Below are 136620 nucleotides of genomic sequence, written 5' to 3'. Positions count from 1 at the left end.
GTAGGGAGAGGAGCAATGAGAATAGACAAACAAGATCACAAAGTGTGACACTATAAAGAAAAAGAACATGGAAATAAAGATGTTGAGCTAAGGTAGTCAGGAAGGGCTTCTTGGAGGAAGTAATGTCATGGTGAGACAGAAGATAAGGGGCTCCCGTTACCCCTGAGAGGACATGAAAGGCCATTCCAGGCAGAGGAAAGACTGTGCAAAGGCCCTGGGGCAGCACCAGGCCTGGCCTGTGAGAGGAACCCTTAGGGGGCCCATGTGGTTGGAGCGGAGGGGAGGGAGAAGGGAAGGGAACAGGGTAGGTCATGCAGGGCCCTGTGGCTGTGGGGAGGAGGCTTTTGACCTTCACCATGAGAATGAAACCCAAGGGTCTCCCTAAATAGCTCCCACTCTGTGTGGTAGGTGGAATCCATTTGATGGGCATAGTGACCAGAGAGGTGTAGCGACTTGCCCAGGGCCACACAGCACTCAATTCCAGGCGTCATCCACAGCCCAGCGTAATCTCTGTTCCTTCACAAGTCCAGATCTGGCAGGGTTTCCAGGGACGTCATAAACAGGTAGGTGGGTGACCAGGAGCTCGGGGTATGGCTGCCCCTCCTCAAAGGCAGGAGAAAGTGGGAGAGAGGTTGGAGAAGACGGGCCTTGGGGGCCGCAGGGAGGACTTGGCTCTGACCCGGAGGGAGGTGAGCACCCTGGAGGGCAGAGGAGGGGGACCTGGCCTGAAATTCCCCAGGACCTGAGTGGACCCCCTTATATCTCAGGAGAGCACCTCCCATCGCTCTCTGAGCCTCTTCCTTCCTGGATGGCTCCCGGGTCCCTGTGGGGCTCAGTTGAGGCCAGGGGCCATTTCAGCACTTCCTGCAGTTCAGTTGCTTCAGTTCTGAAGGGTCTGTTCTCCGCCAGGCACACCAGGATTGGGGTGTCAGGAGTTCTCGGGCCCCGATCCCACATGAGCTGGGGGCAGGTCTGCCCGGGGGTGGGCGGGGGCTCCCCGCTCAGGGCGGCGTGCCCACGCTGAGGCAAGCCTGCCTATCCTCTGCCACCTGGCCCCTTTCTCCTGGGTGCTGGCAGGACTCTCCGCCTGTACCAGATGTGACTGGCAGGGGGCCAGGGCCGTGTCTGCAACTTAGCAGGGCCCCGGGTGGGCAGCTCAGGGAACAGGGAGAGACAGATCCAGAGTGAGGGGGGGCCAGGAAGCAACCAGAACACGGTTATTCATTCAACAGCTATTTATCCATCACCTGCCTGCCAAGTGCCGCTGGAGGCGCCAGGGAAATAGCAAAGAAGGAGACAGACGAACCTCTGCCCTGGGGGTGAGGGGAGCTTGGCAAACAGAAGGATCACACGGTGAGGGCTGGGGGAGGGGTGGGTGAGAGCAGCCCACAGGCCCCCGCGGACCGGGGTGGGAGGGCCTGCAATTCAGAGTGGCCAGGGAATACTCGCTGAGAAGGAGACCTGTGAGCAGACTCTTCAAGGATATCAGGGAGGGAGTGCAGAGAGGGTGAGGAGCAATCCAGGCAGAGGGCGCAGCCTGTGCAAAGGCCCTGGGGCAGCACCAGGCCTGGCGTGTGAACAACGGGGAGGCTGTGCGGCTGGAGCAGAGGGCGCGACGGGGAGAGAGGGAGGAGGGGAGGGCGTGCAGGGTCCTGGGATGTGCGAGCCTGGAGGGCTGCGGGCAGGGGAGAGGAAGTTGACTCGGTGCTCACAGGCGCCCTCTACCGGCGGTGAGGAGAACAGACTAGGGGCAGGGCAGGGACCATCAGGTCTGGGATGCCGGTCAGTTAGAGCAGTTTGGTGGTGAAAGCGTCAGATTGCCGATTGGGGGCGGGGGGTTGGGGGGCGACCTGACAGCCCCTGCTGAGCAAGAAGCCCCAGGCTGGGCCATTGTGTTGCTGTTCAGCCCGCGACTACCCCCCACCAGGTGATTATCCCCAGCAGCTCTACCAGCCTGCGGACCGGGGCAGACCCCCTGCCGTCCCCCTCTGTTTCCTGCTGGGGCTTCCCCGCCTCCTCGCCGTGCATTTAAAATCCTGAGCTGCAGCAGCCGCGGCCGCAGCGCCAGGCCCCCGCCGGCTACCGGCGCACAGCTCTCCCCAGGGAGGGCCAGCGAGCAGGCAGGCGGGGGCAGCACTTTCCACGCGGAGTGCAGTAAAGTGCCAGTAAATTGCGCATTAACGAGCCGGCGAATTGCGGAAGGCTCCCCCGGGCCTGCGTGTGGGAAGGCCCAGCTGGGGGACCCAGCACTGGCTGCCCCGGGAGGCAGCAGCCTGGAGCAGGCGGGGTCAGAGTGGGGGGGGTCCACGTCCCAGCCGCACCCTCACCGGTCCCTGTGCTCAGCAGGCGGGGGAGGGGCCGGGCTGCTCAGGGAAGCGCGTCAATACTGCCTGGCCCCGGTTCCTCCTGGCTGAGATTCTCTGCGTCTGTTTTCTCATCTGCAGAATGGGAAGCCAGGAGTGTCTGGCGGATAGAACTGGCCTCAGTGGGCACCATCCTGCATTCCCTTATCAGTTATCTTTCTGCGTGAATCCACATTTTCCCAGGATTTTGGAAGTTGCCATGGGCCAGATGACTCTGGGGAGCGTCTTGGTGTCCCCCACGGTGGGGGTGTGCAGGCGTAAGTCCCACGGGCACTGTGTCCAGAGCCATACGCCAGAGACCAAATCCACGTTACCCTCCGCGGTAGCCATGGGGCACATGTGGCCATTTAAATTTAAGCTGACATTAAACAAGTGGCACCAGCCACATCTCAAGTGCCCAATAGCCACTAGCAGCTGCCACATTAGGCAGGCAGGTCTAGAACATCCCCACTATCACTATATTTAGTCTGGCAACAGACTAAATGTAGCTGCACGCATGCACATTCCCACAGAGTTCCTTATCGTGCCAAGAAGGTGGGTCTCCCCACTAGGAGTTCTTGAGAACCCTGGCGGGAAGTCTCCAGTCTTGTCTGGTCTGTGGGAGCCACATGCCAGCCACATTCTAGGAACCACTGTACCTGGTCGGCCGCAGCCCCCATGTGGCCGTTGAGCACTTGAAGTGTGGCCAAGTTTAATTGTACGTTAAAGAGCCACACCTGCGGTTGGTAGTTGCTGCGTGGGGCAGCCCAGTTCTGTGGAAAGAGAAGTTAAAAATGAATCTGGTCCTGTGTTGGGTAAGTGGTATGGGGCTAACGCAGTAGGGGATGTGGTCGGAAGTCCCATACCCTCCAAGGACAGAGGAGGCAGAGAGGAAGCCTGTTGGAAGACAGAACACTGGAAACTTAGATCCCTCAGTCCCTTCTGTGTCCTTCTGTAGGAACCGTTAACCTAAATCTAGAATCGGTAGCCAGGACATGGCTCCATTTTAAATATAAAATAACCTTAAGTGACCCTCCCACCAGGTCCCCGGTGCCCTGCTGACGGCCCTTCTCCCTAAGAGGTAACCATTGGTTCTTAATATCTTGCCAATATGGACGCAAGTTCAAGCGTCACCGCCACACAGAGGGACACATGTAAATACCGTGTCATTTTGAAGCCACTGAAAGCAAGGGCTAGTGTTCAAACAGACTTCAGTTTTCAGCCATCCCAGGAAAAGCAGGCTGGACGCTAACCGGGGCTGACGCTACTTTCTACTGTATTATAATGGGGACAGGCCTTAGGCCAGCTTCTATTGTCCGCTGCTGAGTTCTGGGTACCAAGGACTTGCTTCCCGCCTGATGCAGTACGGAGAGCCCTACATTATCATGAATCCACCCAGAAACGTTCAGGGCACGTGGTATATCCCGGTTTTACACATGGGAAAGTGGCTGGCAGGAGGGGGTTCACACCCAGGGTTTCACACCCTGGGCCATCCGGTTATGGACGTTTATCTGGGATGGTGTTTCCACCTCCAGGCTGAAAACCTTCCACCGTTTGCAGAGACCTGCAGCCAACCTCTGGGCTTCCAGTGGGGGAGGTAGGTTTCTGGGCCCTTGAGGAAAGTAGGGACAGACTCAGGGTGAGGGCAAAGGGCATGCCTTCTTGTCCCTCAGAACCTCGTGTTTACAGCACCGGGGGAGTCAGGTCTCCGCTGGTGACCAGATCGGCCTGGCCTCCTGGGGATCAGCCAGTCTGGAGGCTTCCCAGCACCCCGGGGCCAAGACCCTGCAGCCCTCCGGTTTCTAGGAGCCAACATCCAAGCTGTCATGACCATAAGGTCACCCGACTGGCTTCAGCAGCCTTCTGGAGTGGACGAAGCCCCCGTCCACCAGCTGGACGCACAGCTGTCCTGGGACTCCAAGCCCCAGGTTTTGGCAGGATGCTCTAACTGAGCAGCTCTGGCAGCATTTTGCTGGGACCCATGATACGGTGGGTCGGCCCGGACACAGGAGTGAGTCCCTGAGAGGGAGGGGAAATGGGTCCCCACCGTCATCATAGCAACAGAACAGGTGCCAGGCCTGGGGAGTAACTTGGTTCTTGGGTACCCAGAGGTGTGAGCTTCTGGGCTGGGTGGGCCCCTAGGCTGGGACGTTCGAGTTCCTGGGGGATTGGTCCACATCCTCTATCCTTAGTCCCTGGAGGATTCAGGGCTGGGCCCAGCTGAGACGGTCCGCAGCTCCGCCTGCATGGGAAGATGGGATTTGGGCCTGTTCATGAATTCCATCCACGCTGCCAGGGCCTCCTTGAGGTTTTCTGGTTCTAAGCCCGACCCTGGTTCCAAGCTGATTGCCGCAGTTCCTGTGGGCAGGAAAGCCAGGACTCAGGGCCACACTACTCGGGAGCTGAACATGCTTTGGGTGATCCCCATGGGCTGGGGAGCCACCTGCTGCAGGGACCCACACCTGTCACTTATCCCTTCTCGTCTCTGCCCAGTTCTCAGCGCACCTGCACCCTCCTGCCCCCAAAGATGCCCAAGAAGGGGACACAGGGCCAGCCACCATGGCTGGCGGTGGCTCTCCCGCATGGCCCAGGTGAGTCCCGGGCCTGAGTGGCACCCCCATGAAGGCTGGGGGGACTGGGGCAGAGGTTGCTGAGTGGCTCAGCTGTGATCCGGTCCTCCCACAGAGAATGCTGGGAGGGTCTCTCTGTTCCTGAGGTCCATGTACTTGTCTGCCCTGCCCCTCCTGTCTGTACCTCTGTCCCCAGCAGGGAGAGGGGACCCGAGGTGTACGCGTATCCCCCCTTCCCCATCACCACGGTGCTGTCCTCAGTGACCAGAGCTGAGGAGACTGGGTAGAGATGTGCCACTTGAGTTACCAGCATCACTGCCCCTCCCCACATAACCGGCTCCTGGGTCCCAGGGATTTGGTGAAGGAACTCCATGGAAAGGAGCTGGAGGCAGACAGTCCCAACCTTGTGGTTTGAGCCTGGGGGAGCCCAGGTGGGAGCCAGAAGAATCCTAGAGGAAGGGGCATAATGGTTAGGACTTTGATGGATGAGTAGGAGTTTGCCGGGATGGGGCAAAGCATTCAAGGCAGGAGGGAGCTGTGTTAGAATACTTGGAAGGGTGTGGGTAGGTAGGACCTTGGGGAAAGTGTAGTAAGTGGGGAAAAGAGGCCTCAGAGAACCTCAACGTCTGAAAAAGAAAAAAGCCCTTCTGGGGCTTAATGGGTGCCCCTCCTTCACTGGGCAGAGGGGCTCATAGGAAGGTTGGTGACCCCGAAGCCTCTCCTCCCTAGATGCTGGGACCCTGAGGATTTCAAAGACATGTGGAAGAAGTGGATGCCTTGCTCTGGCAATCCCACAAAGTTGGCCGTCCCACACAGAATGGAGATGGAGGTGCTGTCACATGGGGAGCCCATGCTGGCACAGCCGTCAGCAGCCCCCCAAGGCATGCGTTCACCTGCAGCTGGGGCAGCATCAAGGTGTGGAGCCTGGTATGCCAGGTGGTGGAGGACAGGTTTCTGGAGAGGTGCCTGCCTGTACAGGTGAGGGCGGGGCTTGTGGGCGCAGGAGGAGCCCCTGCAGGGGAGGAAGCCCACCTGTGCGTCTGCCCACCCTAGACCTGGGGGACATACCTTCACGCCTGCCTGCTGTCCTCAGACGGCGGGACCCCGCTGTCAGGCAGCCATGGCCTGGCTGGCGTGAGCGTGTGGGGCCTGGCAGTGCCTTCCCTTTGTGTGAAAGATGAGCTCCTCTGCTAGGGTCTCAGCTGCCAGGCCCTGGCCTCCAGCCCTGAGGACCACCCGGCCCTTGCCTACTTCACCGACCGCACCTTCAGGATCCGGGAACTGCAGGACCGGAGCATGGTCAGGTATGGCCTGGGTGGGTGGGTCATCCCCAGGGCCCGTTGCCACCTCCCCTGAGCAGGGACCTAGCAGTCCCAAGGCCAAAGCCCCTCACCTTCTTGAATTTGCACCTGAGAGGGTTCAAGTCCCAGGTTCAAATCTTGGCTGGGCTGTTTCCTCGAAGCCCAGTCATGGTGCTTTTTGCCTGCCTCAGTTTCGCTGTTTGTCACCTGGGTGCAGTTGGGCGGGTGAAGTTCTTGGGGCCCAAAGCTCAGTCTTAGCCCTGATCCCCTCCCGATGCCCATCCTGGTCAAGGACCTGCCGGGCCACCTGAATGGAGGCAGGGAAGTTGCTGTCAAAGACCGTACTGTCTGGGTGGGGGGTCTGGATGCCTGCCTGCGGTGCTGGGACCTCAGGACCCCCAGGGAGCCCCAGGAACACCAGCTTGAGTCTCAGGTGTGCAGGTTAAGATGGGTCCCACTTGCCAGGGTAGGGGCTGGGCCTCGGGCTAGGAAGGAGGTGGAATTTGGGGGACGGTCAGGGATTGTGGTATGTCAAGCATCTGATGCTGGCCGGAATAGAAACGTTCCCCCCCACTGCCCACGTAACACTGGACACTCTCACACTGTTTCAGGCGCTCAAAGCCCTGTGTAGTATCTGCCGTAACCCTTTCAGGTAGAGCGGATACACCCATTTTGCAGAGAAGCAGGCTGAGGCCTGAGGCTCTGAAGTTGCTTGTTGGCCCGCAGCCAGGGAGCGGGCAGGTGGTCGGCTCCCCGGGCAGGTCCCTGGGCTCCTGCCTGCCTCCCTCCCGGGCCAGCCCAGGACCCAACTGGCTTCTTCCCAGCTGCTCGCTTCCAAGCTAGTGAGCCTGTCTCCCAGTCTCTGGGAGGACTGGGTGCTGGTGGGCATAGCCAATGGCCGGCAGTGGCTGCAGGGTGGGGTGTTAAGCCCAACATCCTTGGTCTCCAGGCCTCGCCCCTCGGTGAGTGGCCTGCCCCACTGAGCTAATCTTCCCTCGAGGAGGGGTTTCCCAGCCACTTCTTGCACAGTGCCAGGTGTGGGGTTCTACCCAACACCCTGTCCATTGGATCAGCGCATCTCTCCCTGGGCAGGGGGCGGGGGGGTGAAGCTAACCCTTGGGGGTGCACCTGGCCATGTCTGGGGATGTCTGGGGTTGTCACAACTGGGCAAACTCCAGGTGTCAAATGAATGGACACCAGGTAGCTGCTCAGACCTGCTCAGTGTCAGCGCTTCTGCTCAAGTCCGATCTGGAGACTCCGTTGTCTGCTGGAGTTGGAAGGGACTCCCCTGCCCTCCTCAACAGGTCGACCTCCTCACCTCCGGGCCTTTGCACATGCTGTACCCTACATACCGAGCAATCTCATGACCCTCCTGACGGCTGTTTCTCCCGTTAGCTCTCAGCTTAGCTGTCATCTCCTCTGGGACTGCGATGTTCCCTTACCACCTTCCCATGAGCAGGCATCATGCACTGGCTTTTAGGAATTACCTCCGGGTCTCAAAGGATACATGACTGCACTTCCTAAGAGCTATGTGCTCTGTTATAATCCTTATCCTCTTGTACGTCGGCAGTGTCTGGGGGTGAGCCTGGCCAGAGGGCTGGCAGTAAAAGAGAGAATGTCAACCTTCTGGGCCAGAGCATTTAAAAGCTGCGTGTGACTGTCTTGGTTGCTGGGCCCTGAAGCTGCATGTGGAGGCGGCGGCGGGTCCTTCACTGTCGGGAGCATCTCCTGGGGTGAAGCCCTGCAGGCCACTTGGGCATGAATGAGACTGATGGCGTCTACCTGGGGCTGTTAGTTACGTGGCATGACTTGGGCCACATCGCCCACACGACACCTTTTCTCACAGCAGCCCCTGTGCTATTTCACGCAGAATGAACTACTTCATGGACCAGATAAGAAAAATGAGGCCAAGAGAGGGGAAGTCCGTCTCCTTTCCCCTGGTCACGCAGCTAGAAAGTGGCTTCCCTAGCGGCGCTCAAGAAAAGCCACGGTCCTTGGTACCCCAGCCCCAGACAGAGAGGCAGCTGTGATAAATACCTTTATTTCCCCCAATCCCCCCTGCCCACCCAGCCCCATGCCCCACAGACAATGTGAGGACGTTAGCCGGAAGGCACGTGAGCATCGGCGCCCCCAGGTGTGGCTGGGGAGGGGGTGCAGGGGTCTGTCCCCCGGGCGCCGGGCAGGGGCACAGGAAGAGGGGCTTCTCAGTACACCACCTCGTAGACAGTGGCCTTCTTGTCCCCTGAGCCCGTCACGATGTACTTGTTGTTCCCAGAGATGTCACAGCTGAGCACAGATGACGACTCCTTGGACTGTTGACAGGGTGAAGGACAGGGACAGGGGGCAGAGGTGAGGCGCACTGATGTTCAGAGGGAAGAGGCGCAGCTCCTGGGGCCAGCGCCTGCCCCCAAGGACGCGCCTGGGGTCAACGCTGGGGCTGAGACAGGATCAGGTCAGGACAGGGGCTCAGAGTGGGGAGTTGGGGCACTTCTAGCAGCGTGGTGATCCTGGGGGAGGGAGGGTGACGTTTTCCAGGATAAGGCACGTTGGAGTTCCTGGGAAGGACAGGACCTCCGCTCTCTGGACACTCACAGAGATGGGTCTGAAGCACTGCCCTTTCCTGGGAAGCTCAGAGAGGGTATGCGCCAGGCATGAGGCCACACAGCACAGCAGAGGGCTAATGACCCGCATCAAAGCTCGGCCAACTTTTTCTGTAAAGGGTCTGATAGTAAATTTTCAGGCTTTCTCTAAAGCCTATATAAGTCCAGTAAGTCCAGAGGTCAAATAAATGTATGTCACATACTCAACTTTTTTTTTTTACAACCTGTTAATAATGTAAAAACCATTTCATACCCACTAGGATGGCCACAATAAAAAAGACATAGTAACAAGTGTTGGTGAGGATGTGCAGGATGATCCAGCCCTTACATGCTGCTGGTGGGGAAGCAAACCTTGGAAACGGTCTTGCAGTTCAACCAAAGGTTAAATGGTTATCAGCCATTCCTCACTAAGAGAACCAAAACTGCGTGTCCATGCAAAACACCTGGACGTGCATGGCCACAGCAGCATGATTCACTGTAGCCAAAAGTGGGAACAAACCAGGTGCCTGTCACCCGGTGAATGGATACACAAAATGTGTCCATCTGTGCGTGGAATATTACACAGCCTTGAAAAGGATGGACATCCTGACCCCTGCTACAACATGGATGGACCTCGAGGACACTGTGCTCAGTGACATGATCCAGACCCAAAAAGACAGACCCTGTCTGATCCCACTCCCAGGAGGTCCCTAGGGGAGCCCCATCCACAGACAGAGAGCAGATGGTGGGATAGGGGCTGGGGGAGAGGGTGGGGAGTGAGTGTTGCCTGGGATGGATTTTCAGTTTCAGGAGGGTAGAAAGTTCTGGAGACGGATGGGGGGCTGTTTGCATGACAATGTGAATGCGCTTCATGACGCTGAGCTGTGCACATAGTTAAGATGGCAAATTTTATACCCACTTTACCATAATTAAAAACAAAACAAAACAGGGCTGCATGCACACGTGGCCCACGGCCTACAGTTTGCTGACCCTGCATTAGTAGCTGCCGGCTGCTGGGGAGGCTCCGGGAAACCACCAGGGCAGCGAGGCCCTGCTGAGGTGGGAGCCCCAGAGCACGCATACCTGGAAGATGCTGGCTCCATAGGGCGTCCTCCACGCATTGAGAAGGTTGTCCTTTCCAGTGCTCACGAACCACCGCCCTGGGGGGGACGGGAGAGTTCCAGGAGAGAGGCCTGCAGGAAGCCCAGGGCTGTGGGCAGCAGGCAGGGGTGGACAGGCTGGGCTGGCCTCTCTCCTTCCTGTCCGCACCATTGACTTCATCTGGGGGACATGAGGTCCCCTTAGCTGAGGCTTGATCCTTCCCCACCATTTTCCAGATGGTGATATCAAGGTCCCTGAGGTTCCATCTGGCCTTCAAGAAAGGGGAGCCCCCAGGAGAGTGTGGCAGATAATACGCAGGGTACCCAGTTAGGGTTCGAATCTCAGATAAGCCACGAGTCATCTGTAGTGCAGATGTACCCCAAATATTTCACTGTTTTCTTAGTATATGGATGTCCCGTGTAACACTTGGGACATACTAAAATATCATTTGACTTTTAAAAAATGTAAGTATAAGTCATGCAATATTTGGGATACATCTCTGCTAACAAATTCCAGGTGACCCTCAGACAACACGGGGGTTAGGGGTGCCAACCCCCTGTGCAGTCAAAAATCCATGTGTAGCTTTTGACTCCCCAAAATGTAACTACTGATGGCCTCCTGTGGATGAAAAGCCTTACTGATAACATAAACAGTCGGTGAACACGTATTTGTTATGTTATGTATGCATTATATACTGTATTCTCACAATAGAGTAAGAGACAAAATGTTTTCTCAAATTGTCACAAATCTCCCCCAAATTTCCCAATAGACTTATTGAACACAATCCATATACAAGTGGACCCGCGTGATTCAAATCCGTGCTGTTCTAGGGTCGACCATGGTGGCCTTTGAGGGTAAGTACGTCCCACGCATTGTGGGACATACAGTACCAGAATTGGTTGGTGTTTGGCGGAAGTCTATCCCACACGATGCGTGGGATATACCGACACTACGTAAAGAGCTGTTTGGGTAAGATTCAGACTGAACCTGGCATCCTGACTGTTTCGTTTGGTGTTCTGGGGGCCCTGCTCCCCGAGCCCTGGAGCCCCGCCCCAGCCAGGGCAGACCCACCGCAGGAGGCGAATTTGAGGGAGAGCACGCAGCTCTCGTGCAGGTGCAGCTGGTACTTCTCCGGCTTGCGGACGTGCAGGATCTCCACGTTGCTGCTCTCCATGCCGACGGCCAGCCAGTCCTGGTTGGGGCAGTGGCCCAGAGAAAAAATCTGGGGTGTAGAGGGGAAGATGGGACATCAGAAACCCCTTCCGAAGCTGGAGGCTTCCCTGACCGAGGGGCGCCCCCGCTCCCCTGCTGCAGTCCCGGCGGAGAAGGGCAACCGACCCAGGGCCTGCAGCGCAGCAGGCAACTGCCTGGCGAATCATTAATATTAATCAGAATTACACAGCACCCCAGGGCCTCACATCCATTATCTGCTCGGAAGGCACCACAGTGCTGGCAGGAGGGGAGGGTGAGGCCGGCGAGGTCAGTCACTCCCCTCGAGCAGATGGGGGAAAGGAAGATGAGGCCACAGCTCACCCCAGGCCACACGGCAAGCCTGCAAGACCGGGCCCTCTCAGCCTCCCAGTGTGGAACGTTCCCCACAGGCTGGCACCTCTTTTCACTTGATTTGAGAGGACTCGGTGGCCTCCTCACTGGGTCCCACCCCAAGCAAAGTACAAAGTCGTAAGGCCCTGATCTCTTGAGCCCCCCCACGAATCTTCCAAGTAAGACACATGTGGGTAGAACCACGTGCTTGTAGCAGAGAGAAGACTGGAAGGCTCCATGAGTTCTGTCTGGGCCGTACACAAGCGTTCCTGTGTAAAGACAGGGGGCCCGGTGGGATGGAAGACTCTCCATGGGACCCCCAGATGTGTACACAACCTATCTAGGTTTCAGGAACGGGAAGGGCAGCTGTACCCACCCATGCCACCAGCACCCATCTAAGAAACTTTCAAGCTATAGAAGAGAGGGTAGAACAGAAAGAGTTTGGGGAGCTAGCTCTCCCCAGGCTTCAAGGAGCCAGGCAAACTGGAAAAGGGTTTTGAAGGATGAGTAGGAGTCCACCAATTGGAGAAAAGAAGAGAAGGCATGTCAGTCTGAGGGAACAATAAGTGGGGAGGTCTAAAGGTGTCACAGAGCACGGGGACCAGAGCATGGACACCTTCAGTGACAGGCCAAGGAGCTCACACCCTGCCCCCAAGGCAGTGGGAGAGAATCTGTGTCTGCAGTACCTGAGGATCTGTCCTTGACTCTGTTCCTCAGCCCTCAGGGGCCCTCTGATTCTCTCCAGCCTCTTCACCACACCCTTCAGCCTAGATGCCCACAGTGCCCTCAACAGAGACTCTCTGTGCCCAGTTTCTACATCAATCCCTACCCATCCCTCCAGGTCAGCGTCTCCCCCACGGTGAGCTCTCGGGGGTGGTCAGAAGCTCTCAGTGGGGTCAAGAGGTTGAAGGCTGGGAGGAGAAACTGGCTACACAAGGAGAGACAAAGGAACAGGGGAATGGCTTGGCAAAAGCCTCTGGAAGATGATCTGAGAGTCTCAATAGCCCCCCAGTTTAATATCAATTGGCTTCTTTGCGGCTCCCTGGGCCTGTCTCTGGAGAATCAAAGGGGATTGTCTGAAGGATAAGCAAGATGGGACACAGCAAGTAGTGGTCCTGCCCAGCTTCCGGAAGTGGGTGCCTAAGGAGAGGCGGGGAGGCCACAGCCCTGGAGCATGCCCCCCGACGGCCAGACCCCGCGGCACCTGGGAGCTGAAGTCGTGCTGCTGAAGCTGGCGGCCCTCCCGCAGGTCCCAGCAGCGCACAGTGTTGTCCAGGCCCCCCGTCCACAGCCGGGTGCCATAATCGGAAATGTCGATGCAGCTGGCGCCGTCTGTGTGGCCCTGAAACTGCCTGCAGGAGAAGAGCCCAGGCGCCCCCTCCTGGAGTTGGTTCTGCTCCAGCGCCCTCCCAGGACGGTCCTCCGCCCTCCCAGCACAAACGGGAAGGGGGCAGGGGCCGCCGCAAGGTCACAGGGCACCCACCACGCACCTGACCATGGTCTGGTTCTGCAGGTCCCAGACCACAATGTTGCCATCGCTGCAGCAGGAAAAGCAGACCTTGGCGTCAGGGCTGACCGCCAGGGCGTAGCAGGCGGGGGCGGACGAGGTCAGCTCGGCCTTGATGCGAGGGGTGGGCGCTGCCAGGTCCCAAATGGACAGGGTGCTGGCCTCACCGCCCACGATCAGACTTCGGCCATCTGGCAGCAGCTTGCAGGAGCGAATATAGTTGTCCCGGTTCTAGGCGGGGAGAGAAGCGAGGCGGTGGCCCCCGGCTACGCCTGCAGGAGCCCGGCCTCGTGGCCCTTCTCCGGGCTGAGGAAGAGCCTTGCCTTATAAACGCCACCTCCATCGCCCTGTAAGCTTTATCCTTTGGCCTAGAAGTCCCGGGTCCCCTGGCTTATAAGCTCCACCCCCATTGGCCTATAGGCCCCGCCCCATGCACCTGCAGGCCCCGCCCTCACCAGGCAGTCGAGCTGGGCAACAGGCGTCTTGGCGCCGGGCTGGCCCACGTCCCACACCTTCACGCAGCCCTTGCCGCCCGTGTACACGTGCTGCGTGGAGCCGCTGATGGTGACGGCGCAGACCACCTCGCCGTGCGCCAGCGTGTGCAGCTGCCGCGCGTGCCGCGGGATACCGGCGCCCACCAGCGCGTCCGACGGGAAGGGCACCGGCTGCATCTGCCCGTCGGCCGACACGTGGAAGGAATAGGCCCTGGACAGGAGGTGGGGTGTGACGCGCGGGGAGGGACCTTCCCGGGCCCGGTGCCTCCCTGCTTTAGGGAAGGGGCCCCATGACGGAACGGAGAGGGATCCAGTGCTGGCCGAGGGCATGGTGACCAAGGCTTAGTAACTGTTTAGCAAACAGAGGACCCAGGAAGGTGCCCTGAGTAGTAGTCGCCAGTCATGTACCCAGTTACATTTAAATGAATTTAAATTTTCATGTCCTCAAATGTGGCAACTTGGCCACATTTCAAGTGCTCAAAAGCCACAGCTGGCTGGTTGGAGAGCAGCTGGTGCAGAACATTCCCACCATGGCAGAAAGGTCTATGGCTACCTGGGGCCCAGGTCACCCTCTGGGGGGGCACAGCCTGTGCCCTGTAGGTATGGAGTGGTCCCTGGCCCCACCCACTAGAGGCTGGAAGCATGTGGGGGGGGACCACCCAAAAATATCCCCAGACCCGGACAAACACTGGGGCACAGTCAAAATTACCCCCCGTAGAACCATTGATCCAGATTTTGCTGCTGACTCCAGGAGAGAACTTTCCAGAAAGGCAGCAGGGAACCCCACCCCACAGTGTGCTCACCCTAGAGGAGGTCGGGAACCCCACCCCGTACTCACGGCTTTCCCCCAGGGATGGTGGGCAGGGAGGAAGAGATGGACGACCCGCGCAAATGTGGGTGAGACTCAAATGCCATCTGCCAAAATGCCAAAGGGGTGACTCTGGACAGGTGGCTCAAACCCACACCTGCCCTCTCTCTCCCATGCTCCCCTGCTGTGTCCCTCCCTGTTTATCAGAGGCTCCTCAATCTGTTTATCAGCCCTCCCAAGAAAACCAAGATGGCCCCTCTCCCGTACCCCTGCTACAGATGGACCCCGGAAGCTTACACTTGGGGAACCCCAAGCTCTCTGTGCTGGGAATCCTAGCCACTTTTCCTCCACCCAATGCTCAGACCTGCTGCAGAAGAGCAGTAGGCAAACTACGGCCCCCTGCTTGCTTTTATAAATAAAGTTTTATTGGTATGCAGCCACACTCATTCATGTATATATTGTCGAGGGTGGCTTGGAGCTTCAAAGGCAGAGTTGAGCAGCTGTGACAGAGCCTGGCTGGTCTGCAGAGCCCAAATATTTACCTGGCCCCTTACAGAAAACATCTGCTGACCCCTTTTCTACATCCCTCAAACAAGTGCCCAGCAGCCCCAAGCCTGTCTCCAATGACAGGCATTTTATTCCCTCTGGAGTCACCTTGATCCACTTCAGGACGGCTTGCTCCATCAGCCATCTGTCCCAGCACTGCCCTCTGGGACCCACACCCCTGTCTGCTCCCTGTGCCCCAGCTCAGGGGTCTTGGGCCTCATTCCTTCAATTTCTCCTCATGGACCATAACTTTCAGGCCTCTCCCTGGGCTCGTCCTCCTCCGCAGTCTATCAGAATTGTCACTGTTCCTTAAAAATCAGGGCTAACTGTATTGTAGCATCTGCCAGGAGACTGTGTGGGTTCCTCACCGCCCATGGCTGCAACTCTCTGCTCCTTTTAATGCAGTATAATCACAGTTGCTTTTTCCAGTTACAGGTGCTAATTTGTATTAAGCTTGTGGGGCTCCTGAGACCCTCGGATCGTCCTCCCACATGTACTTGCCAAGCCAGGACTTCCCTCCCTTTCTCCATTCCCTCATCTCTCCTTTTGGTACTGGTTTCCCTCCCGGCCCCCAGCCCCTGGGCCCTGCTGCTGCTCCCACCTCAAGGACTCACCATGGGGGAGCGTCCGTACACCACAGAGCCGCTGACCTGGGGGGACAGGTGGAGGCTGACGTAGGAGCTGGGCACAGAGAGGTCCCCGTTAAGGGTGCTGTGGGAGGCCAGGCTGAAGGATGTGGTAAAGGGACTGGACAGGGTCAGGGGGCTCCTCAGGGCTGTGAGAAGAGACAAAGACAGGTGTCCAGACACCTTGGACCCAGACCTGCCTTGGCCTGTCATTCAGGGCTCCCGCGCTGTGGCCCAGCATCCACCATACCCTGTCCTATCCGTAGACATTGACAAATAGTGTTCCCTCTGGGGCTGACACATTTTCCCCTTTCCTTCTTCAGCTGCTGAACTCCTACACAGTCTTCAAAGCCTAGACACAATGCCCAGCAACGTCTCAGGAACATCCTGGGGCCTCCCCACTCCACCTCTAGCCTCCAACCTTGCCCATCTTGGATCCCTTCCTCTACCCCAGCCTTGATCACACAGGACTGGGATTCTGGGGTCTGGGTCTCCTCCTCCACCATCCGGGAGTTTCTTGAGGGCAAGTTCCAGAGCTGATTTCTTTCTAGGACCCCAGAACAGCGCAGGGTCTGGCCACAGACAGAAAAGAAGAGCAATCATCCCTTTATCAACAAAATGAGGCTCAGAGAGGTTGAGTGGCTTGCTCACGGTCACACAGCTGGTGAGTATTCAAGGCTGGACTCAAACCCAAGCCTGACAGACTCTAAAGTTTGTCTTTCTAGTGCCCTAGGCCCAAAGCCCCTGAGTAAGTCACTTCCCCCTCTCTCAGCCTCAATTTCCCTACCTGACAAGCCAAAGCAATGAGGAAAGCGAACCTCAGAGTGAGGCAGCATCTAGATCGGGGTCAGGAAAAGGGCCAAAACATTGCAGGGCTGGAATCCAAACTGCCTGCCTCCCCCACCCCTTACCATTTCCTAGGCACCCCCAGGGAGGAGACGGGCCCTGCAGGCACCGGCCAGCACTCACCAAGGCTGTCCGTGCAGGGCGTGGGCTTGGCAGCAAGCTGGCGGAGGTGGCTGGCCGAGCTGGGACCAGGGGCGGACGCGTCCTGGGGCGGGGAGGAGTCGCAGGACTTGGGGGCAGGCGTGCCGGCAGGAAGATCATTCTGGGGAGAAAGGGCAGGACTGGGCACCACCAGGTCCGGGTGCCTTGCAGCCTACAAGCTGGTCAGAAACTGGATGGAGAAGGGAGGTGTGCCACAGGTAGGCCCGGGCTCACGGAGGCATCTGCATGCCTGTAATGGTGCACCTCTGTCATGCGGGTGTGCACACATCAGGGGAGCAGGCCCCTGACTGATCCCTCAGCACAGGGGACGCTGAGTGTCTGCTCACTGGAAGGCCAGGCAGGGGCCTGAGTCACTGCAAGGCTGGTGCACGCACAGGACCACAGGAGTGTGGGTGTCCCCGGGGTAGTGGGAGGTCAGACCGGGGATCACGCAAGAAGGTGGTGGACAAGGCGGAGGCTGTCAGATCCTTTGGGGACGAGGAGGGGGACACTCGGGGACAGGTGCATGCAGTAGGAGACCACAAGCGTGCTCCCGCCCCCGACCCAGTCCTGCTGGACACCTCCTCGCTCCCCTGGGGAAAGGCAGTGTCCCGCACTGCTGTCCCTCCCTGCGGGGACATTTGAGGAGATGAAAAGCAGACCTCCGTGTAGGCTGGGCTTTCTGCTGTCTCTTCTTTCCCCTTTAAAGAGACTTCACATCCGTGTCTTGTGTGGGTTGCATCCTGCCTTTCCGTTAACAAGCACATGTGATGTGACAGCTACACTGGCATGGCCGCCCAAGAGAACGGACAGGGACAGCACGGGGACTGGAAGCCCCCTGGGGGCTTGGCCATCAGCAGAGAGCAGCCTCGCCGCTGCCCTGGCCCTGGTCTCCTTGGAGCAGGGGAAGCACAGACAGGCGAGGGAGCCCCAGCCAGGCGGTTGCCATGGCAACCTGCTGAGAGGGGAGGCCTGGAAGCCCACACCATCTCTGGGTAAGTGCAGGGCAGGGGGTCTGGGGAAGGTTTTGGGGAGGGAGATGGGGACAAATGGAGCTGAACGGCACATGCCCAGGGGGAGCATTTAGGTGGTCCCTAGGCCTGGCATAAAACATCGGGAGGCGAGGAGAAAGTTGTCCGGAGATTAATCGTCTCTCCTTCTGGGGACCGCATCTCAGGTTGGGGCCACTGTGTCCTCAGTGGCCCTCAAAGGCCTTAGCACTTGCTGGGCCAGAGGGGGCTGCCCCTGCTACACTTTCATGGGGTCCTTTCCATGGGACTTCCTGGGGGTTGCAAGAGGTACTCAGCTTCTCCCTAAGAGGGTAGAGGTGCCTTTTGATACATATTTACACAGTTTATTTACTAAGTTGCCTTTTCGTGTTTATTTAGGTTCAACAGAGTGAGTGGGCCTGAAAAATCCCTTGAATAAAGTAGAGGCGGTTTTCAGGAAGGCGGCAAAACAGTCACAAAGGGAATGCTAGTCGACCCCAGCCTGGCTGATTTCTCCCCGTGTGGAGGGTGGTAGCGTGGGTTTCCAGGCCACCCCAAGAGGAATAAAATGAGTTTCAAGGTCTCCCCCACTCCTTACCAGGACGAGCTCCTTGGCTCTGGGGAGTGGTGAGCCAAGGCTGGACGCCAAGGAGGCGGGACTGTCCACGAGGTCCCGACGGGCAGCGACACAGATGGGGGCCTTTCCACACGGGGTGCTGGCCGGGCTGGGGGGCTCTGAGGGCTGGTCCTGGGTTGGAGGAGGTGACGTTGAGAGCGGGCCAAGTGAGTGGAGGAGAGCCCCTCTGTGGACCCTCCCCGAGCCCACCCCAGCCTCTTGATAGGGGAAAGTGCGGCCAGGGAGGGGAGAGCGTGGACTTGAACCCACGTCTGCTGCCCAACTCCTGTGTTCTCTGGGCCTCAGTTTTCCCACCTGTACTATGGAGAGGACGTTGGCCTGAGGCGTCCCCATATCCTCTGTTCCTCCTGGCCCCACAGCATCCCTGTCCGGCCATCCCACAGAGAGGGGACCAGGTGCCGCACTGCCTCTGGGACCCCACACTCCAGAGAAACCCACTGCCCGCTCTGTGCCCAGACCTCCTAGCCCCCTGCCCCCGAGCCCCGGGGGTCACAGGGGAGGAGGCTGGGCCGGACTCACCTCGTCCACCACCAGGTTGTAATCGCTCTTGTCTTCATCGCTCTCCTGGGGGACACAGAGGCGACAGCTGACCCTGGCCAGGGCCCCTGCCACCATGACCCTCCCACCTCTAGGGTCTGATCTGGATCCGGGGCCACAGAAGCCCATTTGCTTGGTTTGGAAGGAAGGCTGCCGTTGGCCCTGGGCAGGGAAAGGCTTGGGAGGGCGGGCAGGCCACACGGGAAGGAGGTTGGGGGAGACGGAGCTGCTCCGTGGTCCTGAGCCCCTCCCAGCCCTTCCCGGGCCTCTGTGCACTGGGGGAGGGCCAGCACCAACCTCCCGGGACTGTCGTCTCACCTCCCCATCTGCCCACCCTCTGCCCCCACTGCCCCAGCCCAGACCCCATCCCCTCCTTGGGCTCCTGGCCTTCAGCCTTGGCCCCTCCAGGTTGCCCTCCAAGCTTGCCCCAGAGAGACTTCCTAAGACCCATCCCCACACCCACTCTACATCCTTCTGTGGCTCCCCATTGCCCTGAGCAGAGACAGACGTGGGGCCGCCTCCTGGTTTGGCTGGAATCCAGGGGAAGACCAACGGAGGTCGCCCCTGGAGGCTGCGTCTGCCCAGCAGCACGTCTGTCCTTCTCCCCAGTTATTATTCTTAAAACAAAATTAGTGGCCGACATTTACAAAATATGCTATTGTATTTTTTGAGAAAAGGATCAAAGTCTTCCCTGAGAAACACCAGGGCTGGCCGACACTGGGCCTGCTGGTCCCGGGGCCAGGCTGAAGCTGCCCCCGTCGATGGGACAGGCGCTGCCCTGCCGGTGTCTGGGCCCGCGGGGAGGGAGGGTGTCAAACTGCAGGCAGTGGCTCTGCCATGAGAGGGGAGGTCCCAGCCCTCCTCAAGAGGGTCAGGGACAGCTTCCTGCAGGACAGAGCCTTTAAGGAAAAGCTGGTTACTGAGAGGCAGGGGAAGGGGATTTTAGAGGAGGCCCACAGGCTGCACAGACGTAGAGCAACGACATTGCCCCTACAAGGGCCCTTCTGATTGGCCAGGGCACCATGGACAATGGGCAGCTATGGAAAGCTCTGGAGGGAGAGAGTCCCGGGCAGAGCCAGGCTCTGGAAGACTCCAGGGCTGGGGCGGGGGCTGGTCTAGGCCACGCATGCCCACCCTAGCCTGTCGCTCGCCCCCACTTACATAAGGTCCCGACAGGTCCTTGTCGGTTCGCTGCTTCCCACCAGGGCCGCCAGGCCGCTCCTCTTCCACCACACTCTCAGGGGGCGAGGGGGATGCGCTCTGCAGAGACGGGGGCCGGTGGGGAGAAAGGGTCAGCGACCTGGGGCTCCAGGAGCAGCGCCCCGGCCCTGCCGGGATGGAGGGTCACCACCTCTGTCACTAGGGTCTGCTTCCAGCTTCCTCACCCTTCCAAGGACTGACTCAGTGCTGAGTTCCCGTCCTTCCAGCAAGCTCAGGGGATTGACGGCTAAGCACACTGCAGAGGGGAGAACTGGGACCCCACGGGAAGGCAGGGGTCATGACAGACTTCAGCGCCAGTCCACCAGGTGTGAATGGCACAGCCCTTGAGGGCAGGAGACAGGGACCCGGGGGCCTCCAAAGGCTGGGAGAGCTGGCACTGGGACACACCCTAGCATCAGCCTGCCTGCGTGACCCTGGGGCAGCGTTTCTCCTTCCCCGAGCCTCAGTCTTCCCATCTGTACAAGGGGCCTGCCCACACAGTGGTTTCTCAAGTACTTTAGAGACTGCTTCTTTAATTGGCATCTTATCTCAAAGCCCAATTGAATGGACAGGTGGGAAGTCCAGCCCGGATATATGCAAAGATACACACACACATGCACACGCGCACACACGGACTCAAAGCCACATGGAGCATGCTGGGGGCAGGTGGGCAATGACGGTGGCACAACTAGAGCATAGAAAACCATGTGGCTAGTTAGAAAGAATGCAGAGATGGGATAATGTGGAAAGAGGGCCGCAGGTATTACTGAAGTGGTAAAAAAAGTATGCAGAGAGGCAATCTTCCTGGGCACAAACCCCAGCTTGGCTTCTCATTCGCCGTGTGACCTCAGGCAAGTCACGTAACCTCCCTGCGTTTCAGCGCCCTCATCTGTAAGAAGAGGAGGTAATAGTCCTACCTCCTAGGGTTGTTGGGCAGATGCAATGAGGTAACAGCTGCGGGATGCTCAGCCTAAGACAGTGCCTGGCCCACGGCGAACGCTCTTATTTTCATAGCGATGATCCCATTTTGTACAGATAAATATAGAAACAGATACAGTACGCAGGGTCTCTCCCCGCTGGTACTGTGGACATTTGGGGCCGGGTCTTTCTCCAGGGACCTGTCCTGGGCACTGTGGGGTTAAGCAGCACCCCCCTTGGATGCCCACACACTGGTGCCAGGAGCACCCCAAGTCTCAAGAACCACAGATGTCCCCAGACACCATGCGGTGTCTCCCGGCGGGCAGAATCTCCCATCTAAAAACTGCTATTTCCTCTTATCCCCTTATTCTCCAGAAACTGCCTTCCTACCACGGGGCAGTTCCACAGGGAAGAGATCTGGGCAGGGGTGCTCCAAATCAACAACAGGGGTCATTTCAGGAGTCTAGGATTAGGGGGTGAGGCTGGGGACAAGGGCCAAGACAGGCCCGGTCCCTTTAGTGGGCTGAATAATGTCCCCCAAACTGACACATCACTGGAACCTCAGAATGAGACCTTATCTGGAATTAGGGTCTCTGCAGTGTAACTCGAGCTGAGGTCGCACTGGATCAGGGTGGGCTCTAACACCACGTGACTGGTGTCCCTAAGAGGAGACGGGGGACACACACGCACAGAGGCGGCCACGCGATGGAGGAGGCAGAGACTGGAGGGATGCGGCCGCAAGCCATGGAGGCCCAAGCACCACCGGAGCCCCTCAAAGCAGAGGAGGTGAGGAAGATTCCCCCCTGGACCCTGGAGGGAGGGCAGCTCTGCCCTCACCTTGAGTTCCGATTTCTAGCCTCTGGGACTGGGAAAGATGACGTTTTTGTAGTTTTTAGCCACGCAGTGTGTGTTAATTTGTCGCAGTAACCCCAGGAAAAGAACACAGTCCCTGTCCTACCTGACTCCTTCTCTGGATGTACTGCTGACGACCAGCAGCATTTAGCAAAGCTTTATCTGCCTCCGCAAGAGCATTCTCGGGAGTGCGTTCTTACCCAGCCCGGAAGACAGTCCTAGGAAGATGCCCGCCACAGCACTGTCTACCTCAGCGAGAGCGTGCGGGTCAGCCGTGTGACACGACCTCCAGCACACATTGTTGAATGAAAAAGGCATAGGATAGTGACATAAAGGGCTGCCTCTTGTAGGTAAATATATACATTTTATATATACACATAAAACATATAAATGTTAAGTATAAATATAAGGATATAATGCATGTAATATACAAAAGCCTACTAATATGTACTATATGGTATATACGTCCTGATCCAAGCAAGACTGGGGGTCCCCACTGCTATTAGGAGGATCTGACATATGGTACCTTCCAAGGGCAGATTCCATGTGGTTGTGACAGTGTCCTGGGGAGGGCACTAGGGTCAGCTGGGATGAGCTCTCAGTGCAAAATGCATCTGATCTTGGAGATTTAGCAGGATAAAAAGAATGCGAAATAATCTCATTAATAATTTGTATGTTGATTACAGGCTGAAATATTTTGGGTACGTCGTATTAAATAAAATAGGATTCATTTCACCTGTTGAGCTTTTTAAATGTGGCTAATCGAGACAGACTACAAGAAGGGACTAGCAGTTACCAAAGGGGAGGGGTGAGGGAGGGTGGGTGGGGAGGGAGGGGGAAGGGGATGAGGGGTATTATGATTAGGGCACTTGGTGTTGGGGGGATCAGGGGGAGGACAGTGTAGCTCAGAGAAGACAAGTAGTGACTCTGGCATCTCACTACACTGATGGACAGTGACTGCAATGGGGTGTGGGGGGGACTCAAAAATATGGGTGAATGTAGTGACCACATTCTTTTCCATGTGAAATCTTCATAAGCGTGTATATCAATGATAATTTAATTTAAAAAATGTGACTGCTGGAAAATATACAGTTACACAGGACACTGTGGTGATGTTTCCAAAAAATATGTAACAGAAACTACAGAACTTAGAACTACACACACAGATACACACACACAGATGCACACACACACACACACACACACAGAACTAGGAATGCATGTAAAACTATGAAGTCTGAATAAGTTCTGAGCCTGGTACCCATGTCTGTTTCCAATTTCTAAAAAATTACACACAGGACTCTCAACTATTTCTAAGGGCAGGGCTTTTGTAAGTATAATTCTAATAGTGAATGGATGATGGGTACTTGAATGGATGGAAAGGTGCACGGAACACTATCACAGGCATGCATTCATTTATTCAGTTGCAAAAAGAGCTTAAGATTGAAAAAAATTAATTAAACTCAAGCCTTACGGGCGCCTTCTGCACCCAAAGGCTCCACGCGACAGCGGGATGAGAGGCCTCTTTCTGAGGCCCCACGCAGCTCAGAACCGGCTTCAGCCCCACGCGAATACAAAGTAAATGTCAGACAAGTCTCCGGATGCCCCCCAACTTACCCTGCTCAGGGCTCTCTCCACTGGCAGGTTGGGGTGAGGCAAGGAGAGAACGAAGGAAAAAGAATGAGGGTTTCAAACCTCGTGGTGCCAGAGGGCACAGCACTCTACAGTTTGTAAGGACCTCTTCCCAGCTCGGAGTCCATCTCCCATCTCCTCCCAACACCCTTGCAAAGAGTGGCTGTCCCTTCCCACACCATTTGGTACTGTACTACCAGACAGGTGTAGTAACTTGCCCAAGGATACACAGCCCACTGGTAGAACATTTGACCCCCACGGCCCTGCAGCCCCCGCCACTCCCTTCCTCACACTCAGATGGGTTGGGTGGGGGCAGGGTGGGCCATCGGTCCCCTCCCCGCCCCCCTGCGCTGCCCACTCACCTCTGGACCCCTCGGCCTCCACGCCTGCCCGGTCTTCCTTGGCAGCCACGGCCAGCTGGGCCTGGGCGGCCAGCGCTCCGGACAGGGCCAGCAGCCCCGTGGCACTGCCGCCCACCAGCCCGGTGGGGCGCGGGGTGAGGGGCACAGGGGGGGTGTGGTGGGACAGCGGCTGGAGCTGCTGCTGCTAGAGACAGGAGGGGTGGGCCGCGGGCGGGCGCACAGCGGGCACAGAGTCTGGCAGAGGGGCACCCCCGGGTCCCCAGGGCCAGGACCCCCCCAGCTCTTCCAGCTTCAGCCCCTCCCCGGGTTAGGCCTCTGGGGGTGGGGACGGGGTACTCACTCCGATAAGGCTGTTCAGTTCCCCCACGGTCACCTGCTTGGCACGCTCCATGGCCTGGAGCACCTGCTGCTGGTGCTGGAAGGCGGGGCGCAGGGAAGGGGTCTCAGGGGAGCCCCCTGCTACCTGAGTCCCCATCAGCCACTGCATCTCCCTCGGGGGCCCACCTCTCCTCTCCTACCCTCACCCTTGTCAGGCACTTGTTAGTTCTCTTTTCTTTCTCTCCTTCTCCTTTTTAAATCATGAAACAAACAGAAAAATAAGCAGAGCATATAAGGGCCTCCCCCTAGGCACAGCCGACATCAGGGATGGGTCATTCTCTGGGTGGGGGGGTGCGGCCCTGGGCACTGTGGGGGCATGAGCAGCATCCTGGCCCCCACGCACTGTATGCCAGGAGCCCCCTCCACCGTGACACCCACAGATGTCCCCAGACACCGCCCAGTGTCCCCTGGGGGCACAATCACCCCCAGAAAAGGCCCACTGCATAAATCAGCACTCAAGTTACCAACCATCAGGTTGGTCAAAAACTAGAAATTGGCACCCCCAGAAGCCCCCGGCACCCGGTCCGTCATATCACTGTCCTTCCCCTCCCGGCAAGGATCCATCTACCTGTGCTGTGGGAGAGGAAGCCACTGGCCACATGTGGCTACTGAGCCCCTGAAACCGGGCGCAGCCGAGGAATGGAATATTTCACTTCATTTCAATTAATGGGGGTTTAAATAGAAGTTAACTGTAATACATTTAAATGGGAATATAAATTAATATAAATCTACATGGTCACACGTGGCTGGTGGCTCCTGCATGCAGGGTAAGGCCACTTGTTTATCACACTCCTGAGGTTGGAGATCCCGGCTGTTTCCACTGAAGGGGTGTGACAGGAAGCTTGTGTGTGTGGCATGCCTGCACGTGAGTGTGTCGAGGCCAGGGCTTGGCAAACTTGCTGTTTAGGACCAGAGAGTAAATATTTTCAGCGTTGCAGGCCAAAGGGTCTCTGTTAAAACTCCTAAACTCTGTCATTTTATCAGGAAGCCTGCCAGAGACCTTAGGTACACAAGTGGGCATGGCTGTGCTCCAATAGAGCTTTATTTACAAAGCAGGCAGAGGTCTTGCCCTTGGGCTGTATAGTTTGCAGACTGCTTGTCCAGAAGACTGGAGTTGCTGGGGCACATGTATGTGTGGCTCTCTCCACTCCTCCCAAGGTTCTTCACCCTTATTTCTTGCAGTTTTGCCCTTCTCAGCCTGGGCCACCCTGTCCGCACCCTCAGCTTCAGACACCGTCTCTACAGTGAGTCCAGCCAGGTTTTCCCTCCAACCCAAGCTTCCAGGAGTTTTCCAGACCCACAAGGTGCCTCTCCCTGTTTTTGTCCCCCATCCAAGGAGGGCCCCCACGTGTCCACCCTGCAGCAGAAACTGATTCATGTCTCAGGAGACAGAAGGTTCCAGAGAGAAGCAGGAGCAGCTGGGCCAGGGGTCCGGAGGCGGGACGGCACTGAGACTCTCTCACAAGGACTGGGTTTTTTTTTGTTTGTTTCAGATAAGTGTTCACCCTGTTTATTGTTTTTTCTGCCTTGGTTCCCCTTTTTTATTAACGTGGTTACAAATTCCTATGAGTTACCCTTTTAATCATTTTATGTGCACCAGCCCAGTGGCGTAAAGCACATTCACATTGTCATACGACTGTCTCCATTCATTCCAGAACCTTCCATCTGCCCAAACTGAAGCTCTGTCCCACTAACCCCACCCCCTGCCCCAGCCGGGTGCACCCCGCAAGGCCACCCGGCAGAACCAGCGCTTGTGGCATCCAGCCAGACCCCCCCCTGCTGCCCCCACCAGGCCCACTCACCTCCTGGGTCAGGAAGGGGATAATCTGGGCACAAATACCACTGAGGCGCTTCACAATCTCAGCCTGGGAAGAAGGAAGAGGGGTCTCGGAAGGGAAATTCTCCCTCCAGACCCTCGACTCCTGGGCCTAACAAGCCTTAGGGTGGCGGTGAACAAACGGAAAGAGGCTGTCTGCCTGCTGATGCCCAGGGCAACTTGAGCCCAAAGACCAGGACAGACACACAGCCCATCAGACCCACTCAACAGGTACTCAGGAAGCGGCTGCCAGATGCCCAACTCACGCTGGATACTTAGAAGCCTGGGGGCATCATGAACAGGGGCCACATCTGTCCTGCGTCTCACCCGCAACCTGGGGCTGCTGGAGGCAGAGACCCCAGTGCCCCACACCCAGGTGTTGTGATGTAGGTAAGGAACGTATATGTTGGTCTGTCCCCGGTTCCCGCACAGAGCTCCTAAAACCCTCAGAATTTCTGGGTAACAGAGGTAGGGGACCTTCTATTGTTGCCACAGTAACTCCCCTTTCAACCCTACCTAACTTCAGTAGAGGGATGGAACTTTCAGCCCTATCTAACGTCCTCCTCGGAAGGGAGGGAGGCTGGGTGTTGGGTTAATCACCAATGGCCAGTGATTCAATCAATCATGCCTACGTAATGAGGCCTCCAGAAAATCCCTAACCAGTGGTGACCCCGCAGGGCACAGAAGCTCCGCCCCCCCACCCCTGGCCTCGCCCTGTGTGTATCCCTTCCATCTGCCTGTCCTGAGTTAGATCCCTTATAATATTTCAGTAAGTGAAGTGAATTCCTGAGAGCTGTTCTAGCAAATTATTGAACCCGACGACAGGAACCCTGGTTCATAGCGGGTGTACAGGAGTACAGGAGGCCTGGACTTGTAACTGCCACCTGCAGGGGGACAGTCCTGGCAGGGGGCAGGACCTGGGGGTCTGCGCCAACTAACTCCAGGCAGAGTGTCAGAATCAGCCGAGATTCAAGTGGAGAGCCGGGTGGTGTGGGGAAAACCCACACCTTTGGTGTCAGAAGATAAGAGAGGAGAGTAGAAACAGCGTGGTTTTACCTGCCTGTTTCATCTGGGACAGGTGGGGGCCAGGGGTGCTCCTTGGAGGATGAACAGAGGGGAAAGGGGTGGGGGGCACAGCCAGGTGTGGACAGTCAGCCCGAGATTCACCTCAGCCTGAGGTACGGGGCACCGCGTGCTGTGTGTCTGGGTGGGATTTGTGTTCCCACCGAGAGGGCAGAACCAGGCCCCCAGGGTCTGGGCCCTACCCTATGCCTGCCACCCCATCACGGGTCTATTTCACGTACCCACAGGACCATGCCATGCTCCACGCACATGAGCCCCCTCGTGCCCACACCAGAACCAGCAGAGCCCTCACATACCTAGAAAAGCATGCCTGGGTGGGCAACCCCATGCACCCCACCATCTCCCATTCTCCCTAACCCCCTCCAGGAAGAACCAACCAATACTGGGCCTACTGCGCCCATTGATTCTAACATCCTAAGGGACAGAATCTAAGAGCCCATCAACCTCAGACCCTCCCAGACCCTCTCATCCCGTTAGAAGCCACCAGAGAAGCCTGAGGTCAGTCTCGGGATCTTGGGGTCAATTTTGGACAACGGCGGTCATTTCGGAACCTTTGGGTTCTGGTTCAGAACCTTGAGATCACACTCAGAAACCCAGGAGAGTCTCAGAACCTCAAAATATTGGGGTCAATCTCAGAACCTTCAAAACAGCAACAGAAGCTTGGGGTCCCCCACAGACCCTCGGGACCCATCCCCAAACATCAGACTCTCTGGGCTGAAAAGGGGCCTCCAAGACTGTCCAGCTGGCCCCCCCCTGGGATCTAAGTCTGCTCCCTGGCCTCACTGACTTGGCTTCCGGCCTCCACTCTGAGACCTCCAAGCACACTTGACCCCTGTCCGCCGCTGGCCTCTCTGCTGGAGAAGTCTCAAGAAGGCCACAATAATTTTTTTTATGAGGCTGAAATCTGGCCCCCTGATCCCAGGGATTTCAGAATAAGACCACCCCATTCCGTGGGTTTGCTTTGCCCCAGTCTGTGGGAGCCCTGGGTCTCTTTCACAGCTTCCAGGCCCCACTTCCCTACGGACCCCCTGATCCCCCAAATACACAGCTAGCTACCTGCTTGTGCATTTCAATGTTGAGCCCGTAGGACATCTCGTAGTACTGGAAAGAAAATGCCATCAGGAATGTCCATGGTGCCAGTGGGGGCCCAGCCCTGTGCCAACACTGGTACTTCCAGGAGCCCCTGGGCTGGGGGGGATCACAGCATGGCACAGAGCCTCCCAGGCCCGTGGGAGCCCAGAGGAGGAAGTAGGGGCCCCCCTCCACTCCCTCCAGGAGACAGAGGCAGGTAGGCAGGGACCAGGGACCCTGGCCTCTCAAGGAGGCCCATAAAGAGAGGGGACATCCTTGTCTCATTGTTCTTAAGAGCTGGGAGGGCCCTCAATGGGCCTGGACTCCCAACCAGTCCAATTCACAGATAGGGAAAATGAGGCTGGGTGAGGGACTTACCCCAGAGGGGTGGGCTGAGTCGGGATTCACCCTCTGGGGGCTCCCACCGGGAGCCAGACCCTCCTCCCCGCGCCCCCAGCCCTGGCCCCGTACCCTCCTCACCATGACATAATGTCGCTGCATTTCTGTCTTCTCACTGACCAATTTCTCACATTCCAGCTTTAGGCTGGGGAGGACACAGAACACGGGGATCCCACTCGCCCCCGGACCCCAGGGGGTAGACCCCATCTGGGTCAGCTTCCCAAGTGATGGGTTTGGCTCTGTCTCGCCCCACTTCCTGATTACCGCCCCCCCTCGGCCCACCTCCGGGACCAGGTCCTTCCCCAACCCCTTCCCAGGCTTAAATTGTCCCAGCACGGACTGTCCCCACCTACCTCTCTGGCGCCTCCACCAGGAAGCCCTTCTCCTCGCGCCCGGGGTGGGGAGTGTCTCCCTCCTCCCCCGCTGGAGGCCTCGCCCCTCGCCGCGGGGCTCCCAGGTGAGCCCGCAGGTGGACCCGGGCCCCCCCCCCGCCGCGGCGCCCCGCCCCTCACCTGTGGTACTGAGCCTGAAGAAACTGGAATTCCTCTTTGATGCGGTCGCAGATCTCCAAGATCGAGAACTTGAAAGGCTGGCCGGACTGGAGCGGGGTCTGACGGGGGGGCGCCGGGGTCTGAGTTCCCGGCCCCCGGGCCTCCCGCGCCCCCGCAGCCCGGGCCCTCACTCACCGGGTGCCTTCCCTGGGGGTACATCCTGCCAGTGCGGGGAGCCCCCCTCGCTGCCGGAGCCTGACAATACGGGGGGCGGGCGGCGGGTGGGGGGACAGCAGCTGCGAGACTGACGGAGGGGGCCAGGCGGCGCGGACCGGGGCACCCGGAGTCCCCGCGCCCCCGAGCGCGCCGCGGCGGGGCGGGGGCGCGCGTCCGGGCGGGCGCGGAGGGTTGGCGAGCCGCGGCCGGTGTCGTGCAGGCGCGGGCGGCGGGCCCCGCGCGGAGCCGCCTCCCTCCGGCGGGGCTCGGCCGGGAGCCGCGGGCAGAGCCGCCTTAAGGTGGCGCCGCCGCCCCCGGCCCGCCCATCGCGCGCCCGCCGCGCCCCGCGCCCCCGGGACCTCCCTCCCCCTGACCCGCGACCTGTGGGGAAACTGAGGCTCGCGGCCCGGGCCCCAGCCATCGCCCCCACCCTCCTGGGAGGCCAGATGAATACCTCGTGGCTCACGTGCGGAGGGGCTCGGCGGGGGTGGGGGAAGTCTGGGATCAGAAATGGCCTTTCTGAGCAAGTGGGCCGACTTCATGATCTGGACGAAGCAGCCTCGCAAGTGCTGGCCGGGAAACCTGCCCGCCCGGGGAAAGGGAATTATGACCTGTGCAAACAAAAGCCCCAACCCTGCGGTGGAGCTGGGAGGGGGCAGAGCACCCTCCAACCCACCCCACCCCGCCATCACCTTGTCCGGGCCTCAGTATTCTCATCCGCAGAACAGCAAAGGCAGGAAGGAGCTAGTTTTAAATGAGATGGTACAGGAACAGCCCTGGCCTGGCACAAAGTTAATTCCCAGAGACCGGATCTGGTGTTCCGATGGGCAGACCCGGCCGCCTCCCCTCTCAGACTGAGCTCCTGGGAGGCAAGAGTTCCACTGAGAATGGAAGTGAATCGCTGTCTTCAAACCGAGGTCTCCCTGAGGTCAGGGGCTCCATCTCCCACAGTCCCTAAGCCTACCTGGCATCCACTGGACATCCCTGGACATGCTCACCTGGGAGGCGGGACGTTCTCATTCCTATTTTGCATATGAGAAACCTTAGGGTTGTTAAGGCAATCAACAAACGGTGCTGAGCGTTTACTGTGGAGCAGGCATTGCTCTAGGCACTAGGACACAACCGAGGACAAAAGGGAAAAGCTCTGTGCCGGTAGGTTAGTGAGTGAGCATACAAAAGGCCCATCGAAAGCATTGCTTTCCAGCCAACAGGTATTTACTGAGTATCTGCTATATGCCAGGCATCCTTCCAGGCACCAGGAATGCAAGGATGGATGGACAGATTCCTGCCCTCTCTGAGCCCCGGGGACAAGGCAAGGTGGCAGCTTGGTAATTATGAAATTATTTGGACACAGATTAGGGAGCAGTGATGGAAATACCAACAGGGGGCCTCCTTATCCGGGGTGAACCGGAGAGGCCTCTTTGAAGAAGTGCGCATGGCAGAGTAGACCTGAAGGGTAAAGGTGGGCAGGGAGATGAAGAGTCATCTGGGGATTAAGTGTGTACGTGTGTGAGCATTGGAGGAAGTATTACATGGCTTCCTATCGCCATAAACTGAAGTGCAGATTCCTCCCTTTTCCCACAAGGCCCTGCACAGGCCCCTCTATGCCTTCCCTCCCTGTTCCTGACTCCCTTCATGCCACCTCCAGCCTCTCTCTAGACACACAGGCCTTCTCACTGTTCTTCCAATAGAGCAGACAAGGGCCTGCCTCAGGGCCTTTGCACATACTGTTCCCTCTGCTTGGAACACTGTTCCCTTGCTTCTCATCATTCAGGTCTCAGCTCAAATGTCTCCTCAGAAAAGCCCCTCCTGGGCACCCCTTTCAGTCTTGCTCACCCACCCCAACCTGTTATTCTCCAACCCTGTATCCTGCTGTCTCTCCTAGCTTTTAACAGGGTTTGTTTTGTTTAGTTCTGTTTCGCTCTTACATGGTTATGTTTCTTTGTGGGTTGTTCTCTTTGTTATTTGTGTCCCTCACTAGTCCATGTGGGAACAGAGCTGATCTTGGTCCCTGCAGAGTCCCACACACAGTAGGTGCTCAACAAATGAATGGGCAGGAGGGTGAGGAGAAGAAACAGCTGACAGTTAAGGCCAGAACTCACTGACCACACTTCTCTGTTGGGAAATTCACAAAAGCAGGGAGTCTTGCCATTCCACATGCCAAGAGCCCGTGGTTCCAGGTTCTAGAGCGGCTGTGAAGTCCCACTTCCAAAGCCTTTCCAGGAAGTATCCTGTCTCCTCAGGGAAGTAGCATCTCCCTCCCTGAACCACCAGCCTAAAGAGTGGCTTCAGGTCCAGGTTTACCGCTTCTCATCCGTACTTTCTCCTAGGCCTTCTTGTGCTGAGGACCTTCAAGCTCCTCAATCCAAGAGCCCCTTCTTGACCCTCATCCTGCAGGTCTGCCCAGAGCGGCCTTTGCTTCCTGACCTGGTGGCCTTCTGTCCTCTCTGAGAGCAGGTGCGTCCCTTTTAGCCTGGTTACCTGAATGTCACCTGGCCCACACTTGTGGCTGCTGGGGATCTGAGCCACCACATCCTCTTTGAGGCTTCAGTCACCACATTTGTGAAGATGGCTCCAAACTCAGGCTCAACCCCTGAGACCCAGCCCTGGGGGTGCAACCACCAAGTGGGCATGTTCCTAGGATGTCCCCTGACTTGCTCCTTAAGCCATCAAGCCCTGATCCCCGGAGACAGAGCATCAGCCTGGCCTCATCTTTCCCCATCACCTGCCATGCCACCCTGCTCCCCATCAGCACAGCCCACTGCCTGCACCGGTCCTTCATCATCTTCCATCTGGACCACGAGCCACCTCCCTACTTGGAGCAACTGTCTTCCTGTCACCTTCCATTTGAGGCTGAGCCTCCCTCACTTAAAACTCTTCATGGCTCCCTATTGCCCTTGGGACAACTTTCCAGATCTTCAGGCTAACATTAGATACCCTGCACTACTTGTCCAGGCCCAGCCACTTCCTTCTACCAGTTCAAACACTCTGCTCCAGCCAGACCAACCAGATTACCTAATCTGTGTTTTTTCACACCTCTGGGCCTCTCCTTATGTTATCTCTTCCTGAAATTCCCTCCTGCTCGTTGTTTTCTGCCTGGAGAAAATCCATTTCTTCAAGGCCCAGCCAGAAAGGCATATCCCCCAGGCACCAAAGGCCATCTTCCCCTCCACACGCACACAGAACACAGACTGCCTAAAGTTGGTAGATAAGTAGATACCCATTCCGTAACCACCTCCTCTTGCTGGAAGATGCTGGGAACCTGGAGGAGGCCCAGCCCCCAGAGGTGGGTCAGGGAGGCAGAGACAAAGCTGAGCACACCCTCCCAGGCCAAATAGTGGCAGGACAGAGGGAGCATCCAGGATCAAGGGATCCTGAGAACGAACAGGGCCTCTGCCTGGTAAGTCCCAAGGAGGCTTCCTGGAGGAGGCGACCTTAACCCACCAGGCTTTAGATCTTGCAGCCAGGCACACTCCACAGGGAAGGGTAAATACAAATTTGTGGATTGCCTGAGAAGCCACAAGACCACACACACACACACACACACATACACACACATATCTTGGTGTGTGTGAACTTCCAGGAAGGAGACGTTTTGCTCTGAGCAGCAGCATCCCGAGCACTGGGAGCGGCTTTGAAAATTTAGGGAGGCTCAGAACAGTCTATGAGATGGGGAGGAGGGACCCCATGAGGCAGCCTATGGCTCCGTAACTGCTGAAATACTACATCCGACCAGAGCAGGAGGCAGGGAAAGGACTTGCCAAGCTGAGTTACAGACTGGGCAGTCTAGCACAACCTTCTCATTTGAAAAGCTAACACTTGCCATCCAGGGCTTCCCGTCCCGCCTCTTTGAATCTCAGTTTCCCCATCTGCAAAATGCAAGAAGCAATTGCCAAAATGCGGGTAGGGGTTAGTTTCCTATCTCTCTCCTCCCACAGTACAGAAAGGCTCAGCCTTGGTTCTTGGCTGGGTTTTTATGATGTGGATGTGTTTTTTTTTTTTTTAAAGGAAAAAGCTGAGAAGCAGCGCTGGGACCCCGGATTGCTCAGACCACCTTAAATCAGCCTCGCCACCCCAGCTACTGTGGAAATTCCTTTCTCCGCGGTGGTTGGCTGGGTGCGCCAGCCAATCCGCCCATGGCGCTCCCACATGGGTCCGTGACGTCACGATGGGCACCGGCCAATGGGGCTCAGAGGACAGGTAACCAATAGCAGGAGGCCCTAGGATTGGCTGGGCCAATCGGAAGACGGCGAGACGCTTCGGGCGGGGTATGGAGAGTGTGGCTCCCTAGTCCTAAGAGAAGCTGAGACCCTCGTGGACGTCCGAGCCTGGAGGGGTGGAAGGGGGAATACGGCTATATTGCTATCCAAAGGCTGGGAGAAGCGAGCGACCCCCAGAGCCTGGCTGGTCTATCCTTGAAAACAAGAGTGCCTCGTCCAACTTCCTATCTTGCAAAAGCCCGGCCACGTGGCGGAGCCAACCAGGCCCCTTTCTCCCTATTTCACAGATAGGTAAACTGAGGCAGAGAGACGTTAGGTCACGCTGGACCCCTTCGGGGAAGAGCTGAGACTCGCCGGAGCTGGAGTCTCCTAGTGCTGCTCATGTTTTGTGCCCTGGTCAGTGGGAGAGGGATGGGCCTGTATGTAGGCTGGGAGTGGGGTGGGGTGGTCGGGGCGGTGCGCGTTCCCGTGTCTCAGTTTCCCCGAGCGTAAGCGGAAGAGAAGGGAGAGGGTTCTCGGAAAGACTACGAACCCCAGAAGCTCCCGCGCGGCGCCCGCGAGGCTGTCAATCAAAGTAACGTGGGTTCCCCTCCAGCCTGCTCTCCCCCGCCCGCTACGGCTCTCCTGCCAGCTCCCGCTCCCTCCCCGCCGGCTCCGGGCCCGGCGCGGTATAATTACAGCCCATTGATCTGACCCGGGCCGGGAAAGCGGCTCCCTCGGGGAGGCCAAGCCTCTGGCTTCCGACATCGCCAACCTCTGCCTACCGCCCCCGGCCAAGCCGAGCTGCTGGGCCACCAGCCAGGCCTGTCCCCTACCGTCGGCCAAGGCTCGCAGGTGACCTCGGACCTCGGTTCCTCGCCATGGTTGGCGCTGAACCTCCACTCCGGAAAAACCACACACACATTTCCTTCCACCCAGGAACCTGGGGAGCCCGCCCCCGGGTTCTAACCCCCTCCCCCATGACCTTGGGACTCTGAAGGATCTCTCTCTGGGCCTCAGTTTGCTAAGCTTTGTAGTGAGTTGGTTGGACAAGGCTTGTTCGTGAAGCCAGGGCACTCTGGAGTCCCAGCTGTGAGCGTCCAAGGCTAGGCCAAGCTGAGGAGGGCCAAAGAGGGTCTCCCAAGTTTGGGGAAGTAGGGTGAGACCCAGCAGAACAGTCCTCTACCCCTGGGGTGGAGGGAGGGACCCGGACTGGGGGTGGGGGCGAGGACAGAGCCCAGAGTGAGGTCCCTGCTTGGGAAGTTGGAAAGGCTTCCTAGATACTCTTAGTGGGGGTGTTTAAGCTGGGGTTCTGAAGAATATACAGGATACTTGAGCTGTGTATTTATATCACCCTAACCCAAAGTAGATAGAGGCATCATGGGTCTGCCTTAAGTCCTGCCCTGGGATTCCGGAGCCGGGAGTCTGACCCCTTGCCTTAACCTTGACTGTGAAGTTGGGGGAGGTGGGCATACCCACGGCTGTAGGGTATAAGGCCCCTGGCCTACTGTCACAAGGGTCTGTAAAAGCTGTAATAGGCAGTGGGAGTGAGGAGAGACAAGAAAGCGCTATAGGGGGAAGAGCATGGACCCTGGCTCAGGTATCCGCGTCTGAAAAATGAGGTTGATTATAGAGTCTTCAAATAAGATAAGGCCTATAAAGTACTTACAACAATTCATAGTAAATGCTTAATAAGGGGTAGCCATTTGTACTCCCATTATGCCCCAGAGGACCCTCCTCTCCCACCCTGACTTCACACCGCACAGCTGGGCTACACACCCACTCTCCATTCCTCCCATATCTTTGACACCCGTGAATCGGATCCCAGTCTTCCCTCTGCTCAAGAACCTTCCATAGCTCCCCATCACCCACAGAATAAAATACAAACTTGCCACCTCTGTCGACATGATCGGACGCTGTCCCGCACCTGCCCTCCCCTCTTCCCCTTCTGCCCCACTTCCTCACACTTTCCTTCTGCCTCAGGGCATTTTCTGGGGCATGCCCTCTGCCTGGACAATGGCTGGCTCTTCTCTTCCCTCTAGTCTTGAATCAAACATCACTGCCTAGCGAGGCCTGGCCTGGCTAGCCTGGCTCCCCCAACCTCCCTGCCCGCTCAGCCGCCTCTCTCATGCCATCCTTACTCTCTGAACATTTACTGTTTATTTGCTTATGTGTTTATGGTCTGCCCAGACCCATCACCGTGCCTGCTCCACATATTTGTCCAGAGGCAGAGCCTCTCCCAGGTCACCCAACATATGGGGCAGGGCCCCAGGGCTCCCGACAACCTGCCTGGTGCTCACCCAGCCTGCAGTGATCAATGGTGATCTGAGGTCACACTACCCCTCAAGGCCAGGGTTCAAATGCTATACTGGTTGCTGTGGCAGCGTGGGTCTGTAAAATGGGAGTAATGATAGAAACTTCTTGAGCTGGATAGATGAGCCAGTTTTAACTATTATTGCGTGAGTGTGCCGGGGAGAACAGGGTGGGAGCTGGCATTCACAAGGCAACCCCTATATTTCAGCTCCCAGACTCTTCTGGTCACTGCATCATTTCCAGACCCCGCACCACCCAGGCCACCTCAGTCCCCAGCCTCTCACCTTGCACACCCTCCTGCCACCACCCCTGCTCTTGGGGACTCCTTGCTGCGCCCCAGCCCACCCCAGCCGCCAGAAGGCAGTGCACAGATGCGTGCGCCCCATCGGAATCTTCCTCATACAGCTCTTGTTTGTGGTGAGACCTTTCATTCTCTGGGCCTCCGCAGCCTCATCCGGAACCGGAGCTGCCTTGACATCTGCAGCCTGTCCTGCCAGGGATGGCGGCTTCCCTCCCTTTACCTTCTTGCTCACCCAGTGCCCTGAGAAGTGGGGGGTGAGAACCGGCCACCTGCCTCCAGGCCTTTGCCCTCAGGGCTCCCACTGCCTGGAACGCCCTGCCTCCCCACAGCCTCCCCACAGCCGTCTCCTGGGCAGGCTCCTTCTGTCATCCAAGTCTCAGCTCAAATGTCACCGCCTCAGAGTGGCCTCCTCCCATCTCCTAGCTTAAGTAGCCCCCGTCATTCCGTCTCCTGCCCCTGATGGATTTGTCTTCCTGCACTGGACTGGTCTCTGATATTACCTCATTTACCGGTTTATTTGTTGTCTGTCTGCCCTACCATGCTGTGGGGTACAGTGGGGGTGGACAGGGGCTCTGTCCCGGGCCCTTGGGCACCCATCACAGAGTGTGGCACACAACAGGTGCCCCATGAATTCCAGTGACCTATCAGTCTGACTTCGGAGTGGGGTAGGGATAAGGTGGCCAGGCCCAGAGATGCCTAGGGACCTGTCCAAGGTCACACAGCACCACACTTGGGTGGGGGCTCAGCGTCCTCGGGGCCGGCCCCGCCCCTCCCTGAGTCCCGGCCGGGCCAAGTGCCAGGTCGCCTGTCCCTCCGGCACCTCTGCTGGTAACCACGCGGCCGCCCCGGGTCGCCCAACTGGCCTGGTCAGGCTCAGCAGGGCACGGGAGGGCGGGAGAGGGGGCAGTGGAGGCGGAGGAAGGGGAGGGGCGCAGGGTCAAGGGGGGGGAGGGACGGGCTTCCAGGCCTGGCCGGCGCCCCGCAGCGGGGCCCAGGGGGCCTGGGCTGGTGGAAGAGGTTTGCTGGGGGAGAGGCTGGGAGGACGGGCGGGGACGCAACGGGGAGGAGGGAGACAGACCGAGGGGGAGATAGATCTGGAAAGACCTTGAAGGGCAGAGGGAGACATGGAGAGAGAACTGGTGGGGTGGGGGAGGTGAGGAAAGAGAGGCAGACAGACAGACGCAGAGACCCCAGAGGCCGAGGGCGGCGCGGACGGATGCCCGGAGAAGTCTCCGAGGCGAGACCTTGGGCGGAGCCTAGGGGTGCACGCGGCTCGCTCCTGCGGCTCCTAACGACAGAAAACACCTAAAACCCACGCAGGCCCTTGCGCGCGCCTCCCCGCCAGCCTGGCCCCCAGTGTCCCCATAGGATCTAGCTCATCGCACCCCTGGGTGCGCCCCTCCTCTGTTTCAGCACCTCCCAGGACTCCGGCGGCCCAGACCCACCTCTCTGGCTTCTCTGCGCTTTTCTCACGTTCTCATTGAATGTGCACTGAACACCTACTGTGTGCCAGACACCATCCTCAGCCCTGGGGGTTCGGCAGTGACCAAATCCCTATTGTCTCGAAACGGAGAGAACAAGGGAATATTTGTTGACTTAAGCTGTGCTGAGCGATCAATGCTGGGAGGAAAAAGCAAGCAGGAGAGGGGGTGGTGACGGCGGTGAGGGCAGAAATGTAGGGACAGTGTGTTCCAGGCAGAGGGAAAGGCCAGAGGTATTACCCGGCCTGGTCACCGTCAGGCACAGAGAAGAGGTCCAGAGCGGTAAGAACCAAGGCCAGGAGCAAGGGGAGGGGCCGCCTGTCTCAAGAGCACCCCACCCCCCAGCCCAGCCGCCTGCTGGACCCTGACTGTGCCTGGCGCCCCCATCCCTGACCTCCCCTCCCAGCCTGCAGCTCTGCCCACCCACACTGGGGCCAGAGCTTCTCTTTTAACAAAAATGGCTAGGATCCAGGGCCTCCGTTAGCTTGGACCTTCCTGCCTCCAAAGCCAGGCTCCCTTTTGTATATCCACGGGCAAGTCACTTTGAGTCTTGCCTCGGTTTGCTGACCTGTCAAATGGGGGAACTGTCAAGAATTAACTGAGAGATGCCAGGGAAGCTCTTGGCCAACACTGGGTCCCTAATAGATGTCCAGCAAAGCTGTTTAAGATTTCTATTTTTATGATTTGCTTTGCCTTCCCAATGATTTCTGGTCGTTCCTAGTGGGGCCAAGAGCCCCACCAGCAGAGGCCAGGAGCCCAGGCTGTGGCCCTGACTTGTTTTGTGATCTTGGTTTCCTGTCCTTCCTTCCTGGGGCCTCCGTTGGCCATCCCAGGGGGGAGAGAGCGCGGCTGACGAGAGCCCTGATCCCACCATCACCGCAGCTGGCATTTCTCTTTCTCCTCCAAGACGGCCTTCAAGCCCTGGACACCCAGAGGACTCGGGAAGAAGGGAAGGCCCCTAAATGTTTCAGGCAGCAGAGGTACCCAACCGGCCTTCGCGGTGAATGGTCCCTGGGCCTCTCACATAGCAGAGGGTCTTCCTGCCCGGCCGGGGAAGCCCCACGCCCTCCACCTCTCCCGAGCCTTGGAGGCCAAACCAGAAGCGGGCTGACTCTGGGGTGGGGGGGACTGCGCAGCTCTCGGGCCCAATTCTCAGGGTGCAGGAGGGACGTGCGTGGACAGGGGCCGAGACAGTCTCCTGCCTGCGGGGCCTTTGGGAATTTTCCGGCCCCGAGGACACTGGAACCACACCGTAACAATGGGGGAATCGAGGCACAGAAAGCGCCGGGGGTCCCTCACCCTCCCGCCGCGGCACGGAGCCCCTGCTGAGATCCTATGAGAGGGGGCGGGCCTCGGTTAGGGACCGGGCTGAGCCGGGCCCGGGAGGTCTCGGGGGGATGCGTTCGTCCGACCCCGGAGGCGCCCCTCCGCCCGAGCCCCGGGCCCCCGGGGCCGCGAGCTTAGCCCCTCCCCCCGAGCTTCTCCGCCCTCCCCCCGCCGTCTCCCCGCCCCCGCCTCGCGTTCCGCCCTCTCTCCCGACCCCCTCGTCCCCCCGCCCCTCCTCCGCCTCCCTCCCCTTCCTTCCGCCCTTCTCCCTCCCCTCCCCTCCCCGCGCCTCCCTGCCTCTCATTCTCCCCCTCCGCGTCCCCTCCATTTTCTCCCGCCCCCGCCGCCCCCTCCTCCCGCCTCATTAGGCGCGGCCGCGGCGCGGGGCCCATTAGCGGATCAATTAGCCGAGGTCGCCGGCGGCGCGGTCGTTAAGCGCGGGAGGCACCTCCGCCCGCCCCGGCTCCGCGGCCGCGGTGCGCGCCCCAGGCGCCTCTGGTCACCCTGCCCTTTGGGGCACCCGGACACCCCCCCCCCAAGCCCTGGGACAGGGGGCGGGGGCACCCCAGAGGGAGATCCCGAGGTCACTGACCTGTCCGTGGCTGGGCAGGACCCCCTCCTTCGGAGAAGACCCCAGGGTTGGGGGGCGTATCAGGTTAGTGACCCCCCCCCACCCGGGGCGCCCTTCATCTGCCGGCAACACCCGTCGTAATGTCAGCGGACAGCTATGAGCCCTTGCAGGCTTTCTGCTCCTTTTCGGAGCAGTTTCCCAGAAACCTGGATCAGACAGGCGACTCCGCTGGCCTCGGATCACTACCTGGGGTCGAGGCGCGTGCAAATTCAGGTCTGTCCCTAATAAATTTGCCAACATTTATTGAGTTGCCGCTATACGCAAATTAAAAAAAAACCCAGACCCCACACATCCCTTCTGTCTTGTTCTCTGTCACCTGTACATCCCTTCTCTGCTTTGTTCTCTGTCGTAAACACACCCAGTGACACACTGAATGTCTCCTTATTTACCTGCCCACCCGAACCAGGAGCGTAGGGGTTTCTGTCGGCTGTGGCCCTGGGTCTCCACGAATGAATGAATGTGCCAGGTTCTGCTGTAAGCACTTATATATGATCTTCATAAGGAGGGCTCATTCTGTGTTATACCCATTTTACAGAGACGGAAACCAAGACCCACAGTGGTAAAGCCGCTTGCCAAGGTCATGCAGCTGTGAGAGAAAGTCAGGATTTAAACCCACGCGGGAGACTCCGTGCCTGGAACCGTTATGCGGCATATTAATAATAACTGCTGTTACTTGTGTGGGGCCCTGGGGGGTGAGGGTGGGCACAGAAGCCTGCTTTGGGGAACATCAGGGGAGGCCCTCAGGAGACTTCTGGGAGTCTTGAATGATCAGAACCCTGGAGAGAGGGGTAAAAAAAAAATCACTGTTCTGGGTAAAGGGAACAACATGTGCAAAGGCCTCAAGTAAAAAAAAACAGCAAGATGGAAAAAAAACAGCAGCAACATGTTTCAACCTGGCTGCAGCCAGCTGAGAATGGTTGGAGGGGTGGGCAGCAGCCCTGACTTCGCAAGGTCTCGTGGGCCTAGGTGAAGAATTTAAAATTTATTCCGAGGGCCAAGGAGGCTAACGATAACCTATTTTTTATAATTTTAAAAAATTGTGAAATATAACACCCCAAAGAGTACAGATTGTAAGTGAACAATTTGATGAATTGTCACAAAGTGAGCACACTCGTGTAATCAGTCCCCAAGTTAAGGAACAAAATGCGAGCAGCCTGTTAGCAGAACCCTTCGCCCCTCCCCCATCCCAAGGGTGGCTGACACTATACGGCCACTCAGTCCTATTTTTGTCCTTTATATAAGGGGAATCACAACGTATGTACTCATTTGTACCCAGCTTTTGTTCTGCATTATGCCTGCGAGAGGCGTTGAGTGTGGTGAGGCCCATTCTTTTTCGTGGCTGCGTGGTATTCCACAGCAAGCCTGTCACGGTCTCTGGGGCCTGCTGTTTTTGGACAGCCAGAGGTTTCCAGCTGTGGGCAATACTGGCAAACGCCAGTGGCTCTGAACACTCTTGTACCATATCTGGTGGGTTCAAGTGGCACTGTCTGTTGGGGCACGTGTCCCTGTGGGGAATTGCTGAGCGCCAGCCTTCCCAAAATGTAACAGTTTTACGGTTTTACAATATACAGGGGTGGGCTCCAGCGGAGGGCTGATGAGGCCACCCAGTCCACTCTCCTCAGGGACATGGGACATTTCCCAAGGTCAGCAGCCTGGCCCCTCCACCCGTGTCCTGCCCCCCACTCCTTAGAACCCACTGAATGGGAGGCAGGTGAGATTTGTTTGGACTTTCGAAGTCCTTCTGGTGCTCCCCGGAGCCTGAGGGTGGAAATTCCATGCCATGCAGCCCACCTGGATTTGGTAAGGTCAGATGGCTGCCCTCAGCGCCTTGCCCCTGTCTGGCCCCATACCCTGGGTGGGCAGTCCAAGGTCCTTTGGCTCACGTGCGAGGTACACTTGGGAATCCCCTTTCCTCCTGGCTCTCCCCACGGCGGTCCAGCTTGGTTACAGCTGGGGGTGGCCTTCAAAGACTCCTCGTAAGGTCAAGGTTTAGCTGGGGGTGTGCGTTGTCTGATCTAGAAAAAGGATCAATGTGTGCGCATGCAGTGGGGATGGACTGTGCAGGAGAAAATGTCACTTCGGAGCCCTCTGGCCTAGGACTGATGAGAACCCAGCTCTGCTAATCTTCAAGCACCTGGGCCATGCTGTGTGACTGAGAGTCTACAGCTGACCCTCTCTGGTCTGTGCATCAAGTTCGAGAGACTATGCTTACAAGCTGGACTCACCTAGGATTCTCAACAGCCCCATCCTGTAACAGAGGAGGGAGCTCAGACATGAAGAAGTCCCCTCCTTCACTGGGAAGGGGAGGGCACCGCGGGCAGCCCGCAACACAGAGGCAGGAACACAGCAGCCAACCTTCTCACATCTTTATTTGAAAGGCACAGCTAAGCCCACCCTCGATACAGCATTCTCACTTCTCTCTGCAGAGATCACACGGCTGAACACAACAAAAGCTGACAGTCTAAAAGGCTATATACAGACACAGGCGTGGGTGTAGCTTTTTTTTTTTAAACATTTTTTTAATAACCCTTTTCTTAAAAGACACGCTAGTATACTGGAAAAAGGGAAAAAAATTTAAAAGAAAAACCAAGACAATTTGAGTACCCTCATCTTTATTCGGGGAGGGGAGCAGGGGGATTCTGGGCCGCCCACTCTGACCCCGTGCGTGCGTCCGGGCTAAGCTGGCTCCCCTCTGCCCCTCCTTGTGGGCTAGGGGAGAGGCCCAGATGGGTGTGGGCACGACTGAGCAGACGGGGGTGGGCTGGACAGGGAGGGGGAGACGTGGGGTGCCCAGGGTGGGAAGGGGCAGCTAGCGTTGTCTGCATGCAGTGCCAGGGTGGGAGGTGGGGTGTGTCCTGAGGGGGCCGGGTGGGCAGACTGTCAGTTACACGCATGTGGAACGGGGAAGTATGTGTGGGGGGTGCTGGGGTTTCTGGAGGTTCTGCTCCCTTCTGACCTGGCCTCTAGGCCTCAGCTTGTCTCATCTATGGTATCATCAGGTATTCACCCATTCAGGCTGCAGGGGAAGGGGCGGAGGCTGGGAGCAGGGGGCAGGGGCAAAGCTAGGGGGTGGCACACCAGCAGGTGGCCACCATAAATACTACCAGTCAGCCGATCCCAAGCTATACTGCGTCTTGCACTGAACCTTCCTCTCTCTGTGTCTGTCCCTCCCTTTTGGTCCCCCCACCCTCCCCATCCTGGCCGCCCGCTAATCCGACTTCTCGCCGTCATCCTCCTGGTGGGTGTCACCATCATGCCCGTTTTTGTCCTCCTTGGAGAGGTGGGCCTGAGAGCCCAGCGCGGACAGCGAGAGGAGGCCGGTGCCCCCGCTGACTGCCGGCAGCGACGGCGGCTGCAGCCCCACAGGCAGTGGGGTCAAGGGCAGGGCCAGAGCCTGCAGCTGGGACAGCTGGTGGGCTTGGAGCTGCTGCTGCAGGACAGGAGGGGGAGCGTCAGCCACCTCGAGCCCACCTGCCGCCCACCTACCCACCCGCGACCCCAGACGTACTCGGATGATGGAGTTCAGCTCGGGAGCAGTGACCTGCTTGGCTCTCTCGATGGCTCCCAAGACCTGCTGCTGGTGCTGGAAGGGTGTGGGGTGGAGAGGTGGAGAGAGGAGCCGGGCTGGGGTCTGAGGCAGAGCCCAGGAGATGTCCCCCGACCCTGCCACATTTTTTTTTCCCACCAGAAGCCCTCCAATTCCAGCTGTTGCTTTTCCCTAAGCTGCAGTTTTCATCTGGACAATGGGGACAAATGGGGACATGTAGAGGATGCAAAGGGGTTGGTGCCAGATACGCAGGCAAAGGTTCTGTGGATGAGTCCAAGAGAAACCCTGGATCACAACCATGTGCAGAGAAGTAAAAGTGCAGTGCACAACCTGGCCAACTGTACAGAGAAGTCCCTGATGCTGAGGGCTCAGAGACTGTGCTGAGGCCTACTAATCTTTCCTTCCACAACGAGGAAAGGCCCAGTGAATTCTGGCAGTGCTGGGGTATGAGTCTAGGTTCCGGGCAATTGCCCTCCACCCACCCACCAGCCCTCCCCCAAAGGCCATCTCTCTATTATCAGATGCTAGAATCTGCCCATCTCGCTTTTTGCGTTAGCCACCAGGAAGCCCGTCATGAAAGAAAAGTCTAAGTCTAGGTCTTTAGAGCCCCAAGAACCCCTTTCCTGGGGCTTTCATGGCATTCTTCTGGAACTGCCCATGGGCATGCACATCACCCAAGATAAGGGCAGGGATTAAAGAGGTGAAAAATAGCCAACAGTGAACCTGGCGGAGAGCAGGGCGGGCAGGGGCAGGGAGCCTGGTGCCCCTGGGTGCATAGGTACACGTGTCCATGTGTCAGTGTACATGCGCACATCTCTGTGTTTACATGTGTGCATAGCCACTCTGCATCTGCGTGTTCCTGTGTCTGTGGGTATGTGCAGCGCCCTCCCCGTACACACAGCCCCCTTGTCCATGGCCTGAAGGGGCCACAGGGTCCAGCAGATGGATCTCAGGAGGGTGAAAGGTAAAGCAAGACAGAGAAAAGATTCTGAGCGCCATGTTTGGCCCATCTGACATTTTTACTGGGGAAGTGACTCACTCAGTCCGGAATTACACAGCGAGGGGAGGCCCCTCTCTCCACAGCCCTGTGCCCCAGGGGTTTTTCAACCCTGGGGTTTCTCTGTCCTTGGGGATTTTCCTGCACAGGCTGGCTAGAGGCCTGGGAGACCCAGAGAGAGGCGGCATGTGCCCTGGTGTGCCCAGCATGCTGCTGCTCCTGATGGCTGCCAGGGGCAGGGCCTGGGGCAAGTTCACATCCATCTACCTTCTCCTCCCTGCAGCCACAGGGTGCCACTCACCTCTTGGGAAAGGTACGGTAGAACCTGGGCACAAATCCCGTTCAGCCTCTTGACGATTTCAGCCTGGAACACACAGACACTTCAGTCCCAGGCAGGGGGGCGGGCAGCAGGCACCCAGGGCAGGTGCAGACCCGCCCCTGCAGGCCTGGGGTTCTGCTAAGAGGCCAGCGCTGCCCAGGGTCAGAGCGGAACACCAAGCCTTAAGCACCCAGTCAGCAGCGAAGGAGGAATCCCAGGATGCTCAGGGCCCTGAGGCTAACAGGGCTGGACAGAATCCAGGCTCGGGGTCCGGCTGGCCCTGGAAAAATGATCTCTAGGGCCTGGTAGGTAGTGAGCGCTCCGTGGGAAGGAGGGAGGGAAGAGTGGGGGCAGTTGGCATCATTTTTTATGGCATCCTTCAGGGCACAGATGGCAAAAGCAGGGCTAGAGGGCCCGCGGCAGTCTGGGGGTCCCTGGCATGTTGGCGCGTGTCACCTTCCCCCACATTGGGAGACAACAGGGAGGAGGCGGCAGGTCCCGGGGAAAGTCTGCTCCTCCCCCTCAGGGAGATAAAACTTCCCAGGGAAGCCGAAGAATAGGAGTGTTGCTGGGCAGTAACAGGATAGCAGAGTGGCCTTGGTCCTCAGCCAGGGGGCGGGCTCCTACCTGCCCAGGGTGCGGGGAGAGGGGTGGGGGTGGGGGTGGGGGCGGTACCTGCTTGTGCATCTCAATGTTCAGACCGTAGGACATCTCGTAGTACTGCGTGGGGGGAGACAGAGAGAGAGAGACATGGAGGGGGGCCACAGATGGGGGGCTAGAGACAGAGGGAGAGGGGAAGCAGAGAAGGGAGAAAGCGGGAGGGCAGGAGAAAGGGGGACACGGAGGGAGAAGGCAGTGGGAGAGGTGGCGGGCTGTTCTGGGGGGGCGGCTGGGAGAGCTCTAGGGCCCCGGGCCCCGCCTCGCTCCCCCGGTTTCTGGAATAATTAGAGACAGTGTCCAACACACACACACTCACACACATTCCAGGGCTAATCTTTTATCTTTATGTGTCTTGTCTGCGGGTGGCCCCAGACTCCAGGGAAGTTTGCCTTCCTGGGTATAAATGAGCATAAACAAAGCCTGCTGGTCTGGCTCTGGGGCCAGGAGGTCCCCCACCCCCACCCAGTGCCCCTGATCTGACCCTTTCCCCTCCCCTGCTCTAAACCTTCCTATGGCTCCCCATCACCTGGGGTGGGGGAGAGGCCAGGTTCGTTTCCAGGCCTTGGTGTAGTTTCCCTGTCTCTGCCAAGCAGGCTCCTATTCGTTTTTCAAGAACCCAGCTGCGATGCCCCATTCTCCACTTCAGGTGGTGGCCCCCCTCTGCAGTCCCCCAGCCCCCCTCTCTCTCTGCCTTCAGCCTCATCCCTCAGGGGCCAGGGGGTCAGTGTCTGGCTCTGTCTCCCTCACAGCCTGGGAGAGCTGGGCTCTGGGCTGCACCGAGGCAGAAATCACCACCCGGTGGGGATGAAATCACACACATGATTCTGGCGGTGTGCATGGGCACGGTCTCAAATGTCAGGCCAGAGCATGCAACGCTCCCCCCACCAACCTCAAAGGCCGTCAGCCTCCTGCCTCCGTCAGTCCCCAGGAGCCCTCATCCCCCAGGCTGGGCGCGGAGGGGTTAAGCGCTGGGATGCCAAGGCCTCCCAGGGCAGGGAGGGATTCAGCTGTGCCCCCACGTTCCTGGCCTTCACAGCCCTGCCTCCTCTGCTGCCAAGGACAGCCGGGGACCTGGCAGGCCCAGGCTGCAACCCGGGGGTTTGGCACCTCGGCCACCGCCTGGGCGGGCAGCCAGGCCAGTGAGGCAGCCTTGGGCTGGCTGAATGGAGAGCGGGGCCTGAACCCTCGCACACCCCAGAGGACGTGGCCGGGGTGGCCAGGGGGTGCGGCCAGCAGCTGCCGGTGGCGGAGGAGCGTCTGGGGTCCCCCGCCTGGGGTGGCTTACCATCACATAATGACGCTGCATCTCCGATTTCTCGCTGGCCAGCTTGTCACATTCGAGCTTCAGGCTGAAAACAAAGGAGGGAAAAGGGGTGGGGCCCAGGCCAAGGTCCCCCCGTTGTGCAGGGGAGGCCAGACTTGGGTGGGAGACAGATTCGTCCTCCTCGGTGGGGAGGGGGCAGGGGGAGCTTCAGGCCCCCCAACTGCAAAGTGAGGACTGAGGAACCAGCCTTGCGGCTCTGGTCCTGCATAAAGTGATGGAAATAAAGTCAGACCAAACACCCTGAGACTGGGTCAGCCAAGGATGTGAAGAACCTTCTCCCTGGCCCCAAACCCGATGAGGTCACTTTTATTTTACAGATGATGCAATGGAAGCCCAGAAAGGCTGAGGAACTGGCTCAAGGTCACACAGCCAGAAAGCTGGCTTCCAAGGCCACAATCCCAGCCACTGGGGAAAACTCTCTAGCCGCGAAGGAAGCAGTAGAAACTGCGAGGGGGCTGAGGAGAGCGTGTGGCTGGTAGGGCTCTGGGTCCAACGCACCAAGGACGCTTCAAGGAGGCCCAGACCCTCTCGGGGGCCTTGATTTCACCGGGGGCAGAAGTTCCACTGCTGGGTACTAGGGATAGTGGCTCACTGGCCTCTCTCAGGCTCCCCCAGCAAGGATGAGCTGAGGGCATTTCTCAAAGTTCCCCATGAGGGTGTCAGGTAGAAAGCTGACTGCACAGACTCAGGCTAGACGGACTGGGTTCAAAGTTCAGCCCTGCTACTTCAGATGTGTGACTCTGGGCAAACGCCTCTACCTCTCTGGGCCGCGATCTCCACTGGTGTTAAGTTCCAATGTCCCGGGCGTGGGTTGGTGAGGACGTACATTACGACAAGGAACATTTTTTAGAACAGGGCCTGGCATAGAGGAAGCACTCAATAAACGCTTGCTGATCTTACAGTCACCTCAGGACCCTGGGCTTCGATTCCTCCAGACGGGCCATGACTTGTACCCCGCAGTTCAGAGGTCAAGCAGCAGCCGGTGTCATGGCGGCCCCGAGTTTCTTTTCTCTCTCGTTTTCTTTAAAAATGTGCATTCGTTGACACAGTTAAAAAGGCAATCGGGCAGTTTCAACCCCAACTCTGGATTTCTGGCCCTTGTGGAGGGCCTGGTGGATCCAGGGTGTGCTAACATGGTGGGACCCCTCATTGTATAAAGAAGCCCAGATCCAGCAGATGGAGACCCCAAAGCTTATCAGAGAGGGGCCCAGCTTATGCCAGGTCCCACGGCACCCGTCAGCAACGTGATCCTTGGCCTCTGGGACCGGGTCGGCCCCAGTGCTCCCTGAGAGGGGGGGCATGGGCCAGGCAGGGAGGGGGAGCCCCCTGGAGGGGTTCAGGAAGGCCAGGCCTGCCGGGCCAAGCTCCTTACCCTGCACAGCGTAGGCCAAGAACACAGTTCCTGGGGCCTGCCCTTTTACTGCCTGCACCTCGGTTTCCCCATCTTCAAAATGGGCACAGTAATGGAGTGATTGAACAAGGGGGTGTGTTTGGTACTTAGTACACGGGAAGCATGGGAAGTACCCCCAAAATGTGAGATGTTTGTAAACATGTCTATATCTATATATACCTTGTTATTCCTCTTTCTTCCTGGAGAAAACCCAGGCTCCTCAAGGGGCATATTTACGTGGGTCTACTGAGGTCCAAGAGGGGTCTGATGTCCCACTGGGACTCACAACCAAGGAACCCCTTCTGATTCCCAGGCCAGCTCCCCGCCATATTAGACCCTTGAGAATCTGCATTCTTCAACCCAGAGATTGGGTGCCAATCTCAGTTCTGCCCCGTTCTGCTGTGTGTCCCCAGGAAATCCTTAACCTCTCTGGGCTTAAGTTTCTCTAGGGGTAATAGAATGATAATAATAGCTCCTTCCTTTTAGATTCCAGCACTAGGCAGATCCTTTTAGAAATGTCAGAAAATTAAATCCGGGAGACTGTTGCATACCAGGCACCCTTCCCCCAAAACCAGGCAGAGGAAGCTGTAACAGGCTACAGGAATTTTTCTTTGGCGGGTAGGGAGATGTAGGGTCCCAGGTGAGTTGCTGAGAGCTCTTTTATCCAGTGGGGCTGGGGGTAGGGCTGAGGAAAGGGGCTTTGCAGCCATACAGCTGAGCCTTTGGGCAAACTATTTAACTTCCTGTGCTTCTGTTTTCTCATCTGCGAAATGGGCTGTTCCAAAGACTAAATAGGTTTACAGAACAGCCCTGCCACGTAAGAGGCCACTCTGCACCTGTATTTCCCAAACACATGTGTGCGGCAGTAGCCACAGCCTCCCCTCCAGCCCCTGGCCATTTGCACACAGGCTCCCCCTTCTCCCGGAGCTGGGACCCCCGCCCCCCAGCTCACCTGTGGTACTGAGCCTGCAGAAGCTGAAACTCATCTTTGATCCGGTCGCAGGAGTCGGAGGTGGTGAATTTGAGTTGCTGGGGTAGGTGTGAGGAGCCCTGTGGGGAGGGGGCGCCGGGTCAGGGCCAGGCGGCCGCCCCCCTCCCCTCACCCGGCTCCCCGGAGGCCCGAGGCTGTAGCCGCGCAGCTGCAGTGCCCCCCCACCCGTCCCACTTCCCGGGCTCGTGTTTACAGCCCCTGGTGAGGCCCCCGCCCTCGCTTCCTGCCCCCGCCTCTCCCGGGGGAAGACCAGGGGGGTGGGTGCGCCCGAGGCCGCCTCATCCCCGCCACCCCCGGGCTGTGGGGGTGCATTTGCAGGCCCGCCCTTGATGAGGGGCAGGGCGCGCCCTCTACCGCCCCTCCAAAGCGCCGGGAGGGGGGGATGCCATCCGACCGCCCCAACTGCCCGTGGCAGCGAGGAGAACGCGTCCTAGAGTCTCCCTCCCGAAGTTGGGGGGGAGCGAGGCCTCCCCGCAAAGTCCCTTTGGGGGAGGGGCCTCCCTCAGCACCCGAAATCTTACGGGGGACCCCCACCCTAGATACCCAACACCAACACCCTTACTCCCGGCCAAGCTCTTCAGGGAGGGGTGCGCCTCGATTTTCCCCCACTCCCAGGCTCGAGGCCAAGGCCGCCCGAGGCCCTGCCTGGGGGGTCGCAGGGTTCAGGGATTTGGGGGGCCCCGGGCGGGGAGTTGGAGGGGATCCGGCCTGGGAGCAAGGGGGTGCTCTGGGCCCGGAAGCTGGGAGGGGGGCCGGGAGACGGGGGGATGGGGGAGCCCAGGAGCTGGCGGCAGTGGGGGCGGGGGATTAGCGCTGGGCCCGGAGCTGGAGGGGAACCCGGCCCAGGAGTTGGGGGGAGGAGCGAAGCAGGGACTGGGGGGATGGCCCCGCCAAGAACTGGGGTTGGGGCACAGGGCCGGGACCTGGGGGGAATGGCCCGCCTAGGAAATGGGGGTGCTGAGCTCGGACGTGGGGGAAGCGCAGGACGCGGCTGGGGGGAAGAGCGCAGGACGCGGGGTGGGGGGGGTGAAGCCGGACCTGGGTGGGGAATGGCCCGGCAGGGAACTGAGGGTGCCGGGCGCGGAACAGACTTGGGGGGGCGCAGGGCCTCGACCTGGGTGGGTAATGGCCCGTCCGGGAACTGGGGGTGCGGGGCGCGGGCCTGAACCTGGAGGGGGGCGCAGGACGCGGTGGGGGGGGCTCCGGGCCGGCGGGCCCCGCTTACCGAATGCCTGCTTTGTGGAAACATCATGTCAGTCGCGGCGGGGGGCGCGGATTGCGCCCCGGCTGTGCGCCCGGCTCGGGCGGCTCAGGGCGCCGGGCGGCCGCGCCTTTGTCCCGGCGCCGATCGGCAGCTCCCGGGGCCGCCGCCGCCGCCTCGCGCGCCGGGCCTCGCCCGCTTCCTGCGCCCCCTCCCCGCGCGCCGGGCCCCGGCGCGCCCCGGGCCCCGCTTCCTGCGCGCCCGGCGCCCGTCCCCGCCTCCCGCCGCCCGGCCGCCGCTCCTATTGTCTAATGGCGGCGACGCCGGCGGTGCCGCGGCCTGGGTGCGCGGAGGCTCGGCTCCACCTGCTGCCGCCGCCGCCGCCGCCGCCGCCCGGGCCCGTGCGCGCCGCCGAGGGGGGGGGCGCGCGCCCGGGGAGGCCTGCGGATCCCCACCCAGCCCGCCTCCCCCGGGCCGGCCGGCCGGCGCGGTGACCTTGGGCACGGCGCGCCCCCGCCCCGCGCGCCCGCCGCTGCCCCTCCCGGCCGGCGGGCCTTGGCGCCTGCCTGGGCCTCGATTTACCCATCCCTCAAACAGGGGGGCCCATGGCCCCCATCTAAACGGCCGGCTCTGTCATGGCGCGACCTGGACGCGTGCCAGGGACATGCTCTGTAACCTCGGCTCCCGGCCCTTCTCTCCCTGAGCCCCCGTTCCCTCTCCTGTTGAAGGACAGCAGTCCAACCGCCGACTGCCTGAGAGCCCTTCCTTCAACAACAGCGTTTTATTGAGCGCCTACTGTGTGCCAGGGCCTGTTACAGGACGTGGGGGTGGTGGTGCAAAGTCCCCACTCTGGGGGAGGGGACAGACTCACAGGAGCCAAACCCGTGGCGGGTCAGGCGGTGGAAATGGCTACGGAGAACATACAGCAGGGGCAGGAGGTGCTTTTTAAACAGCGGCAGGACCGGGAGGGCCTCCTTGGCCACAGTGAGGACCTTGGCGGCATCAGGGAGCCGAGAGCGGCCTGGCCGGTGGTGCTTATTCAAGAAGGCAGGCACGGCAAGCGCAAAGGCTCTTAGGCAGCACCGGGCGTGCGGAAGCACGGCTGGAAATCAGGGCAGGGCCCTCAGCCACGGGCATTGGCGAGGGTGCTGCTCCCAGGAGGGCCTGGGCTCGAGTAAATGATCTGCTGAAAATCACTAGTCATTTTTGAACAGGGGGCCTGGCAGTTTTTTGTTATGCCTTGGGCCCTGCAAATTCTGAAGCTGGTGATGGGAACAGAGCTGGTGGGCCTCAGAGGACCTGAACTCCTATGCAGAGGAAGGTGGGAGCCCTGGAGGGCTGTGGGCAGGGTAGGGGGGACCTGACTCTAGTTTCAGTAGGATTTCTCGCTGCCCTGTAAAGGGCAGGCCTCCAACAAGCTGTAAAGCTGGGAAGTGCTAAGTATACTCTTTCTTTCTTTTTTAATATACAGTTAATCATTGCCAAGAATGCAGCTTGCCCCCCATTCTCGGGGACTGTAACTTCTTTGGGCCTTGGGTTTTCCCATCTGTAAAATGGAGAGTTAGGACCCCAGTCACTTTTCCTGGGCAGATGAAGGGCGGGGTGTGCTGCTGTGAGATGGACAAGCACAATGGGAGACCCTCCCCTGACCCCACCACCCAAAAAAAGCCCTTCAAAAGAATGATACTTGAATGCAATATTTAAAAAAATAACACCAAAAAATAAATTCATGACATGCAAAATACCAACCTGTGACATTAACTAGTGGGGCTGGAGAGAGTTGTGACAATGTGGGGTACCCCTACCCTGACCCTGAAAGGGAAATGGAACCAACTTTGGGAAAGCTCTGAGGTATTTATTTTGGGTTCTGGAGTGGGCAGACCCCACAAATCATGCAGGGCTTTTTGTTCCAAAACGATTAGGAATTTTGAGGTGGTGGCCACAGAGCGTTTAACCAAGCAGGGGGCCCTTCCTAGAGCATGGGGCCCCATAGGATTGCACAAGTCACAGGCCTGTGAAACCAGGCCTGCTCCCCATCTCCTCCCACTCCGTGGGGACTAGACAGCCTTTCTCCTGGGAGGCCACCTGCATCTGACCCTCATTTAGGCCGGCACCTCCCAGTGTCAGGGCACTTGGTGGCCAAAGTCTCCCATTTGGCAGCCCCCCTTGGGTCTTAGACACAGACACCCCCTGCACGGTGGGCTCAGCACATGTAGAGAAGCCCAGAGTGTGACCAAACCAGGAATAATACTAAACCAGCCAAGCTGTCTGTATTTTCACTATGTGCCAGGCCCTGCCTGAAGCATGTTAACCCATTTGGCCAAAATCACGTAGCTGGTAGGTGGCAGAGCTAGGACGCCAGACCAGCCACTTGGGCCTTTGAACGCTACGCAAAACTGCCTCTCCAGATGGGGCATGAAGGCAGAGCATGGCGGGACCTTGGCTGGAGAGGGCCGGGAGTCCAGAGGGACGCAGGACCCTGCATTCTGGACCGAGGAGCTCGGGTTTTACCTGGAGGGCACTAGGGAGCCTAGGAGGCTTTAGGGCAGGGTCTCTCTGTCAGCCTCTGCACTCTTGACATTCCTCTGTGGGGCCATCTGGGGCACCGTGGGGGCTTGAGCGGCCTCTGTAACCCCCACCTACCCAATTCCAGGAGCACCTCCGTGCCCAGTCTTGATAAGCAGAAACATGTGCAGACACTACTGAGTGTCCCTGGGGGGCAAAATTGCCACCAGCTGGGAAGTCCTGGCTTAGAGCAGTGAGATCCTGCCAGGGCCTGTGGTGGGGGGTTCTCGCTGGTTGTCATAAGGGAGGAGGGCATGGGGGGAGGCCTGGAGATCCAGGGGTAGGGGCGTGTCTAGGAGAGGGGTAGCTGCCACCCCATACGAGCTACCACATCCCCAACTCCTGGGGTCTACATCCTGGTCTTCCGTCCACTTGGGGTTCTCAGGGCCACTCTGGAGCCAGGTTGGGGTGGGGATCTGTCTCATGTGTCCAACCGTCTGAGACCAGCCTTGCAGCCCACTTACAAATGAGCGCTGGGCCCCACGGCCTCTAGGGCAGAGCCGGGCGCTGGCTGGCGCGTGATGGATGGGGCTGCATGGCCATTAATCAGAGGCAGGGAGGAAGCAGGTGGCCGCCGTGCGGCCCGGGGACCTCCCTCTGGTGGGGCTGGGGCCTCAGCTGTCCTGATCTGGGTTCAAGCCTCTGGCCTGCCGTAACTGGCTGGTGACCTGGGGCAGTGTGAGGTCATTCTGCACACTATACCCCCACCCCCACAAATGCAGCTACTATTCATTCACGACCTCAGTAAATACTTCCTGCACCGTGTGCCAAGCATGACTCTAAATGGGGTTTTGCAGCAACAACTAAGGCGGACAAAACCCTTGGTCTTGCGGATAGGACAGGTTTTGACAACTTGCCTCAGGTCCCCCCTCTACCCGTAGCCCCCCAGGGCCCCCATTTTGCACGCCAGCCATGTATGACTTGCCCCATCCCCTCCCGTCCCTCCTCTCATCTCTCTCCCGGTCAGTCACTCTGCTCCAGCCTCACAGCCTCCTCCTTGCTGTTCCTCCCACAGGCCAGTCGGTCCTGCCCCAGAGCCTTTGCAGGGGCTGTTCCCTCTGCAGGGGACACATCTCCAAATCTGAATTTGGCTAATTCCTTTGTCTCCTTCCAGTCTTGGCTTCAACATCACGTCCTCAATGAGGCCTGTCGTGACTCCCCTATTAATTCTGGCAGGACTAAGACTAGGATGAGTGGCCTTTCAAGTGAGGCGCTTTCTGCAGGCGGGACATTTAAGGAGGTAGGCAGAAATCTCAGTCAACATAATAAACACTACTTTAAGGCAATCTGTGTTGTTATTGTGGTCAAATACACACAGAATGTACCATGAGAGACATTGAATACATTCACAGTGTTGTGCACCCACCACCTCTGTCCAGTTCCAGAACATTCCATTCCATCCCCCAAAAAGGAAACCCTTTCCCCATGAGCAGTCACTCCCTATCCCCTGCCTTAGCCCCCAACACCCACAGACCCACGTTCTGTCTATGGATTCGCCTGTTCCAGATGTGTCACACGAATGGGCTTGCACACTATGTGGCATGTGTGTGTGGTGTCAGGACCCTGTGTTCAGGACCCGTCCACGGTGTGATGTGTCCAGTGTCACTCCTTTTCGTGGCTGCGTGGTGCTCCATGCATGGGTGGCCCACACTACACTTACCCATCCATCTGTTGATGGAGACTTGGGGTGTTTCTTCCTTGACCATTGTGGGTCACGTTACTCTGGACGTTTGTACACAAGAACGTTTTCATTTCTCTTGGACACATAACCCGGAAGTGGAATTGCTGGGCCATATGGCTATTCTGGGTTTAATTTTTTGAGGAGCCACTGAACTGTTTTCCACAGTTGCTGCCCCACTTTTACCTTCCTCACCAGCAGCACTTGAGGGTTCCATCTTCTCCACATCCTGGCTGACGCTTCTTATGGTAATTTTTAAAAATATAATACCTGTTCGAGTGGGTGTGAGGTGGTACGTCATCGTCATTCTGATGTGCGTAACGCAATATTTGAACAAATCAGAGTTAATGGGAAAATGTCCACAATGAACAAAATGTCGAAATTTTAGATAAAAATGGGACCCAACCCTGCTCTTGACAGGCACCTCACCAGCTCCCCTCCTCCCAACCCTGGGGCGGCTGCCCCTGGCCCCCAGCTTTACCCTCCCCACACCTGGACCGGGTTCAACATTTTCTTTGCTCTGGAGGAGTCATGTCCCTCTGACATAGGATGCATTTTAGGTGCTGATTGGGTGGGTTTTCTCCACCTCTGGAAGGCCAGTTCCAGGAAGCAGCGGTTTGTGCCTGCCTTCGGTACTGCTGGACCCCCAGCCCCAGGACCCATGCCCGGCTCAGAGCTGACTAAATGGGGAATGGGGGAGTGGATGGATGGATGACTGAAGGAATGAGTGGTAAGGATCCGTGGGTTTGGGGATGAATCTTATGAGATAGGCCCCCAAGAGCATTTAGCCACGTGGCGGGCACATGACATTCCAAATTCAACGCTATGGCCTCTGGCTGGTGAGGCTCTGAGCATGACATGCCACAAACAGCAGTTCTTCCCCCACCAGACCCTTGGGAACAAACCCACCAACCCAAATCCTTCTTTATTGTATCACCCATGCTTTGCATGCTTTACTTTAAATAGTAGTTAGAGGGGCTGTGATACATCCTGTTGTTTGTGTATTTTGCAATCTCTGTCTTCTTCTCCATTCCCAGAACTCAGCCACACGACAAGCATGTATTGAGCACCTACTGTGTGCCTGACCCTGTAGGGATGCCATCACCCACACAGACCCCAGTCTTAACGGTCTCACAGGGGAGCTGAATGTCAATAACAGAACTACACAAACAGCTACACTGTTCTGACCCATCAGCAAACCCCTGGGTTCCAGCTTCACAAATACACCCAGATGCACCTGCCTGCTATTTAGGAGCCCCCCTAGAGGCGCCCTGGGTCATTTGCAGGGTCCCCACCATTCTCTGAGCACTTCCTGACGTTCTGGCCTCATGAGGTGCTCAAGCTCATTTTGTCCTTTACCTGCCCTGGCCCTGGTGTCAGCTGTCTCTCCAAGGAGCCTGGTTCCTTTTCAGGGAGAATGGTGTTTAGAAACCAAGACCTGGGTTCTGGGTGTGCTCAAACTAATGGGGCTTTGTTGCCCCCAGGCCCTTCCAGGGAGCAGAGCTGAGAAATGCACATGCACATATTCACATATTAATGTCTAAATCTACCTGCCATTTATCTATCTATCTATCTATCTATCTATCTATCTATCTATCTATCTGTCTATCTATCTATCATCTGCCATCTATGGTAGACAGGAACTGTGACTTCACATTGCTGTCTCTGGTTCCATTCCACCATCCCAGGATTTTTCCTTTCCTTCTTTCCACATTTTCACTGCTTCTCCAGCAGCGGGAACCCGGCTCAGAGGGGGAGCTTTAAACACAGAAATGAGGTCATGTCCCTCTGTGGGCTCCCTAATGCACTTTATTATTACTGTTTACAAAACAAACTATAATTTTGTGTGAAGTTCTCACAGATGGAAACTAAATTGAGTATTTATTCTGTACCTTACATTGTACCATGTATTTCAATGGCCTGTTTAGTGCAACATAAAGAAACGCACAATTTTTGGCTTGCTTGTGGCTTACATTTAAAAAAAATATGGAATGCTTCAGGAACTTGCACGTCCTCCTTGTTTAGGGGTCATGCTAATCTCTGTACTGTTCCAATTCTAGTATATGTGCTGTGAACATGAGCAACCTTAATACATATTCAAGGAGATTTGAAGTCCTCCCCAGGAACCCCCACCAGGCCCTGCATGACCTGCCCTGTCCCTTCCCCCAGTCTCACTCCCTCTGCTCCAGCCACATAGGCCTCCTGGGTGTTCCCCCCACATGCCAGACCGGTGCTGCCCCAGGGCCATTGCACGGCTGTGTCTGCTGCCTGGGAGGCTCTTCCTCTGACTGCTACCTGTCCTATCCCTCACTTCCTCCAGGAATCAATGCAGATGTCACTTCCTTGGAAAGGCTGTCCTGGGCCTCCCTAAAATAGCCATCCCCTCACTCAACGTTCTCTATTTTTCTTTACAGCAACATCCTGGTCTTTTTACTTCTTTTATGTCCTTACTGTCCCCACTAGAACACCAGCTCCACAAGGCACACTGTCCCCACTAGAACACCAGCTCCACAAGGCACAACTGAATCTTTTTATTCCCTCCACAGAGCTTGTCACACAGCAGGTGCTTAGTGGGTATGAAAATCATGCTTCTCAGGGTCAGGCTGCCTAGCAAAACTGCCCTAACAAAACACCACAGATTGGGCGGATTACAGACAATAAACATCTATTCCTCGCGGGTCTGGAGGCTGCAAAGTCCTAGATCAGGCTGCTGGCAGCCGGGTGTCTGGGGCGAGCTCTGTTCTGGGCTTACAGGCGGCCGCCCTCCCGCTGTGTTCTCACACGGCCTTTCCCTGGGGAGTGCACGTGGGGAGGCTTCTCCTCCTCTTCTTATAGGGATACCTGGGCTATCAGATCGGGGCCCCACCCTTATGACCTCGTTTAACCTTAATACCTCCTAAGAGCTCCATCTCTGGGAGGGCTTCCCCCAAATGAGCAATGTGATCTTCAGCCTGGTGGGACAGGACTGCACGTGAGAGGCTTAGAGAAGGAAATGGCTGCCGAGATGGGTGAGTGCCGAGGGGCCTGGGGGTCAGTGGACAAGGGGGAGAGCAGGGAGGGGAATGAATGGACTCACTCGGAGGGTACTGGGGAGGCACGGAAGGTTCAAGCATCGCCAGAGGGCAGCACATCCCACTTGGCTTTCGAAACCTGCCTCTGTCTGCTTCCAGAAGCGAAGGAGGCAGGGGGATTCTGTGACACTGTGGGTCCTCTCCTCCGGGAAGACTATTACAGATTATATTTTACGATGGCACCCGTAGACAGACAGCTAGAATCCAGGCTACGTGTACGAGGAAGTCTTCGTGATTCTGGCATTCATTGTTTTCTTCTGATTCTAAAGGAGCTTGAAGCATTTTCCTGGGCCCCTAAAAGGACCACAGGCCCCTGGCACTGCCCTGTGGACACATTGGCCCCAAGTGAAGGAAACATGGGGAGGGCAGAGAGGAACTGGGGTGGGGGCTGGACAGGGTGGGGGTCCCGGTGGGGAGGGAAGGGCTGGATGGGGTGGGAATTCAGCAGAGTGGATGTCTGAGGTGACGACGGGGCTGGCAAGAGGGAGGGCAGAGACACTCTGAAAGTGAGCTGGCCTGGGAGATGGCGTGGGGGGCGACTTGCGAGTTCAGTTTTGGACATGCCGAGTTCGAGGTCGCTGTGAAAGCCCCACAGAAATGTCTTTGGATGGAAATGGATGCTTCGGATTTCGTTGAAATTAAAAACTTGTGTGCATCAAAGCCACCCCCAGGACAATGAAAAGACAGCCCAGAGTCTGGGGGGAAACTGTTGCAAAGCCCGTAACTGATAAGGGTCCGTAATCCAGAATATATCAACTCCTACAACTCAACAAGGGAACCAAACAAACCACCTAACTCAAGAATGGGCAATAGACTCAAATAGATGTTTCTCCAAAGATGACATACATGGACAACAAGCTCATGGAAAGATGCTGAGCGTCATTGATCATTAGGCAACGTGAATGGAAACCTTGGTGAGATGCCCCTTCACGCCCACTGGGACGGTTATACCAGAAAATGTAAACTAACAAGAGCTGGAGAGGAAATGGGGAAACAGATCCCAGGGCGTTGCTGGTAGGAATCGGGGGTGGGGGGGGAGCAGTCGCCACGGAAGCGGTCTGGCTGTGTCTGCCAAAGCTGAGCGGAGAATCACCGGCAGCACAGCAATTCCACCCCGGGGCATGGACCCCGGAGCGCTGAAGGCAGGGACCCGAGCAGACATTCGTCCACCCACATGGATAGCAGCCTTATTCACGAGGGCCATCTTCTCCATCAGGAGATAAATGGGTAAACAAAATGTCACCATCTTAACCCATTTCTAAGTGCACAGTGGGTCCTGTGTGGTGGGAACTGTTCCAAGCCTTCCCATGCATCCATTCACTGACCAGCAACCCATTTTGCAAAAGGGGACCATGGAGATTCAGAGGGAATGTAGTCCGGTGGGAGGCCAGCCAGCCGGGCAGGCCAGGAACCCAGGCCTCTAGCGGTGTCCCCGCCACCCAGGGCCATGCTGGACCACAAATGTGTTTTGTTTTTGTGTGTTTCTTTCTCCCCAGAGCTTGCGGCTGTGCCCTTGGGAGCCTGGCATTGGCAGGGTGGGGAACCTCTCTGTTGAGGTGTTTAACAGCCTTTAAAAGGTGTTCCCAGCATCCCCCTGGGGCTGCGTGTGATTAGGCACAGTGATTAGGAGGCCACCTCCTGTGGGCTCGTGTCTGGGGATACCTGGGGACATCTGGGGACTGGAGACCAGGGAGGCATGGCTGCCCACCTGACCTGCCCTCCAGAGGCCCCACTGACACCTTCCCAAGACATCCAAGGGCCAAATTTGTGACACGGGGGGCTTTGTGATGGGGGTGCTGTGTGGCTCTGGACAAGTCTCTGTCCCTCTCTGGGCCTCAGCTTTCCCATCTGTCCAGTGGGAAAGGACATAATGTGGCTCAGCAGGACCCTGCTCCCTGGTGCCCAGATGCCCACAGCCCCTCCCTTAACTACATCAATGGGCCCTTCATTGTAAGTGGCCAGAGTGTGCTGAGTTCACCCATGCTGCGAAACGGGCCCCATGATCATCGGAGCCTCAGCCACTGTCTAACACCAGGAGCAGACACGCCCCGACGTGCTGCTGAACGGGGCCTGTGTCCACACCGTGTGCATGAGTGCTGTGGACGCCCGCTGCCGCTGCCGGGGATGGTGTTAGCCGGCAGGGCCTTTGGGAGGTGATTAGGGTTGGTGAGGCCGTGAGGGTGGGCCCGCATGGTTGGGATCAGAGCCCTTGGGAGGAGAGGAACGGCCTGAGCTCCCTCTCCCTGTGCCATACAGGGACCCTGCCAGCACCTTGATTTTGGACTTCTGGTCTTCAGAGTCACGAGAAATAAAGTTCAGTTGTTTAAGCCACTCAGTCTGTGATATTTCATTTTGGCAGCCTGGGCAGATAAAGAGAATCAGGTAAGTAACTTAATGCCCAGAATTAATGCTTCAGAGAACTTAATGCTTCGGAGACCCAGAGGCTCAGAGAGGACAAGACACCTCCGTAAGGTCACACAGCCTCAGGAATTCACAGAGGTGAGAGAGTAGTTCTCAATCTTCTGTGTATCTCCCCAACCTTACCCAGGCCCCCACAAACCACACCAGGGAGGCAGTGAGCCTTCTGGTTAACAGCCTCACGGCAGGTCGCAGTCCTCGCCTGGCATTCCACGTCCTGTTGGAGACTTCTGGTCCTCATCTGCAAAGCCAGAGTCACACTAGTTCCAGAATGGGGTAAGGATGGAATGACATTGGGCATGAGGGTCCCTTAGCCGGAGTAAGGTTAGCTCAGAGGCAAGAGCCCTCGGGCAGCTGTCCTCTCTGACCCTTGGGTTCTTCTTTAGCGTGAGCATATTGTCAGTACCTACTTGAGTACAGTGCTTAAACAAAGACTTGAGTCCATGGGACTAAAGTGCCCAGAACAGGGTCTGGGACCAGCAAGTGCTTGATATACAGTTGACCTTTGAACAGCTCTGGGGTTAGGGGCACTGACCCCCTGAGCAGTCGAAAATCCCTCTAGAACTTTTGACTCTCCCCAAACTTAACTACTGATAGCTTCCTGTTGATTGGAAGCCTTACCAATAACATAAACAATTGACACATATTTGCTGTTATATGTATTATATACCGTATTCTTAGAGTCAAGTAAGAAAGGAAATTTTTTTCAAATTGTCACAAATCTCCAAAATCTTTTCCAATATGCTTATTGAAAGAAATCTGCATGTAAGTGAACCTGCGTAGTTCAAACCTGTGTTGTTCATGGGTCAACTGTACGTTAATTTAAAAAAATGGTCATAAATACAAACCTGTTCGCAATGTCCATGGACTCTTCCAGAGCAGGCGAGTGTCTGCTTTTCCCACTAACTGGCCTGTCCGCTTGGGTCACCGCAGGGCACATGTGGCTATTTGCATTTAAATGTAAATTAAAAGCAATGACAGGAAATTAAAAATGCAGTCCCCTGTTGTCCTGGCCGTGTCTCAAGAGCTCAGCGGCCACCAGCGGCCAGCATGTTGGAGGCCCCGAGCTAGAACATCGCCGTCCTGGCAGAAGGGCTGGTGGGTAGCGCTGCCTGGAAACGCTCCCCGCAGGCTGGGGTGCGGGCTGAGAGGGCGCAGCTCCACGACCGTCCACACGGGGTCAGCGTGTCCCAGCAACTGGGGCCCCAGGCAGCCGCTGAGCAAGGCGACTGAAACCTCGCTCGCACAACCGTGGCAGGCACAACCGTGGCAGGCACCCACCGCGTGCAGGCCCCGTGCTGGGCACGGCGTGGTGCTGCAGCCTGCCGCGGGGTCCTGCCCGCTGACCCCGGTCGCTGGGACCGGGTCATCCCCTGTGGGGCCGTCCTGGCCCCCACCCTCTCCATGCCCAGAGCGCCCTCAGTCGTGATGACCACAGATGTCCCCCGCTCCCCCCCCGCCGCCCAGTGTCCCCTTTCCCCAAGAAATGGCACCAACATTACTGACTGGCATTGGGGGGGGCGAAATCGCACTCAGCTGGGAATCCCCGTTCTAGTGAGAGAACTCAGCACACGCAAGGAGTTAAATGATGAAATAAGATAAAATAAATTAAGGTGACAGTAAAATAAAGGATAAAAATTAATCAATAAAAATAAATTGATAAAAAGTGAGATAAAAGAAAAGAAAAGTAAATGAATAAAAACAAGGTAAAAATAAATAAAATAAAAATAAGTTAACGAAAACAAAAAATAAAAATTAATAAAAACAAGACAGGTAATAAATAAAATAAGATAAATTATGAAATAAGGTTGATAAGGGCGGGGGCCTTCAGACTGCATTTGACCATGACATCTCTATCTGGTTAAAAAATATATACCTGTGCATATGTATGTGTGTACCACACCCACCCACACTCACGACATGCCTGTAAGTGGCACAGGGTAACACGTGCCCTCACAAAGCATCATGCATTATGGAATTTCATATTCTACTTCAAATAAAAATGTGCTTAACACCACTGAACCGTACACTTAAAAATGGTGAAGATGGTAAATTTTATGTTGTGTGTATTTTACTACGACTAAAAATAAAAAAATAAGTAAAAATATGTAAAAAGAAAAATTCCCCAAAACCAAAAAACCTCAAACCTGCTTGCATAGGGCAAACAGAGCAGGTCACAGACATTACCACCCCCTCAGGCCAGGGTTGGGTGGGAGGCAGGGTCCTGGGGTGAGGGAAGGGGGAGGGATTACAGGATTTAGGGCTGCCAGGTAAACCCCCGATGTGCATGGGGCATTATACTAAAACATAAGGGTTGTTTATGGGAACTTCCCATTTAACTGGGTGTCCTGTTTTTCTTTGCTGAATCCAGAAATCCTGCCTGGGCTGCATGATGCTGCCTCTTGGAATCCTTTCTAGGACTTGTTCTAAGATGAAAAAGCAAATACCCATTTCCTATGGTGATTGCCCAGGGGGTAAATGCGTTCCTACACACAGTCGTGGAGAATGGAGACAGACAGGAAGAAAGCCCTCAGAAATTGTGAGCTCTTCCTCTCTCCCCGCAGCGTACAGGGGTCTCCTATGGCCCAGGTGCCCGCTGGTATCTGCCCTGCTCCCCCCAAACCCCAACCCCCACTGAAACCTGCCTGGGAACCTTGACAGCTTTTATTGCTGGACAGAGATAAGGGCTAATAAAGGGCGAGTTTCCAGTGAAACTCGAAACCAGAAGCCTTTGCACCCACAGCTCTCAGAAGCCTTTTGTGCCGAGACGCTGACTGGGGAAGGATTCCAAGCCAGACCCCGCTCCCCTGCTCTGTGCCTCAGTTTCCCTCTCTGAAGAACAGGGCAGGGAGACAGGAGTATTTCCTAAAGACATGATGGTTCTTCCTGAAGCGCACTGTTGATGCTAGTGAATATTGCGGGGTGCGGGGAAGCATACTTAACAACGGTTTTGGGCTGTGACCCCACGAGGCAGGATGCGTGTGCGGTCCATTCTGCTTATTCACAGCAGCTGTCTTCTCTGACGTCTTCCCATATGAACACACACCCAACCACGGCTGCAGGTAGAAATGCAGGATTAGGTTCCTACCAGCCTCTGCTCCATACCCTTTTCATCCACGGATCGGACATAACCCTGTGTTATGTGTGTTTCTGTTCAAAGACACCTGATTTAATACAGGTTGTTGATTCATTAACACAATTGACGACAGACACCCTGTACCTTGCACCTGAATGAAGCTGATCTCATGCGTGTTTTCTCTGTAAGGCACGTCATGGCCTTCCTGTGCTTAGAACACTAGCCAGCCCCTCAGCTCTATGCTCAGGGGCCATTTCTGACAGCAAAATCACCTGCAGAAAACACCGCATTCAGCAGACCATGAAAAGGACACTGGTTTACAGTCTGAGCTGAACCTTAGCTGGGAATGTGCACCTAGGGTGACATATATTTTGGCACCCTGCAAATGGCTGCAGAGCACCTCATGTATTGATTTTGGAGTTACAAAGAAATGTTAGTGAGCAGGTGAATTTGTGAGTTTGGGTCCCATGATTAATGAGGATGCGCTGTATATACATAGACTTATTTTTGTCTATATATTTCTCAGCTCTGTCCGCTGAGAGGGCCTTGAGGCAGACACCCCAGGTGCAGTAAGCACACTTAGCACTCAGATGTTGGCTTCTAAACACCATTTGTGATAAAAGGATCCTGTGTTAACCATGCCTGCTAGTTTCCTTTGTTTTCTGAAGCTTTGACATGCTCGCTGACCCTGGAGAGACGGTCCACCCCAAGGCTAGCTAATTCCTCCAGATAGCAAAAAACTCACCTGTGACTGTCTTTCACATGCAAGTCAACCAATCCAGAGTCCGCACCCCACCCCTTCCTTTATGGGGCTCTCACGTAGAGCCACTACCCACTGCCCTAATCACCCCAGGGCCAGGTAACAGTTGGAACTAAGGGTAGTCCCAACCCCTGAGACTGCTGAAATTATTCACTTGAGCCAATGCTAACTCTGTTAGCTTGCTTACCCTGCCTCACCCAGTCCTTCCCATGAAATCATAATAAAGGGAATGCTCTTACCCAGGCCCTCCTCCTTGCCTTCCGACCCACCGTGGTGCTTCCCCATGTGGCCCTGCGGTGGGCCCTGCCTCCTGTTTCTAGAGATCTGTGAGGATAAGCTTTTTCCTTTGTGACATTCTGGGTACATTTAAAAACATATCCAGAGTTCATTGGAGAAATGGCCAATTCTGGGGCTGAGGTTTGGAATCTAGAAGATTATCCTGACGCATCTTTTTATACCAGAAGGTAGAGAAGTGCTCATAGAAGGGTGGGGCACCACTTCGAGGGGCCCCACTGGGCCAGCCGGGGATGGTTTGAGCACCAGAGTAATGAAAGACAATAAACAAGTTCTAAATTTTTTAAAAAGTGAGACCCCACGAACTCATCCTAAAAATAAATAAATAAATGAAGTGAGAGGGATGGGGGTGAGAGAGGGTGTCAGAGAGACAGGGAAAGCCAGGCTGGGAAGGGAGGCATCTTCCACTGGGGGAACAGCATTCCAGGTAGAGGGAACAGCCTGTGCAAAGGCCTTGGGGCAGGACCAGTACTGGCTTGTTGGAGGAACAGAGAGGAGGCCTGAGTGGGGGGAGCAGAGGGAGGGATGGGGAGAGAGGGAGGAGGGGAGGGCAGGGAGGGGACAGGGCAGGTCCTGCAGGACCTGGCCGCCAGGGAGGCCTCAGGCTTTAACCCTGAGGGAGGTGGGCACCCTCGAGGGCTGTGGGGAGAGGAGGGGAACCAGATTCAGGTTTAAATTGAGTCATAAATTCAACAGGAAGAGGTTTCTCCACTGGCTCTATGCCTGGGATCTGAGCTACAGTTGTCCCTGGCCACTTATGGGGGCATCTCAGGACCTGCCTCAGCCCCCCACCCCGGGGGCTCCTCTGGGGTGGTTAAATGTGCAGCTTCCCGGGCCTGGCTCTCTGCAGAATCTCACCTGGTGGAGTGATGGCAGGCTCTCCACCGTGAACGTCCTTCCAGGAGTTTCTGATGCTTACACTCAATGAAGCTGGAAGGGAGAAGCCGTGTGAAAGGCCTGGGGCATTGCCAGGCTGTAGCCCCTGGGTGCAAGCTCTTTTGTCCTAACTTGGGAATAAGAAACTCAGCCTGCCCACAGGAATAAATGGTTTATAACTTTTTTTAAGAGAAAGTCCTGGCTCAGTTATTTCCCTGAGGTCTCAGTGGTGGCTGGAATTAGTAAAATGCAAGACTTCAGTCAGGCATTTGTTCATTCATTCATATTTAGTCTACTCCTTGATGCCCCTTCTGTGACCAGCCACATACTGTGCAGACCCTGAGGGCTCAGTAAAGACAGATTCTTAGTCCTGGCCATTGAAAAGTCCCCAGTTTGGAGGAGACAGTTGTGGACATTGATGCTCTTGGTCCCAAGGAGCAGAAGAGGGGAACAGGGGCTGGAAAGCTACAAGGAAGGGATAAAGTATTTGTCAGAAGGAGACTAGCAAAGATTGTGCAGAGGTGGGGGCATTTGGTTGGGGCTTTGAAGGATGAATCGAAGTTCATGTCCAGCTATTGAGAAACTCCCAGTCTGGGGGAGACAGGGTCAGACACAGATGCTCCCAGCCCTGTGAGGTAGGGGCTAGGGCAGAGGGTGGGACCTGGGGTTGGAGGAGCTCAGGAATAAGGAACTGGGTTCTGTGTATAGGGAGAGATAGGGAAGGCTGCATGGAGGAAGAGATGATGGAGGTGAGTTGTTGAAAACTGGCAAAGCAGAGAGGATGAGGAAAGTGTTCCAGGCAGATGGCATAGCATATGCAAATGCTCCGGGGTTTGAATGTGCATGGAGTATTCGCAGGGACTGCAGCAAGTTCAGTCTAAGAACAAGGCTAGGAGGGAAGTTTCTGGGGGATTTGAGGATGGTTGTGTTCTCAGGAGTGTGGTCATGCAGGGCTGAGGCTAAGGGAGCCTATGGCTAAGGAAGGGATGAAGTTTCTGCTGCAGGGGAAGAAGGAGAAGTCTGTGTAGAGGAGGGAGCATTTGAACTGAGGTTTTGACGGGTGAGTAGTTGTTCATTAGCCCTGGCCTTTGAGCAGCCCATAGACTGGGGAGGAAGGTGTGGATAGAGCCAAGAAAGAGTACGAGACAGGTGTGGGGAGCCCGGGGTGGGCAGGTCTGTGCCTGGAAGGGTCAGGGGACTCACTGCTTCCTTCAGTCCCACCTTCCCAACAGCTTGGCCTGAGCTGGAGGCTGGGGACACAAAAATGACAGAACTCCAGTCTTTGTCCCCCAGGAATCCCCTGGGGGTGGGGAGCAGGGAGAGGGTGGGCCTGGAAGGCTCCCCAGAAGGCAAATTGAGGGAAGAGGGATAGCACCGCAGGATTAATAAGTAATAATAATCATTATTATAACAAAACAACACTTCGGGACTGTTCACTGTGTACTAGGCCTTGTTTTAAGCACTTTACATAAACCCTCTGAGATAGACAACTGTGACATCTCTGTTTTACAAAAAAGGAAATGGAGAAAGATCGCATCACTACATCAAGGTCACGGAGCTGGGATTTGAACCCAGAAATTGCAGGTGCACAGTCTGGGGTATTACTGAGCAGTCAGTCCACTTCTTGCCATTCCCACAGCCACCCTGTCACCATGCCACCTGGACCAGCCTAGCACCCTCAGCCCTGGTCCCTGTCCCGCCCTCCCCTCCACTGTCTGTCCTCCCCATGGCCACCAGAGGGCGACCCTGAGCCAGGGCAGGGTCAGGTCTCCCCTCCTGCCTTGGAGGTAGAAGCCTACTCTCTCCCTGTGGCCCACAAGACCCTGCAAACCTGCCCATCCCCTCCCTCCCTCCCCACCACCTTGGGGCTCTGCTCCAGCCCCAAGGGTCTCCTGACTGTTCCTCCCACTTGCTGGCCTGGGGCTGCCCCAGGACCTTTGCACAGCTGTGTCCTCTGCCTGGAACACTCTTCTTGAAGACACACTGGCGCCTTGGTCACTTCCTCAGAGTCATCCCTTAATCCCCGTATCTGATATTCTATTTATTTTCCAAGCCCCACTCTGCTTATTTTCTTTAGCATTTACTCCTAATGCCAATCAATACATTTTACTTACATTGTTTATTATCTGCTTGTCTCCACTTCAAATGAGGCCCCATGAGGGCTGGAAGATTTGTCTCGTTTCCTTCATGGCTGTGTCCCCAGCACCCAGAAGCATGCCCTGATCACAGTAGGTGCTTAATACATGTTTGTTGAATGAAAAACGGGCTCTGTTGTGTTCATCTAGCCCGTTATAATGTCAATTATAACGAGCATTTACTGAGTGCCTTCTGTGTGCCAGACTATGTGGGAATTCTTTATTTGTTTTTATTTATCATTGATACACATATTTTTGAGCTATAGTTCACATACCACAAAGTTCACCATTTGAAACCGTACAATTCCGTGGTTTTTAGTTTATTTACTATGTTGGGCCACCATCACCACTAATTCCAGAACATTCCATTGCCCCCAAAAGCAGCCCTGTCCCCATGAGCAGTTACCCCCACCCCTCCCCAGCCCCCGGCACCACAAACTCACGTTCAGTCTGCGGATTCACTGCTGTGGACGTGTCACAGAAATAGGCCCACACACTGTGTGGACTCTGCTGTATCTGGCGTCTCACTGAGCACCGTGTGGTCAGGGTCTGTCCACGTGGAATGTGTGGCCAGGCTCCGCTCCTGTTCGTGGCTGCATGGTGCTCCCTGTGCTGATGGGCCACGTTGTGTGTGTCTGTTCCTGCTTTGGTGGACATTTGAGTTCCCCCCTTTGGAGCTGCCAAGGGTAGTGCTGTTATCAACATTCATATACAAGTTTTTGTTTGAACACCTGCTTCCAGTGCTTTAGGACAGCCCCCTGGGGAGGCCTCGCCGGGGAAATGGCAGTCACGTGTTTCCCTCCTGGAAGAACCGTAGGATTGCTTTCCATAGCAGCTGCCCCAAGTGCCATTCCCAGCAGCCGTGCACAAGGGTTTGTCTGCCCCCTACCCCCATCCTCGTCAGCACTTGTTATGATCTTTCTTTCGATTCTAGCCATCCTAGTAGGTGTGGAAGGATATCGCATTGTAGTTCTGATTAGCATTTCCTGAATGCAGAATTGTGCTGGGCGCTTTTTTTTCCTAAAAACCACACAAAGCAACGCGTACTGGGTGTCTATATGCACGCAGCATCTCCTCAGGTGTTTATTGGCGGATGGACATTCTTACCATCACCCCTGTTTTAACAGAGGCTCAGAGAGAGACAGCGCCACCCTGAGAGTCACACAGCCTGTGGGGAGCATGTGAGGTAAGAACCACACAGTTTGACTCCTGCCTACTTACTAGCTGCCCTGAGCACCTGTGTGCAAATCTTGAAGGGACGTAAGTCTTATTTCTGTTGGGTAGGAATGCCTAGATCCCCCGTGGAGGAGCAGGATTGACCTTTTGAGACCCTGCCACGCTGCTTTGCACAGCGGCTGCGCACTTCACATCCCCTCTGGCTGGAGGGTGAGGGTTCCAGTCACCCCCTATTCTCACCTGGCCTTTGCATAGTCAGGCCTTTTCATCTTAGCCACTGTGGCAGGTGGCACCTCGCCGTGGCTTCCTCTATGCGAGGTGTCCATGTGGTATTGGTCATTTCCTTTATGGGAGCAGAGGCGGGCGCTGGCCCCTTCCAGCACTAAGGCCTGAGGAAGGGCACAGGCATGGTTTTGGTGGCACCTGCTCTGGCCTCAGGTGCCTCTGCCAAAGTGCCCGTGCCAGCCCAGGCCCCACTCACCTCTGCGCTCAGGGGTGTGCCAGGGACAGCCTTGCTCCCCGGCCTCTGGACCCCTCATAAAATCGGACTCCTCAACGCTTGGGGGGCCAACTTCCAAGGCCAAAGGAGGCCAGCAGGCCACAGGGAGCCAGCAGGGTGGGGCCTCCCAGCCGTCAAGGCGTGGCAGGGTGGACTTTGTGTCTCTGGGCCTCTGGCTGGGGAAGCTAAAGTCAGCGTTTAGTAACTGGTTGGGCCCCGGGGTCAGTTCACCATCTCTCTATAGGCCTCAGTGTCCCCACCTTACCCACTGGGGAACTTCCCAATGCTCACCCGGCCCTGGGCACACAGGATGTACTTAGTGAACTGATGGGAATGACAGACACCCCTGCTGATCTGCTCCCTGCTGCCGACTGCTTCCTCCCCAGTGCTCAGGGCACAGCTGCGTGGTGGGGGTGTCACCGGTGAGCAGATGCACCCCACTTCTCCATGCTATTTGTCTGCCTTGTCTTAACTGCAGCCCCAACGCTCCCAGCCCCTGCTTCAGTGTCCTTTTTGAACATTTAAGCATTTATTAAGCACCCACGGTATACTTTACCTCCAGTACAGCACCTCCAGAGAAAGCGCTCTCTCTCTCCCTCTCTCTCTCTTTTTTTTTATAACATTATTTAGTTTAATTGGCATGCAATGGCCTGCACATGTTAAAAACATACAATTTGAGTTCTGTCATATGTCTGGTACCCTGCAACCACGGGCACGATCAAGACAGGGAACAAACACTTCCACCACTGCAGAAAGGTCCTCGGGCCCCTCCATGTCCCCACCTCCCATCCCCAGGCAACCAGCAGTCTACTCTCCATCACGATCCTTTGCCACTGTTGGCATCTTCCAGAATTTTATGTAAATGGACTCACATGGCACATCATCTTTTGTGTCTGGCTGCTTTCACTCACCGTAAGGCTTTCAGGATTCATTCGTGTTGGTGTGTGGTTTTCCCTTTTTATGGCCGAGCAATATTCCAGTGCACGGGTGGACCGCGGCTCATCCATTCACCTGTCGGTAGGCATTCGTTTCTGGTTTGGGGTGTTAAGAAGAAAGCTGCTATGAACATTTATGTACAGGTCTTGTGTGGACGTAACTTTAGTTTCTCCTGGGTGCATGCATTAGTTACCAATTTCTGCATAACAGATCCCCCCTCCCCCCTGAATCTTGGTGCTTTCAGACAGTAAACAGTCATCCCACACAGTGTCTCAGGGGCAGGAACGTGGGGGTGATTTCGCTGGATAGTTCTGGACTGGGGTCTCTCATGAGGTTGCAGTCAAGACATTGGTGGGGCTGCCTTATTTGACGGTCTGACTGGGGAGGAGGAGCCGCTTCCAGGACAGCACCCTCATGTGGCTGTTGGCAGGAGGCCTCAGTTCTGCTCCGTGTGGCTTCCCCAGGAGACAGTAACAGTGAGCGGGAGTCCAAGATGGAAGCCACAGATATTTTATCAGCAAATCTCTGAAGTCTCGCCTGCTATATTCTATTTGTTAGAAGTGAATCACTAAACTCAGCCCACACCCCAAGCAGGCAGGGGGGATGAATTGCACAAGACCATGAATACCTGGAAGTGGGGTTCACTGAGGGGCCATCCTACGGGTTACCTATCACTGTACCCTAGTATTTAAATGTTTAAGCAAATAATAAGGTTTGACTGTGTACGTCGCAATAACCTTCTCCTTGGTTATGTACAACAGCTCGCTGAGAAAACTGATATATATGATGCCCACTTTACAGTTGGGGAAACAGGCCCAGAGAAGTTAAGTTGTCCACTTACAGTCCACTGCGGAGAAGGCAGCTAAAGGAAGATTGTATCCTGAGGTTTAAGCCCTGCATGAGGAGGAGGCCAATGGTGGCAGGAAACAGGAGCAAGCAAAGGAAGAATGTGCAATTATTTTGATTTTCTGGAGAAAAAGGAGAAGCACGAAGGAGAGCTGGGTTCTTTCACAGATTTCATGAGCACCTACGAAGCGCCCACTGTCCACCAGGTGCTGTTTTAGGCCCTGGGGACACTGCAGAGAACAGGATGGACAAAATTCCCTGCACGTGTGGAACTCACACACAGATGAACGATGGTGCTCGTCTCTGTCCACTCCAGCACCTGGAACACAAGAGTGCTGCTGGTGGAGGGAAGAGGCCTACGACTGTGCTGGACCTGGGGGACCCCGTGGTCACCCAGACCCACACGGTCACTGCCCTCCTGCAGCTCAGAGTCCCGTGGTTGAGAAGGAAAGCAAACAACATTTGACAACTCTGACCGCAAAGGACACACTCATCCGTTCGGTCCTTCAGGATTCATGGAGCTCCTACTGTGGGCCACGCTGGCTTCTAGATACAGCGGTGATCGAATGGACAAAGACCCCCTGTGTTACAGTGGGGGAGGGCATAGATGAGTACGGAGATGAGGATGACTGTGGGCTGTGGACAGGGTCTGGGGGAAATCCAACCGTGTGGTGACTGGCAGTGGCATCAGAGACGGGTGGTAAAGGGCGACCCGGCCTGACCTCTGGCCCTGGAGGAGGGGATGTGTGAACCAAGGTCAGAGGGACACCGTTTTGTTTGGTTTCCCTGACTGTATGTTCTTTGCACACGTGGAGCTTTTGTCTAGTTGTGGGGGACACCTCGGATGGCCCCTGCCCTGGCTGTGTGTCCAGCTGAGCTGGGAATGGAAACCCCAGAGATGAAAGGTGCAAGTAGCTAATCTTCCCACACACCCAATCAACTAATAAATGGAGACTTTGACCAGCTCCTCACTTCTTATCACAAGGCAGGGGAGAATAGCGTGTCAAGGTGCAGCTTGGAAGGGACGTGATGGGATCTGGGCAGTGCCAGGCGGGGAGAAGAGCTGGGGGTCTGGCCGGGTCGGGGCAGGGAGAGATGCCATGGCAGGGAATCGTGTGCGGCGTGCCCTCAGCGTCCTCGTCTGTAAAATGGCTTTCTAGCAGCAGAAGCCCTGCGGGCTCCTTTACTCTCTTTCCATCATCCAAGCACATTGGCTGGGCACCTCTGTGTGTTTGGGCCTCATTCGAGGTCTCCTTCTCTAAGGGGCCAGATGGTAAATATTTTAGGGCTGTCTCAGCTACTCACTCTGCAGGCACGGGTTACACCATACAGAGGTGTGGCTCTGTTCTAAGGGGGGTAGCAGGGTTTGGTTTAAAGGGCTTAAAGTGGTGCTTGGTATACAGTAGGCACTCCATAATGCTTTTGCTCCGGTATGTAGCAGGCATTGCATTAATGCTTGATCCGTGCCTGTTCTACGGTAGGCACTGCATTTAATAGCTGGCCCATGTCTGGTTTACAGGACGCACTCCGTTAAAGCCTGCTCCATACGTGGCATATAGCAGGCGCTGCCTTAATGCCTCCGGTATACAGGAGGCGTTCCCTTAATGTTCGTTCCAAGAATGGATGAGAGGAAGGTTCATTTCCGGTTAGGAAACGCCAGGGCGCTCCCACGGGAGACCGTAAGGGCTGCTACCCCAGTGTCTCCGGGGCGCCGGGACCCCCCAGCTCAGCTCCCGGCAGTTGTGGGGTCCGCATCTCTGGCTGGGGGCCGAGCGGGGCCGAGCTGGGCCGAGCGCAGCCGAGCCGCGGGCCGAGTCCGCCACATTCCCACAATCCCGGGCGGCCCCGCCCGGCTCCCGGCCGCGCGTCCCCCTTCCCACGTCGGCGCAACCTAACCCGCGGGCGCGCCCGTTGCCCGCCCCGCCCAGCCTGCGCGACGCCCCGCCCCCGATAACGATGGTCCCGCCTCCCAGTGGGCGCGCGCGCTACCGCCCGCTCCCATTGGCCGCGCCGCCCGCCCGTCCGCGCTGTCGGCGCGCATGTTAGGTTGTGCGGCGCTGTCGCTCGGTCGCGGCGCCTGCGGTTGGCGGCGGCGGCGGCGGCGGAGGCGCGGGCGGCGGGCGTGCGCGGCCGAGCGAGGACCGGCGCTCGCAGGCGGCGAGGCGGACCGCCGGCCCGGGGGCCGGGGGGCGGCGGGGGCGGCCGGCGGGCGGCCGTGGTGGGACGATGACTCTGGAGTCCATCATGGCGTGTTGCCTGAGCGATGAGGTGAAGGAGTCCAAGCGGATCAATGCCGAGATCGAGAAGCAGCTGCGGCGGGACAAGCGCGACGCCCGGCGTGAGCTCAAGCTGCTGCTGCTCGGTGAGTGGGTTTGGGCCTGCCGAGGCCCCGCGGGCGGCGGGCTCCGTGCTGGCCGGGCGGGGCCGCCCCTGCTTGCGGTCCACGGCCGTGCCCGTGCCGTCCAAGGCGGGGTCAGGGCCTCGGGGTCAGCCCTGCCCGTGCTGTCCACGGCGGGGTCCCCAGCCCCCGTCCCTGCTGTCCACGGCCGGGTCCCCAGCCCCCGTCCATGCTGTCCACGGCGGGGTCCCCAGTCTTCCCCTGCTGTCCAGGGAAGGGTCCCTAGCCCCTGTCCCTGCTGTCCACTGTGGGGCCTCCCAGTTCCTGCTCCTGCTGTCCACGGCGGGGTCCCCAGTCTGCCCCTGACTTCCATGGCGGGGTCCCCAGTCCCTGCCCGTGCTGTCCATGGTGGGGTCCCCAGTCCCTGCCTATGCTGTCCACTACGCCGCGCCTTGGGGTTAGCCCCAGACTGTACTGTCCAGGTGGGGCCCCAGAACCCTTTGGTGTCAGTCCCTGCCTCTGCTGTCCGTCCGGATTCCTGCAGGGCCAGCCCCTGCCTCTGTGGTCTAGGTCGGCCCTCAGGGTCTGCCCTCTGACCCTTCTCAGTGGATGAGCCCCTTGCTCCCAGGGCTGGTCTGTCCCTGCTCCACCGCATGTGCCCCAGCGCTGCCCCCAGCACCTGTTCAGGGCCAGATCTTTGGGCTGTGACCCAGCAGATGCCCCCCGCCTCCTGGTACTCTGACCGGCTCTTCCCAGCAGGTGGAGCCCTGTTCCTGTACGTAGGGCTGTCTCCCGCCACCTTTCCCTCATGCCGTTCCCTGGCCCCCAGCCTCCCCCCTCTGTGGAGAAGCCGTTTTCCCAATGGCATGGGGTGCACCCCTTGGGGGAAAAGACGGCCTTTCCTCTCTCCTTGGGGTTTCTGTTTCAGCTGGAGGCTGGGGCTGTTGGACCCCTGAAGAAGCCTCTGCAGGTGTTCAGAACCAGCCAACTTACCAGCCTTCCCCAAGCTCTGTCCTTTCGTCTGGTGGGAGCCGGGCCACCCAGGGCTTCCTCCCGGCCTGGAGAAGATTCCTGTGCCAGCCGCCAGGGTCCCAGCCTCTGTCTCCCCAGGGCACACCTGTTGCAGGGAGCCAGGCACCCCAGCTGTGGGCAAAGTGTTGTTACTCCATATAAGGGCCGTTGAAGGACTTACCTCTCCGGCAGAGGCAAGAAGGGCATTCGAAAAACAGAAATTCTTGCCCTCCCTCCCCGCAGGCTGTGCATCGTGACTGCGCTGCGGGAAGGTTAGAAATGCTCGCACACTATGCACAGGTGGCTATTGGGGACCCAGAGCGGGGGGGAGGCGGCTGTCACGGAGGGTTGCGCCGGACGACCAGTGGTGGGGTTTAGAAGGGCTGAGCACAGGGAACAGGGGGTGTTGGTGGCCTGTGGGGTGAGGTGGTCCTGGCAGGAGCACGTGGCTTCGCCTGCCTGCAGTGACCCTCCTCGTCCCTCTCTTTGATGAAATACCCTTGCTGATTTCTTTTTTCCCCCAAACGCATGTTCTGATATAAAATAGGCCAACTTTGCAGAATAGACAGGCAGAGAGTAACCTTGAAGTCTGGAGGGAACTTGCAGTGGGGCTCATTCTAGGAGCCCAGGCCAGCTTTTGCCGTTGAGGCCGGCTTTATTTTGGGAAGAGGGTTTTAGAATTTATCGGTGTCATAATGATATCATCTGATTGCCTTGCCTGGGGGGCTGTGTGAGTCTCCAGACACCCCGCCACCTGTCCTGAGGGCACTCAGGCTTCAGCGCCGGTCAGTGGCCCCTGCTCCCAGAGCCTCGGCGGCGTCTCCGTTCTCCCTGGGCTGGGAGGTCCAGCAGGGCCCAATGCCGAGAAGCCCTGAGGCGGATCTGGAAGCATCCAGGGTCCACCCATTGGCAGGGTGTTGGCTGCGGGATTACTGTGTCTGCGGTCATGTCCCCGTCCCCCCACCTGCCGCTCTGTGACCCTAGAGAGTTACGTAGTGCCCCGGTCAGCCTGCATGCCAGGGACATGGGCACCTGTCTGGGGAGCTTGTTGAGTTCTAGGCATGGGGGGCAGGTAGGAAAATGAGAGCAATGTGAGCTTGCAGGTCCAAGGTGAAGGTTCAGGGCACCAGGACAGCTGTAAATGCCGGGCACAGATCCAGAGGCCTGCCTGGGCACTGCGGGTGGGTGGTGGCGAGCAGCACCCCTGCCCCCACTCAGCACCGGGAGCTCCCCCAGTGTGACACCCCAGGTGTCCCAAGACACCATGCGGTGTCCCCCTGGGGGGAAGGAGCCCTGTTTGAGCTGCGCTGCCCTGTGGTAGGAAGCACAAGGTGTAAAGTGCGAGCTGCAGAGCTGCTGTTTGAGGAGCTGAGTTTTGTCGGGTGTTTCATGAACGCCTAAGAAGTGAAGTCTTGTTTTGCAGTCCAGAGCCGCTTACGTGCATGCTTGCACTTGTGCATTCAGCGCACGGCACACGTGAATGCGTGTGGTGCACATACTCAGTCTTGTTAGCGGGAGCCGGTGTTCCAGGCTGTGCCCTTGTGATGTGTCTGTGGTGTGAAGTAGGGGCAGCGGGCACGGCCAGGCCAGCCCCCAGGGCCAGCAGCCTGAGAAAGCATCATTCCCTCACTTGATGGGGTGAACCCCGAGGCCCTGGGGCTGCCCTGCCAGCCGCTGCCTCTCGTGATGTCTTCAGGCCCAGCCCTTTGCCATTCTGTTCTGTCACTTGGTAGAAAACCACCTGGGAGGCCCCTTGTCTGTTCTTTAGGGTAGGTCTCCCGTTTGAAAATGAGCCTCTTCATGGAATTCTGGTTCCTAGAGGCACAGTGTTCCGGCCGGGCTGAGCCAGCACAGCTCCAGGATTTCTAAATAAAGCAGGGCGGTCAGTTCCGCAGGCTTCCTGTCGGCCCCCAAAGGGCCGTGGCAAGGGCCGGAATCTGGTGTGGGGTGTGGTGGCCCCAGCGGGAAGGGCGCGTCTCCCAGTGCTTTGAGGCACAGAGCAGAGCATGGCCACCGGCCCCGGGCAGAGTGGCTGTGCAGTGTCCCCTGCAGCCCTGGGAGCAGGACGTGCCCTTGGGTGGCCTCTTGTGCACCCCTGGCTTACTCCGTGGCCCACCCCAGGTAGTGTCTTAGGCCCTTTGCTAAGGGGTCTGCTTTCTCTGGGCGCAGCCCCTGGGCGTGCTGCGGAAGCCCAGGACTGCTCTCACACTGCCTCTGGTCGACTTCCCTCCTCCTACTGGGAGGACGTCTGTGCTTGGGCGGGACTCCCTCTCCTTCCTGGAGGGCCCACAGGCCAGGCCCCCAGCGCAACCCCGACAAAGGACACTTAGTGTGGGCAGCCCAGCCTCGCCAGGCATGGCGGACGCATCAGCAGCATGGCGCTGAGCCTCCCTGGCACGCGTGCCCACTGTGCTTCCAGGCAGGCCTGAGCCCTGCCCTGCATGCCGCCACGTGGGGTGGGAGTACGTGCTCTGCCCCAGTCGACCACAAAAGGGTCCGCTTTCTGGGTTGCATGGTGGAGCCCTGCCCCGTGCAGCTGGGTCCATGGCATCGCTGCTCTGGCACCGGGAGTTGGAAGGGCAGTGGGGACCCAGGCTGAGCTTACAAACCCTGGCTGGGGTGTGAGCCTCTCGGCCCTCCTCTGTCCCAGGGGTATTGGGTGCAAAGGCCGAGCCCTGGGGGGGCTTGGGGGAGGTCTGGCCCTCACAGCCCAGTGTGGTGGCAGAGCCAGGCCGCAGGGAGGAGCCGTGGGGCAGCCGTAAGCCTAGGAGGCTGACTAGCCTGGTGTCCGGGCGCAGCAGACCCAGCTAGGGGCATCTCCACAGGCTTAGGGGCACCTGCCTGCAGGGTTCCTTTTCACTGGAACTCCAGCTCCTCACAGACCGGGATCCCAGCCCTCCGGCTCGCTGTCCTGGGCACTGGGCAGCCGTGCGTGATGCCTGTAGTGCCCGTGCCTCTGCTTCCCGGTGGCCGTGGCATCTGTCCTCTGCAGGGCACCTGGCCAATCGTCTGGGCCCCTGATCGTGGCCAGTGTCTCCTCACTGCCTCCCCTGCTGTTCCCGCCTCCAGGGCTGCTGCCCCTGGTGCCCAGCGACCAGCCCCGTGGCCTCAGAAAGGTCGGCTGGGTGACCTCACTGCTGACTGAGTGCAGTTCCCCCAGGGAAGTGAGCAGGCGTCGTGTGGTCCCGCTTCGCCTGGAAGAGAGGCTCCCTGCTCAGGTGGCCCCACTGCCACCTGCCTGTGGCGCACCTGCCTGAGGCCCCGGGTTTCTTGTGGACTGACCGGGCTGCGGAGGCCACTCAGTCGCCTCCCTCGTGAGGTCCTCCTGTTGCAGGTGGCAGCTGGGATGGGCGGCCTTGAGGGCCTACGTGCGAGACAGTGCAGGGTGGTGGGAAGCGCTCCCTTGGGGTGAGGCCGAGGTGAATGGGGTCATTTCCCAGCCTCGGGTTCGCAACGGCAGTGACGCCCTGGAGGCACTAGGCACACAGTAGGCGCTCAGCAGGTGGAAGGAACTGCTTCCTGCGGGCTTCCCTCCCGTTCTTCCTCCTGGGTGCCCCACACGGGGTCCCACTTAGTCCTGTTTAAAAGCTGGGGGGAGATAGACGGTGTGAAGAGTCCCCAGGCCCATCCTCCCCGTGCACTTTTGGGGTCCCTCCCTTCCCCCGTTGCTGCATCACCCACTGTGTCTCCACCCTGGAGCCCAAGGCTGGCCCAGGTCACCTCCCAAGCACGTTGCATCTTCTCTCTCCCCCAGACCCCGGGTGTGGGGCTGGGACACTGGTCTGCTGAGGTCGAAGTGTCACCGGCTGTGTGACCCCAGTGAAGCCACGTGTCTCTCCCTGCCTGTCCCCTCACTGTCTGGGGAAGGTACACTGACAGTTGTCACTGAGTGGGGCATGTGCCCACCATCCCCAGCTGCACCTCTGCCCCCTGTGTATAGTGGGCCCCCCCTTTGATGCAGCCTGAGGCCCACGCTGGGTTCCCAGGAGCCCATCCCCTCCATGCTCTCACCTGGGCCTCCGTGGTCCTAGACCTCCTCCTGCTGCCTTCCCCCTCCAGGAAGTCTCCATGGGGAGGCGGTCACACTCGGGCCTCCTTGTGGTGGCGTGACTGCGCGTGCCCGGAGGGCGTCCTGTGGCTCCCGGTGCTGTGTCCCCTCAGACCCTATGAGCCCCTGCTGCCACGCTGCCTTCCCAAGGCGGAGCCCCAGGCCAGCTGTACCCCAGGCGCTCCCAGTTCCTGCAGTCACAGCCGGCCAAGTCCAGCCCACCCAGCCCTGGGGATGCGGTGGCCCAGGGAATCCCGGTGGAGCTGGCATGGTGGGTTGGGGCCAAGTTCATTCAGAAGAAATTGGTGCAGACCTGCAAACCTGTCTTGTGCTGGGGTGGGCAGGGGGCTGCGGCTGCAGGCGGAGCCCCCACCCTTGGGAGCGGGCACCCCAGTGGGATCACGCGGGACCATGCCTCCAATGACAAACGGTGACAGCCTCCTCTGCAGAAGGCAGGACAAGCATAGCTTGGTTTTGGGGGCTCCAGTGCCCTTGGAGAAAGGGACTTGGTGTCTGTGTACGGAGCCTCAGCCAGGGTTTGGGGGGTGTAGCCCATGGGGGTTCACAGCTAAGTGGTGCACGTACCCATGGACTTCCCCTTGCAATGCTGGACTTGTACGTTACTGATGAACGGCTGGGCCAGGGACCCATGGACTTGAACCTGAGGTCTGGGTGCAGCTGGGACCTGGCAATGGCGGGGCTTCCTTAATGGGAGGTGGTGCACGTGGGTTAGTCTGGGGCACTAAGCATCCCGCCATCACAGGGACCCCATGCCACCCTTTCTCCCCCTCCTCTGCGCCCCCACCCAGCTGCCGTCCTGGGCTCCACCTCCACGGGTGTGTCAGCTCAGAGACATCCCGTAAATCTGTAACTGGGGGCGGTTGGTTCCCGCTCAGCATAATCCCCTGGAGGCCCCCTGGTGGCCACGTGGTCTGCTGGGATTCGGTCCCATCTCCGGGTGGGGGTCCGCGGCGTGGATAGGCCGGATTGTGACCATCCCCCTGGTAGAGGACAGGTGGGCTGATGCCACGCTTCGGCAGTTTTGACGAGCCACTCTGAGGGGCTCATCGGAGTGTTCATGGCTCCAGTGGGTGTTCATGGAGTGCGTTGGGCAGCCTCGTCTGTGCGGGTGGGGGCGGGCCGGGGGGCTGCGGGCGAGCCCACACGGGTTGGAGACTCAGTCGTGGGGGTCTCGTATGCTTTTGCCTGAGGAGGGGTCTTGCTTTTCTCCCCCGGGGCAGCTGTTGGGAGGTTTCTGAGCTGGTGGAGTGTGTGTGCCCCGAGCTTTAGGGGAGTAGGACCGAGTGCTGGGCAGGTGGACTGCAGGTGGGAGGCTGGGGCTGAGGCCCTGCGTGAGGCCATGGGTCGGGCAGGAGAAGAGGCCCCCAGTGGTGACAGGGACGGAGCTGACTAGGCACCGGTGTTGGCCACAGCAGGGGGACGCGTGAGGTGCAGGCAGGCCTTGCCCTGAGACTTCTCTGGGCACGTGGATTTGGGGCTGGTCCCCTGGGGGTTCCCAGGACCACAGATGGTGTCTCAGGCCTGTGTCCCAGCTCCCAAGTGCTGTGACGAGATGTCAGAGGCTGAGCTGGCTGAGGACACAGGGCATCTGCCCAGCAAGCCTGGGTTGCTTTGGCCGGCCTGGTGTTGCTCCGGGCCTGTCCCTCCCTCCTGGGCGCAGGTGGCCCAGTGCCTTGTGGGCCAACTGGGCCTCGCCTACTCCTGGGCAGAGGGCCCTGCTGGCTCCTGCCTTCCGTTCTGCACTCCTGGCCCGGGAGGTGCAGCTGGAGCCAGTGCTGGCATATGCCACTTGGTTGCTGTTGTCCCAGAGCGCATGCAGCATGCGACAGGCAGTCCTTGGGCCGCACCTCCTGCAGCCGCCGCTCGCATACCCTCCCTTCTTGTCCTTCTTGGCAAGTGGAGGCCACCCCAGGCAGCGTCAGTCGGCCATGCTGTCCCCAGGGGTGTCCCCTTTTGCTTATTCCCCTCAGCTTTGTTGAGATATCTGCCCTTTAACGTGCATTTGGGGTGTGCACCTGAGAGTGGAGAGGTGGGTGTGAGGCAGAGCGACTGCCACACGTCTGTCACCGCACATACCTGCACCTCGGTTTGCACCTTTGCTGCTTCTAGGGGCTGAGCCCAACCTTAGTCTTTGCAGCAGCTTCTCTGCCACGTGGCGGTGGTGCCATTTGGTAGGCATGTGCCTGGTCCGGGGCCCCTGACGTCTGTAGGGGCCCATCCCGCACTTCAGGCTTCCTTGGCATCCTTCCTGTTTCTCGGTTTCAGGGGGATGTCCTGACCACGTTGTCTCTGCTTGTCACCGGGCCGTACCCCGTTCTCCCTTGCCCAGCCTCTCACCAAATGTGAGGCCCCTCCCTGCTCCAGTGTTCAGGGTCCCTCTGCAGAAGCTGCCCACACCCCACCCCCTCAGGCACCCCCCAGCAGTGTGGCCTGCTGATGGTCATCGGCTGCATGCACATGCTTGTGTGCCCGTGTGTGAGCCTGTGTGCCTATGGGCGTGTGCATGCGTGCACTTGTGTGCATTTGTGTGTGTGTGACCCCATGTGTGTGGCTGAGCAGGTGGCACTGTGGGCAGAGGGCCCGGCTCAGGCCGGTGTATGGACGTGGGCTGACAGAGGGCCGGCTCCAGGAGGTGGCCGAGGGCCTGGAGGAGCAGGCAGGGCAGGGCTGGGAGGTCCTGACCCCCCTGAGGGGCATCAGCACTCCGGTCCACACTGGCCCATGGGGGGCTGGCCTGTAGGGTTGGAGGCAGCGCTTTCTTAGAATTTTTGAGTTGTCCGTGGCTCTGTGATAAAATAGGTCCAAATTTACAACTTAAAATGAGTGCTTGTTCCTCAGTTTCTGAGCACCGAGAATCTGGATGGCCCAGGCTCAGGGGCCCGCAGGAGGGACAGGCCGTGGGCCAGCCCCCTCGTCTGAGGGTGTGAGCGGGGCTGGAGGGGTGCATTGGTGCCGCGCCCTCGTGTGGCTGCTGGCCCGCAGCTGTCCCCTGGCTCCGCCCCCCCAAGTGGTCCCGGCCAGCAGGAGGAAGCTGCCCTGTCTAGTGTCACAAGTGACGGCCACTGTTCATCATATTCTGTTTGTCAAGAGCAAATGGCCGGATGCAGCCGGGGCTCATGGTGAGGGACTCCAGCGCCACCCAGCAAGGGAGGTGTGGCCAATTCGTGGACACTTGTGTTACAAACATCGGTAACTGCTGCCCCTTGTGCAGGGGAACTGAGGGGGCCGGGCTTGCCATGTGCGGTTGGGAGGCAGAGGCCCTCCTCCTGGTGGTGGGGCTGGAGCAGGTGGGCACCGGGCTGGCAGGCTTGGAGTGCGTGGTGCTTGGGGCTCGTGGCAAGCTGGGAGACGACGCAGGGCCACGTGGCTCCTTCCCAGGTGGCTCTCCAGGCAACTCTCCTACCCCTCTGATCCCAGGAGGCAGGAAACCTCAGTGCCCGCTTTGCACTTACAGAGGAGACAGGAGATACACGACGGGGTCCAATGACATGGGCACCAAGTGAGGGCGGGAAGAGGGCAAGGGCCCCTGGGTGGGTGTGGGGGCCGCCTGAGCCTGGCCAGGCGCCGTGGACACGCTGGTGGAGCTGGGTAGCGCGCGCAGGGGGTGTGGCGTTGGGTTGAGTTGAGGCCATCAGGCTATGAGAAAGGAGCTCTGGGGACCGCTGGGGAGACGGTGTGGCCCCCAGACAGCCCTGGCTGCCAGAGCAGATGCCGGACTCTCATCCCCAAGGGCGGTTTGTTCGGTGCTCCCAGAGTAGGAGTCACTGGGGGTCAGTGGGGACGGGTTCAGCTCCATGTCCATGTGGGTGCGGAAGGGTCCCTGAGGGGCTGGAGCCTGCGTGCAGGTGCGGTGTGGACTGGGGCAGTGGAGGTGGCAGCCTGTGGTGGGGGCGCCTGGCCCCCATGCCCCACTCCGCCTCCACAGACCAGGCTAAGGGCAAGTGCAGCGGCCGCTTGCCTCCTGTCGCCATGACTGGGCAGGGTGCCTGGTGCGTCACACACGCCCTGCGCCCCGGCAGACGCCCTCCTTCCTTCCCTGGCCTCAGTTTCCTCGTGGGTAGAAGGGGCGTGAACGTGGGACGGTGACATCGGCAGAGTCAGGCACACACCTCGCACAGCAGCCCCTCTGCGGGCAAGCTCTCGGGGCGGAGGGTCCGCAGGCGGGCGGCAGGCCCTCCTCTGACTGCGGTGCTGGCCTCGCAGGCACGGGGGAGAGCGGCAAGAGCACGTTCATCAAGCAGATGCGCATCATCCACGGGGCGGGCTACTCGGAGGAGGACAAGCGGGGCTTCACCAAGCTGGTGTACCAGAACATCTTCACCGCCATGCAGGCCATGATCCGCGCCATGGAGACCCTGAAGATCCTGTACAAGTGCGAGCAGAACAAGGTGCGGCGGGGCCCGGGCCTGGGGTGGGGTGCACTGCCCAGCGGGGGTCGGGGTGGGGGGCAGTGCCCGGCGGGGCCCAGGGTGGGGGGCACCGCCCGGCGGGGCCCGGGGTCAGGGTGGGGGGCAGTGCCTGGTGGGGCCTGGGGTTGGGTGGGGGGCACCGCCCGGTGGGGCCTGGTGGCCACATCCCCTGCCAGGACCTGCCTTCTTGAGTGCCTACTGGCCCTCTGTACCCCCATGTCTGGTTGGGTGGCTGTGAGCCTGCCCCAGGGCAGGCAGTGTGGGCTCCTGGCCCCTCAGCAGGCTGGGTGTCCTACCAGCTGCTCTCTGGGTGACCCTGCAGGGTGGTACTTGCCCCCCATTTCCTTTACTTCATTGAGATGAGACTCACACCATGCAGGTCACCTGTTCAAAGCGTGCGATTCCCTGGTTTTTAACTTTCAGAGTCCTGCAACCACTATCTCTGTCCAGTTCCAGAACATTCTCTTCCTCCCAAAAAGCTGCCCTGTTCCTGTGAGCTGTCACTCCCACCCCCTCCCCAGCCCCTGACCCCATGAGCCCACGTTCTGTCTGGCTTCGTCTGCTGTGGACGTGTCACAGGAATGGGGTCGCACCCCTTGTGGCCTGTGTGTCTGGTTCTCACTGAGCACCGTGTGTCCAGTGTCTGTCCATGTGTAGCGTGTGTCAGGCCTCTACTCCTTTCTGTGGCTGCGTGATGTCCGTGTGTTCTTCTGTTCATCTGATGGTTGTTTCCACTTTTTGCCCACTGAGTCTCGCTGCTGTAATGTTCCTGTGCAGGGTTTGTTTGCACACCTGCTCTCGTTCTGCTGGGCGTGTACCCTGCCGTGGAGATGTGGGGTCACGTGGCAGCGCCAGGCGCCCTCTGGAGGAGCTGGCAGCCTGCTCTCCTGGCAGCATTCCCTGTCCGTGCCCCATGGGCTCTCGCTGGGGGGCTCCCTTGGCTTTGCTGTTATAGAGCCACTTTTGGGGGCTTCTCATTCAGCCCTAGAAGTTTGCCACGGGCTAATGCATGGCCTGGAGCGTGTTTGTTCTTTGTCTAATATTTGTCTAATGTGGTTTAAATCAGTCCATTTACTTCAAGGCTTAAGAAGGCCAATCACCCAGGTGTCTGGTTGGTGCCTTCGAACCTTTGCCCCCAGGTTCATAGACGATCAGGACCCCATGCAGGGCCTGGCACGGGGGTGGGGCCCGGAGTGTGGGGCTGGCCTGAGCCGCTTGCCCTCTGGGTCTTGGTTTGGACGGCTTCCAGTCAGGCCCTCGCCGGGGTCCCATTTGGGCCGTAGATATCCTTAAGCACACAGGCAGCTCGGGTCGGCAGCCTGCAGCCTGTTTTTGTTGGCACGTGCTGCCACCACCCTCCCGTGGACCCTGGCGGCTTCCCCCAGCAGCAGGGGTGGTGTGGCCGCAGCGCTGAAATGCTGCTCTCTGGCCTTCTGCGGGAGCAGGCTGCTGATCCCTGCCCGACACGCACCCACAATCCGGGGCTCTTCTGGGGCAGCTCCTGCTTCTCCAGGCCCAGTCTGAGGGGTTGAGGCAGGGGCTGGAGGTCACGGCCCAGGGAGCATCCCTTGGAGGGGCTGTAGGTTGGGGGGCAGTGGCCAGGCTCAAAGCTGGGGCTGGGCTCCCTTGTCCCTGGTTTTGGGTGCCACCCAGGTGGGTCCCCTCCCCAGTCCCTCCGCTGAGTGTGGCCAGTGGCTGGTTGGGTCGGCTGGACCACCCTGAGGCCTGGAACGTGCAGCGGGATGGGGAGAAATGGGGTCTCCTGAGAGCCAACTGCCCGAGTGGTGTGTTTGGGGGGCACGTGTGCGTAAGTGTGCATGTATGTGTGCGTGCATCCGTGTGGGTGTGGGGGCATGTGTGGGCATGCATGTGTACATGTGAACACATGCGCGTGTGCATTATGTCCACGTGTGTGAGCACATGCACACGTGCATTCATGTGTGTCCATGTTGTTCATACGTGTCTGGGCACATGCATTTGCGTGCACGTGTGCATGCGGTCTCTGGAGCCCACTCAGCACGGGGCCCGTGAGCAGCAGGGCTCCAGAGCGCCCCCCCCTCCGGTGTTGGTTCCTCTGCCCCAGCCCCCAGCCCCTCGTGGAAAAGATACCATGACTCCAGAGAGTCCGGGGCTCTGGGGAGCTGCGTGCCAGGAAATGGGGTCAGAGACCAAACAGACACTTCCTACTGGGTCACAGTGGCTCTCCTGCCTCAGTGCACTCACTTGTGCGATGGGAACGGGAGCTGCAGGCAGGGGTGTTTGTTCAGTGGGCCTGACTGGAGGCCGGGGAGTCCCTCCCTTGGTCACTTTAGGGCGTCTGCTTGTGTGTCTGTGTGGTCGTCTCCAGCCCCGCCTGCTCCCCGCCTTGGCAAGCAGAGCCAGCACGGCCCGGAGGCCTGCCAGGGGCGGCCTTGTGCTGGGGGTTTGCTTTGGGGCCCTCGTCCTGGGGTTCGGGCGCCGTTGGTCGCCGCTGGTCACCCGTGTGCGAAACCAGCACCCACTGCATCCCGGACCTGGGAGACCAGGCCCACGAGTCCACAGCCCTTCCCCGCCCTCGCAGGCCAACGCGCTCCTGATCCGTGACGTGGACGTGGAGAAGGTGACGACGTTCGAGCACCAGTACGTCAATGCCATCAAGACCTTATGGGACGACCCCGGCATCCAGGAGTGCTATGACCGCCGGCGGGAGTTCCAGCTCTCGGACTCCGCCAAGTAGTGAGTGGGGCGAGGGGGTGCGGAGGGCAGTAGGGGCTGCAGGACAAGGGGCGGCGCCGCCTGGGAGGGGCAGGGCACTGGGCCTTTCTTACTGGCTTGTGTGTGCGACCTCCGTCCCGCCTGAGCCTCCCTGGAGATGGGAGCGGTGGTCCCTCCATCCGTCCCCATCCCCAGCCCCTTCTCTGGCAGCCGATAGCCCCTCAGGGCCGCTGCAGTGACTTGCCTGCCCGTGTCATTTCTGTCCCTGGGGATCGACCGGCCTGCTCCTCCTGCCCAGGTCGGGTGGGGAGGCCTTGTCCTGAGCTCTGGGTGCTGCTCCAGCCCCTGCTAGTGAGCCGGGTGCAGCTGGTGCACCCCCAGGCCGGCCTGAGCAGCCCACCCTGCTCTGTTGCAGCTACCTGGCCGACGTGGACCGCATCGCCGCCACGGGCTACCTGCCCACCCAGCAGGACGTGCTGCGCGTGCGTGTGCCCACCACTGGCATCATCGAGTACCCTTTTGACCTGGAGAACATCATCTTCAGGTGCTGGGCCTGGCCTCCCAAGGGCGGTGGGCTTCTGGGGGCCGCCTGGGGCCCTGCAAGTTGCGGGGAGGGGGGCTGTTTGCCCTCCAGGCCCCGAGCACCGCCATGGGGATGCAGAAGGCTCCCTGGATCCCCGACTTGGCTCTCAAGGCTTCTGATCTGGGGCAGGAGACGAGTCACAAACACATAACCGTCCCCCCTGCGTTCTGAGTGAGCCGACCCGGCGGGTAGTGGGTGGTGCCTTCTGCGTCCTCCATGAAAAGCTGTGGGCAGGGGCGGGGGCCGGCCTGTGCTGTGTGCTGGTCGGTTCCTAAGGCCCCCAGGACGGTGCGGAGCAGGGGCAGGTGGGTCCTGGCCTCTGTGGCTCTAGGGTCTGGCAGGTGGCGTGGCCAGGAGCCTTGATACCATCCCTGAGGACATAGGTCCTGCCCCTCGGCAGAGTCACAGCCTGTCTGGAGCTGCTAAGCGGCGAAGCCAAGTGTGTGTCTCCTGGGGCCCTAACGGCCCCAGATGGGCGGCTTGAAACCGCACATTTCTGCCCTCCTAGCCTTGGAGGCCAGCAACCCAAGTCGAGGGGGTCCCAGGGCTGGTAGCCTCTGGGGCCATGAAGGGGAATCCTGCTGCGCCCTCCTAGCTTCTGGGCATCACCTTGGCCCCCTTTGGCCTGTAGACAGGTCACCCCCATCTCTGCTCTCTTCACGTCCCCTTCAAAAGCCCCTTCTGCGAGAACACTAATCGTTGGATTCGGGCCTGCCTACTCTGGTGTGACCTAGCCTCAAGCAGCTCCATCTGTGTGACCTGCCTCCAGATCAGGTGGTGCCCCAGGTCTGGGGGCTGCACATCCCGGGTGCCCTGTTGTGGGTGCCCCTGTCCCTCCTGTACACTCACCCCGGCAGGGCTCCCTCGGGCGTCAGCTGTGATGGGCCGTCGCCGTGGGCTTCTGCCCTGCAGTGCCAGCTCTGTGGCTGGGGGTCAGTTGGGTTCCCCCAGGGAGCCCCACTAGTTCACGAAGCTTCGGGGAAGGGAGAGCTCTGATGGCCCCCACCCCACTCCCCTTCGAACACGGGGGTGCTGTCCGAAGCCTCCGGTGGTCCCCGGGAGCTGTGGGAGCTGCAGGCATCGCCCCGCATGTGTGTGACTGGCACATTTTCTGGGGGAGGGAGGCAGGTTTGGGGTTTCTCTCGTTTTTAATCAGATTTGCGGTGGGGTCATGACCTCAGGAGGGTCAGAGCTGAGGCCTACAGGGCACAGGCTGACTTAGCACATGTGCATCTCGGGGTGCCCCTCCCAGCCATGCCCTGCTTGGGCCCAGAGTGCCCGTGCCTCCCACCCCTGAGCTCAGGCCGGCTGTGGTCCTGCTCTCAGTGGCCTTTCCCTGCTGTCCCCTGCCCGCCATTTTCTTCACTGGCTTCCCAGACTCCGTGTGGCCTCCTCATCCGGCAGTGTCCCCATCTGGCTGTGTCCTGGCACCAGGCTCATGGCTGGGCCCTGACTGGAGCTTGGGCAGCCCCGGGGAATGGCCTGAGTGCCCTTGTGTGTGAGGTGGACCTGTGCCCACCGGGGACCTCATGTGCAGACCTGGCCCTGCACCGGGTGGCCTTGTGCTCCAGAAAGGCTGTGGCGCCTGATGCTGGCCAAGCAGGTGCTCCCCCCACTGGCCACTGCCTGGGCCTGGGTCCAAGCACGAGCCCTGGCCGGCCCCCACCTCCTGTCCCTCTGTCACCCTGGCGCATCTGCCATCCGCCATGCTCACTGGGCCACCCTCTGCGACGGCCCAGCAGGTGGAGGTGCCCCTGCTGGCTGCGCCCTGCCCTTGCCCTGGCAGGGGGCCTCGGGATCAGTGTCGGCGTGCAGAGCCCTCGCTGAGCCCCGTGGCGCCTGTCCCCGCAGGATGGTGGACGTGGGAGGACAGAGGTCCGAGCGGAGGAAGTGGATCCATTGCTTCGAGAACGTGACGTCCATCATGTTCCTGGTGGCACTCAGCGAGTACGACCAAGTCCTGGTGGAGTCCGACAACGAGGTGGGTGAGGCCCGTTGCGCGAAGCCCCGCCCGGGCTGGCGGTCGGCCGCAGGGCCTCAGCGCAGCCTTCCCTCCCGCAGAACCGCATGGAGGAGAGCAAGGCGCTGTTCCGGACCATCATCACCTACCCGTGGTTCCAGAACTCGTCCGTCATCCTGTTCCTCAACAAGAAGGACCTGCTGGAGGACAAGATCCTGCACTCGCACCTGGTGGACTACTTCCCCGAGTTCGACGGTGAGGGGCCACGTGCTCGCCCCTGTGCCCCTCCTGCGTGGCCCCCTGCCGCCCCGAGCTTCTCGGGCCTGTGGGGAGGGCCGGTGGCCCAGTCACCCTCCCCCGGGGTTCCGGGCGTCAGCAGGAGGGTGTCGCACGCGGGCGGAGTGAGGTGCTGGGAATCAAGGGGTGGCCAGGCCACCGTCCTGACCCCTCCCCAAATCTGCCTGGGCTGGAGATGAGGGTGCTTGTGGATACAGGCAGGAGGGGCAGCTGGCATGGGCGCGCGGCAGGTGTGTGGTGTGTGCGAGCAGAGGTGGCGTGTCTGTGTGCATGTGCGGGGGTACGTATATGGGCACACACCCGTATACCTGTGCTTGGATGTGGGTGTGTGTTAGGGGTGCAGCAGCAGGTCCCCGGCTGGGTGGGCTGAGGTCTGTGGTGCCTAGTGGGTGGGGATGGGCGGGCAGGCGAGAGCCCCGGGCTCCGGGCGGAGGGTGAGCCGGCAGCATGGGGCAGAGCCACAGGCACAGCCCCAGGCCCTGGGCAGGCGTGCGGTGGAGCTGCCCGCAGGCCCCGCTGACCCGTCCGCGCCCCCAGGGCCGCAGCGGGACGCCCAGGCCGCGCGGGAGTTCATCCTGAAGATGTTCGTGGACCTGAACCCCGACAGCGACAAGATCATCTACTCGCACTTCACGTGCGCCACCGACACGGAGAACATCCGCTTCGTCTTCGCGGCCGTCAAGGACACCATCCTGCAGCTCAACCTGAAGGAGTACAACCTGGTCTGAGCCGCGCCCGCGGGCGAGGGCGTCCTTCCTTCTGTCCCCTCCGCCCCCTTCTCCCTGGTCCGCGGCAAGGCCGCCTTTTTCTGGCCTTGACTCGCGGCTCGCTTTTTTCTAAGAAAAACAAAAAACAAAAAAGGAAACAGTCAGCAGGAACGCGGGAGCGGCGGAGCCGGGCCGGGCCGCTGGCCTCGGACTCCCGGTGGCCGCCCCGGGCCCCCTCCTCGGGCGCCGGCGCGCGGCGCGGTGACTCTCCTCTCTTTTTTTAAGTTATTGACACCCTCGCCACTTTCGCTGTGTTTTGCCCACTGGACTCTAAGAAGAGGGGGTGGGTGGCGCCCCCTGTTGCCCACCCTGGGAAGTGCCTAACCATTTTTTTCTTTTTGAGGAAAACAAAACAAAACGAAGTCCGCCGGCCCCGGCGCCCGGAGCAGGGAGGCCCTCCTGGACTGGGAGTCGCTATTGTTTCCTTACGTTCTGTGACCAGCTTGGAAACCAGGAGGGCGGGGTGGGGACTTTTTCAGAATATTCTCAGGTCTGTCCCCGAAGGGCGGAGGGAGGGCGTGGCCGCCGCAAGCACCTGCCCCCGCTGCTGCCCATCTGCCCGGCTGCCCGGCCGCCCGCCCCCGGCCGCCTGGCCTGGGCCCCTCCGGAAGGGGCCCTGGGGCTGGAATTCCGGGGCCCGGGAGGCGGCCTTTTCATCGGATGTAGACTGAGCACTACAGTGTTCCTGTGTTTGTGTGTGTGTGTGTCTGTGTTTGCACAAACGTGACGGGAGGGGCACCCACCCGCCCCGCTGGGCCCCGCCCGTTAGTGGTCTGTGCAGCCCCTGCTCGTTTGGGCCGCCAGCCGACTCAAAAAGCCCGACCAACCGAACGCCATTCCCGTGCGCCCGGCCCCCGCCTCCCCCCCCCCCGCCTGCCCCGTGCCTGGGGGGGCCTTGTGCGATGGGCAGCCCCTCACAGGTGGGGGGTGGGGGGCCCCGTTCCTGGTGATCAGCCCCACCTGGGGGTTCCCAGGCTTTCACACCACTTTTCTCTTGGCGTCTGCCGCCAAGTTCTTTTGTGCCATGTGTCTGCGTGAGAGGGTGTGTACGTGGCCTCCAGGCTCGGCCTGGGGGGCGGGGAGCGGACGGTGCCAGTGGGCCCGCCGGGGGAGCTCGGGTTCCTCGCAGGATGTGCGTCTCCGTGTCCTAGCGCCTCTCAACGGCCGAGATGACAAAAAGGGACAGGGTCAGGCTCTCAAGGGGGTGGCGTGAGCAGGTGGGCTGGGGGCACCAGAGTATTAACCCTTCCCAGAAAGGGGACAGTGTGCCAAGCATCAGAGCCAAGCCATCCCCCTGCCCCCGAGGGTCTGCAGCTGGCTCCAGGCCAGTGCCAGCCAGGGTGTGCCCTCCCGTCCGCCTTCTGTGAGTGGCGCCCCCCGAGGCTTCCTCCCGTGCCAGCAGAAGTGAGCCCCTGCACGTGCCCTGGCCTCCCTGGAGGCGTCCCCGTGCCAGGCCCCTAGCGGCAGTGGGGACACGTGCCAGCCGGCTAGTCAGGTGGGCAATGTCTGGTCATACCTGTATATTAATTACACAGTCCTGATTCCAGACGATTTAAATCTTAACCTATTTTAAAAAAGACTATTATATAAAAATGCTGTTTTTAAACCTTTTGTCATCAGAAGTGCATGTATTGTCACACGCTGGGGGTGATGGGAGGACGTTGACGTCGACCTCCAGTGGCCAAGGCCGCCTGCATCCAGGCCCGTGGGCGGTGGGCTTTGCTCAGCGTGTTGGGGCCCTGACCCCTTAATCCAGAGATAGCTGATGGAAATTGACTTTTCATATCTTTCTCCTGAAATGAATTCTGTTTTAAATTGGAATAAATTTTGTTCCTAAACGCTGTGGCTTATTTCCTGTTGCTGGCTACTGCAGGGTAGAGTGGGGGCCGCGGCAGGGCCCTGCAGGACCCTGGGGAGGCACTCGGTCCCCGTGTGCTTGGCTGGGGCCCTGGCGTCTTCGGGCTGCGTCTGAGCTCCCAGGGGCCCCAGCCACATCTCCCTGGGCTATGCCCCCCACCCTGGGCCCATCGGGTCCTCTTCCTTGGCCCCGACATAAGGTTCATTCGTACTGCTGGGCTGGAACATCCTGCTGTCTCCTTACAGCGGCAGGGGGCTCGGATGGCGGGGACGCCCAGGCTCTGGGCCCAACATGCCGCCACTGCCCCTGGTGCCCTTGGGAAGGCACCCCTCCCCCGCCTCCATCTCTGTGACTGTTGGACCAGCCATCTCTCTGCGATCTTCCTTCAGTCTTTCTTCCTTTAAAACATTCTTTAGATCATGGTAAGGACACACGATTGACCTTAACCATTTTGAATGCTCAGCTCAGTGGCACTGACCACAGTCACATGTGCAGCCACCCCTGCCGCCCATCCACCTCCAGACCTTCCCATCTCTCTGCACAGAAGCTCTGTCCCCATGAAACACTAACACCCCAGCCCCAGGCCCAGTGCCCACTTCCTGTCTCTGTGGATGGGGCTCCCCAAGGGTCCTCCTAGGAGGGGCATCAGACAGGATCTGTCCTGTGTATGGCTTGTGTCACTGAGCGCCGTGTCCTTGAGGTTCACCTACATCATAGCGGGTGTCAGGACGTCCTTCCTTTCCACGGCTGAGGAATACTCCAGGTGTGGACAGACCACGTTGTGTTCATGTGTCCGTGGATGGACACTCCAGTTGCTTCACCTTTTGACTGCTGTGAGCACAGGTGTGCACGAACCTGAGTCCCTGCTGCCTATTGTGTTGGTTGTACCCCTAGGCGTGGGGTTGGGGGATCACAGGTAACTCTAACTTTTTGAGGCTGTTTTCCAGTTTTCCACAGCAGCTACCCCTTTTCACATTCCCAGCAGCATCGCACAAGGGCTTCAGTTTCTCCACATCCTGCAGTTTATTTACTCTCATCTGTGGGTTAGGCCTCCAAGGCCCGCTGTCCGGCGCTCTTCTAGGCACTGCGGATGCAGCTGGGGAAGCCATCCATGCCAGTGACTTAATCATTGGAGAAGCAAAGCAGGGAGGCAGGAAGGGCTTTTCAGGCAGAGGGACCACTCTGCAAAGGTCCTGGGGCAGGAATGGCTAGGAGGCCAGTGAGGCTGGAGCTGAGGGAGCGAGGAAGGGAGGGGGGGAGGGGGACGGACATCGGTGGTGCCCACCCATTGGCTGCTGTGAGACCCTGTGTGAGCATGGGTGGGCAAGCACCTATCCAAGGTGCTGCTTTCCATTCCTTTGCAGATGCACCCAGAAATGGGATTGCTGCATGCTTTTTGATCTTACCCAAAAATATGACTCTTCATTTAAAAAAAGGAGGGGTGGACCTTTGTAACCCAGCATTGACCTCGGGTGTGGCAAGGGCAGGCAAGGGCCAGGGAGGGACGCAGCTGTGGCCCTCAGCAGCCACCACTTCCAGCAACCGAGGCGTGAGTACTCTGAAACTCTGCAAATGCCCTATGCATCGTTCAACAGGGAGGACGGTTTCATTCCAGAGAAGCAGCAAGGGGTGCATCATTTCTGAATAAAGGAGACTCTTTGGGTGGCATACATTCAGCTCTAGAAAAACTCAGGAGAGCTAGCCGGGGTGCACGTTGCTTTGTGCACTTTGGCGAAAGGTAGTTACTATCTGGGAAATACCTTGTGACCCAGCAGTCCTGCAGTGGGCTGTTTTCCCACAAAAAGCCGTCATACGTACAGAAACCAAAAGGCACGTGCCAGGTGCCCACCAACAGCAGAATGGAGGTATCAGATAGCACAGAGACCACAGGTGACAAATTCTGGCATGTATTCGAAAGGCGCTAAGAGAGTAGATCTTAACAGTTCTCATCACAAGAAAAGGTTTGTAACTAGGATTGGTGAGGGATGTTCACTAGACCTGCTGTGGCGATCATCTCACACTATACATACAAATAATCGCCATTAAGTCATACACCGAAAACTAATATAATGTTCTATGTCAGCCGTGTCTCCATTAAACATAAATAAAAAGAGAACACTGATAAGGAAAAAAAAAAAAAGAATGGATGAATAGATGGTAGGATAGCCACCCAGGAGAATAGTGCAACAGCAGCGAGGATTAATGGATTACAACCGTGTGCCACAATATGATTTATGACAACCATGACGTTATGACATCGCTAACCCTGAACACAGCGATCACAGAACCCGGACGCACCAGAGTTCGTCTTGTGCAATTCCATTTACATAATGTTCAAAAGAGGCAAAAGCTAAACACGATATTTAGGGTTGCTTCATTCTGTTATAAATTTATGAAGAAAAGGGAGTCCAGAGGGATATTACATAAGAGAATCAGTTCACCAAAAGGACATACTAATCCTAAATGCATGTGGCAAAATATAGAAATGAAAGGGGAAATATACAATTCCACAAATATGCTTCAAAACTTCCGAGTGCCTCTCAGTAATCAATGGAACAAGCGGACAGGATGTTTGCAGAATATGGAAGATCAAAACACCATCCAGCAAACACTCACATAAGTGGGGTGAACTGTCTTTGGCAAAGGTACCAAGAGAATTCAAGGGAGAGAGGGAAGTCTTTTCAACAAATAGCGCTGAAACAACTGGGCGTCCATATGCAAAAAAATAAAAGAAAGAGAACCCTGACCTACACAAAAATGAACTCAAAATGGGTCATAGATCTAAATGTAAATCGTAAAACAATAAAACCAGAAAAAACGCCTATGGCCTTCAGTTTGGCAAAAAGTTCTTAGACACACCAAAAGCCCAATCCACACAGGGAAAAAAACTGATAAATTGAACATTACAAAAGGAAAGTTTTGTCCATAAAGGACCCAGTTAAGAGGATGAAAAGTCGAAACGCAGAATGGGAGAAAATATTTGCCAACCACATACCCAATAAAGGACTTGTACCCAGGCTATTTAAAGGATTCTCAAAGCACAACACTCACTCGCTAAACAGCACATAAAAAAGAAAAGGCAAAGTATTTGAACTGACGCTCCACTGAAGAAAATACCTGGATGGCGACGTAGACACGTGAAAAGATACTCAACACCACTAGATGATTAGGGCGATGCAGATCAAATCTATAATAAGATACCATTACACACATCTTAGAACGGCTAAAATAACAAGAGGCAGACAATACCAAGTGCCGACAAGGATGCAGAACAGCTGGGTCTCATACATGGCTGGGGGGAATGTACGACAGCCCGGTCACTCTGGGGAGCCATCCAGCAGTTTCTTACGAAGTTAAACTTACGATTGCCTTATGACCTGACAATCTCACTTCTAGGAACTTAGCCTAGAGAAACGAACACCAGTGCTCACACGAACCCTGAACAGGTATGTTTATGACGGCACTACGCATGACCGTGATCACAGCAAACTGGAAACAACCCAGACGTCTTCTCTGGAGGGACAGATAAATGGAGGCACACCCACCCCCCATAAAACCACCCGGCAATCACGAGGAATGGGCTCCTGATAGAACCAACGGCATCGATGAATCTCAAGGGCTAAGTGAAAAGCCCATCTCAAGAGCTACAGAATGTAGGACTCCATTTATATGACATTCTCGAGGAGACAGCGAGAAAGAGCAGATGGACGGTTTCCAGGGTCTAGGAGTGGGGCGAGGGTCTGACCGCAAAGGAGGGGCAGGACAGTTTTCTCAGGTGACAGAGCCATACTCTGTTGTGGTGGTAATTTACATGACTGTGTACTTTAGTTAAAACTCATAGATAGAACCATACGCCAAAGAAAGTGAATGTGATGCCGTATATATCTAAAAAATGAAAAACAAAATAAACCTGACTCCCCAAACAGAAATACTGTAGAATTCAGAGCAGTGGTGACTGCTCGGCCAGAGGAAGAGGTTTCTTTTGGAGAGAAGGTGAGAGACCCTCGCAGGGCTCATGATATCCTCAGTCTTGGCCTGGGGTGGGGATGATGTAGGTGTTGGTTTTACAAGAATGTATAGGCCATAGATTCATGTGTGATGTGTCTTCTTGTGTGTGTGTGTGTTTTAAAAAATATGCACCCAAGCACCCCTGGTATCCCCTAATGAGCTGACAGGGACAGATGTCCTGAATGGCACCTGGCACGTGGAAAAGATGTTCCCCTTGGCGAACAAGGCAGATTTATTATGAGGCTGGAGAAATTCACAGACATGTCCTGAGGTCAGTGGAGCCACGGGTCTCCCCCCTTGGTTGTGAGGTGCTGGGGGCCAGGTGTCTGCCTCAGCCTGGCCTCCGGGTTTTGCCTGCTCCTTGCGTTCTGCGGCAGCCCTCCCAGCTCTCCATGGCCGAGAACTATTTCTGCTTTTCTTCAACTGCCCAGGAGTGGGAAGTCACCCAGGCCTCCCGTGTCGGGGAGCAGCCCTCCTCACCGCCATCCGGTTGGGGGCAGGAGGGTGGGGGTGCAGGGCAGTGTCTGCCGGCCCCAGTGACCCAGCGGGGCCCCTATCCAACTTCCCATCTGCCATTTGTTATGAATCAACAGCAAAGAAACCACAAGTTCCAGCAGACTGGGTGTGGGGGCAGGGGGATTGTTGCGGCTGTGTGACCCCAGGTACTCTGCTCACCCTCTCTGAGCCTCCAGGGTGCCATCTGTGAAGGGTCCAGAGTCCCCCAAAGTATGTTCTGGAACTTTCTAGAACCTCTCCAAGGGGATTCTGCCCCCAAACACGGCCCAGATCTGCCAGATTGGCGACAACTGGAGACCTCCGCTTTGTGTTTGTGTGCATGTCTAGGAAGCAGCAGGTGTTGACTGCCGCTCCAACCCCCCACCGTGTCCCTGTCCCACTTCTAGGGTCCTGAGGGAGGCGAGGCTCAGGGCAGGATGGCCTCGAGGCCTCCAATCTGAGTGCCCCAATGTCTCCTGGCTCCTGTCTTGGCTTAATTTTTTGCTCAGACCGTACCACCATGCAACAGGGTTGGATATTTTTGACCGTACATTTCCCTACCTCTCCGTCTACCTAGAAGGCTAGGCCGGGAGGACAGCATTTGGCAAAAGGTCATTTTGTTCCCTGCTGTGCAGAGAAACTGGCACAGAATAGGTGCCCAATAAATGTTTGCAGGACGAATGAATGCTGCTACCCCCACCCCCCACCCCCCACCGCCAAAGCTGCCCCGTCAGCAGTTAGAGCTCGGGGCCGTGGGTGCAAGCCCGCTCTGGCCCAGCCGCATCCCAGCTGGGCGGCCAGGCAAGTCACTGCACGCTCGGCCCCAGTTTGCTCATCTGCACGTCCGGGATGATGACAGGAGCGCAGGGAACTAGCCATTCATTGAAGCCCGTAGGGCAGCGGGCGCCGCCCGGGCCTCGCTGCTTTTGGGGAAAGATCGTTCTGGGTGCTGTGCTCCTAATTGGTCCGGAGGAGAGGGGTGGGCCCGGGGGACGGCCTGTGGCGGCGGGGCCCCCGCGGTGGAGCCCACCCCTTCTCCAGAATGAGGAAGGAGGCCCGCTCCGCGGGGACCCAGACTGTGGCTGGGCCCTTCCCGCCGGGGCCCCGCCCTCCCCGGGGGGGCGCCCCACTCACCTCCGCGCAGCCGTCAGCCTGTTGGGCCGGGCCGGGCAGGTCTGGAGATGGGCGGGGAGCCCTGAGTGTCCCCGCAGTCAGGAGCCGCCCTGTGCCCGGCACTCAGGCCTTGCGGAGCCACACACAGGGGTCCCGGGGGTGGGGGGGCGCCCCCACGAAGAGGGCGGCCCCTGCGCGCCCGCTGCCCGCACCGGCCCGCCTGGCGGGCGCCCTCCACAGGGGCGCCGGGGGGCCATGCGGCCTGGCGCCCTCTGAGGCCCGCAGCATGGCCCGCGCGCTGACCTGGCGCTGCTGCCCCTGGTGCCTGACCGAGGACGAGAAGGCGGCGGCCCGGATCGACCAGGAGATCAACAGGATCCTCCTGGAGCAGAAGAAGCGGGACCGCGGGGAGCTCAAGCTGCTGCTGCTGGGTGAGTCCAGGGCCCGGGGCGCGGGCAGCGGGCGGGCAGCCACTCGCCGGGCCGGGAGAACTCGGCACCCATTGTCCAGATGGGGAGACTGAGGCCCAGCTGCTTGTCCAAAGGTGTGAGCAGAGGGCCCCCCATCCCCCCACCCCCCCACCCCGGCCTGGCCGCCCTGCGGGGTGTCTGCAGGAGCCCAGGGTGCCAGCTCCGCCCGACTCCTGCCCGGCAGGCCCAGCACGCCCTACCAGCTGTGGAGTCATGGGGAGGGAATGGGGAGCTCAGGCCTGCCTAGCCCATCTCTCCCTCCCTCTCCGGGGGGCCCCGCCGGTCCTCGGACCCTGCCACGCGGCCAGCTGGGACAGGCCGGACCCTGGTTTGTTCTGGCGGCCCATCAGCACCGAGTCCTCGGGGCCAGAGCATGGCCATGTGGCTCTGCCAGATTGATTGATTGATTGATCGGTTCCGTCATTCATTCAGGATTTAATGAGTAACTCGTGGGGACACAGAAGCCCAGGGGATGGACAGCACCCGGGCTGAGGGGACCTCGTCTTGCCCTGAGGGGGGCAGACATTAAACCTGCAAACGAATGAGCAGATAAAATAATTTCCGGCAGCAAGAATAGCAAGAAGCAAAATAAAACAGGGCGAAAGGAAGGAGTGGCTTCAGGCTTGGGGGGTGGCGGTTTGTCAGCCTCCGAGGTTGTGACCTCTGAGACCTCAAAGCCTTATCACTCACACGTGTCCCCTCTCCCAACCACCTTGCCTGCTGGCTTAACCCCAGGATGCTGGCCCTGGAGGGTCTCTCAGGATCCCCGAGACCTGGGCAGGGGGCTGGGGGAGGTCCTGGGTGTCCCCAAGTCACATCTGCCTGCCCCTAGACCAGGAGAGGCTGGTCGTCTGCATGGTTGCTGGTCTCTCTCCCTTGCTCAGAGCGGGAGGCCCAGAGGAGTGGAGAGAGAGAGGAGGCGGGGAGCACGGGGCCCCCAGGAACTGCACCTTAATCCAGAGCCCTTCCAGGTCTAGTCTTGAGCTCAGTAAAAGAACACCCTTCCCTCCCCATTTAGTCCTCCAAGGAATCTGGCATGGCATGAAATCCAAACCCCAGCGCCCCTTGACCTCTCAGACCCCAGCGTTTCTCTCCTTCCATCATATTTTGGCCACAGCCATCTGGCTTCTTTACCCTTCCTTGGATGTTTCGTGTTTTCCTTAAAACATTTGGTGAAATGGTCAATGGGGCTGTCTGAATCTGGAGGTTTTAATTAAGAATTTAATTATTTTAATAGCTATTTCTTTAATACATAGGCTATTATTATATTAGTAACATATCATATGTGAAATATTTTTAATAAATAGGACTATGTAGCCTAACTATTTCTTCGTGAGTGAGTGAGCTTGGTTACAGGTGTCTTTCAAAGAACCTGTCTATTCCTCCAAAGTTGTCAGATGTACGGGTGTAACATTACAGATAACATTCCCTTGTTACCCTTCTCATGTCTGTAGGACCTGTAGTGATGTCTCCTCCTGTTTTCTTTTTGACTTTGCTCCCTTTTTCTCTATCTGTCAGGGCTAAGGGCGTTTCTAGAGAGAGAGTTCTTTCCTTGCACAGCCCAAGTTCATTTATCCGAACCTCAGAGCCTTTGCACCTGCTGTTCTCCCCACCAAGCGCTCTCCGCATTAACCCACGCCTCTGCACGGCTGGCACTCTCGCTCAAGGCAGGTCTTGGCTACTGTGTTGCCTCCTAGAGGCCCCATCCTGCTCCTTGCTCTATTGATTTCTCTTCGTAGCACCCACTTGCTGACTCTCTTGGGCATTCACTTGCTGGATATTGTCTGTCTCTCCAGTTACACAGCAAACACACAGGGTGGGGGCCGTGTCTGTCTTATTCACACGTGTGTCCCCAGCATCTGGCCCAGGAGTACAGTGAACATGACATCCAGCAGATGCCTGGGCCAAGCCTTTTAAGAGAATGAGTGAGTTTCAGAGGTGATTTTCCCATATCTTCCCAAAGCTGGGAAGGTCCCTTGCCCAACATTGCCCTGACCACCGCCCAGGCAGCCCCAAATCAGGAAGCCCCCTCTGCTGGGGCTGGGTAAGGAGAGAGTGGGTGGGGGGAGGATGTCTATGTCCCCAGGTGCTGATGGCGGCCCCGTGGGCAGCTCTGTGGAGTGTGATTTCCACCCCACCCACCCCAGCCCTGGGGCTGCCTCCACGCCTCCCTCTCTTCTTGAAAACAGGAATTGAATCCAAAAGTTATTTTTTCCTGGAGGTGACTGATCCTTTTGAGGAAGCAGGCCAAGGGAGCAGGGGTCTGTCCCTGGCAGGAAGTGTTCAGCTGTTGGGGAGGGGAGAGATTCAGAATGAAGCAGTGCTGTCCTTAGCACTCGAGGTAGGAACGACTCATCTCCCCAGATGGGGAAACCGAGGCCCAGAAAGGCGAGGTGCGTTGCCCAGGAACAGAACCCAGAATTCTGGGCCCATGTGGTTGACTGCCCTGTGAATGCACCTTGGGGGAGAAAAGCCACAGAACCCCAATGGCAGATGGGGGAACCGAGGCCCAGGGAGGCGGCAAGACTGGTCTGGGCTCAGCAGCCAGTCCGAGACAGAGCTGGACCTGGAGGCGGAGCTGCCTGGCTCCCTGGGCCCTGGGGCGGGCAGGGGTGCCAGGGGCTGCCGTTTCCATGGAAGGAGCCACGTGGGTGTCTCGTGATGCCCTGGGCTCAGCCAGCTCCCCCTGGCATCTGCTAGATTCCACTTCCCTGTCCATCCCCGAGGCCACAAGCACTTCCCCTCTGGGCTGCGAGGCTGTGCCAGGTGGAAAGGGCTCTCCCCCAGCCCCCATCCCCATTTTCCCCAAGCAGACCAGGAGCCAGGGGCCGGAGAGGCTCCAGAATCCTTGGTGGCTTTGGGACCGTCACGGGCTGCACAGAGGGGCTCCCAGCCCAAGGTGTTGTTCGGGTTTCAGGTTGTGACCCATTCCTGAGTCATAACATCTAAGTTGTGGGTGGCAACCAGGAATTACTTTTTTCTTTAATGAAGCAGAAGAGAAGAGAGAGGAAAAAAAAAAAAAATCAACGCATCACAGTGCAGTAGTGGCTTTGTGAGACCTGATTGTCCTCTGCACTTCTGGAGTGGGCCTGGGGTCAGAGTTGGAAGGCAGCCAGGAGGGAGGTCAAAGGGTGCAGTCCCCTGCTGTAGGCACCATCCAGCGGAGTGTCCTGCCCGTTAACATAAAATTAACCGATATTTTGATGACGCCCAGTCCAGCCAACAGGCCGTGTCCCATTTTGTTGGTGAAGGCCCCATGGCAGCTTGAATTGACCTCTCTGCTTCTCCACTAGCTGTGTGCTCCCGGGAAAGGTGCCACACCTCTCTGACCCCCATACCTCCTCTGCGAATGGGGAAACAGCAGACAGCAGAGGACTGACCAAGGTCACACAGAGGGCCTTGGTCAGGGCCTGGCAGATGCCCGCTGTGATTATTATGATTGTAGTTGTTCTTGGTGGTGGTGTTATTTTTATCAGCAGGCCTATGGGCAGCTTCTGTATAATAACCAAAAGCCCACCAGCCCTGGCCTCAGACAGAACCGGTCTCGGCTGGGTCACTTACTAGCTGTGTGACCCAAGGGAATCCCCTCTGTTTCCCCACCCCCAAAAAAGGGGCCAAGAGCCTCCCCTCTCTCCCCATGAGGCTCGGGTGGGGTGGAGGCGTTGGGCTCTCTGCTCTCAGGGACCGGCGGGCTCACAGCCACCTCTGCCGTCCCCAGATTACCAGGGCCCCAAAGACTGGATGGCTGCCCGGGTTGCCCAGTGAGGGCTTGCTGGTTTATCTCACTGACTGGGAGATCCCCATGGTCCATGCAGGAAAATGTAGTGAGCTTGACACGTCCCCAAGAAATTCCAGACTCTGGGACACAGTCTGCTCCCTGTTGGCGAGTCAGATCGTGGGCTTGTGGCATTATTTAATTTATTTATTTTAGGGGGCGGGGCACCTTTTAATTTTGGAATTATTTCACAGCACAGGAAAGTGAAAAGATAGCCGCAAGAGCTCCCCTCTGCTCCTGACCAGCCCCCCCACCGCCCCTTAACGCCTGCCAGACCCACCCAGCATCAGTCGGAGCTGAGAACGAACTTGGCAAATGTATTATGATATTACTATTAATTGAACTCCAGACTTGGAATCTGCTTTTCCTCTGAAGGCCCCTTTTCTGGTCTCTCATATGACATTTAGGGTGTTTTTTTTTTATTTGATTTCCCCTTTCTTAACTTTTTATTTTGAAAAATCCTTTCAGACTTACAGAAAAATTGGACCCGGCTTCTTCTTCAGCTATAAGCATTTTACCACATTTTTCTTCGTTTTAACCCCTTCCCTATATATATATACACACACACACATACATGTGCTTATATACATGTGCCTGTATATACTCACAATGTATATAATGCATAATTATATCTAGAATGTATTTACTTTGCATTTATATATTTAATACACACATATTCCGTTTGTAAGTAAGTAGAAGACCCGACACCTTGTGATCTATCCCTGAATACGTCAGCAGGTTGGTGTCCCCCTGAAAGGGGACAAACTGGGACAGTGAGGACGGGCGGCTAGAGGGATGGTGCTGCCAGTCAACCTGCACTGCTGACTCCCACCTGGCCGGCTTCCCCAGTGTCCCTGCTCATGTGGGCGAGAGAAAAGCAGCTCTTTTTTCTTGGACTTTGAGTCCCGTGGACTTTCTGAGCACCTGGTGTCACCCCCCAACCTGCCCTCGTTGCCCTCATGTGGCCTGGGGGGGACAGGGGCTCCCGAAGGAGGTGATACAGATAGTAAGGCCCCCACCCCCACCACTCCCACCCTCCCCACCTTTGTCCCCACGCCGATTCCTCTGCTGCCATCCCCCCTTCCCGGCTTCCAGCCAGGCCACCCCTTCCCTTTTTGTTGTGTGCGCCAGTTCCTCCTGCTCCAGCCCCCTGATGCCCCTGGAAGGACCCCATGCCAGTGGCCCCCAGGCAGGGCAACGAACCACTGGAGGGGCCTCCCAGCCCGCACCTCCAGCCCGGCCGTCATGCCCTTTGTGCAGAGGAGAAAACAAGGCACAGACTAGGGGAGATTGCGGAGCTCAGACAGCAGGGAACTGAGCCTTGGGCTTCTGGCCCTGGGCTCTTGGAGAGTCCAGGGCTATTGTCACAAGCCCAGGGCCGGCTGCTTGGGGGTGACCTGGGCAGTCCACAACGCCCTTCTCTGTAGCTGCTCTGAGACCACCTGGTCCACCCCATTGTCACCCACTGGATCAGCACAGTACCCTCCTCCCTGGGGTCCTGGCTACTGCCCACCCCCCACGGTCTGTCTTCCCCACAGGGGCCACCAGAGGGTGCAGGTGAGCACCTGCGTCAGGTCCCCCTCCTCTGCCCACAGCCCTCCAGGCTCTCACCTCCCTGGGGTCAAAGCCCAAGTCCTCCCCACAAAGCCCTGAACAACCTGCCCCCTCCCCTCCCTGCACTCCGCCCCTCCCTCTGTTCCCCTCACTCACTCTGCTCCAGCCACAAGGGCCTCCTGGCTGTTCCTCCAACACACCAGGCCTGGTCCTGCCCCAGGGCCTTTGCACGGGCCGTTCCCTCTGCCTGAAGTACCCTACCTCCAGGTCCTGGCACGAGAGCATCTTTCCCAGTCTGCAGACCTCCACCAAGAGACCTTCCTTGACACTCAGCTATAGCAGTCAACTAAATACTCTTTATCTATTTATCCTATTTTATTGCCTTCATAGAAGTTTCTCTACCTGAAATTATTATAGCAAACAATAATAGCAATTATGGTAAATACTGCTAATACTAATAGTGAACACTAATATAGCTCTTACTATGTTTAGGCATGTTCTAAGCCAGGGGTCCACAAACTTTTTCTGGAAACGGCCAAATAATAAATATTTTCAGTTTTGTTCGCCAGACGATCTCTGACTGTTCAACTCTGCCACTGCAATGAGAAAACAGCCGTAGACAGTTTGTCCGCAAATGGGCAATATCGTGTGCCAATAAAACTTTATTTATGGGTGCTGAAACCTGAATTTCATATAGTTGTCATGCATCAAGAAATGAACTTGATTCCTTTCGGCCATTTAAGAACGTAAAAGCCGTAACCATAAAAGCACTAGAAATGTAAAAACTTTACAGACTGAAAACTCACTGGCTATGCAAGAACAGGTGTCTGGCTGGACTGGTCCCGAGGGCTACGGTCTGCTGACCCCTCCTGGGAGCATCTTGCAATGAACTCATTCAACCAACCAACACATCCATTCAGCAGGCCAGGCTTATTCTGAACCATGTTTGACAGGTGGGGAAACTGAGTCACAGAGCACGGCCGCAGCTGAGCTGGGATTGAACTCGGAGGCCGGGGTTGGGGTGGGGGTGGGTGGCGGGAGCCCCCCAGGGCTGAACTGATCACTGTGTCTCTGCAGGCCCCGGGGAGAGCGGGAAGAGCACGTTCATCAAACAGATGCGGATCATTCACGGGGCGGGCTACTCGGAGGAGGACCGCAAGGGCTTCCGACCCCTGGTCTATCAAAACATCTTTGTGTGCATGCGAACCTTGATTGAGGCCATGGACCGGCTGCAGATCCCCTTTGGCAGACCCGAGAGCAAGGTTAGGATCCCGGGCACTTGCCACGGGGGCTTCCTGCTGGGGTGGGGCCCTTCAGGACTTCAGGGTCGGGCTGAGTGCCCCGGACCCCCGTGACTCCTGGGTGGGACCCTGCACCAGCACCTGCGTCCCTGTAGAAATGTCATTACCACCCACTGATTCCTGAGTCCTGCCCCCGCCTGCCACAGGCAGGGCTGCTCTGTGTTCCTGCGTTGCACCGCTGCCCTTTCTAAAAAATTTTTATTTTATTGTGGTGAGAACACGTAATAGGAGAGCTACTCTCTTGACAAATTTTGAAGTGCACAAACCGCCCTGTGAGCCGAGGCATCTTGCCGTTCAACAGAGCTCTAGAACAGATCCGTCTGTGTACCTGACTTCATGCCGGGCGACTGCTGTGCCCCGTCTCCAGCTCCGAGCTGCTCTCTGTCCCCATGGCTTTGCTTATGCCATGGGCCTCATATAAATGGGATCATGCACTATTTGTCCCTCCGTGACTGGCTCATTTCACTTAATGTGACATCCTCAAGATTCATCCACATAGTTGCCTAATGCAGGATTTCCTTTTTTAAGGCTGAATAATATTCCATATGGTATGTGTATGTATATCTATGTATTACATTTTCTTTTACCCACTAATCTGTCATCGAGCATTTAACAACCACCACCTTTGGTTCTATTACCTTTCTCGATGAAGTTAACATTTTTTATTGAGATACAACACACGTGCAGAAAAGGACGTAACTGACAAACTGTGTAAATCATCACAAGGCGAACACACAGGCAGCCACAGCTCAGGGTGAGAAGCAGAATGTGCCCAGAAGCCCCTTCCCGAAATCACTCACCCCCAAGGGTAACCACTACCCCGTCTTCCCTCGCTGTACATTGGGTTGCCTGCTTTTGAACTTCTCACACGAGGAATTATGCAGAATGTTCTCTTATGTTTGGTTTCTGGCACCTCCCAGTATGTCTGCGCTTCATCCCTCTTTGGGAGCATAGTTGTGGTGTTAGTTTCCACCACAGATATGCCATGGTTTATCTGTTTACCCACCTTGACGTTGGACGTTTGGGTTGCCTGTATATGTTTTATGAAAATAGATGCATTTCTATTGGGTATCTACCTAGACATAGATTTGGATCATAAAGGACATGTTTGCTTAACTTTACTAGGAGGCACCAAAACTATTTCTGAGAAGTTGTACCAATTCACAGTTGGAGATCCAGGTGTGGGCAGGGCTGGTTTCTCCTGGGCGTGCAGACAGCTGTCTCCTCATGTGGTCATTCCTCTCATTCCTCTGCTCGTCCGTGTCCTGATCTCGTCTTGTAAGGACACTGGTCCCATTGAATCAGAGCCGCCCTAATGACCTCATTTTAACTTAACCACCTCTTTAAAGACTGGGTCTCAAAAGAGGGTCACAGTCTGAGGTCCCTGAGGGTTAGGACTTCAACACATGAGTTTGCAGAGGGTGAGATGGTGGACCCAATTCAGCCCATAACAGGCTGCAGACTTTTTATTTTTTTGGTTTTATATTTGGGTGCAGACTTTTTAGTTGATCCTACACAGAGGTTACTCCCAAGCATCCCTGCTTCCCACCAAGCTGTCACCCCAGACACTCAGGCACCAACCACTTTCAATATAAGCATGATAAGGCTGCATGTCCCCCATGGAGGGCTTGGGCCCTGCAGAGGGGCCCAGGGGGCGCGTGGCAGTGTCAGCTTCGTCTCCTCCTGACCCAGGTCGATGCAGAAGACACGAGCCTGTGGAGGCTGGCTGGGAGCGGGTCTGGGACCACTCTCTCCCTCATGCCCCCGGTCCAGTTATTTGCCCCACAGATGTGGTATTTTGGCCCGATGCAGAGGGATGGCCCAGTTGAAACCCAACCACACACCTTTGGTCATGGCGTCCCAGACTGTACCTAGGAATCCCTGTTCTTTTGACTCCCCCTTATTCAATATCCAGACAATGGAGTTAGGAGCCAGTGCTTCAGAAATGCATGTACAATACCCACCCACCCACATGCACACACATGCACACATGTACACAAATGCATATGCAAGCACACATACATGCATACCCACACATATCCACATAAGCATACACGCATATGCCCACATACACACAGAGGCACACACAAATTCACATGCATGTGCAAGCACACCCACCCACATGCGTGTGCACACCAGTCAAGGCACGCATGCATGCAGATGCACCCAAAACAGCACAGATGCACACACAAACACAAGTTCTCATGCACATCAAGCATACATGTGCTCACACACAGATGCACATGCCCATCTGCAACGAGTGTGTACACAGGTGCATGCCAACACACACAGCACTCATGTGCACACGCCCAAGCCTTCATAGGGGGTCTGAACAGCACTGGCGCTGTTCCTGTCCAGGGAAAGGACACCATGTAATGCGGCAGTGGGCCGGCTGCTAAGGCCGCGTGAGCCTCCGCCCCAGTTTAACTTACATCACCTGGGCAGAAGGGCTCCGCCCGACTCTTCATCTCTCCTGCCTTGATCACCTGATCTGTAAAACGGGGGACACTTGTAGTGACCTCCCTCTTAGGCGTCAGAGAACCGGTGCTTTTTCAGAGTGGAGGGCCCCCATGTTTGGGAGGCACCCAGGTCGCCCAGCGGTCTCTGTGCCCCGCATGGGCCTCCAGAACAGGTGCCCGTGTGCAGGTCCCCGCTGCCCCCTGCCCGCCCTCTGCCGAGATGCGCACGTGAAGGGGGGAGCAGAGTGGGAGGTGGTGCAGGGGGACTGGATGGCAGCGGGCTCTGGGGCCAGGCAGGGAGGGACAGCTCTGTGCCCACAGGCAGCCCTGACACCCTCGACCGCCCCTCCCAGCACCATGCCAGCCTGGTCATGAGCCAGGACCCCTACAAAGTGACCACTTTCGAGAAGTGTTACGCCGTGGCCATGCAGTGGCTGTGGAGGGACGCCGGCATCCAGGCCTGCTACGAGCGCCGGCGGGAGTTCCACCTGCTGGACTCGGCCGTCTAGTGAGTCTGGGGCCACTGAGGGCGCGGGGGTGGGGCTGAGGGTGGGCTGGGTATGGCCCCAGGCCCAGACGCAGTCAGTAGAGACCCTGTGGTCACACCAGGGCAGAGGGGCCCCCGGTGGCTGGTCCCCCCACAGGACATGCTGCCGGGGGGTGGCCACAGGTGACATCCAGAGCGACATTGCTCCTGGGTGGTGCTGCGCTGAGGCAACACCACTTCCGGAGTAGCATGGCTTCGTCATTCAGGGAAGCTGTCCTGGGCATGACGCTGGGCGTGTGGGGTGACAGCGGCTGGGAGCTGGTTCCCCGGCCTCCACTATTCTTGGGACAGTGCCACTCTTGGTGACAGCCCCTCAAGGTGATGCTCCTCCTCAGCGAGACTGTCCTTGGGGACACGATGCTGAAGGGGAAGCCGCTCCTCTCAGATGGCCCTGTGACCTCAGGGCGGTGCCCATGGGCTGCCTGCAGACCCCAGAAATCCTGGCCCCTCCCCAGGGGCTCCTGTCCACCAGCAGGGTCTTCGCTGGGTCCCAGGTGGGACGGGTCTGAGAAGCAAAGGGAGGCTGCCAGGCTGGGCCTCACGGCTCCCTGCTCCACAGCTATCTGTCCCACCTGGAGCGTATCACCGAGGAGGGATATGTCCCCACAGCACAGGATGTGCTCCGCAGCCGCATGCCCACCACCGGCATCAATGAATACTGCTTCTCCGTGCAGAAAACCAACCTGCGGTGAGTGCACAGCCCAGGCGGTGGGGAGGCTTCTTGCAGGAGGGGCAAAGGAGCTGGGGCCCCGAGGGATGGATAGGAGTTTCACAATCCCAGCTCTCAAGGGGCTTCCAGGCTGAAGGAGGCAAGGCTGGATTCAGACACCTATCTGTGCTATTAGGATGGGGACCTGGAAACGCTTGCCAGGGCTACACCAGAAGGACTGATTTGGTGCTGGGGAAGCTCAGAGGGTGGTCCCTTGAGCAGTCAATGAAGAGATGAAGCTGGAGGTTAGGAGACTCAGAGGGAGGCAGGAACCGTAATCCAGGCAGCAAGGGCTGCTAAGGGCCAGGGCAGTGGTCCTGGGGATGGAAATGTGGGATGGTGCAAGACTTGTTTCTGCTGTAGAATGGGTGGGACTAGATGAGGGAGGGAATTAGAGCACAGAGTCAAAAATGACTACCACATTTGCTATGAAGGCGACAGAATAAGTGACGGGGCCACCGTGGTGGTGGCTGAGTGGGGAGTGTTAGCTCAGACAGTGAAGTCCCGTGGGGCTCCATTAGTCTGATGGGTCTGGGCAGCTGGGATGTGGCTGGACACACAGACCTGAGCTGGAAGACAGAGGTGCGGGCGGCCAGTGCAGCAAGGGGCCATCCATGCAGCATCATGGCCACTGCCAAAGGCCGAGGAAAGGTCAAGGAGAATACAGGGGGAACGCGACCTCTGAGATCGGCAGTAGAAGGGTCTCTGGTGACCTTGGCCATCTCTGAGTCTGTGGGCTGATGGCAGCAGGCTGTGGAGGGTGCAGGTGATGCCTGGAGACAGGTTGTGTTTAAACCACCCACGTCTCCACATTGAGCCCGTCATTTCCCTGGACCCCACCAAACACGTTGTTCCGCCTCTCAGCGGTCCTTCCCGGGAAGGTGTAGGATTTATCTGTCCGCCGTGGGTCTCCTCCGCTGGAGGGAGGTCCCCACAAAGTCTGATTCCCTTGCTTGGCTAGTGATGCTCAGGTCACGGCCAGAGTGGAAGTTGGTCAATGTGGAAGACTGGTCGGAAAGATGGAAGGATGTGTGGGTGGAGGGATGGGTGGACGTGGATGGATGGAGGGATGGATGGATGAGTCGATGGATGGGTGGATGGGTGGATGCATGAGCAGGTGGGTGCATCGATGGGTGGGTGAGCGAAAGCATGGATGGATGCGTGGATGGGTGGGTGGGCAGGTAAAGTTTAGGAATGGAGGTAAAGGTTGAGGAAGTTCGCATGGAAGGCTGAGCTGAGGGGGTGGTTTTTAGGTGTGTTCTTCACCGTGCAGAGGCTGTCGATGGAGCCAGAGCTCAGAGGAAACAGACAGGAGGTGGGCAAGTGGTGAGACTCACACCTGTCTCAGTCTCTGGAGACCCACCCTCAACCCCTGCGCCCCCCCACCCTCTGGATATGGGGGCTTGAGGGATTCTGAAGACATACAAGAGGGCGGGTCTGGAGGTCGGGAGTCCCAGGCAGCAGCCTCAGGTTCCCCTCTGGTACAATGGGGCAAGTCCCTTCTTGCTCTGAGGCTTCTGGCATTTCCCATTGGCTGCCCGAGTAACCTTTGCATCCGCATCCCTGGGGAAATGACGGCAGGGCTGTTATCAGTGACCCAAATTTCTTAGAAGAGAGAACAGGAAACGGGGCAGAGGGCTCAGGCCTTTGTTGTGGTAAGTGGGGGTGGAGGCTTGGCTCATCCTGAGCCACACACGCAGGTTATGCGTCTCCAGCGCAGGAGCTTGGGAAGGTCCCCTCGCCTCCCTGTGCCTCGGTTTACTCTTCTGTAAAATGGGCATAATGGCAGTACCTGCCTCACGGGGCTGAAATGGGATAACACACAAGAGGCTTTGGCCCCGGGGCTCGTGCTTATTCTTGCTGCTATGCTGTCAATATTGATCTTGGCGCATCCCAGGTATGACTGGGGTCTGGGGTGCCACGTGGCAGGGGCCCGATGAGACCTGAGCTCTGAAAGGGGGGTGATTCGTGCTAGGATCGTGGATGTCGGGGGCCAGAAGTCAGAGCGCAAGAAGTGGATCCATTGCTTCGAAAACGTGATCGCCCTCATCTACCTGGCCTCGCTGAGCGAATATGACCAGTGTCTGGAGGAGAATAACAAGGAGGTGAGGGCCGCCCACCCCGGGGTCAGGGGCGCCGCCTGCCCTGCTTTCTCTTCTTCTCTTCATCGGCAGCTAAGCGGGAAGCCCCACAGCCCCTCCTGGGTGGGCCACGGGGTGTCTGGCGTGGCTTTGAGCCACTTCCACTCTTCTGTGGCCAGACTGTTGACCCCCAAGACAGAGACCCACAGGCATTTGTGTAGCCAGGACCCTGGACATGCACACACACACGCACGCTGAGGGGCACGCAAGCCCTGAGACATGGCCTCCTGGAAACACAGGCAAGCTGTTCCTGGGGAACTGGGGAGCTGCCGGGGCCGTGCCCTGCTGCTGTTCAGAACGGCTGGGATTACTCTGCTTTTGTGAGCTCTGCTCCTAAATAATACCCAGAGGAAGGCCAGGCACATGTTCCCCTCTGACGTGAGCACTTACAGGAGTTAAAGTTTCGGATGGATGGTTTAGGGATCCGAGAATCAGATGTTATAGTTTTAACTTTCAGACTGAATCAGACAGAATGAATGCAAGGTCATTCTGACTAAGGTCTTGCCTGAATCCAGCCACACGAGATGTCCTCGTTTGCTGGGACTGCCACAGCACAGTGTCGCGCCCTGGGGGCTGAAGCCACAGAGGTTTATTCTCTCCCAGCTCCAGAGGCATGTGAATGAGAACCTGTGCCAGTTTCTCCCAGCTTATGGGGGGGTTGCTGGCCATCTTTGTTGTCCCTTGGCTTGTAGATGCATCACCCCAAATCTCTGCCTCTGTCTTCACCGGGCCTTGTCCCTGCGTGCACATCCGTGTTCAAATGTCCCCTTCTTATAAGGACACCGGTCACTGGACGCAGGGCCCACCCTATTCCAGTGTGACCTCTTCTTAACTAATTACATCTTTAAAGACCTTATTTTCAAATAAGGTCACATTCTGAAGTTCCAGGCTGGATATGAATTGGCGGGGCAGTGGGGCACAAATCAAACCAGTACAGGTACCAAACCATGTTGGGCATGCACCAAAACGTGGGTACACCTCAGACCCAGCCGGGCAGGCACTGGGGGGGCCCCATGCCCCTATAGACGAGGCCAGTGCCGTCTCCACATGAGGCAGAGCTCCTGTGCAGGCTGAGCTGGCCAGCTGGAGTGGTGACCTGCCTGTGTCCCCCCAACCCAGAACCGAATGAAGGAAAGCCTGGCTCTGTTTGGCACCATCCTGGAACTGCCCTGGTTCAAAAGCACGTCTGTCATCCTCTTCCTCAACAAAACCGACATCCTGGAGGAGAAGATCCCCACCTCCCACCTGGCTACCTACTTCCCCAGTTTCCAGGGTGAGTAGTTCTAGAACTTTCTTGTACCCTTCGCCTTCCAAAAACAGCTCCTGACAGGGATGCTGGTCCAGATCCTACGCCAGCCTGGGGTCAGTGAAGTCTCAAAAGCATCAGACCAACCTGGGTTTCCGACCCAGCGCTTTCCACTGCCCAGCCTCCCAGACTCTCCGTCGCCCCCTCTGTAGAATGGGAATAAAATAAGACTCCGTCATCCTCAAATGCAATTGCTTAACAGCACAGGATTCTAAAAAGACATGTATTATTGACTTTTAGAGTGTGCGTCTGCTGGGTAGAGTTCATCGTCATAAACCACATCTGGAAGGCACCAACGGTTTCCAGAATCTGCCTAGATTTTTGAAACTCTCCCTGACCTTTCCTAGTCATCTCATCTATATCTAATTGGACGGCAAGTTAAAAAAAATAATACCCCATGACTGACCTTTGAACAAGGCACACAGCTTGGTTGTCATAGATACAACCACCCCCTTTCCTCTCGAGCTCAGAGCTCATAGGTCTGCGCCGTGTGTCACTCAAGTGCGTGTAAGTCAAGATGTGTATAACCGGTACAAACTGGTTTGGGAAAAATACCCAGTGCAACCCAGGGGGCAAAAGGCTGCAGCCCCCTAAAGAGGAGGGCGGTAAGGGTTGGCGCCAGGCAGCACATCTGGCGGGGGGAAGTAGGGTTGCTGCCAGTCCAGGGAAGGGATGCTAGCTGGTGCTTTCCCCAGAGGGCCGCTGTGCGGATGAGGAGGGCTGGGAGAAGTACCCCAGCTGAGCGACAAACTGCCCCCAAAGTTAGGGGCTGAAAGCAGCCATTTTACTTTGCTCACGTTTTTGTGGGCCAGGAATTTGGGGAGGATGAAGGTGGGTAAATTCATCTTTGATCCACATGGCATTGGCTGAGGTGCCTGGGATGGAGATGCACTTCCACAGTGGCCGTGTGTCTGGCACCGCTGTGCCCCCCAACGTCCCCACTTTCTTGCTCTCTCCCTTCCTTCCCCCACTGGGTGTCTCCCAAGCCGGGGCCTCCTCGTGAGGCTTGCGCTTCCCCACAGCATGGCTGTCTCAGGGCAGTCAGACTTCTGGCCAGGTGACAGCCTCCGCTCCAGGTGGAGCCTCCAGTCCCACATCCGTACAGCGGCTTTATCCTATCGGCCAAGCAGATCCCTCCGGCCAGCCCAGACGCAAAGGTGGCCAGCGGACTCTGCGCCTTGATGGCCTCTTGACAGTGTGCGCGTCCAGGGAGGGAAATGATGGCAGCTATATGACCTCATTTCAACTTAACTAATCACATCTGCCAAGACCCTATTTCCACATACGGTCACATTCCGAGGTTCTGGGTGGACATGAATTTTGGGGGAGACACTATTCACCCCAATACACGAGCACCCACAGTAGATGAAGGTAGATGAAGCCCTTGTTCATGCTTGGCGTGTACTAATAAGCTTTGGTGACATCCCCATGCGTGTGATCCCTGACCCTGTCAGGCCCCAGAGCCCATGTGGTCAGTTTCAGCCAGTCGTACCCACAAGACTTGGCGGGGCAGTCCTGGGGAACAGACGCCAAATGGTGCCAGGACAGCAGACACCCCTCATCCCCTTCCCGGCTGAGCAGCCCTGGAGGTGGGATCACGACTTAGAGTTTGAGAACAGGGATAAAATGGCTAGTTTTGGGGGGCTGTATGTTTTCTCTGAGGCCAAAAGGATCCCTCTGACTCATCCTTTTCTCCCAGCCAAGGAAGGTGGTCAGTCTTTGCCGACTTCTTACTCTCAGTCCTTCCTTCCTCTGTACTAATATTCATGAGAATAAGAATAAACTAACAACAACAGCTAACACACCGAACACCGCAGGAAGCGCCCTCATGCACTGACTTGCTTAACCCTCGTGACAAACCCCTGCGCAGTAAGACTATGGAGTTGGCAAAACTGAGGCACAGAGAGGTGCCATCACCAAAAGTCACACAGCCAGGGCGTGGTAGGGGCAGCATTTGAACCCAGGCCATCTGGATCGGGAGCCACCAGCCTTAAGCATGATGAGCCCCACCTTTCCAGAAGAACAATGATGGCGTTGTGATTATTGTGCGTGGTGCCCTCTGCATGAGCTCATGGACTCTGTGGGGCCGGGGACCATTATGCTCCCCATCTCACAAGTGAGGAAACGAGGCTCACAGAGATTACAGGGATTGACACATAAGGTGACCCCAAGTGGGGACCAGAATCCCATAACCCACGCTGTGCTTTATGTATATATATATGTATTCCTCCGAACTGTGAGGGAATAAAAATAATATAATAATTATGATATATTATATGTAATCTAATATGTATTATATATCATATATACAATTATAATATACATTATTATATATATATAAGATATATAAAATGTGTATATAATAGCATTATAGATAGCGTCCCCGGTGCCTCCCTCCCCTTCTCCTGGCCTCGGTTTCCCCGCGTGCGCCTCCCAGGCCGTCTTCCCCTGCCCCTCCAGGCCCTCGTGCTCTCGGCCCCAAGCCCAGCCAGGGGAGGTTCTTTCTTGGCCAAGTTCTGCCTAAGGTCCCAGAGCTGAGTCCCATCGGGCCTTCCAGGTCATGCGCCCTGTTTGAGCCCATCCTTGGGGCTCCTGCAGAGCCATTTAGGTGGTTTCTGGGGCCCCCGGGGCCCTGATGTGGGGAACAGGGTCTCCCCGGAAGCCACGTGCCCTGACACCCTCCTCCACGCCCCAGGCCCCAGGCAGGACGCCGAGGCAGCCAAGAGGTTCGTCCTGGACATGTACACGCGCATGTACGCCGGCGGCGCGAACGGCGCGGACGGGGGCAGGAAGGGCCCGCGCTCCCGGCGCCTCTTCAGCCACTACACGTGCGCCACGGACACGCAGAACATCCGCAAGGTCTTCAAGGACGTGCGGGACTCGGTGCTGGCCCGCTATCTGGACGAGATCAACCTGCTGTGAGCCGGGCCCGCCGCCCCGGGCGCGGACTCACGCGCGTCCTCGCGGCGCCCCAGCCCTAGGCCCAGCTGGCGAGTCGGGGCGTGGGGGTCCGGTCGGCGCGCCCCCCTTCCATGCCGCTCTGCCCCTCGCCAGGACAGACCCTGGGTTTGCCCTCCGTGACTCAGTTTACCTCCTCGGAAACAGAGCGCAGTGGCCAGTGGGGATGGAGGGGGGAGGGAAAGGCCCGGGTGGGCCCCTCTCGGGAGTCGCACGCCCGGCCACGGCACCCCCTGGAGCCCCCGGGAGCGAGGCGCCAGCCCCGGGAGGAGGGCAGTGGTCCTCCAGGCTGAGGGCCGGGCTCTGGTGCCCCCTGGCGGACAGGAGGCGGCATCTCCCAGCCTGCGGTCTGGGCGGCCCAGGAACCCACCTTTCCTTGGAGAGACCCCTGGAAAAGGCTGTCCCCTTTCAGAGCCTTGCGTCTCAAAGTGTGTCCTGCTCCGGTTTGCAGACGAGGGGAGCGGAGGCCCGCGGGCATCCCCTCTTCTTCCCCGGCTGGGGGCCGAGGCATCTTCACGACCTTCTGTATTTATTCCTTCACCTTCTGTGGGGCCCCTTATGGGGGGGCTGGAATTAAAGAAATGACATTCGGAGACCCATGATTTCTCAGGAGCGTCCTGTTTGTCCCCCTGCGGCTCCTTATAAGGTCGCCTGTCCCAGGCTGGCCAGCTGCACGCAGAAGGACGAAACAGTTCTTGTTACCCCCGCTGCAGGGCAGGGGGCCCAGGGCTGGGCAGGACTGTGAGCCGGTGGGTGGGGTGCCATGTCTCTCCCTGGCCCCCTGGCCCCCAGGGACATTTGAGCCGGCCCTCTGTTGCTGCTCACCCACCACGCACCTCAGATGAAGGAGAGATGGCGAAGGTTACATTTACTCGGGACCCCGGCCTCCACCGTCCTCAGGGCAGCCCCGTGGCAGCCAGACCACCCCCATTTTACAGACGGGAGACTGAGTCACGGAGACACTGAATAATCTAAGGCTGCACACCTGGGAGGTGTCAGAGCCAAGATTCTATTATTCATTTGGTACTTTTTTTTATACTTTTCAAAAAATAAACTTTATGTTTTAGGAAAAATTGTGGACATAGGACAGAGAATAGCTTTATCAAGCCCACCCAGTTTCCCCTGTTATTAACATTGTATATTAATTTGGTCTTTTTTTATCATCAGTGAACCCATATTGACACATTACTAACTGCAGTGCATACTCTATTCAGATTTCCCCAGTTTCCCCTTAACGTCCTTTTTCTGTCCCAGGACCCCATCCTGGACCCCACATGACATTCAGTGTCACATCTCCTTAGGTTCCACGGGGTGCTTATGGTTTCTCAGGCCCGCCTTGTTTCCGACGCCCCTGGCAGTACTGAGACTTGCTGTCTGTTGTTGTGTGAGTTTCCCAGGGCAGCCGTAACAGAGTTCCAGAAACTGGGTGGCTTAGAACAATGGAAATGTATTCTCCCAATTCTGGAGGCCGGAAGAGCCCCAGGAGTGATAGGGCTGTGCCCCCTCTGAAGGGTCTAGGGTAGGATCTTCCCTGCCTCTCCCAGCTTCTGGTGGCCCCAGGCATCCTTGGCTTGTCACTGCGTCATTCCTGCTTCTGTCCTCACATGGCCTTCTTTTGCATGGGTCTGTGTCTGTGTTCAAATTTCCCTCTCTTATTGACACAGCTCTCTCTGTGTCTCTGCCTCTGGCTCTCTCGAGGAAGCACATAACATCACATCACGTTGCTTTGTTCTCGCTCATGTTAAAATTGACCAGTGGGTTTGGGGGCATCAGCCAGATCCACCCACCAGGAATTTCCCTGTGAGCCTCTCTCCTACTGGTCTTAGCAGCCATTGAAGGTCAGTGTTGACGTGCATCACTAGGGGTTGTAAAAAATGGTAATACTGTCATACTTTCCTCTGCATTTATTGCCTGTAATCATTCTATTTTTTTTTATAAAATGATCACCTGAAAGAATTGAAAGCAGGGTATTAAAGAGATATTTGCACACCCATTTCCCCAGTAGCACCATTCGCAATTGCCAAGGGGTGGAGGCAACCCAAGTGTCTATCAATGGATGGAAGGATAAGCAAAATATGATCTAGCCATCTGGTGGAATATTATTCAGCCTTAAAAAAGGAAGGATATCCTGACACTTGCTACAGCATAGATGAACTTTAAGGACATGGTGCTCAGTGAAATAAGTCAGACACCAAAGGGCAGATCCTGTCTGATCCCACACCCAGGAGGTCCCTAGAGGAGCCCCATCCACAGAGACAGAAAGTGGGTGGTGGGGGCCAGGGATTGGGGAGGGGGTGGGGGGTTAGTGTTTCATGGGGGCAGAGCTTCAGTGTGGGAGGAAGGAGAGTCCTAGAGATGGAGGGTGGGGATGGTCGTGCAATGCGAACATGCTTCGTGCTGCCAAACTGTGCATTTAAAAATGGCTAAGATGGTGAATTCTTATGTGACCTCACCACAATTCAAAAAACAATTTAAAAAATACAGTATGATTTTAAAAACCCTCTCCCCTTTCAAGTAATTGATTACCCAGAAATAAAGCTTATGCAGGAGAGACAGGAGAAATGCCTGCTTCTTGCCTTTCATTTAGCAGTTTTCAGAATGTGTTAGTTCCCCAATATCCACAAAAGATAACCAAAGAGATTGTGGGTGCGTGCGTGCGTGCATGCGTGTGTGTGCATTGCTATGAACTTCTGGCTGCTCGGGTTGGATGTGTTTCCGTACACAGCCGTGTTACAGCTTTCCTTATGTCCACACTGTACCGTCTTTGGCTGGTACAAACCTCTACAAGGCAGCTCCTCAGTCCTTTGGACGTGACCCAGTGGCCTGACAAATTCATAGTTCTGCCTGCCTCCTGCTACACGTTCCCAGCCCCAGCCCTGCACCCAGCCATTTCTCCAAGGAGCTCTGCTTCTTTTAACGGGAGATGATATTTAGAGATCACAGGTTGACCACAGAGTTAGGAAATCTGTATTTTCTTCACTCATTTTTTTTTTTTATTTTGAAAATATTTCAAACCTACAGAAGTTGCAAAACTATTACAATGAACTCCCATACACCATCTAGGTCAGGGGTCAGCAAACTTCCTGCTCCTTGCCGGTTTTTGCAAATAAAGTTTTATTGGCACACTGCCACACCCATTCGTGCACATACCTGTCCGGGGCACCTTCTGCTACCCCAGCAGGGTCGAGTAATTGCAACAGAGGCTGTCAGGCTCATAAAGCCAAAAGTATTTACAACTTGGCCCTTTGCAGAGACAGTCTGCAGGCCCCTGAGGTACATCCACCCGTGGTTAACCTTTGCTTGTGTCTGTCTATTATAAACCTAAACCCATATAATATATTCTACAGAGAACATGCACATTCTTACTCTTCGTCTCAATTTTTCTATGTAATTTGAGGGTACGTTGGAGGCATGGTGCCCCTTTACTCCAAGCCACAGTGTATTTCCTACAAACAAACACCTTCTGTTATGCAACCTGAGGGTGAAGGTCCAATTCAGGAACTCCAGCACTGATGCCAGATTCTCTAATTTGAAGCCCAAATGAAAGCTTCACCAGCTGTCCCAATTTTATCTTTTACAGCAACATCCATTTTAGCATCCAGTCTGGGGTTGTTTGTGCTGCTGAGATTTCATGCGTCTTGGGTCTCCGTTCATCCCAGACGGCCTAGCTTCCTTCATCTCCCATGACCTTCCATGACCTTGACTGTCCCAACAGCACGGCCGGGTTATTCTGTGGAATACCCCTTAGTGGGGTTTGTCTGACGGTGCCTCCCAGGCAGTGGCAGGTCCCACGCTTCGGTGGGAATGTCACCAGGGTGCGATGGCCCCCTCCATGGCCACATATCACGTCTGTGGTGGGACTGGTCGGCTTGGACGGCTTGGTCGGGATGATTCTCGGCAGGTTTCTCGAGTAAGAAGTTTTGTCTTTGTGATTCATCAGTAATCTGGAAGATGCTTTGAGATTTTGTAAATATCTTGCTTCCCAACACACGTCCACCCCAAAATTTCAGCATCTTGGGTTGATTCTCGCCCAGATTAACAAATGCTGTGATGGCATAAGATGAATTTTGGGTAGATGCCTGGGGGAAGAATGGCTGGATCGGATGGGAAGATCATTCTTTTTTTTTTTTCCTAATTTTTGTTATGATGGTAGAATCCACACAACATAAAATTTACCATTGTAACCATTTTAAGGGCACAGCTTAGCACCATGAAGTGCATTCACACTGCCGTGCAGCGGTCCCCTCTCTCCACCTCCAGACCTTTCCCTCTTCCCAAGCTGAAGCTGTCTCCATGAATCTAACTTCCCGCCCCCTCCCCCAGTCCCTGATGTGTGCCTCTGTGATTTTAAGAATCATTCATTGTCGCTGTTCAAATTGGTCCAGTGGCCACCCCTTCAGGCCGGCTCCTGAGCCCCCCTGACACAGCCCCATCCTTCTAGAGCACCCCCTTCCCCGCCGGCACACCAAGACGTTCCAGGCACATCTTGTGTGCTTTCTGCCCCACTCCTGGAATCAGCCATTTCTCCCAGGGGCCCTGGATCCTTTTTTTCGGGGGTTGGGGTGGGGAGCTGATGTTTAGAAGCCAAGATATGGGAGCCGCATGTGCTGGTTGCTGCTGGGCCGTCTCAGTGGACAGAGTTACGACGAAATGGATTTACGCTTGAATCTCCAGTTCACACTGATACTTTCTATCTAGTCCCTCCCTGTGGGGTTCTTGGGTGCATTTTCCATATTTATATCTTTCTCCCCCAGGGAAGCCCTGACTCCTAATAGTACTAATACACTTGTTTCTTTGCTCAGTCTCATAATACATGACAGTTTCAGAACCTCTACACCCAAACCACTCCTGGGAACAAACCTGCTAAACAAAGTTCATGGTTTTTGTACCATCTCTTTTATCATTGGAGCGTGTGTTGTGTCCAAACCTTGATTGGGCTGGGTCTTATCCATTTCTGTGTGGTTGTTTTTCATTTGAAACGCGATTGGGTTCATTTCTTTTCTGTTTATATTCCTGTGAAAGCTTTTTTCCTCCATCCTTGTGGATTTAATTCTATTGTTGAGTATAAAAAACATTAGCACAGTTTAAAAACTGTAGAAGGAGGAATACTCAGAGGGTGTCATTCCCTCCTGAATTTACTTTCAATCCCACCCACACCCTGTTAGAGAACCAATTTCACTGGTTCCTGGTTTATCTTTTTCACTGGGCCCTGTGTTTCTTTTGCAAAAGCAAGCAGGTATGTGTATCTTTTATTCACACAGTATTAATTGCCCCCTTCTTTATTACACAGCATGTAGCAGACTACATACACTCTTGTACCTCCTCTCAGCCCACTTAACAATATATCCTGGCAATCACTCCATTCCATTCACAGAGAGCGACCTCATGCCTGTTTGTGGCTGCATAGTACTCCATTCTGGGCTGCAGCATATCCCATCAGCTTCTCTCCTGTGTGCAGACCTTTGGGTTGCTTCTAATATTCTGCATTTACAAACAACAACGGGTACCCTTCTGCATGCACAGTTGCCTATTTAGGGAGGATTTCTAGAGGGGGGATTGCCCCTTCTGCAGCATGGGGGATAATTGTAAGATTGGATAGGGTGTGGTGTACACATAGCCTTTCACCAGGTGCAGGGAATTCACGGTAGAAGGTCACTGTTGGACAGCTTGGCCTGACTGATCAAACTGCTCTCATATACTGTTTTACTTTAGTGTGAAATTTTCTCTCTGAGCCCGGGGTCAGGGGCTCAGCTGGAATCAGAGGCTAGTAGGGATTGGGGCTCCAATAGAGCTCGGGAGCAGGGCTCAGTCAGACCACAGGGCAGGGCTGTGCCTCTGCCCTCAGCCTCCCCAGGAGGGCTCTACTCCACGTATATGGCCCCTGCGTCCTCTCCTCAGCCTGGTGCCCTCTCCTCGGTCCCCAACAATTCCAGGGTGAGCCGGGTCAGGACCGATGTGAGGGGAGCAGCCCTGGGTGGGGGTCCCAGCAGCGATGTCCCCAGCAGGGCTGGCTCAGGGGCAGGACAGGAACAGGCAAGCCAAGGGGAGGCCCCCGCGTGTCCCCAGGGGGCTGTTCACCTCGGCTATGTGTCCTCCCAGGTGACTGGGGAGAGGTGGCACTACCTCTCTAGGCCTTAGCTTCCCCCTCGTGGATGAGTATACTGCAGGCCAGGCCTGGCCCTGTCTTGGGGATAAAATGGGGTGCACCCATGCGTTTGGTGAGGTGGCCGGCAGCACTCACGTGTGTACATCCCTGGACACACCCAGAGTAAGCACCTACTGTGCGCTGGCCAGGCTTGGCGTGGCCAGGGAGAAAGCAGTGGAACAGCGGGCCCTGGAGGGGTTGCTTGTGGGGGTGGGGCTCACCCGGCCCTGGGGGGTGCCCGTTTCCCTTCTCCGGCACCCCCACCCCTGGCTTTTGAGGCCAGGAAGGGGGCAGAACGGCTCTTGCAGCAGGGGGCGGCGGCAGCGCGTCCCTGAGGGGTGGGAACCACCCACCATAGGGCTGTCCTCCCGGGCCTCGGCTGGGGGTACCTTGAACATAACAGGAAATTTCAAACAACAGGAAACCAAGACTGGGCAAGGCAGGCGGCTCCACCCTGCCCCGGGCGCGCCACCCCGGGCGTCAGTCTGCCCCGGGGGACGCCATGAACACCACCGGGGCCCCCGCGGAGGCCCCCGAGGCCTGCCAGCAGCTGGCGGCCGGCGGGCACAGCCGGCTCATCGTGCTGCACTATAACCACTCGGGCCGGCTGGCGGGGCGGGGCGGGCCCGAGGAGGGCAGCCCGGGGGTCCTGCGGGCGCTCTTCGTGGCCGTGAGCTGCCTGGTGGTGCTGGAGAACCTCCTGGTGCTGGTGGCCATCGTGACCCGAATGCGCTCCCGCCGCTGGGTCTACTACTGCCTGGTCAACATCACGCTCAGCGACCTGCTCACCGGCGCGGCCTACCTGGCCAACGTCCTCATGTCGGGGCCCCGCACCTTCCGCCTGGCACCCACGCAGTGGTTCCTGCGGGAGGGCCTGCTCTTCATGGCGCTGGCCGCCTCCACCTTCAGCCTGCTTTTCACCGCCGGCGAGCGCTTCGCCACCATGGTGCGCCCGGTGGCCGAGAGCGGGGCCACCAAGCGGGGCCGTGTCTACAGCTTCATCGGGCTCTGCTGGCTGCTGGCCACGCTGCTGGGCCTGCTGCCCCTGCTGGGCTGGAACTGCGTGTGCGCCTTCCAGCGGTGCTCCAGCCTGCTCCCGCTCTACTCCAAGGCCTACATCCTCTTCTGCGTGGTGGTCTTCGGTGGCATCCTGGCCACCATCATGGCGCTCTACGGGGCCATCTTCCGGGTGGTGCGGGCCAACGGGCAGAAGGCCCTGCGCCCCCCGGCCCGCCGCAAGGCCCGCCGGCTGCTCAAAACGGTGCTCATGATCCTGCTGGCCTTCGTGGTGTGCTGGGGCCCGCTCTTCGGCCTGCTGCTGGCTGACGTCTTCGGCACCAACGACTGGGCCCAGGAGTACCTGCGGGGCATGGACTGGATCCTGGCGCTGGCCGTACTTAACTCTGCCGTCAACCCGCTCATCTACTCCTTCCGCAGCCGGGAGGTGTGCCAGGCCGTGCTGGGCTTCCTCTGCTGCGGGTGTCTCAGGCTGGGCCTGCGAGGGCCTGGGGACTGCTTGGCCCGGGCCGCCGAGGCCCACTCTGGGGCCTCCACCACCGACAGCTCGCTGAGGCCAAGGGATAGTTTTCGGGGCTCCCGGTCACTCAGCTTCCGGATGCGAGAACCTCTGTCAAGCATCTCCAGCGTTCGGAGCGTCTGAGGCACCCCTGGGGCCATGGGTCCGGCTGCCACTGTGCGGGGCCTCCCCTGGGCCCAGGCAGGGGTCTGGGGAGTGCGCAGGGATGCTACAGAGCGCGGATGGGGAGGGGGGAACAGGGCGGCCGGCCCCCCCAAAGCCCGGAGGTCCTCCCTGCTGACCCCAAGCAGGTTTCCCATGGGCCCCTGGAGAAGAAGGGGCCTGCTCATCTGGAGGGAGCGCCCCGGAGCAGGCAGGAATGGGTTTGCTTGCATACACCCGCAGTTCCTGCATGACCCTGGGGAAAGCCCAGCCCCTCTCCGGGTCTCAGTGGGGCTCCCGGGCTGCGTGTGAGGGGCAGCCTGTGGGGTCGATGTCCTGGCAACATGGAAGTTCAATGATGATATGAGAAGTCAAGCCTGCCTCTTATTCACACATGTGCACAGGGGCGAAGGCTCGGGGGCTGTGGGTCTGCGGGGGGCATGCAAAGAGGTATGCCTGTGGTCAGGGAGGGCCACAAGTCCGTGTGCTTTGGGAGGGGTGGTCATGAGAACAAGTGGTACAGCGTGAGTGTTATGTGTGTGTGGGTGTGTGTCTGTGACCCGATCACTCTGCCTAAGTGTGTGTGTGCGCAGTGAGGCTGCCCCGGGGGCCCCAGTGACAGTTGACACCTGCCCCTTCCCACTCACTTCCCCTTTCCCCACCTCACCAGTCAACTTGGGCCCCCCCAGCGGCCTGCTTCCCCAGCCCCGCCTCTGCATCTTTCGGGGGCCCTGTCTGGGGGTCAGCAGAGGGGCAGCCACCTGGCCTCCTGTAAAGCCTCCTTCCCCAACTGTCAAAGGGGCTGATAACGGACAGAACCCAGAGCACGAGGTTGTCGGTACGCGCTTGGTGCTTACCACAGCGCGTGGCGTCCAGTGCGTCTAACAGGTGTCCGGCGGTGATGGGAAGGGTCCACCGTGTGCGAGGCAGTGTGGGGGCCCCATGTGGCTGCTGAGTCCCTGAGAAGTGGTTGAGCTAGGTGGCCAGGGGCACTGGAGAACTGAACTGTGAATTAGTTTGCATGTAAATAGTCCACTGGATACGTGGCCACCTTTGGCCGTGGAAAGTGCTCGCTCCCCATCCTCCCAGCCAAACCACTGCCGGCAGGTCTTCTTGCCTCTGTCTTGCCAAGTTTGGGGGGTAGCACCCTGCCTGACACTTGGGCTTGGGATAGCTCTGCTCCGGGCCTGTGTTTCTCCTCTGCACATGGGGGATGTGGTGATTGCAACCAGTTGCTGTCCTGTCCAGCGTAGCCCCTAGCCACGTGTATAATAACATACCTCCCTATATAGTAATAACAAAGCTTTATGTATCACTTGGTGCCTGGTGTTGTTCTAAATGCTTTTCTCTGGACTCATTTAATCCTGAGGAAACCTCTAGGAGGTGGATACCACCACTAACTCCATTTTATGGAGGGATTAAACTGAGGCCCAGAGAGGTTAGGTAACTTTCCCAAGGTCACACAGCTTGGAGGCGGTGGAGATGGGATTGAAAGTGGCGATAGCAGGCAGGTGTCATTACTGCTTGTGTGGATGAATACCAGGTCCTTCCCTCCTTCCAGAGCTCAGAATGTGTCATTTAAGGCTGTGGTTTTATATCTCCACAGACCAGCATTAGTTGAACCTCTCCACATTCCAGTCAGAAAAACCAGGGCTGAGGAGAGGAGGCTGCATGCACTCTAGGGTCTAAACCTTGTTGTCTGAGCCAAGTTGGGCTGTCTCTGGGTGAGTGTGCATGTGTCTTGCGTGTTCACAGTCTGGCCTGGAAAGAATGGACGGTGGAGGAAACAGGTAATAAACATGTGCTTGTGAAGAGCACGTGGGCCAGAACGAATTCTTGACACTTTCCAGGCCCCACCAGACCACTCCTGACTCTTCTGGCCTAGGACCTCCCTGGAGAGGCCTGAGGATGGAAGGAAGAAGGGATGATTATTTATCATCATATCTGGCAGCTGAGGAAACAGGCTCAGAGAGGTGAAGCAATTTGCCTAAGGTCACACAGTTGGGAACAGGAGAAGCTGGGACTTGAACCCAAAGTGCTGTTGGTCAGCACAAATGCCTCCTCTCAGTTGGGACAAAAAGAAGGATCCAAGTCTTTAGCAACCGTATTGGAATGTGGGGTGTCACCTCGCTGGGGGCCCAGCTGTTTTGCACTTTATGACTTCAGTCTTCCCATCTATACAAAGCGGTGTTAGTCACCCATGTTCCTTGAGACCCCCCTGCCCTGAACAGTAGGTTCTTAGGGTTGCCAGGGAGAAAATACAAATTTGGGACACCAGGAAAAATGTGAATTTCTGATGAACAACGAATACTTTTTTACAATGAGTTTGCCCCAGACACGAGTAAGCATAAATATAAATCATTCTATCAGCAACCCCTGCATGAACTCCAGGCTCCAGACTACAAATCCCATAAACCATTGCATCATCCTTTTAGTAAACTTCTATAATGATTTTAGTTTTTCTTTCATTCACACATACAAAAATTGTACAACCCACCGTCTGTGTGCGAGATCTTGCGCTAGGCTCTGGGGATACATCAACGCACAAAGCAGACTAAGACCTCATGGAGTTTAAAATCTTAATTCCTTGGGGTTTTAAGCGATATTCTCAGACTTCTGCCAGAAAGACTACAGCTCCCATGATCCCTTGTGCTTGTTCAATAGGACTACAATTACCAGAAGACATAGCGCACCAGGCTACTCCTCCCACAACAGCTTCCTCCATTTCCCACTTCCTTCCGGGTCGTAAGGGCAAGGCCTGCCCCCGCCTCCCGTTCGTCTTGCTGTTTCCACAACAAAGACAGGGGTTAGGAAAGTCCCGCTACAAATAGTTGTTTTAAAGTCTCCGTATTTCCAGAGTTGGAGTTTATATGAAGTTTCTGCAGTTTCAGCGCAACACTTCCACGGCTTCCTCCACCGAGGAGTCGCAGAGTGGGCCTACAACTCCCAGGTGGCTCCGCGCGCAGAGAGGACTACAGCCCCCAGAAAGCAGCGCGGCCAGCGAGGCGGTCCGCGGCGGTGCCCGCAAGACCCCAGAGTGGGCGTGGGCTGCCCAGCACGGCGCCCGCAGGACCCCGGCGGCTACCCATGCTGAGGTGAGTCCGCGGGAGCCGCCGCCGCCGCCGCTGTCCCGTCCCGCTGCCGCCCCGCGCGGCCCCGCCGCCGGCCAGGATGCTGGAGGAAGCGGGCGAGGTGCTGGAGAACATGCTGAAGGCGTCGTGCCTGCCGCTTGGCTTCATCGTCTTCCTGCCCGCGGTGCTGCTGCTGGTGGCCCCGCCGCTGCCCGCCGCCGACGCGGCTCACGAGTTCACCGTCTACCGCATGCAGCAGTACGACCTGCAGGGGCAACCCTACGGTGCGTGCCCGGCCTCCCCCGCCCGGCCTTCTCTCGGCACTCGGCCTCCCTCGGGACCCGGCCTCCCCCCGCCCGACCTCCCCTCGGGACCCGGCCTCCCCGCAGGGCCCGGCCGCCCCCACCGGAATGCCTTCGCGCAGCCGGGCCTCTGCGCCCCGGGTCCTAGGACAGCCCCCACTCCCGTCCGTCCAGCCGGAGTCCGGCCCGCAGACGCTCCCCGCGCCCCGGCTCCGAGCCCCCGTCTAACCCCGGCCGCGCTCCCCTGCGCCCGCGCTCCCTCCCCCTGGTCCCCGGGTGCGCGTCCTCACGCGTCGAGGCCCTGCGCCCGGGGCACCCCCCTTTGGCCCGCTTGGTTTGGGGGTGATCACACCTCCCGGCCCGGTTTCTGCCGGCAGAGCCGCCGGCGCCGTGTTCCCAGCAGCCCTCACCGCAGGCTCACGTTCCCAACCCCTCAGAGCCCCGACCCAGGCCTGGCACCTCCCCAGGCTCTCCCCTGGGGGCCCAGCCCCCGAGCTACACCCCTTAGATTCCTTAGCTCCCGCCCCACCATCCCGGTTCAGTGCCCACCTTTGGGCCCCGGGGGCCCCTGGGACCCCACATCTTGTCCCCTTCTGTGGTGCCCACCTGTGCCCTTCTGGCAGCTTCCCGGAAGCCAGCTTGCCCCCCATCCCGGGACGTCTGCTTTGTCTCTGGTCCGGCTCAGTCCCCTCCGGGGGCCCAGGGACCTGGGTGTTTGCTTGCAACCTGCCCCCTCGCCTGTAGAAATCCCGACCCCGGTGCCCAGGTCGTTCCCGCTCACCTCATCTCTTCTGTACTGTAGCTGTGTCTGGTGTTCTGGAACCTTCTGGCTTCTAGGTTTCCTTCCAGCCTGGTGCCATGGGTCCCCCTAAGTCAAGGCCCATCTTCCCCAGTTCTCCTGGGCCCCCGGTTCTCCTGTTAGAACATCTCAGGTCCAGCCTGCACCCCTGGGCCCCCAGCCAGCCCGTCGGGGAGCCATGTCCACACTTCTCCTCAGGTCACTCCACAGTCGCTTCTGTCTAGAGCTGCGCCTGTCCGCCCAGGGGTCACCGGGTGATGGCTCTGGTCATCAGGACTGGAGGGGGGTCCTGGCACTGAGGGGGTGGGGCCAGGGGTGCTGCTCTTGCCCGTCAGTGCCCGGGGTGGCCCCAGATGTGCACAGTGCCCGGGGCTGCAGGGGGGACCCTGGATTAAAGTGATGGTTCAAAGCCCCAGGCCCTGGAGGGCGGGCGGGGAGGCCGGGAGCCCCTCGTGAGGATGTGTCAGCGCGGGGGGCCCTGGTGCTGGGGGTGTGGTTCGTGCAGGGGAGCAAGGGGAGCTCTGACGTTACTTCATCGCACCGGCTCTGGTCTGTGGCTCTCCGTGGCCACCCAGGGTTGTTTGCGATCCAGGAGTCCCAGGGCCCGGAGAGCCGCTTGCCCCGCAGCCTGCGTCAGTGTTCCCGAGGTGGTCTCTTCCTCCTCTGTCCCTGCCCTGAGGCCTTCGCCCTGCGTCCCTGTGTCCTTGCTGCCTTCACTGACTGGCTGTCGCCCCCACACGCCCCCAGTCCCGGCCCATCTCTCTTGCTTGTAGTGAGAAACACCAATGCTGCCTGCCCCACATGGGACATCCATCAGGGCCATGCACCCTGGGGTGCACTCAGGGGGCCTGGGGGGTGCCCGTCTGTCTTGGTCCATGGCCACCTGTTTTTTGTGTGCAGCCTCGGGAGGCAAAGGCCCCAGCCTCGGAGCATGGACAGCTGTCCCTCCACAAGGCCCCTAGGTGGTGTCCTGGCAGTGGGGACGTGGTGGGCTGTCACCCACTGTCAGTGCTGTTGGCGGCCCCTCTTAGGTCTGAGGTGGTGCTTCTTGCCCCCAACAGCCCCCGAGCGGACTGGCCTGTCAGCGTCCCTTCCCCGCTCCGTCCTGTCCCTGCTGTGCTGCCTTTGAGGGCCGGCCTGCTGAGTGGCTGCTGATCTCAGCCTCAGCCCTCAGGCTCCCTGCCTCCAGCGTGGCCTGGGGCTCTCTTTTCCCAACTTCCTGTTCCCTCGTTGAGAAACCCGGCCGCCAGCTGCCAGGAAGGCGGGTGCTCTTTGTGCCAGGGTGTGAGCTGGCTGAGGGTAGTCCTGCCAGGTACAAGGCCATGGGCGGGACCTCAGCCCTCTCGCGGAGGGAAGGTGCTGGTGTGCAGCGCCCACTGTGCCGCTGCTGTGGTCCTGGTCGGGGTTCAGAGATCCCTTAGGCTGAACTGGCCCTAGAAGGCGGGGGCATTAGCACTCCAGCACCCCTGCCGGGAGGGCCCTCTGCCCACTCACTGTTGTGAATAAAGTTTTATTGGCACATAGCCACGCCCACTGGTCCACGTGCGTCTCTGACAGAGCTGGCGTGTTCAGCAAGGCAAGGGGATCGGCCTTCTGGCCCTTGATGGAGAAGCTCTTGCCCCGCTCAGCATCTGGGGGCCATGGGGCTGGGGGCCGCCCCACTGTGCTCACCCCCATTTCTCCCCTGGCTGCCTTCCTCTGACGGCTGCCCTGCCGGAGCCCAGGCCCAGAAGCAGCGGGCAGTAGGCTCCCTGGACGGCCCCCCGGTCGTCAGCCCCTAGGTGACCTTTGAGGGCCCCTGGGAGACTGAGTGTGCTGGGTAGGTGGGGCTTGGGGGAGGCCCGTCCCAGCATCTGACCTCAGGGACGTCCTGAAGGTCTCTGCTGTCCTCTCCCTGCATCAGGGCTCCCAGAAGGCCCCGCCTGAAGCAGAGAAAAGGCCCCTGCAGGGTTGGGGGCAGAGGCAGCAGCCCCCTGGCCCTGGGGGCGCACGGCCCACGGCCCACACTCACTCCTTGGTTGCCGGGTGAGACTGCCTCTCCTTCCCACCTGGGACACGGTCCCCTCTGTCCCTCCGTCTCCCACCCACTGACCAGCCTCTCAGAATGTTCTCTTGGAAGTGGGCCTTCTGCCCTCCTGCCTTCCTGCCTTCCTACCTTCCTGGAAACAGAGGCGGGGTCCGGGGCTCAGCTTGAGGCCTCCAGGCAGCTTCGCTCTCCAGGACAGCATGGCTGGCCCCTGCAGGGAGTCCGGGTGCTTCTCCACATAGTCGCCTGTAGTGCCCACTGCCCGAGTCTCAGCCCGGAGAGCACAGGCCCCTCTGGCCCCCGCCTGCAGTCGGTTTGCTTGTTCTGTGCAGCCTGGGCCAGCCTGTCGCGTTTGAAACGACTGGGACTTGTGTGTCTTTGCCCTGTGGGTGATCTGACCCTGGGACTGGAATTTCCGGCGGCATCCCAGCTAAGTGCCAATGGCCCTGGCAGCTGGGGAGTTGCCGGGCCCCCTTTCCCACCAGCCCGTGGGGGTCAGATGGCCCCTGAGGACCCATGTGTGTCGTGCACCTATGGGAGGCCATGAAGACGTTAGTGCCTCTCCACGTTCCTGTCTTTAACATTAGCACGGCTGCTTCCAGACGCTCTTCCCAGCAGAACTCCAGGCAGTGGCTCACGTGCTCTGCATCCAGGGGGACCCTGCTGGCCTTAGAAAAGGTCTGTGCAGCCCCAGGCCGACCTGCCACCTCTAACATGGAAGTGGGTTTGTTGCCTGGTGGAAAATGCATGTGAGCCGGTGGGTCTGGGCCAGCGAATAGCCTCTCCCTCTCTCCCCGACTTTCTGATCTTTGCTGAGCTCTCAGGTGGGAGGTGGTGGTCAGCTGCAGAGAAGGGGTTCCCACCCGGGGTGACTTACTTCCAAAGGACACTGGGTGGCGTCTGGGGACATCTGTCATGTCAGGACTGAGGGCACTCCCAGCATTCAGTGGGGGGGTCTGGGGAGGCTGCCCACTCCACAGTGCCCAGGACAGCCCCCCAGGGAATGACCTGGCCCCATGTCAGCAGTGCCAGGGGAACCCTGGCCTGTCGAGCTCCCTGAGGAGCACTGGGGAGCCTTGGCGTCCATCCCCTCCCCCGGCTGGTGTCCATGTGGCGCCCACTGGGCTGGGCGCATATGTGGTGGTGAAGGGGTCCCTGCCCCTGCGCCTCCCAGCCTGGTTAGAGACATGCATAGCAAGTGAACCTTCTAGATGGTGCCTAGGCCCGCCAGGAAAGTAGGGAAGACCATGCTGGAGCCCTGGGGTGGGGGTGCTCGGCAGGAGAGGGCAGGGCCAGGCCCCCTGGGCGCAGGTCAGCCCGGGCATGAGTTTGGGTTTTCTCAGGGCGTTGGCCTCAGGGGCAGCTCCTGCTGGCATGGAGACGCTGCTTGGTGGCAGGACACAGGGGTGGGTGCTGGGGGCCCCCTAGCAGCCCAGGCTGGGCATGAGGCCTGGCATTGGATTTGGCCAGCTGGTACCTGAGGGGCCCTGTGTCCAGGGAGCCGCGGAGAAGTGCTGCTGGGAGTTGGACGTCTGGGTTGGATCCCAGTGGCCCCGCTGATGTCCCATGTGTCATGGTGGGGGCAGCAGCCCGAGTCCCTGCAGTGACCCATGAGGAGCTCCTGTCACTTAGGAGGGCCGTGCCAGTGAGGCTCGGGGTGTCGCAGGCAGCCCGCACATCCCCCCAGGGTGGCTGGATGAATGGGGTCTTTGCCCTCTGGGGTGGCGGCTGCCAGGTTTGCAGTGGTGGGAAGCAGGGGTGCTGTGGCCCAAATGAAGAAGAGCAGTGCCATCTGGGCTGCTCCCCACTGAGGCGACCGCGGGTCTGAGAGTGTGTGGGCAAGTGCGGGCAGTGGGTTCGTCCGGGGAGGAGGGTCCTAGCTTATGTTTGGTCCTCAGAAGGCCCCGCGACTCCCCAGGTCCCAGTGGGCAGTGGCGTGCTGGCCATGACAGGTATGGTCTCGCCTGTGGCCAATGACGGGCTGTGTGGGCAGCAGGACACGGGGCTCCCCTGTTGGGCATATCCTGGCAAGGGCCCCAGCCCCACTGAGGGAGGCCCTCATCGCCGCAGGCACACGGAACGCCGTGCTCAACACTGAGGCACGCACCATGGACGCCGACGTGCTGAGCCGCCGCTGCGTGCTCATGCGGCTGCTGGACTTCTCCTACGAGCAGTACCAGAAGGCCCTGCGGCAGTCGGCGGGCGCCGTGGTCATCATCCTCCCGCGGGCCGTGGCCACGGTGCCCCAGGACGTCATCCGGGTGAGCCTCCCTGCCCCCCTCTGCAGGAGCCCTGGTCCAGAAGCTTCCATGGGAAAGGGCTCTGGGTTTGGAGTCAGCAGAGTGACCTTCAGACAGGCGCTCTACCTCCCTGCCCAGCACGCTTCAGGAAGAGGGGTGGCACCTGCTCCCTGCCTCCCCCGCCCCCAGCGGTCTGCCCCCAGGGGACACCGAGACACCTGCGGTTGTCACAGCTCAGGGTGCTTCTGGCAGTGAGGGGGTGTGGGCCAGGGATGTTGGCCAACACCCCTCAGAACGGCCCCACCCCAGAGAGAGACTGGATCCGATGTCTGCTGTGCCAGGGGGAGGGCTTTGAGTTAACGGGGTCTGACAGGACCCCACAAGGTCCTGTGGGTGAAGGTGCTTTTGCGGGAGCAGGAGGGGCGACGGCAGAGGGAGCTTCCTGCCGAAGGCCGGCTCAGTGCCGTGTGGCTCCTGTCCGCCCGGGAAGCCTGCAGCCATCTCCATGCAGAGCTAAGGGCATAAGGGCCAGTGGGGACGTGACGGCCCAGGGGCCCAGACCTGCCCCTAGTCTGAGCCGGCTCCGTACCTGGTCTCCCAGCCGCAGAAGTAGTGCGGGCGTTGCACCCCCCACCCTTCCGTCCGCATCCCACTCCCCGTCCCCGGCCTGCCCCTTGCTCTTCTCCAGTGTGCGCCTCGTCACCCTCGCTGGCCTCGGGGGAGCCGTGCCTCCAGCAGGCTGCAGGCCCCCTAACCATGTGTCCCTCCCACAGCAATTCATGGAGACCGAGCCCGAGATGCTGGCCATGGAGACCGTCGTGCCTGTGTACTTCGCCGTGGAGGACGAGGCCCTGCTTTCCATCTACGAGCAGACGCAGGCGGCGTCTGCCTCCCAGGGCTCCGCGTCTGCCGCTGAAGGTGGGCCGGGGCTGCGGGGCTTGGGGCGGGGCTGCCGAGCGCCTTCGGGTCCAGGGCCGTGGTCCCGCCGGGCCAGTCCCAGGACCTTGTCTCAAAGCAAGCGAACGGCATCTGCCGCCTGTACTCGGCCGTTAGGTCACCGGGCCTCTGCCCAGACCTGCCGTGTCTCCTCTCGGGGCTGGAGCCCAGCCTCTGCATTTGGCAGCCCCCTACCCTGCCCACCGCCGGTGCCATGCAGACGAAAGCTCGAGGGAGGCGTCCCCGTGTTCTGCCTCTGGACGGTTTGTGGACAAATTGGGCATCTGTGTGGTTTTCCTGCACTTCTGCTCGCTGAGTGCGCGCCGTGTCGCGGTCTCACGCGTGCACCAGGCTGGATCAGCAGTGGTCTGGAGGAAGGGCGAGGGCAGGTTTCCTCCCAGCCTGCATCCTGAGGGACGAGAGGTGAGCTTCGAGCAGGAGCGGGTCGCTGCCGCGAGCTGGCAGAAGTGATCAGAAATGCCGCTGGGCGGGCGGGCGCCCGACGCTCCCTTCACCTGTGGAGGGACAGGCACACTGAAGGAAGCCGACACTCAGGGCTGATGCGTGGACGAGGCGGGCATGTGTGTCAGCCCAAAGGTTCCTTCCAGCTGCCCAGATCATCAGCTGCACGGACGCTCCACGGGGGACGGCACACTTCGGCCCTTGGCCGCCTGTTTGTGTAAAGTTTTACGGGCACGCAGCCACATCCATTAGCGTGCCTTTCGTCCACGGTGGCCCACAAAGCCAAACATCCTTTCACTCTGGCCCATCACAGAAGAGGTTTGCCAACCCCTGGTCTCCATTAAAGTCTTGACAACAGCCCTCTGCATTGCGGCAGCAGAGCAAATCTTTGAAAAGAGCAGTTTTCAGTTAGAGTGGGAGGAGGGAGGCTTCTCCTCGGTAGGTCATCGCGTGGCCATTAAAAGCAGCGTAGGGTGGAAGCCTTAGTGGCGTGGTGAGGTGGTCACTCTGTTGGCACACGGGAAAAACAAGCTGCAAGATCATAAATATTGGTCATAACTGTCTTAAAAATTAAGTGTTTATGCTGGAATGTGCAAGACTTAGAAGCTGCAGCCAGGTTAAGGGCCCCCGAGGCGCATGCCCCTTCCAGGTCCCCATCAGGACTGTCCTTTCAGACGTGTGAGGGCTGGCAGTGGGCTGGGGACAGGCAGTGAGGAAGTCAGGGTGGCCCTGCCACAGGTGAGAAAGCAGTGCCCACGTGGGCCCCTGGCTCTCAGGGAGGCAGGTGGGCAGCACCTCACATTTGCCCACGATGTGCAAAACCAGGTTCTCTCGCCACCTCAGCTTTTGGGGTTGGGTGGGGGGATCGTGGACCATCCATTAGGAAGCTCGTGTTTGTGGGTCACCTCCAGGGTGACCGCCTTGTGCACACCTCATTGGCCCTGTGCTCAGTGACTCGTGGGAGGCTGGGCTGGGGCGTGTGTGCACCTCTGTGATCGAGGACCGGAGGCCTGGCTGTCCGGCGGAGTGACGGTGCCCCGCACACTCTGGCCAGCTCACGTGGGGTTGAGGGACCGACCAGCCCTCAATCTGGGCACCCTGGTTCTCTCCCACGTCCAGTCACTGCATCACGTTCTAGGCAGCACGGTCGGTTCTGAGTGCAACTTTGCTCAGACCGAACCCCAAGTCTGGGATGTGGGGGTGAGGATGGCAGCCTGGTTGGGAGCCCTGGGCAGACCCTCGAGGGCAGGCCCAGGGCTCGGGCTGACCTGCCCCACCCGTCCTCAGTCCTGCTTCACACCGCCACTGCCAACGGCTTCCAGATGGTCACCAGCGGGGCCCAGAGCAAGGCTGTGAGCGACTGGCTCATCACCAGTGTGGAGGTGAGTGCCCGGCTGTCTCTGCTGTGGGGAGACTGGCGGGGGGTGGGGGTGGCAGGCCCCCTGAGCTCAGCCCCTCCGCCACCTGGCAGTAGACTGGCTGCCTCACAGCCTGTTCCCCAGGAGGGGGCATCCCACGGGGAAATCAGGCCGCATGCCTGCCAGCAGGTTTCCTGCCAGCCCCCGAGGCCCACAGTGCCGCCTCGTCCCAGCCGGGACCTTGGCGCTGGTAGCCCTGCCCACAAAGCGCTCGCCCTCCCAGGGCCCCTGGCCCCTTCTCGCCCAATTCCGTCACGGCAGACGCCGGGTCCTCAGCACCTGCTCCAGGCAGGGAGCCCACGCTGCGCTGGCTCACCTGCATCCTGAGGCCGGCACTCAGACCCGAGGGCAGAGGCCCAGGCATTGCTGGCAGAAGGCATGTTGTCGCCCATCTGACTATCGTGAGGGCCAGTGCATGTGCCAAGAGAGCCCAGCCCCGGCGCAGGCGTGGTGCTCTGGCGCCTCCACGGCCGTCCCTCTCCGCCAGCCAAGCTCCCCCAGCCCAGATGGTGGCTTGGGGCCCAGTCTTAGAAGGATAGGCTGGGCTTCCAGGTGGAGAGGGGCTTTGGGAGGAGCTGCAGCTGGAACGGCTCTCGCCCTGTTTCTATAAAGTTTTATTGGCACACGGCCACTCCCGTATGCTCACATTGCCCATGACCGAGGAGCCTCCAGACAAAGACTGTATAGCTGGCAAAGCCAGAGATACGGCCCCTCGTCGCAGGCGGGGCACCCAGGCCGTCCCTGGCCGTCTCGGTCCTGGCTGGTGGGCCCTTCAGACTGTGTGTCTGCAGGGGCGGCTGACGGGGCTGGGCGGAGAGGACCTTCCCACCATCGTCATCGTGGCCCACTACGACGCCTTCGGAGTGGCCCCCGTGAGTATGTGTGTACCAGGGGCTGAGGGGTCCTCGTGCCTGTGGTTGATAGGCAGGAAGGAGAAGCCAGCGAAGGGCAAAGGTGCACCGCTCAGTGTCCGGGAGCCCCAGCCCAAGCTTCCAGAGCCCTCTCCCGGGGGCCACACAGACCATGCTGAGTTCCCCCCAAGAGATGGGCCACCCTCAGGGGCTCACAGGGACCAGCCCCTGGGGTTCTCATCCTGGGCAGGCCAAGGTTCCAGACTCCAGGAGGAGAACAGGCGCTCAGCCCAAACACGTGTCCGCACAGGGTAGGGACACAAGCCCCCCAGCCCCAGTGCCATCAGGGTGGCAGGTGCCCCCAGGGTCCTGTTCCCAGGCGTCGCCCTGCAGGCCTGCATGCCTAGGTAGGGGCCTCTGGCCTGCTCAGCCCTGCCTCCAGGCTGCTGGCCGCCCCAGGGCCCTGAGTCCGTAAGCTCAGTCGTTGTGGAAACCAGCACCTGCTTCCTTTGTCTTACTTTGAGATTAAAGTCAAACCAAACGGTGCTGATGGCGGGGTGGCCCTGCAGCCTGGCCTGAGCACCAACCGCGCCAAGGCTGGGTAACGGCCGTTCCAGCAGCCACGCCACCTGGGAGGTCAGGGCAGCTTTGTGAATGCCTGGGCCCCTTGGGGCTGGCGTGGGGCCTGACAGCCCAGAGCAGTGCATCTCACCCCCCACCCCAAGGAGCCCTTTTTGATTGTCTTGTCCTAATCTTTTCCCTCAAAGTTTTTTTAGAGGTGTGACTCACATTACAGAGTATGTCATTGGGACGTTTGGTGCCATCTGGGGCATTCGCAGTCACACGACCACTCTACTTCCAGAACATCCCGTCTCCCCAAAAAGAAGCCCTGTCCCCATGAGCAGTCCCCCCACCCCTCCCCAGCCTGCAGCACCCACAAGCCCACATTCTGTCTGGATTTGCTTATTGTGAACATTCCACAGAAATGGGGTCACACGCCGTGCCACCTCCTGTGTCTGGCATCTCATTGAGCACTGTGTTGCTTTTGCTCTGTGAATTTTAGTACCTTTGAAACATGATTCCATCTGTTGGCTTATGGACTGTGACTTTGGGAGCGTCCCAAGCCCCATTACAGAATCCAAAACCCTTTTTTCTCCCCAAGAACCAATGATTGCCCTGTAAGGAATGGTGCTGTAGATTCTAGGTCCCAGACGGGTCAGGGGGCTTTCACAGTGGGTACAGGGCAGCAGAAAGCTGCTCCTCTGGCTGGAGGAACCTACGCTCCCCGCCCAACCCCCTCAGGGCATGCAGCCCTCTGTGCAAGTGCTGAGGTAGATGGAGGCTGCCCTCGGGGGTTGTGGCCTGCTGGTCCTGGGCTCTGCTCTGCATGGTGTCACCTGGGCATGGGGCCTGACTTGTCTGGGGTGGGGTGCCGTCAGTCTGGGCTGAGAGCAGGGGAGTGACCCCCCCTGGGACCGTGGTCTGGAGGTGAGGTGGGGGTGGCAAGGTGCTGTGCACAGACGTGGGGTGACCTCCTGCCTTGTCCCTGCCCCAGTGGCTGTCTCACGGAGCAGACTCCAACGGGAGCGGCACCTCTGTGCTGCTGGAGCTCGCACGCCTCTTCTCCAGGCTCTACACATACAAGCGCACCCACGCCGCGTACGTGAGGGTGGGCGGGGGCAGGGGTCACTGGGTGGGGGGCCACCACCCACCAGGCCTGAGCGAGCCACCCCTCCTCCCCCCAGAACAGCCCCCGGGGACACAGGGCCTTGCCTGGGAAGCCTGTGGTGCTCATGACTGGGTGCCCCTGGCACTGAGTGCGTGGGGACCAGGGAGGCTGCTCACCGCCCACAGTGCCCACAACACCTCCCAGAAAATGACCAGTTCTGATGTCAGCAGTGCCTAGGGGGGCCCTTGCCCTGAGGGCTGGTCAGGATCTTGTCCTTGAGCCCATCTTCTTGTTGGGGACCTGGCCATCCACCTGTTGAAGCTGATACCCCCCTGCTCCCCACCACCAGGTACAACCTTCTGTTCTTTGCCTCTGGAGGTGGCAAGTTTAACTACCAGGGAACCAAGCGCTGGCTGGAGGACAACCTGGACCACACAGGTGAGTGGCCACAGTGGCCAGAGCTGGGCTGGGATTAGGCCCAGGGAACCTGGGGGGCCCAGGCCCTCACCCTGCACCCCCGACCAGCTGCGGCCGCCCTGCAGATTCCAGCCTGCTCCAGGACAACGTGGCCTTCGTGCTCTGCCTGGACACCGTGGGCCGGGGGGACAGCCTGCACCTGCACGTGTCCAAGCCGCCCCGCGAGGGGACACTGCAGCATGCCTTCCTGCGGGAGCTGGAGACGGTGGGTGCCCCAGGGCGGTGTTGCCACATGCCAGGCACATGCCCACCTCACCCGTGGGCCCTGGGTCTGAGGGGTTACAGGCAGGTTTGGCCAGGCAGGCCTACCACAGTGCTCCGTCCCAGGCGCAGAGCGAGAGCTTTGTAAATAAACCTCGGACCCGAGCAAGCCTGTGTGTGTTTCCCCCCGTTTTCCAGTCTCGAGAGGTTTGGGGAAGCCCTGGCTCTCGGCCGTGGGGGAACGTGTGGGCCGTGGGGCCCCTCCAGAGAACCGGGCGGCGGGTGGGAGCACAGAGGCCCTGACAGTGCCCCACACAGGTGGCCGCCCACCAGTTCCCGGAGATGAGGTTCTCCATGGTGCACAAGAAGGTCAACCTGGCCGAGGACACGCTGGCCTGGGAGCACGAACGTTTCGCCATCCGCCGGCTGCCTGCCTTCACCCTGTCCCACCTGCAGAGCCACCGGGCCGGCCAGCGCAGCAGCATCATGGACGTGCGGTGAGCCCCCCACCCCCAGCGTCTCTCCCTGCCTGCCTGGGAAGAGCCGGGTTCTAGAACGTTCCTGCCAGGCTGGGGCTGGCGGAAACATGCCTGCTGGGCAGGTGGTGGGGATGGCCTGGCGCGGGCGCCAGGAACAAAGCAGGGTGGCTTATCAGGGCTGGTGAGATGAGGGCTGAGGTCAGAGGTTGCTGAGCCCCCCACTCAGTGGGACAGGGAGGATGTGGCCAGTGACCTGGAGTCCCTTTGTGTGACCCCCACACCCTGGGCACCTCAGACTATGCTGCTGCTCAGACACCGCAGCTCCTGCCGGGCCCTCAGGCGGCCGAGCCGTGGCCTGGAGAGCTAGACTGGGCGGGCTCCCCACCCACCGGTTCCTCGGTGTGTCTTCACGGCACGGGGCATCCCTGGCTTCCACTGTTAAGTGACCTTACGTCCCACCTGTCACCCTGGCTGGCAGGTCAGCCTTCAGTGGAGTGGGGTTTTGTGTGGGTTGCCGTGTCAGCCTGGGACAGGGTGGGTGTGCGCACTCATTGACCAACCCTGGACACTCACGTGCTAGGGGATAAGGGGGTGGTCCTGGAGAGGTTGTGGCCCATCCTAGGGACAGCAGAGAGACGGCAGGTGTGGGGGCGGGAGGAGCAGGGCGCCTGGGGGCTTCCTGGAGGGCGTTCTGGATGAGGTGGCACCGGAACTGAGGGGTGTCAGCCAGAGGGCATCTTGGGGCAGAGGTGTAGCCGGCAGCAAAGGAGAGCTGGAGGGAAGGGGGTCTGGGGCCAGGAGGCAGCTGGGCCAACCCCCCCACTCTGGGAGGCCCACACACCTCACTCTGGGATTGGGGGCTGTTTGCCCTGGGGTTCCTCTTACATGAGCCCGTTTGTGGCCAGCAGTCCTTGGTGTCCCTGGGCCTGTGGCCACATCCCGCCACTGTCTCTGACATCCAGCAGTGGTCTCCCTGTGCGTCTGTGTCCTAACCTCTCAGAACACCAGCCAGTTTGCCCCTCGGCCCCTGCCCACCTCCCAAGTGACCTT

General features: G+C 58.1%; 7 protein-coding genes, 1 long non-coding RNA gene and 1 other non-coding gene across 17 annotated transcripts in view; 6 read left to right on the top strand and 3 right to left on the bottom strand.

Moving 5' to 3' along the window:
- The first annotated feature begins 590 nt into the window (after positions 1-590).
- TLE6 (TLE family member 6, subcortical maternal complex member) lies at positions 591-7620 on the top strand. Its single transcript, XM_057489539.1, is given in 13 exon segments — positions 591-689; positions 3903-3939; positions 4149-4270; positions 4272-4331; positions 4535-4759; positions 4836-4933; positions 5109-5195; positions 5642-5766; positions 5769-5890; positions 5966-6211; positions 6506-6646; positions 7053-7175; positions 7609-7620. Coding segments are annotated over 13 exon segments (1497 nt in total).
- A 662-nt stretch (positions 7621-8282) lies between these two features.
- On the bottom strand, positions 8283-34085 carry TLE2 (TLE family member 2, transcriptional corepressor). Of its 8 annotated transcripts, XM_036890868.2 has the most exons (24): positions 34020-34085; positions 29439-29566; positions 28964-29023; positions 28790-28887; positions 28359-28422; positions 27864-27908; positions 25711-25773; positions 23871-23945; positions 23531-23714; positions 23154-23173; positions 19728-19826; positions 18549-18593; positions 17991-18140; positions 16386-16524; positions 15866-15988; positions 15667-15768; positions 15405-15565; positions 14275-14351; positions 13398-13647; positions 12926-13173; positions 12640-12787; positions 10965-11115; positions 9876-9952; positions 8283-8525 (listed from the first exon to the last, which is right to left on the bottom strand). In XM_036890868.2, the coding sequence occupies exons 3-24, from the start codon at positions 28985-28987 to the stop codon at positions 8418-8420; spliced, it is 2451 nt and encodes an 816-aa protein (XP_036746763.2). In that variant the 5' UTR covers positions 28988-29023; positions 29439-29566; positions 34020-34085; the 3' UTR covers positions 8283-8417. The 8 variants fall into 8 exon arrangements, with proteins under 8 accessions (XP_036746763.2, XP_036746765.2, XP_057345665.1 ...); XM_036890870.2 differs by lacking the exons at positions 29439-29566; positions 34020-34085 and having other exon boundaries at positions 23531-23711; positions 28964-29244; XM_057489682.1 differs by lacking the exons at positions 15667-15768; positions 29439-29566; positions 34020-34085 and having other exon boundaries at positions 8284-8525; positions 28964-29242.
- A 3159-nt stretch (positions 34086-37244) lies between these two features.
- On the top strand, positions 37245-40280 carry LOC130679992 (uncharacterized). Its single transcript, XR_008992982.1, has 3 exons — positions 37245-37560; positions 38112-38258; positions 39771-40280. It is a non-coding gene; the product is annotated as an uncharacterized LOC130679992 (long non-coding RNA).
- Positions 40281-41586: 1306 nt separating this feature from the next.
- TLE5 (TLE family member 5, transcriptional modulator) lies at positions 41587-49965 on the bottom strand. 2 transcript variants are annotated; one of them, XM_036890877.2, is made up of 7 exons: positions 49689-49965; positions 48425-48522; positions 46044-46107; positions 44774-44818; positions 44081-44143; positions 42744-42818; positions 41587-42662 (listed from the first exon to the last, which is right to left on the bottom strand). In XM_036890877.2, the coding sequence occupies exons 1-7, from the start codon at positions 49713-49715 to the stop codon at positions 42444-42446; spliced, it is 591 nt and encodes a 196-aa protein (XP_036746772.1). In that variant the 5' UTR covers positions 49716-49965; the 3' UTR covers positions 41587-42443. The 2 variants fall into 2 exon arrangements, with proteins under 2 accessions (XP_036746772.1, XP_036746771.1); XM_036890876.2 differs by having other exon boundaries at positions 41587-42665; positions 49689-49958.
- Positions 49966-55887: 5922 nt separating this feature from the next.
- LOC118915284 (U6 spliceosomal RNA) lies at positions 55888-55991 on the bottom strand. The gene has a single exon (XR_005026018.1). It is a non-coding gene; the product is annotated as a U6 spliceosomal RNA (small nuclear RNA).
- Positions 55992-72102: 16111 nt separating this feature from the next.
- On the top strand, positions 72103-89960 carry GNA11 (G protein subunit alpha 11). The gene is made up of 7 exons (XM_036890651.2): positions 72103-72356; positions 81616-81800; positions 84382-84536; positions 84931-85059; positions 86950-87079; positions 87160-87313; positions 87893-89960. Exons 1-7 carry the CDS (start codon positions 72221-72223, stop codon positions 88081-88083), a joined length of 1080 nt encoding a protein of 359 aa, XP_036746546.2. The 5' UTR covers positions 72103-72220; the 3' UTR covers positions 88084-89960.
- Positions 89961-95540: 5580 nt separating this feature from the next.
- On the top strand, positions 95541-114747 carry GNA15 (G protein subunit alpha 15). The gene is made up of 7 exons (XM_036890650.2): positions 95541-96027; positions 102473-102657; positions 105509-105663; positions 106262-106390; positions 108387-108516; positions 109672-109825; positions 112554-114747. The coding sequence occupies exons 1-7, from the start codon at positions 95883-95885 to the stop codon at positions 112778-112780; spliced, it is 1125 nt and encodes a 374-aa protein (XP_036746545.2). The 5' UTR covers positions 95541-95882; the 3' UTR covers positions 112781-114747.
- Positions 114748-119217: 4470 nt separating this feature from the next.
- On the top strand, positions 119218-121003 carry S1PR4 (sphingosine-1-phosphate receptor 4). The gene has a single exon (XM_036890698.2). The coding sequence runs from the start codon at positions 119464-119466 to the stop codon at positions 120619-120621; it is 1158 nt and encodes a 385-aa protein (XP_036746593.1). The 5' UTR covers positions 119218-119463; the 3' UTR covers positions 120622-121003.
- Positions 121004-123683: 2680 nt separating this feature from the next.
- Positions 123684-136620, top strand: part of NCLN (nicalin) — a 14758-nt gene continuing 1821 nt past the window's right edge. Inside the window, exons 1-9 of the mRNA XM_036890697.2 lie at positions 123684-123994; positions 128908-129098; positions 129851-129995; positions 131763-131857; positions 132685-132765; positions 134300-134403; positions 134763-134851; positions 134956-135095; positions 135410-135588. Coding sequence (XP_036746592.2) covers positions 123811-123994; positions 128908-129098; positions 129851-129995; positions 131763-131857; positions 132685-132765; positions 134300-134403; positions 134763-134851; positions 134956-135095; positions 135410-135588 — 1208 coding nt within the window. The 5' untranslated portion in view covers positions 123684-123810. The remainder of the gene's footprint in view (positions 123995-128907; positions 129099-129850; positions 129996-131762; positions 131858-132684; positions 132766-134299; positions 134404-134762; positions 134852-134955; positions 135096-135409; positions 135589-136620) is intronic.

Source organism: Manis pentadactyla, chromosome 12 (genome assembly GCF_030020395.1).
Source record: "Manis pentadactyla isolate mManPen7 chromosome 12, mManPen7.hap1, whole genome shotgun sequence".
Classification (NCBI taxonomy): Eukaryota; Metazoa; Chordata; class Mammalia; order Pholidota; family Manidae; genus Manis; species Manis pentadactyla.
This window is presented reverse-complemented; position numbering and strand designations above follow the sequence as displayed.

What these genes read in the sequence shown, in the direction of transcription:
- TLE2 (XM_036890868.2), bottom strand. Translation starts at nt 28,987, where the DNA reads ATGTACCCCCAGGGAAGGCACCCG. An exon ending in GAGCCAAGGAGCTCGTCCTG is followed by an intron (nt 16,525 to 17,990) that starts GTAAGGAGTGGG and finishes CTTTCTCCCCAG; the next exon opens with AATGATCTTCCTGCCGGCAC. An exon ending in CCTCAAATTCGCCTCCTGCG is followed by an intron (nt 9,953 to 10,964) that starts GTGGGTCTGCCC and finishes CGTCCCCCCCAG; the next exon opens with GGCGGTGGTTCGTGAGCACT.
- TLE5 (XM_036890876.2), bottom strand. Translation starts at nt 49,715, where the DNA reads ATGATGTTTCCACAAAGCAGGCATTCG. An exon ending in ACATTGAGATGCACAAGCAG is followed by an intron (nt 44,144 to 44,773) that starts GTACCGCCCCCA and finishes TGTGTGTTCCAG; the next exon opens with GCTGAAATCGTCAAGAGGCT. An exon ending in TACCGTACCTTTCCCAAGAG is followed by an intron (nt 42,819 to 44,080) that starts GTGAGTGGCACC and finishes ACACCCTTCCAG; the next exon opens with CACCAGCAGCAGGTCTTGGG.
- GNA11 (XM_036890651.2), top strand. Translation starts at nt 72,221, where the DNA reads ATGACTCTGGAGTCCATCATGGCGTGTTGCCTGAGCGATGAGGTGAAG. An exon ending in GCTCAAGCTGCTGCTGCTCG is followed by an intron (nt 72,357 to 81,615) that starts GTGAGTGGGTTT and finishes CTGGCCTCGCAG; the next exon opens with GCACGGGGGAGAGCGGCAAG. An exon ending in CTGGAGAACATCATCTTCAG is followed by an intron (nt 85,060 to 86,949) that starts GTGCTGGGCCTG and finishes CTGTCCCCGCAG; the next exon opens with GATGGTGGACGTGGGAGGAC.
- GNA15 (XM_036890650.2), top strand. Translation starts at nt 95,883, where the DNA reads ATGGCCCGCGCGCTGACCTGGCGCTGCTGCCCCTGGTGCCTGACCGAG. An exon ending in TTGGCAGACCCGAGAGCAAG is followed by an intron (nt 102,658 to 105,508) that starts GTTAGGATCCCG and finishes CGCCCCTCCCAG; the next exon opens with CACCATGCCAGCCTGGTCAT. An exon ending in GTGCAGAAAACCAACCTGCG is followed by an intron (nt 106,391 to 108,386) that starts GTGAGTGCACAG and finishes GATTCGTGCTAG; the next exon opens with GATCGTGGATGTCGGGGGCC.
- S1PR4 (XM_036890698.2), top strand. Translation starts at nt 119,464, where the DNA reads ATGAACACCACCGGGGCCCCCGCGGAGGCCCCCGAGGCCTGCCAGCAG.